We start from the raw sequence: 144,179 nt of genomic DNA, 5'->3' as shown, positions 1-144,179 counted from the left end.
TTCTGGGTGGTTGGCAGGGAAGCAAAGTCCTTAGCAGGCAGTCTGGTCATAAATCTGCCAGGTCTAGGAGGAGGGGAGCTGATAAGGGCCAGGCTTGTCCAAAGCGTACTTGCCGAGTCAGGAGTCCAGAAGTGAGGTCAGTAGAGGTCCGGGATCAAGTGCCAAGGGGTCAGTCCGAAAGAGGGTGCCAGGAAACGAGGAACACACAAGCCACACCTGACGTTGCAGTCAGCAACAAGCTGCAGCCAAGGTGTGCCTTATAAAGAGCAAGATTGTCAGCAGGTGTGAGTCCTCAGCGTTTGGGCCTTAAGGAGACAGGCCTGCCTCTCTTCTGCCTGACCTTCTGCTGTCTACGTTCTGCAGGTGAGGGGGGAGTATCCTGTTCACTGTCTGTGTCTGGCTGCAGGGACTCTGCTGTATCTGGGGTGCTCTGCAGCTGAGGGGGAGAAGGAGCTGGATTCTCAGGAGGCTCCTCCAGGTCTCCTTCTGAGTCTGCTGCTCCTGGGTCTGGTGCTGTTACTCCCGAGTCGTCCTCATCTGAGGAGTCCTCTGACAGGGCCATGACACCATCCCCCGCCCCACGACCAACCCTCCGCCTCCCACCGGGGCCCGGCTTATTGGGGAGCGCTGGTGGAAGTGCCGGACCAGACGAGGGGCATGCACCTGCGTCGCCTCTTCCCACGAACGTTCCTCAGGGCCGTACCCCTGCCAGTCTATGAGGTACTGGAGGCGGCCACGATGCCTCCGGGAGTCCAGGATCTGTGCCACTTCGAATTCCTCTTCCCCGTTGACTTGTATTGGAGGCGGGGGCCGTGGTTGACTACCCAAGGGGTGAGGCGGGAGAGCGGGAGTCAGCAGTGATCTATGGAAGACAGGGTGAATGCAGAAGGAGGCAGAGAGTTGGAGCCAGAACGCCACCGGGTTAATTTGCTGGGTGATCCGGAAGGGACCTACGTTCCGAGCCTCCAGCTTGTGAGACGGCCGTTGCGAACGCAGGAATTTGGTTGAGAGCCATACCCGGTCCCCTACCTTCAGCGGCGGGCCTGGTTGGCGGTGGCGATCAGCAAAGCGCTTATACGCGTCCTTGGCCTGCTCCAGCTGCTCCTTCAGGACTGCCTGCAGGGCCTGCAACTCCTGCAGCATGAGATCCGCAGCGGGGACCGGCGACGGGGGTCGCACTGAGGGGAAGAATCGGGGGTGGTAGCCGTAGGAGGCAAAGAACGGGGTCTGGCGTGTGGAGGCATGCACGGAGTTATTATATGTGAACTCCGCCAGCGGTAACAGATCCACCCAATTGTCCTGTTGGAAGCAGGTGTAACACCGCAGGTATTGTTCGACGGTGGCGTTGGTACGTTCTGTTTGTCCATCTGATTGAGGGTGGTGGGCGGAGGACAAGTGGATCTGGATGTGCAGGGCCCGAAACGGCCTGCCAGAACTGGGCGGTGAACTGGGCTCCTCGGTCAGAGATCAGGTGGTGGGGGAGGCCTTGCAACCGGAAAACCTGGGTCAAAAACAGTTGCGCAGTTTCTGGGGCAGAGGGTAGTCCAGCACAGGGGAGGAAATGGCCCATCTTGGTGAACAGGTCTACGACTACGAGGATGGTGGTCATTCCCCGGGAGGCTGGTAAGTCCATGATAAAATCCAGGGAGACCGAGCGCCAGGGCCCTGGGGGGGTAGGCAGTGGGAGCAGGAGCCCCGGGGGCTTGCCGGGGTGGCTCTTGGCTCGCTGGCAGGTATCACAGGCCGCTACATAGTCCTTGACGTTCACTTGGACCCGGGGCCACCAGAAATCCCGTAGGACCAGGTGGAGGGTTTTATACGTTCCAAAATGCCCTGCCGGCTGGCTGTCATGGCAGAGGTGGAGCACCTCTCCCCGCAGAGCTCCCGGGGGAATGTACAACCGGTTCTGGTGGTACAAGAGGCCCTGATGCAAGGAAAAGGGGCTGTCCCGGGCGGCCGTCCCGGACTGGAGCTCTCGCTGCTGGGCCAGGGCATAGGTGTCCTTTTATATATTTATTTATTTATTAAATTTATATCCCGCCTTATGGCCAAAATGCCCTCAAGGCGGCTTACAAAAACATGAATATAACACATCATAAAGCATAAATACAATAATGCAATTCTCAAAATTAAATAATAAATAACATTATTGAAAGAAAAGAAAAAACATTTAAATGTGTCACAATAAGAGAACCAAACACTTTTTAAAAAGGCCTAGATAAAAATCTTCAATTTCCCAGCAAATAAGTAGCATTTTTATTTTTAACATATAAATATACACAGTATATCAGTAGCCAAACAATAATAATAAACAACAAACTAATGAGAACATCTCAATAAATATACAATTAAACAATCCCCACACACTTCACAACAGTGTTTAACAAAAATATGCTATAGTCCAAATAACAGCAAAAATGAATCTCTGCTCCTGCACCTGGTCCAGGAGGGGTTGTGGTTGGTGTGTAGCGGCGAAGTTCTCTGGGCGGAGGATTGGGCGAAGGGGGCGATCGACCTGCTCGGCTCGGTATTCCGGCTTGCGAGAGAGCGCATCTGCTAGGGTGTTTCGGCGGCCAGGGAGGTAGGTGACCGTGAACTGGAACCGGGAGAAAAACAGGGACCACCGGATCTGGCGTTGGTTCAGCCGTCGGGCGCTTTGCAGGTGCTCCAGGTTTTGGTGGTCCGTTCGTACCTGGACCGGATGGCGTGCCCCTTCCAGGAGATGACGCCAGGTCTCGAAAGCTACTTTGATGGCCAGTAACTCCTGCTCCCAAATGGTGTATTTCTGTTCCGAAGCGTTGAGTTTCCGGGAGTGGAACGCACAGGGGAGCAGGGACTGCTTGCTCCCCACCGGCTGAAGTAGGACCGCTGCCACTGCCTTATCCGATGCATCGGCTTCCACTATGTAAGGTCAGGTAGGGTCGGGTTGCTGGAGGATGGGTTAATAGTTGGCGAAGCCCAAGAAGCGCTGCACATCTTTGGGGCTTCGCGGAGCTGCCCAGTGGAGGATGGTCTCAATTTTGGCGGGGTCCATCTGGATACCCAAGGGCGAGATCCGATGGCCTAGGAAATCCACGGTCGTAAGGTCAAAGGCGCCTTTTTCGAGCTTGGCGAAGAGGCGGTGCTCCCGCAGGCGCTGCAGCACTGCTCGAACGTGCTCCTTATGTTCCGAGGGGTTCCACGAGTAGATCAGGATGTCATCCAAGTAGATCACCAGGAAGTGGTCTAGGAGGTCCCGGAAGATGTCGTTCATGAAGTGCTGGAAGATGGCAGGGGCGTTGCACAAGCCAAACGGCATCACGGTGTACTCAAAGTGCCCATAACGGGTGCGGAAGGCCGTCTTCCACTCATCGCCCTCCCGCATACGCACCAGGTTGTAGGCCCCTCTCAGGTCTAGTTTGGTGAAAATGCGAGCGCCCCACAGCCGCTCTAACAGTTCTGGGATCAGGGGCAAAGGGTAGCGATTCCGAACTATAATCTGGTTGAGGGCGCGGTAGTCATTGCACAGCCGGAGTTCCCCACATTTCTTTTTGACAAAGAGGACAGGGGCAGCTGCAGGGGACCTGGAAGGGCAAATGAACCCTCGGTGCAGGTTCTTGTCTAGGAACTCTCTGAGGGCTGCCAGTTCAGGTTCTGACAGGGAGTAAAGCCGGCCCATGGGAATCTTGGCTCCGGGTAGCAGATCAATGGGACAGTCGTAAGGACGATGGGGTGGCAACTGGTCTGCCTCTTGCTTGCCAAACACATCCGAGAACTCCCGGTACTGCTCCGGTAAGGCCTCGAGCGTGGAGCTTGCCTCCCGGGTCATCAGGATGCGCTCCTTTGGCCTCCAGCAGGTGGCTTGGCAATAGGGGGATCCGAGGGTCAGCCGGCCCGTGGACCACTGGATGATGGGGTCGTGCCACTGGAGCCACGCCAGGCCCAGCACGACCGGGAAGTGGGGTGCAGCAGCCAGGTAGAACTGGAGGCTTCCCTGGTGCTCCCCCAGGGCCACGTCGAGTGGCACTGTCTCCTGTACTACAGGGCCCAAGGCGAGAAGCCGGCCATCAATAGTCTCCACCAGGAGGGGGCGGCGAATGGGTTGACTAGGAACCCGGTGGAGCTTGGCAAAGGACACGTCCATAAAATTGCTGGTGGATCCCGAGTCCAGCATGGCGGGTACTTGTAGGGTCCCCCTTCCGGGGACTGTCAGTGTGATCAACACGGTCAGATGCTTGGGCGGTGAGGAACTGAGGTGGCAGGCCCCTTGAACCACGAGGTTGCCCCGGCTCAGGGGTCTGTGAAGGCCAGGGCATGGACGTTTCCCGAGGCAGGGGCTGTGGGTCGTTTCGCGGAACACTGGGCTGCAAAGTGTCCCGGGGCCCCGCAATACAGGCAGAGGCCCTGTTGTCGGAGTCAGCACCTTTTCGGCTGCAGAGAGATGTGGCCGAGCCCCTCCCAGCTGCATCGGTTCTGCCGGGGGTGTAGGGTCCTTGCCGACGGGCTCCGAGGGCCCAGCCACTGGGGCTGATGCTCTGTAGACTGGCCGGGGTCGGTTGGCAGCACGCCTGCTTTCCAGCCTCCCGTCAATCTGGAGACACAGGCATATGAGGGCGTGCAGGGTTCCAGGGCGCTCCACCCTAGCTAGCTCATCCAGAAGCTCATCCGACAACTCCTCCTGAAATTGGTCCATGAGAGCTGCTTCGTTCCAACCCAGGTTTTGTTGTAATAAATGAAAGGGGCGTCGGCCTTGCCGCAGCTGGCGTATGCGGCGGTTGGCTGTAGCTGATTGGACTGGAACCTCGAACATAGCCTTCAGTTCTCTGGTGAAGGTGGCTAAGTCATTGAGCACGGGGCTCCGCTCGAGGAGTAGGGGCATGGCTCATCTAGCTGTGGCCCCGGTGCACAGGTTAATCAAGAATCCCACCTGGGTCTTATCATCTGGGAAGGCCTCTGGTTGTAACTCCATGAAGAGCTGGGCCTGGGCCAAGAAGGCTGGGAGCTGGTCGGAAGCCCCAGTAAATTTCTCTGGGAGAGTCACAGGGCACTTGGCTCTCCCTGTAGGGAGAGGGGGTGGGGCTGCTGCTAGCTGGGTTTGCAAGCCTTGGACGGCCAACAACAGCTGGTCTACTTGTGAGCGCAGGAGCAAGTTTTCCTGCTGGAGTTGCTCAATGGTCAGCACTTCCCCCACTCCCTCGTTTGCCTGCTTTGTTTTGGCTGACTGCAAACTGTCAGCTCTACAGTGCATCAGCAGTGCCGGTGGGGGGCTGGAAATTCCTGGGTGGTTGGCAGGGAAGCAAAGTCCTTAGCCGGCAGTCTGGTCATAAATCTGCCAGTTCTAGGAGGAGGGGAGCTGATAAGGGTCAGGCTTGTCCAAAGCATACTTGCCGAGTCAAGAGTCCAGAAGTGAGGTCAGTAGAGGTCCGGGATCAAGTGCCAAGGGGTCAGTCCGAAAGAGGGTGCCAGGAAACTAGGAACACACAAGCCACGCCTGACGTTGCAGTCAGCAACAAGCTGCAGCCAAGGTGTGCCTTATAAAGCGCAAGGTTGACAGCAGGTGTTAGTCCTCAGCGTTTGGGCCTTAAGGAGACAGTCCTGCCTCTCTTCTGCCTGACCTTCTGCTGTCTACGTTCTGCAGGTGAGGGGGGAGTATCCTGTTCACTGTCTGTGTCTGGCTGCAGGGACTCTGCTGTATCTGGGGTGCTCTGCAGCTGAGGGGGAGAAGGAGCTGGATTCTCAGGAGGCTCCTCCATGTCTCCTTCTGAGTCTGCTGCTCCTGGGTCTGGTGCTGTTACTCCCAAGTCGTCCTCATCTGAGGAGTCCTCTGACGGGGCCATGACACAACTGTCAGTGCTCTAAAAGCCAGACTCACAGCTGCTGGGCTTGCCTAATCAGGGGGCCACACCCACACCAGACTTTGATTTCACATGATACAGTCATGGCTTCCCTCAGAGAATCCTGGGAAGTGTAGTTTGTGAAGGGTGCAGACAGGAGACTCCTATTCCCCTAAGAGAGCTCCAGTGGCCAGAGTGGTTTAACAGTCTGCTGCTCTGATTGAAGCTTTGTGAGGGGAACAGGGTGTCTCCTAGCAACTCTCAGCACCTTTCACTAACTACACTTCCCAGGATTCTTTGAGAGAAGCCATGAATGTCCAAAGTGAAATAAAGGCCTGATGTGGATGTGACCAGGGACAGCTTCGGTTTAAATTTGGGTGGGAGGCTACATGTGCCTGCTGTAGAATAAAAAGATGGGGGAAACCCTGAAAAGCAATGATACTGTTCACAATGTTTTCCTTTTGGAAAGGAAAGGGGCTTCCCCTCTGCCCAGTGCCCACCCACCCAATCTCCTCCCCTCCCCTCCTCCTACCCTTCCCCCTTCCCCAGGTCAGTGTTGGACTATGACCTGGGAGACCAGGGTTTGAATCCCCACACAGCCATGAAGCTCACTGGGTGACCTTGTGCCAGTCACTGCCTCTGAGAGGAAGGCAATGGTAAAACCACCTCTGAATACTGTTTACCATGAAAACTCTATTCATAGAGTCACCATAAGTTGGGATCGACTTGAAGGCAGTCCATTTCCATTTTCAAATATGATTGCACAGAAATAAATCCCATTGAACTCAAAACCATGCAACTGATCAAACCCACCCTCCCTTCTTTCTCCTATCTCCTCCCTCTTGCCCCTTCCTCCCCCTCCCAATCCCCTCCTTCCCCCTCCCCTCCCTCTCCCCATGGTTAGTTTTACCTATCTTAAGCATGGTTGCACGGGAGTAAATACCATTGAACTCAATAAGCATGCAAATGATCAAACCTGCCCTCCCCTGCCCCTTACTTGCCCCTCCCTCTCCAATCCCCTCATTCCCCTCCCCCACCTTCTGCTCCCCTCTCCCCTCCCTTTCTCCTTCTCTCTCCTCTCCCTTCCCCCTGCTCCTCCCCATGATCAGTTTTACCTATCCTAACCATGATTGCATAGGAGTAAATCCCATTGAACTCAATATGCATGCAAATGATCAGACCTGGCTTTCCCCTCCTTCCCTTCTCCTCTCCCTTCCTCCTCCCCTCCCCTCTTCCTTATTCCTCCTCCCCTGCCCACTCCAGCTGTCCCCTCCTCCTGCCTGGTGAGTTTTACCTATCCTAAGCGCGATTGCACGGGAATAAATCCCACTGAACTCAATAAACATGCAAATGATCAAACTTGTCCTTCTCCTCCCATCCCCCTCCTGCCTGCTCCCCTGATCCCCTCCACCCTTCCTCCCCTCCTCCTCCTCCTCCCCTCCCCACCCCTTGTGGTATGTTTCACCTATCCTGAGCATGATTGCAGGGGAGTAAATCCCACTGAACTCAATAAGCATGCAAATGATCAATCCATTCTCAGCAAGCTTGTACAGGATCCCATTTCTTACCTCCCGGATTAAAAAGCAGAGAAATTCACTAATAGGCAAAAAACCTTGCTGGTTATGAACATACCTATAGCCCACAGATATTTCTATCAAACTTTAAAATGCATTTGTGTTTGCATTTTGACTAATTTGTAGGGCAGTACAATATCTCAGAGAGGAGCTCAGGTCTCCTGCTCCCCTGGTGCATTCACTATAGCTGCCCAATTTCCCTGCTTTTTAAAGTTTGATAGAAATATCTATGGGCTATAGGTACATTCTTAAACTGCAAGGTTTTTTGCCTATTAGTGAATATAGGCAGACAATTATATTCATGACGCTGATCCTCTTGCTTCTTCAGTGGATCCAAGACTCCATTCCAGATCCACCCGCAAGATCTCCCCAAAGGATGTCTCCAGCATTTTCCCCCTCCTCCTTTTTTGGGGGGGGGATTGAGGAAACAGAGTGTCATGAGGTATTTGGGTTAGGGGTTGCCACTCTGACTGGGTGGGAGGATGTGTTCTTAATATTGCGCTTCAACCCAGGCAAGTAAAAAAATACCTCGAGGCACCTTGATTTGCCCTATGCCTCAAATTTCATACAGAGCCACTGCTCACCTCTATTTTCCAGTCCTTCCACTTCAGATCATTTTAACTGGACATGCCATGAGGTTCATTAGTGCCTGTTCTGGCTTGCAGTGGCTGTCCAATTACTCTTTTGATCACCTGCTACATGATTGGTTTAAGTGGAGATTCTGGGGGTTGAGTCTAGGACCTTCAGCATATGATGCAGATGCTTTTCCACTGAGCTATGGTCTGTCATCCATTCCAAATATAACAACAACAGCAACAACAACAACAACAATAATATTGCCATGCACCAGGTTTGGCTGAATCTCAAACCAAATCAGGCAGATTCTGGGGGATCTGAGCATCACTTGCATCAGATTGAGACTGTCGATTAGGTGGCACAGAGCAATCTGGGAGTGTCAGGGGGGCAGGGCATCAGGCAGGAAGGAGAGGCAGGCATTGGGCAGGAAGATGGAGAAAATGCAAAAAGGATAAGAGGAACCTACCTGACCAGCTTACACCTTTCCAGGAGAAGGTGGGTGGTGGATGCTTTCAGATGTAGGCTGTGGGCTTTCACCTGGGGCTGGAATATGGGGTGGGGTGAGTGGTCCCCAGGTTGGTATGGGGCAGGGCAGCCTGATCTGGAGGCAATGGATAACCATTGGGTGGATCCCAGGTTATGCACAGTTGTCATTGCCATCTTCATCACCACCCTCGTTACTCATTCTCCTGAAGACAGAGTAAGCAAAAGCATCCTAGGTAAATAAACAAAATACCTCCTGAAGCTCAGAGTTGGATGTGAACACAGTCTTTCTAGTTTGGCTTCATGCTGAGTGATTTGCATATACAAGTTATTGTATTAATCCTGACTTTTCCTCTCCTAATAAAGCTGCAGGGGGGAAAATGGATGTCTATATCCAGAAGGCAGGCTGGAAGCCAAAATCTATTTTGGTTAGGTTCTGAAATTATTGTCAAGGTTGAATACACTTGTTCTCAAAGTGAGCTGGCAATGCAGAAAAGCAATATTGAATGGGCCCATAGAATTTGTTACACCCCCCCCAATAAATTGTTGATAACATTTGAATACATTAAGCGAAAGTTTTAAATTGAATGGCAAAGATAACACTTTTAGGAGATATTCTGGGTCTTTGCAGTTCATTGATATTCTAGAAGTGGGACCTAAAACAACATGTTGTGGTACAGAAGTTCCCAAACTGAGGTCTGTAGGCTACCAGTGGCCTGTGAGTTTCATTCAGGTGGTCCATGGTGAGTCCATAAAAATACAATGAAAAATCATGCAGCATCTAGCACATCATATTACAATTGCTACAACAGGTAGGGAAACAAACCATTGGGTGGTCTGCCAAGACTCTCAGCAATTTTCACATGGTCGGTGGGGAGAAAAGTTTGCGAACCACTACTTATCTATTTATTGAAATATTTATAATCTATGCTTTCATAAACTAATATCAAAGCAGTAATATTCTGTTGCAGTATATTCTATCAGGGGCATTCCTGGACAGAGTTCCTGACAGGTGGCCAAGAAAGCCTTCCTCTAGGATGCGGCAAGGTCATTTGAATCTCCCCACCCGTTTTCCTTTCCCAACTAAACATCCTGTGGCTGCTGAGTATGCTCGCCTCCCCCCCATGGGCTATTTGGCAAGGGAGCCACCTATTCCTTTTTTAAAAGAGTATTTGGATATCTGCAAACCTTGGAGTGCTCTGCACCCCTGCAATATGTCCTTCTTGTATCTCACTGGGATTGTTTTGGTTCCATTTCTGTCGGCTTTCACCACTTGAGTTTACTAGCTTGGGATCAGGATACCTGAAAGACCATCTTACCCCTTTTATACCCAGTTGATCACCACACTCTGCAGGTGAGGGCATCTTGCAGATACCATTTATCAGTAGGTCCATTCTGCACAACATAGGAAGTGGACCTTTAGTGTAGTGGCACCTAGCCTTTGGAATTCCCTCCTGTTATCTTTTTGGTGGCTACTGAAGACCTTCCTCTTTCAACAAGCCTTTTATGTAGAGACCTTATCCTAGTCTGTTTGTGCTGGAATTGCTTTTAAGATGTTTTTAAAGCTTTTTTTTAAAGATGTTTTTAAAGCTTTTTTTTAAAGATGTTTTTAAAGCTTTTTAAAAGTGTTTTTAAAGATATTTTGTTTTAATATATTTTAAAGTCTGTTTTTATGATGTTTTAAAGTGATTTTAGTGCTTTTGTTTGCCGTCCTGGGCTCCTACTGGGAGGAAGGAGAAGATGATGATGATGATGATTAGTAGTAGTAGTAGTAGTAGTAGAGGGAGCTATGATATGGCTTCTACTACTACTACTACTACTAATCATCATCATCATCATCATCTTCTCCTTCCTCCCAGTAGGAGCCCAGGACGGCAAACAAAAGCACTAAAATCACTTTAAAACATCATAAAAACAGACTTTAAAATATATTAAAACAAAATATCTTTAAAAACACTTTTAAAAAGCTTTAAAAACATCTTTAAAAAAAAGCTTTAAAAACATCTTAAAAGCAATTCCAGCACAAACAGACTAGGATAAGGTCTCTACATAAAAGGCTTGTTGAAAGAGGAAGGTCTTCAGTAGCCACCAAAAAGATAACAGGAGGGAATTCCAAAGGCTAGGTGCCACTACACTAAAGGTCCACTTCCTATGTTGTGCAGAATGGACCTACTGATAAATGGTATCTGCAAGATGTCCTCACCTGCCACAGTGGTTGGCCACAGTGAGAACAGGATGCTGGACTAGATGAGTGTTTGGCCTGATCCAGCAGGGCTGCTCTTATGTCCATATGGATTTTAATGGACTCAAGCACATCCAGCTCTACAGAAGATCAGTGTTTAAATTCCAGGCTAACCATCAATCAAACAAACAAAAAAGTGAAAACTAATGTATTGAAGGTAGTCTTCTACTTCTGTCTTAACAGGAGGAAAGAGTTCAGTCTGTCCTAAAGGCTAATTTTTAATCATTTCAGCAGATTACAATCTACTGAGTAGTAGAACTCATTTCAATAGGAGTCCTTCCCTCCCCAAATGCAGTGGTCCCTGGTCCATTAGGGCAAGTGGGGCACTGCCCCAGCAACCTTAGTCTGCCCTCAGCCAGCCCTCAACCGCCTGCCTTCTTACTTGCAATTAGCCCAGCTGGTGGCACTGACTGCCAGTTTCGTCCTCCTCCTTAGTCTCAGTGTTGTTGTCGCAAACTCAGCAGGGAGAAGGATGGAGACAAAACTAGAACTAGCTTGCTCCACCTCTCATTGGCTCTGGTTCCACTTATGGTTAGGCTCCCTGCATTCCACCCCACCAGTTCCAATGGTCACTAGCTGCTACTGCCACTGCCTAAGTGGCACCACCTGAGTTCACTAGCTTTGGACCAGGATACCTGAAAGACCATCTCATCCCTTATATACCCATTCGATCACTGCGCTCTGCAGGTGAGGGCCTCCTGCAGATACCATCTTATCAGGAGGTCCATTCCACACAACACAGGAAACGGACCTTTAGTGTAGCGGCACCTACCCCTCCCCTTAAATATTAGCCAGGCGCCATCTCTGTTATCTTTTCGGCACCTATTGAAGACCTTCCTCTTTCAACAAGCCTTTTAAGTTGAGACCTTATCCCAGTCTGCGTCTGTGTTGGAATTGCTTTTAAGTATGTTTTTAAACTTTTTTTTAAAGATGTATTTAAAGCTTTAAAAAAATGTTTTTAAAGACGTTTTGTTTTAATATATTTTAAAGCCTGTTTAATATAGTTTAAAGCCTGTTTTTGTGATGTTTTGAAGTGTTTTTAGTGCTTTTGTTTGCCGCCCTGGGCTCCTACTGGGAGGAAGGGAGGGATATAGATCTAGATAATAATAATAATAATAATAATAAAGTTCCAATGGTCACTAGCAGCCACTGCCTAAGTCCATGTTGGAAGTGGGGGCAAGAGCAACTCATGTTTGGGTTCTTTTGTGTGTATTCCAGAAGGAAGATAGAATTAGGGTCCTCCAGCTTGCCTACCTTTTCCTGTGCCCTTCTCTGCTTAACTTCCTTCCATTGTAAACTGATATGCTCAGGGAAGCTGACCTGCCCCTGTCTCCTCCGTCTTCTTCTTTGACCGAGGAGAGAGGAGACATCTTTGTCCTTTTTCTCTCTCCTGAGCCATGAGGGTAATACCCAAGTCTGTGCATTGTTGGTTAGTTAGAACTAGGTGTGCCTTTCTATCTACTATGTATTTCTATAAATAAAGTAGCTTTTTTATTTTACTAAGTCTTAAGTCTCAGTGATCTAAATGCAGGATAAAAGCCTGCTTCTTAGGTAAACACACACACTGGCCAACATGCTGCTCAGACTGCACATATTTCAATAACAGTGCACACACACATATTTCCATAACAGTGCACTGCACAACACCATGAATAGGGTTACCAGGAGCCCAGGTTGAACCTGAAGCTGTAGGGTTCTAACCTTTTTCTCACCTATTCCAAGGAAAGAAGTCAAATATCAGGGAGAGGCGACGGAAGCAAAGTCAGGATAGAGAAAATGCCTTGAGCTCTTTGGAGGAAAATAGGGTTATAAGTGCAGGGTTATAAATACCAATAAATACAGGTTGGACCTACAACAAAATGTAGTGTGAAGTGTTGTTCGTGAGAGAGATTATGCTGGCTGGCTGAGTGGGGGGGTTGCACTTGGTTTGGCATGCAAAGATCTGAGTAGTGGCCTCAGCCTCCCTCCCCACCACCCTTACCAGCGGAGAGACCACCATTGCTATCTTATGAATAAAAATAATTATTCTACTACCTCTGTATGTGTTTGTTTATTTTTAATGTTGTTTTAGGCTACTTAGATGTGCAGCAGGCAAGGCCAGCATTTATTTGGAGAAATTTGCACTAAAATGGTGCAGAATTTTCATGAGATTTTTTTAAAAAAAATGATGATCACTGCAGAAATGTAGAAAACTGGATTTAACATTGGAAAAGGGAGAAACTGAGAGAACCGAAACAGACAGCTCTTCCCATCACTACTACAGGAGTACATTGGAAGAGCGTTTTTCCTATGGAGTTTGAACCCTGGCAGAGCGTAAGCCTCAGCAGCTGTAAAAATATGTGGCAGCTGTTTGGAAGGAACCTGGGGAAGGACTGCAACTTAGTGGCAGATCACCTGCATTGCGTGCAGAAGGTCCCAGGTTCAATCCCCAATGATATCTCCAGGTAAGGCTAGGAAAGATTCCTTGCCTGTAACCCTGGTGAGCCACTGCCGGTCAGTGCAGCCAATACTGAGCTAAATGGACAAGTAGCCTGACTCAGTATAAGGCAGTTTCCTATGTTCCTATCATGTCCAGTCAAGGAAATTACCCTATGTACCTTGATAGGAGAATCCTTACTTTGTCTCATGGCTCTTTCTATATGTCAGAATCTGCAAATACTTTTTTTTTTGCTCTATATGTGACTGACAAACATGACCTGAATCCCTGTGCCATGAAACATATTTCATGAAATCCCTGCAGAGGACACAAAATTCATTCATCATTTGGCAAGTGGTGATCATATCCTTCAGAACATCATCTCTGGTGCCTGCATGAGAAAGATGGGTGGGTGGGTGTTCCTTTATGGTTTCTGCTTTGATTTTTGAAAGAGAAACTGCCATGACTTCTGTTGTTTTTTTTCTGGCACCAACATAACAGCCACACGTTATCATACAGGATCAATAAAATGCAATGGCCAGTGGCTGTCAAGTGAGGTCATCTAAGTTGTGCATCGTCAATTTGCTTTCTCAGGTACTAAATGCAGGATTCTAAATCAAAACTATCTATCTAGATCTACATCTGTTCTCCAAAGCACAGGTAGGGTAGACAAAACTCTTGTGTTCCTTCTCATGCGTCAAACTTGAGATTGTAAGCTTCTTGGGGCAAAGTCATCTTCAGGTTTTTGGGGGGCCTCGGCAAAGTTGTGGTTTAGATGCCCCCCCTTCAGGCTTACTGCACTGGGGTGTGTGTGGCTGTGAGCTTCCATTCTAATTTCCCACCATGCCTTTTTAGAGAGTGTCTTGTTCTATGAGCTCAAGGCTCACAGGAGAAGCCCAACAATGTCCCATGAAGAGCTGAAGGTACCCTGAGTGCCTGCAGGCCCCAGGGGAGCTTTGTGAGCTGTTGTCTGTGTGGGTGCCTTACAGGCATTCGCTGGACTATAGTGCAGTTAGCCCAGTCTCCCCAGAGGAGCCAGCCTGCTGTTAAAGAGCCCTTGTCTTATTCTGTGGTGTTTTGCTCTTATGGGGACAAGGGGAGCGTGGGAGAGACTCCTCTTTTGAATCAGAGGAGGATGGGTGGCAAGACTGTCAGATAGAGCTGGAGCCTTATTGACTTCACACAGTGCATGGTGTCTGGGTCATGTGTACACGAAAGAGTGCATGACATGTATCACTTCAGGGCATTTTGGGGAAATTATACTGGAGGCTCACAGACCCAGGTGCCCAATGTGGAGGGTCCATGGCAGGTGGGCCTCCTGCGGCCCTGTCAGCTGCCCCAGGATTCCAGGTGCTAACTTGTATTTTTGTACTCTATAAGGCACATACTATTCTTCCCAGAATTGAGTCATGGAAAACCAGTTCTGCAGGTCTGAAGCAGAATCCACCTTTCTTTTGAAGCTCTGAAGTCATAAAGTCAACCTTGCAAGAACATTTTTGACCTCCCAATTGGTCATGCTGGCCTAAGGCTGATGGGAGTTGAAGTCCAGTAATGCCTGGACGGCTGCAGACTCCCCACCCTTGGCATTATAGAAAGGGAAGGGGTTTGAAGGATGTGGGACTATCTCGGTGGAGGCCAATTTGTAGGGAGCAGTAATAATAATAATAATAATAATAATAATAATAATAATAATAATAATAATAAATTTAATTTCTGTGTCGCCTATCTGGCCAATGGCCACTCTAGGCGACGTACAAAATCATTAAAATACAATTAATAAAATACAGTGATACAATATAAAACAGTGTAAAATCAATAAATCTGCAACAACAGTATTAAAAGAGGGCAGGAGGCATTACAGTTATAGCAGTTAACCCTCCCCAGAAACCCCGAAGGCCTGTTGAAAGAGCAAGGTCTTTAAGGCTTTCTGAAATACATTTAGGGAAGAGGCGTGCCAGAGATCTTGTGGGAGGGAGTTCCAAAGAGTGGGGGCCGCCACTGAGAATGCCCTCTCTCTAGTACCCGCCAATCTGGCTGTTTTTGTTGGCGGGATTGAGAGAAGGCCCTGTGTGGCTGATCTTGTCGGGTGGCATAATTGGTGGCGTTGAAGGCGCTCCGTGAGATAAACTGGGCCGAAACCGTGTAGGGATTTAAAGGTCAATACCAACACCTTGAATTGGGCCCGGAAAACAACTGGAAGCCAGTGTAGATCGAACAACACTGGTGTGATGTGATCCCGGCGGCGACTATTCGTAAGTAATCGAGCCGCCGCATTTTGTATAAGTTGTAATTTCTGAACCGTTTTCAAGGGTAACTCCACGTAGAGCGCATTACAGTAGTCTAAACGAGAGGTGACCAGGGCGTGTACCACTAGTGGGAGCTGGTGATCAGGAAGGTAGGGTTGCAGCCTTCATATGAGGTGTAGTTGATACCAGGCTGCCCGGCTCACTGCCGAAATCTGAGCCTCCATGGACAGCCTGGAATCAAGCACAACCCCAAGGCTGCAGACCTGGTCCTTCAGGGGTAGACTCACCCCATTGAACTTCAGGTCAATATCGCCCAAACTTCCTTTGTCCCCCACAAGTAGTACCTCGGTCTTATCAGGATTCAGCTTCAGCTTGTTCCTTCCCATCCATCCACTCACGGATTCCAGGCACTTGGACAAGGTCTCCACAGCCGACTCTGGTGAAGATTTAAACGAGAGATAGAGCTGAGTGTCATCCGCATATTGATGACACTGCAGCCCAAATCTCCTGAAGATTGTCCCCAGCGGCTTCATATAGATGTTAAATAGCATGGGAGAGAGGATAGAGCCCTGTGGCACACCACAATTGAGAGGCCAAGGGTCTGAAACCTCTTCCCCCAATGCTACCTGTTGGTACCTGCCGGAGAGAAAGGAATGGAACCACTGTAATACAGTGCCTCCAATTCCCAATCCCTCCAGGCGAAGTAAAAGGATACTGTGGTCGACAGTATCAAAAGCCGCTGAGAGATCGAGGAGGACAAGAAAGGTGATTTCTCCCCTGTCTAATGCCCTCCTCAAATCATCTACCAGAGCGACCAAGGCTGTTTCAGTTCCGTGACCAGTCCTGAAACCCGATTGGTATGGATCCAAGTAATCCGTTTCATCCAAGTGTGCTGACAATTGGTTGGCCACCACTCGCTCAATGACCTTGCCCAGAAATGGCAGGTTCGAAATTGGGTGGAAGTTATTGAACACTTGGGGATCCAAGGAGGGCTTCTTTAAGATGGGCTTTACAATTGCCTCCTTGAAGACTGATGGCATCACACCCTCTTTCAAGGATGCGTTTACCACCGCTTTGATTCCCTCGCCCAATTTCTCTCTGCAGCTCACAAGGAGCCACGAAGGGCAAGGATCAGTAAGACAAGTGGTTGGCTTCACAGATGAAAGCACCTTGTCCACTTCCTCAGAAGGGAGAAGCCGAAACTGATCCCAATTTACCGGCATGCAACCGGCCAACTCTGGTTCATCCACTGTGTCCACGGCGCATGGGATTGAGCTCTGTAAGTGTTCGATTTTATCAGCAAAGTGCTTTGCTAATAAGTCACAGGAGGCCTTTGACTGTTCCATGGGTTCCTGAGCAACTGGACCGACCAGGCTTCGGACCACCTGGAACAGCCTCCTGGGACAGCATTCCGCAGACGCAATAGAGGCAGCAAAGAAAGCCTTCTTTCCTGCCTTTATTGCCACTTGGTAGGCAGCTACTGCTGCTCTAACCTGTGTCCGGACATCTTCGGAGTGAGATTTCCGCCACCGGCGCTCTAGTCGTCTCACCTCCTGTCTCAGACTACGCAACCGTGGTGTATACCATGGTGCTAGCTGAGTTCTATTCAGGGGGAGAGGACGTTTCGGAGCCACCCGGTCTAATGCCCTGGTGATCCCCACGTTCCACTCCTTCACCAGGGTTTCGACTGGGCGACCTTCGGCAGGTTCCAATTCCCCAAGCGCAGTCAGGAATCCATCCGGATCCATCAGGCACCTGGGGCGGACCATTTTAATAGGTCCTTCGCCCCTGCGGAGGGGGCATGGCAACGAGAAGTACATGTTTACCAGGTAGTGGTCTGACCATGACACAGGAGTGGCGTGAATCACTCCCAACTTCAGACCACTTCTCTCCTCTCCCAGGACAAACACAAGGTCGAGAGCATGACCGGCTACATGGGTGGGCCCAGTATTACTTAGGTGCAGTTCCCAGGAAGCCATGGTTTCCAGGAAATCCCGAGGGGCTCCTATGAGAGCAGCCTCAGCATGCACGTTAAAGTCACCCAGCACTAACAGCTCTGGGGACAATGCCCGTACAGCCGAGACCACCTCCAGCACCTCGGCCAGGGAATCTGCTGTGCAGCGGGGTGGGCGGTACACCAGCAAGATCCCTAAACTGCCCTTCGGGCCCAGCCTCCAGTACATACAATCAACAAATTGAGTCCTATGGAGACGAGGTCTGGCGAAAACCAAGGACTCTCGATAGATGACTGCCACACCCCCCCCCGCCTTCCCACCCTCGGCTGCTGTGCGTAACGGAAACCTGGCGGACACATGGCCTCAAGAATTGGAGCAGAGGCTTCGTCCAGCCAAGTCTCCGTAATACATGCCAGGTCTGCACGCCCATCCAAGATCATATCATGGATGAGCGAGGTTTTCTGAGCCACAGACCTGGCATTACATAACAGCAGTCAAAGGTCGGTAGGAACCTTGCGTCCCCCAGTTTTTGTCTGGTTCTGAGCAGACCCAGAACATGGGATAGATATAATGCATCTGTCCCGTGCTCCCCTATTCCGGCATGGTCTGCCAACAGCACCCTTCCAGCGCCTGCCGCCCAAGTTTCCTATAACTTGGCCCCCCGCCTCCCTCCCTCTTGGGGAGGACATGAAGCTAGGTATACAATGGTGGCTCTTGTCATGTTCTGGACTGATGGTGGATCCCATGGAGAATACAGCAAGGCAAGCTGAAGGCTGCTGGGATCAGAAAATGCCTCTGGTTCCAGACAATCTCCTCCAGCCTCTACCCCTGTGAGAACCTCCAGAGCCTTAAAGTGCTAGCCCTTTGGCCTGGAGATGGGCACCCCTTCTCCATGTCATAACCTCCCTCCTGGAGTGCTCCCTGCATTGCCAGGCTGGTGATGTGTGTTCTTCAGGCTCAGGTGAAGATAACCATGATGGTCTAGGCTTTGGCCCTGTAGGCCATGGTGGTCTGGAAGGTTCCTCTGGGTGCTCCTGTCCCACAGCCTCAGGTGCAATGGTCAGTTCTGAGACTTGACTCTGACCCGGCTTCTCATCGGGTGCTCCTGCAGCCTCTGACTCTTGTGTCCAGATCGCTGTGTGATACAGGATTCATGACAGCTCTGCAAGTGAGACAGCTATCTGCTGTACCCTATGAACCATACTCTGCTGCTTTCATACCCTGTTTCTTGGCTTCTACTTTGTCAGAACTCCCTGACAATGCAAGTGGTTGCATCTGCTCTGACCATGTAGAAAATACAGAGCTGGAGCTGTCCAGCGGCTGTCCAGCCTCTGCTTGAAGACCCCAGTAAGGCTGAGCCTCTCATCAGGTAATTGTTCCACTGTTGAATGCTCTGACTCATTCGTATCAAGTACCTTCAGTTGCAAGGGAGCACCATGGATAGCTACAAGTAAGCACTTTGCTCCGACAAAGGCTGAAGGTGAGCCTTACCAGTCTCTTCCTTCAGTCCACCATTCCCAAGCTCTACCCCATTGGCCTGGGTTCTGAAATGGACAGCCTTTGGGCCTGAAGACAAGCACTTCCTCACCTGTGGCTTCCTGCCCAGAGGTGGGCTCATGTGGTAATGAGGGAAACAGTGCTCTGGTGAATCAGGCTCAGAGGATAACATCTCTGAGAGTCCCAACTCAAACCCTACAAATTCCAGGTCAAAAGCCTCGGGTTCTGTTCGCTCCAAAACACCAGCCTTGGGCTCTGTGGGTTCCAAACAATCAATATCAGTAGTCTGGTGCATGGATATGGAAGTTGGCCAGTGAAAAAAGTGGGTCAGAGAAAAATTAACTAATTGGAAATGTGGTATTGGAGGGGAGCTTTGCAGATACCATGCACTGCAAAAAAGACAAATAATTGGGTGTTAGAACAAATGAAAAAAGAACTATCACTAGAAGCTAAAATGATGAAACTGAGGTTATCATACTTTGGACATATAATGAGAAGGCATGATTCACTAGAAAAGACAATAATGCTGGGAAAAACGGAAGGGAGTGGAAAAAGAGGAAGGCCAAACAAGAGATGGATTGATTCCATAAAGGAAGCCACAGACATGAACTTACAAGAACTTACAAGGTGGTTCACAACAGATGCTATTGGAGGTTGCTCCAATAGGGTCGCCATTAGTTGTAATCGACTTGAAGGCTTATAACAACAAGCCTGGTTCAATGTCCCACTTGGGTAGTAACAGCAGCCCTACACTCAGCCAGCTCTTCCTCCTCTGAGCTCAAGGATGAGGCCATGACATTGACATCCTCTTACTGTAAAGAAGATGGCGTTTTGATCTGATCCAGCAAGGCTCTTTGGTTCTTATCTTTCCGACTGTATACTTTACAGGAAAGGGTCATAGCTCAGCAGCAGTACATCTGTTTTGCATGCAGAAAGTCCCAGGTTCAGTCTGCAACATCTCCAGGCAGGGCTGGGAATGTCCCCTGCATGAAACCCTGGAGAGCTGCTGCCAGTCAGTGTAGACAATACTGAACTAGATTTATTTATTTATTTATGAGATTTGTTAGACACCCATCTGGCAGAGGTTAATCTGCCACTCTGGGCGACTTACAACCAAACACAAGTACAATCCATATAGACAATCAGAATACTAAAATCCTAAAAATTAGAAATGAAATTAAAACTCAGACATTCAACCCCCCAAATCTGCTACCTGCCAGAATTTAAACCCCCCAAGAACTACATTCTGCCAGCCTGACCCCTTCCCACACCTGAGTGAAGAGCCAGGTCTTTAAGGTCTGCTGAAAACATAGCAGAGAGGGGGCCTGATGGAGATCAGTTGGCAACAAATTCCAGAGCGTAGGAGCCACGATAGAAAAGGCCCTGGACCTTGTCCTCACCAGCCTCGCTTCTTTTGCTGAAGGTATAAGAAGTGACCCATTCAAGGACAATCTAGTAAGCCAACGCCCCTGGTGCAAGAGAAGGCAACTTTTTAAATAGAGCGGGGCAGCCTCATGAAGAGCCTTGTAAGTTAGAGCCAGGATCTTAAATTTGGCCTGCGCAGCCACCGGTAGCCAGTGCAATTCCTTAAGGACTGGGGTGATATGGTCACGGCGGTGACTGCCCTTAATCAGGCGGGCCGCCACGTTCTGCACTAGCTGCAGCTTATGAACCATAGTCCAGGGAAGACCAACATATAAGGCATTACAATAGTCCAGCCAGGACAAGACCAGAGCATATACTACTTTGGGAAGCAAGTGGCTGGGGAGGGAAGGGCGTATCCTTCGGACAAGATGTAATTGATAAAGCACCGCCCGACTGATGGCCGCTACCTGCGCCTCCATAGATAGCTGGGAGTCATGAATGACCCCCAAACTCTGGACTTGATCTCTTAGGGGCAATTGTACCACATTGAGCATCAAATCAGTAATCCCCAATTTCTCTTTATCACCCACCAACAGAACCTCAGTTTTATCCAGGTTCAGTCTGATGATGGACCCAATGGTCTGTCTCAGTATAAGGAAGCTCCTTGTTTCCCAGTGTATGTATACAAGACATTTCAGTTCTTTATATGTCTCTCCACTATGGACTTCATGAAGGGAGCAGGTGTCATTTTTAACCATTAGCAGCACTTTCTGTTAATGGCAGCGATCAGTTTCCATTATGAAAAAATAGTCTTTTTTTTTTAACGAGCGGCACATTTACGATCTGAGTGGTTTTTTCTTTCTCTTGCAATTGGACTACAATGGACTTTAATGACAATTGTTTTGAAACTGTACATATCCGAGATAATTCACATCGGTCCCTGGAATGGCACTAAAATGCTTTAATTGAAGGTGACATTTTCCCAAGAACAATACCAAATTCATTCCATTCAGTCTCGGGACAGAGGAGGCAGGGGAGGGGAGGGGGAATAAACTCAAAATGGACACAATGAGACACTCTCATTGCACAGCTATTAAATATTCTTCAGCAAGGTGGAACTGAATGTTTGTTCTGTGCTGATGGGGGGAAGGGAAATTGGCTCATCAACGCAGGCCCTTTCCAAAGTGACAATCTGATTGTTTTCCTCTGATTAAAAAAGCAAGTGGATGGTTTCCTACATACCTCAGTGTATGGCTGAATACGTTCTCCCTGTGAATGCTACTAATTTTACTGTAATTCAGGGCTGGTTGGAGGTTTACTGGCATCCACACTGAAAACTGGAGCTGGGATGAACTTTGTGGCAATTTGTGCCCGAGGGGTGATGGGGGAGAGCTTGCAAGATCAGCTAAAAACAACAAAACCTTAGGGGGAAAAAAATAAGAAGTTGCATAACTGCCACTGTTAATGAAGAGCCCCATTTCTGAGAAACTATTGGAGAATTTCTTCTCTCCACTGGAAAACTCTTCATCACTATCATTTATTGCCTGCCCTTCACCCAAAGGTCCCAGGGTGGGTTATAACAGTCATTAAAAACAATTTAAAAACAACCTAAAATCCAAAATAGGGTGGGTCATAAAAATACATGTTTCAGGTTTCAAAGGCCAGGGAAAAGCAGTGGGTTTTCAGCATTTGCCTAAAACTGTACAGCGAAGTTGCCAGGCACACCTTGGTGGGGAGTTCCACAGCTTAGGGGCTGCCACAGAGAAGGCCCTCTCTGAGCTTCCCTGACTGTAAATCACCACCTCCCTGAGCTTCTGAGGATGGTGAAAGTACCAAAAGGGCCCTCTCTGCTGACCCAAGATGTTCTGTAGGGAAGGAGGCAGTCTTTCAGATATTTGGGATCTAAGTTGTTTAGGGCTTAAAACACTAAACTGGGTCTTGAACTGCGCCTGGGAACAAACTGGCAACCAATGCAGCTGCTTTAAAACAGGTATCTAATGGGAACTCCAGCCAGTAATCTGGCTGCTGTATTTTGGACCAGTTGAAGTTTCTGAGTAGTCTGCAAGGGCAGACCCACTCAGAGTGCATTGCAATAATCCAGTCTGGACGTTACCAGTGCATGGAGTACAGTGGCCAAGTCATCTCTGTCCAAAAGGGGCCAAAGCTGGCAAACTATCCAGAGCTGGAAAAAGGCACTTATAGCCACCAAGGCCACCTGAACCTCCAGTGGCAAGGTTGAATCCAGGAGTACCCACGTTATGGACCTGATCCTTCCAGGGGAGTACAACCCTGTCCAGGACAGACTGTTTCTCCACCTATTGGACTTCAGAGCTCTGGACACATCACATATCTGTCTTTTCAGGATTCAGCCTCAGTTTACTGGCTCACATCCAGCCCATTATTGCCTCCAAGCACTGGTCAAACACCTCAAACACCTCTCCTGATTCAGATGGAACACAGAGCTAGAGCTAGGTGTCATTGGCCTATTGGTGACAGCTCCCAGCAACTTCATATAGAGGTTAAATAGCATGGGGGACAAGAAGGAACCCTGAGATAATTCCCATGGTGCAAAATAGTAGCCTCCCATAACTAATTTTTGGAAGTGGCTCTGGAGGTATGAGCGAAACCACTGAAGCACAGTGCCCTGACCCCCACCACCCTGAGATGCTCCAGAAGGATACCATGGTCAATAGTATCAAAAGCCACTAAAAGACCAAGGAGAACGAGCAGGGTTGCACTCTATCTCTCCCCCGACAGATGTCATCAGTCAGGGTGACCAAGGCTGTTTCAGTGCCATAGCCAGGCCTGAAGCCAGACTGGAATGGATCCAAATAATCAGTTTCCTCCAGGCATGCTTGAAGCTGGTCAGCCACCACCTTCTTGAGCACCTTGCTCCAAACATGCTACTGGACAATAGTTGTTTAACATTTCTGCATCCAGGTCTTCTTAAGAAAGGGATGCACTACCACCTCCTTCAAGGCTTCAAATTCAGTGAAACAGCCCTCCCAGTTTATCTACCTGCAGATAGAGTGGAGAATTTCAGGTGCATAGCTCTAAGTGGTCCTTAAGGGATATAAAAACTAGGCATAATTTCCCCCAAGCATAGCTGTTTCCATTCTGCAGCAGTTCATCTTCCATCAAAAATCATGAATAGTGATCATATTAGATTGATTTCTGTCCCAGACATGGAACAAATAAGTGCACACCAGCAATTTCTGCTCCCGCTCCTGTTTTCATCAGAATTCTTCAACATTCCTGTTAAGCACCACATGATACCTTATGTCTCTTCCCAAGCAGTGATGTCTTCAGTGGTGTCACAGCTGTGGTCCCCCATAGCTCATATCAATGGCTTACATCCACCAGGAACCGTGTATTCAGCAATGTGGGCCCAATTCTATGGAACTCACTCCCAGATGATATAAGACAGGCCTCCTCCCTGTTGAACTTCAGGCGCTTGGTGAAGACTTTTGAAATTTCATTTCAGCAGGCATTGTAAATAAGCATGCCTGATTTGATGGTAAATGTTATGGTTAATTTGAAACAGATTGTGTCTCTTGTGTTGCATTTGTAAATTCAATGTATGCTGCATAGGATCCACAGTGTTAAGCAGGATATAAGTTATTGAAATAAATAAAATTCCATCATGAATCAGAGCCTGAAAGAGCCAGATTTTCTTCTTTCAACTGTTTTCTTCGCTGTCATGCAAGCTAAACAGTAATTGTTCTCTTTTTTTTTTCATTCCGCTCTGCTTTTGCAGAAAAGACACTCCTTGGAAACACCAGAGCAGACACTTGGCCTGAAGCCGGCTTTCATTTGTTATAAGAGTTTAAAGGTTACCAGGAGCACAAAAAGTGCTTTTCTCTTTCAAGGACAATTCTGCCACTGTGTAGCTCACCATGACAAAGAACCCAGTGAGGCCCTAGAGCTGACTGGAGATGTCTGAACCTTGTGAGTTTTGGCGCTGTTTCTAATTACAGTGCATGGATGCCTGAAAATCCCTACCTATTCAAATATATTCACATGGCTGTTTGCTCAAATGCAGGGCATGATCCTCAAACTCCACTGAGCTGTCACAAATCGTGCTGTGAACAGTAGTGGTATCTTCCTCCTCCTCCTCTACAGAGGATGGTGTCTCACTGGGATAGAAAGAGATGTCAATTTCGGTTCTCTCAGTTTCTCACTTTTCTAACGTAAATTCAGTTCTCTACACTTCTGCAGCAATCTGTGATTTTTAAAAATAATAATGTAAATTCACCATTTTAGTGCAAATTCCTCCAAACACACACATTTTTGTAGGCAGTTTTGACAAAGGCACACATTTTTGCAAACCATTTCTCACCACATCATGCCTTTATTTTCACTCAAATATTCATTTTTATGTACAATTTCCCCTAATATATGCATTTTTGCCAATGTTGTCTAGTTGGTGCACTGCATTCCAAAATTCTCATAAATGCGAATTTCGAAGGATGGCCACGTTTCAGTTCTCATATTGTCTTGGAAAGTGCGAATTTGATAAATTCTGCTTGAAATACGAACTGAATCGAAATTCTCACCCATCCCTAGTGTCTCATTGGATTCAGGATTCAGGCATCAGTGCATCCTGACTGGCAGGTAACAGAAAGTGGGGGCTGCCTGGAGCATAGACTTTCCAATTTCTGTATGTGTATGTGTGTGCAGGGCTGGGCCAAGCCTAAGAAAAGGTGGGTATGGGCTAGTGGTTACAGCAGTATCTCAGCGGCCTTCCACTGTGTCCTGTTTTGAAATGTGCTTTTAGGATGGTCATTTTAAGTTCTGCAAAAGTATATGCATGTACATAGGACAAACTGGAAGGCCTCTATGCAAGAGAATAAATGGACACAAATTTAACATTAAGCCAGTAACACAGAAAAGCCTGTAGCACAAGGCTTCTGAGGGTGATTAATGGCGTATCCACATTAAATAATTGATTTTGATCCGAGTCTGCATCTGTACTGGAATGGTTTTAAAGTTTTTTTAGAAATGTGTTTTTAAACATGTTTTTACTGTTTTATCACTTTTGTTTGTCACCCTGGGCTTCATTAATAACAATAACAATAACAATAGTACTGTTATTACTTCTTTTATTTCTTATATTCTGTTGTTGCATGCCACCCCAGTCTCCAAGCGGTAAGATTTCCAGGGGTCCCTGAGCTCGGCCAGGGTTTGGTTTCCTTGGAAAGAAGGTCAGCAGAGACTGTGGTGTCTTTATGAAATATGGTTTATTTATTTGCACACATTCCAACCTGAGCTTAGGACGGAGGAGTTCAAGGCATCAGCAGTCCAATATCCAGCTTTTCCATCAGTGTTACAGGAGGCACCCCAAACCCATGGTGCAGACAGCCAGTCTCTCTGCCTGCCTCCAGCTCCCAGACCAGACACAACTACATAAGTCTCTCCTAGGCCCCAGGAAGGGGGGGAGGCTCTCCTGAAGAGTTTCAATGACAATAGGATCTCCCTGGCCCATTCACCAGTTGATGGGCACCTGATAGACCCATTAACCCACCTGGCCACTGTATTAGATTAACAAAAAAATCTCATCTGACCAGCAGAGTGGGTTTCTCACCCCCAGGTGCAGTATTCCAAATCAGAGGCTGGAAGGGGACACATAGAAATCATCCGTCTTAACCCCAAACTCATAACACTACCCTCTTCCCTAACAAAGGTCTGTCCCAGACCTGCAAACAATAAGATCTTTTCCTACAAAGAAATAACAGATACAGGTTAGTGAGACATTGAAATATACATCATTAAAAGCATAGTCATATTACAGTCACATTTCCACACAAGTACAAAAACAGTCCATCCCTTCCAGCACGTTTTCAATTAATTACTCTCTCGTTAGGCTTCCTCTTCTTTCTTGTAGCTCCGAGTCACATTCTGCATCCAAACCGCTTACCCAGTCCTCATACTTGGCAGTGCCCAAGATAGTGAGTTCCCAACATGTTTAAGACATATTACAGCCTCAGTTCCGGAGCTCCTTTGTCCTGCCTTGTGCCACTGCAGCACAGCAGCCCTCAACCACACACACATTTCTCCCTTGCTCCTCCAAACAGTTGTACACCCACCCACAATTCAACAGACACAGTATAGTAAACATTAGAACCTTATTGCAAAAGCTTATCAGCATAATTCCTAAAAAATCGTTAAACAGCTCATATCCCCACAAGCATGCAATAAGCACAAATCAACAGCATTTCAAAAGGCAATACTAAAACCATCAGAAGAATTCCTACAGCAAATCAGTACACAGTCCCATATGCATAACCCCCACCGTCAAACCATGCGGTTGCCCACATGGCCCTTTGTCTTGGGGCTTCATGGAGTTCCCAGTTCAAGCTGATCCCTGCTGCTGCCTGCAGGGTCTTGGGACGCATCTCCAGGGAACAGGTTGGCCAGGTCAGAAGCATCCCAAACCCTGAGATTTTGGGGGCATGCCGGAGTAATCTCATGGGGTGGGTCTCAATGATGTCATGGGGCAGGTCCAAGTGACATCATGGGGTGGGTCCAAGTGATGTCATTAAAAATGATACATTAAGCATCAACCACAGTTGCTTGGCACATATAGTTCATACAAAAATATTTAGCTGATTGTAAATTAAGATAGAAATCTTAGCTAAAAGAGAGAGCCTGGGTAGGGAACATTTATTCTAGCCAATTTGCTTCTTGCAAAAAGGGTTCAAGTGCACTTAGGCCATGCCAGTCCAGTCACCAGAAGGCCATTGTAGGAAGAAAGGAGCCTAGTGTTGTGGAGATGTTAGATGGGAGCACTCAGGAATAAAGATGGAGGCCCCCGAAGAGCTGCAATTCTAAACACACTTACTAAGAGACTAAGCTCCATAGAACTCAATAGGACTTACTTCTTAGTAGATATGGTTTAGATTCTACTGTTGGTAAGGCTTAAATAGGGATCCTCATATCCATATCTTTAGGGTTGGCAACCCCCTGCCTGAAATGCCCTGCCCTTACCTTTTAACATCCAAATTTCTTTACAGATTTGACCCTTCACTTCAGAAAGAGGTCTGAGTAATGAGTAAGAAGATTCTCTGCCCTTTTCTGTCGCACATGTGGGCTGCTATAAACTCACTTGATAACCCAACCCAATTCCAGTGAATATAATTGACCGAGAGAAAGCACACATGATTTGGTCTACCTTCATAGGCAGCAGCTTGGGAACAACAACAATTGCAGCCACGCTGCGCAGTATGTGAATTCTCTTTTACCACTATTGGACAAGAAACAAACAACAAGGTGCATCATCAGTGAGTTTAAGAAGGTTGAACAGAGCGCATGGAACCACTGTTGTTGCTCCTATGGATGAAAGGGAGTGAGGATAAAGGTAAATGAAATGCAAATAGAAAAAGAAAAACATAAGACAGTGATGATTTCTTAAATGCAATACCATACCAACCACAAAAAGATTCCTACGCATAAGGCAGAAAACTAAGCATCCCACAACCAGTCAGGATTCCTAACCAAAAAATATGAAAAATGAAGAAATTTTTGTATAAGCATGACTATCAAATATGTTTATTATTTACACAACCTGTAAAGATATTTATAGTGCAATCCTAGATTTATTTATTCAGAAGCAAGTCCCAATGTACTCAGTGGGGCTTACTCAAACAGGGACAGAACTGCAATCTCAAGTGATAAGCAACTTCATCCACCCAACACAAAATTCAGAATCATGCCACTTTAAGGTGTTTTGCAACTGGTTATACTTGTTTTTATGGTTACTGGATTTTAAAGGGATTTATTTCTTATTGTGAGCTGCCTTGGTTTCCAACCCCACATCACAGTTTTGTTGGAAAGTTTCCCATACACACACACACTGGAGATGTAAAAATACATACAGCCCATATAATAGTTTATTGTCAAAACCAGTTGATCATTGCAGAACATTAAAAAAATAAAATCAGTATTAGTTTCCTACATAATAAAAACAGTGATACCTAAGTAAGCCCTGCCTAATGGCTTTAAAAATAGGATTGGAGTGGGAGAGAAAGATATACAACACAATTCTTTCCTATGTTCACTCAAAAGTCCCATTGATTTACAGCACAACCCTAACCATGTCTACTCAAAAGGAAGTTCTATTGAATTCAATGGGGTTTACTCTGGGTTAGGGTTGCCAGGTCGGAAGCATCCCAAAACCTGAGATGTCATGAGGCGGGCCCTAGTGATGTCACAGAGTGGGCCCTAGTGATGTCATGGGGTGGGCCCTAGTGACATCATGGGTTGGGCCCTAGTGACATCATAAAGCATGATACATTAAGTATCAACCACAGTTGCTTGGAGCATACCATTCAAACAAAAGAAAATGACTTTCCTGTCCAAAACACCTTCTCTCGACTTCTGTGCAAGAACCCAGTAAATTCTTTGCAACCTTCAAGAGATGGACACCTAGGGATATTGGGAGGGGTGTGTGGAGAGAGAGAGGTTCTCTCAAGGACAGATCTGTCCTGTTTACTTGCCGCCCTGGGCTCCTGCTGGAAGGAAGGGCAGGATATAATAATAACAACAACAACAACAACAATAATTAAACATTAACACCAAATAATATAAATTAATGAATTATTTAAATCACTTATTGCATCTCAGAGGAATACAGGAGCATGAAATATGGTCTATCCAGATAATAAATCCAATCTCTTGCACCAATACCTAGAAGTTCAGATTTGATGAAGATCAAAGTACTGCAGGAATTATTTTAGGTAACTGTGATAATCCTTAGGAGAAATAGTTCTTCCACTATACACACCACGTTGCACATTCCCATTACCCTCTGCTTAAGTCAATAACATTTTTCTAAATCCTGTGATGTTAAAATCTAAAGCTCTCCTCCTTCTAGTCTAGCACCGGAAAGCACACCAGGGCAGTTGCTCCACAGAGTCTACAAACCTATAATAATTATAGATATGCCATGCATTAATTAGCGCATGATGCATCACCAGCGGCATCTTAAGGCAAAAGAAGGGGCCATGTACCTGAGCCTTGGTGTATCAGGTGCAGTCAATGAAGGGGGGGCATAGGGAGCTGCCTGCCACCAAGTCAAACCATTGGGTACATCTATCTCTGTACTGCCTACACTGACTGGCAACAGCTCTCCTGCATTTCAGGCAGGGAGTCTTCCCAAGCCCCAACTGGATATGAACCTGGGACCTTCTACATGCGAAGCAGGTGCTCTGCCCACTCAGCCACAGTCCTTCCCCAGGGAGTGTGGGGAGTTCCGGAGTGGGGAGAGGATGCCAGGGGTGGCTCAAGGCATGTTTGAGGGAGAAGGGAAACTGGGGGAAGGGGGGCTCTTTTGGCAGGAGCCCAAACTGAAGTCAACCTGCAAGAAGGTGTGGCATGAGGGGGTGCCCACCTGCATTGAACCAAGTGTGTGAGGAGGGTTTGGTTCAGTTTTGTTTTTTTGGGACGGGGAGGCGGGAGACTATTAGAAGGTGGTTAATCCAGGCAGCGCCCTATCAGTCCTGGGGAGGGAGCAGCACCAGGGATCAAGGGTGGCTTTCTAGTCCTCATGGAGGATGGTGGGTTAAGAACCTAAGAAGAACCCTGCAGTGCTGGATCAGGCCAATGTGGGCTCACCCAGTCCAGCACATCCTCTTCTCACAGTGGCTGACCAGCTGTGGGGTCCCTGCACTCCCCTTCCGCAATCTGCAGCAGGATAGCAGTGCAGAAGCTTCAGAGCAGCCCGCCATTCCCCCACTTCACCTACCTTTCTCTCTGCTGTTTTTTGCAGCACGCGCAGGTTTGCCATCAATTAAGATGGCGGCCGAGCTTTCCCTAAGGGGCTGAAGCCTCTGCCGCCATCTTGGTTGATGGCAGCAATACGAGCATCTAGCACACATGCATGCCATCAACCAAGATGGCGGCAGAGGCTTCAGCCCCTTAGGGAAACCTTGGCCGCCAACTTGATTGATGGCAAACCTGTGTGTGCTGCAAAAAACAGCAAAGAGAAAGGTGAGTAGAGCAGGGGAATGGCGGGGCACTTGGGATCTCCTGCCCTGCGGCCAGCCCTGCTGAGTGGCCATGCCACACCACGCCAAAAACTGGAGATTCAAGGATAGGGTGTGTGGTCTGGCTGGGAGCCAGAAAACACCCCTGAAGCCGGAGACTCCGCCCAAAAACCGGAGACCTAGTAACTCTACTCTGAGTACTTTTACTCTGGAAAAGCAAGTACTGGATTAAAGTTTCATATTGGGAAGTTTGCAAAACACTGCCCTCTTCAAAATTTAAACCTGTCTGACTCCTACACACAAGAGAGAAAAAGACTGAAACTTATTCAATCTGTGAGATGTTCAGAAAAGCAGGAAAAAACATGTTTTCAGAGCCTTGGGCCAGTCACTGCCTCTCAGCCTCAGAGGGAGACAATGGTAAACCCCCTCTGAATACTGCTTACCATGAAAACTCTGTTTATAGGGTCACCATAAGTTAGAATCGACTTGAAGGCAAACAATTCAATTTGACTCTATACTTTTTTGGGTCTATAATTCCTTGTAAATCACAACCCTGACTTCTTATTGGCTAAAAATCTGAAAGGGCAGGGATTAGAGTAGAAGTTAGAGCAACTAAGAAGTTGTGTAGGGGGGTGGCTGATGTTTTGGTGTATATCTCTGGAACTAGACCACCTAGAAACTTATTTTTTTTAAAATGAAAGCTGAAAGTCCAGAGATTAAGGTGAGTCACCCGGAGACCCAGAGGGGACCCCCAAAAACTTGAGTTTGAGTTTCCAGCTGAAAAGTTAGGGGCAGATTTGTTTCTTCATCAGCACACAGCAGACTGTAGCCATGTTTCTCCCACCATCTGCTCTGGGAAAAGTCTTTAAGCCAGTCCACTCCATCCCCTGCCCCAAACTGCAAATCATAGTCCTGCCACAAGTCTTTATTTTTGGGCATCTTCTTCAGGACTAGCTGGCCTAGCCCACGCATGTTGGCAGAAAGAAATCATTTCTCCCTTGCCATCTACAGTGTGAATCATGGGCCCAAACTGAGGCAGGTAACTCTCCCATTCTCTCTCCCCCCCCCCAAATCACAGGGCACTGGGTGACTCTCACTGCTGGAATTTGCTCAGGGACTGCACCCATCATAGGAGCTGCTTCTCACCCTATGAGACCATTATGGAGCACCCAAGGGGCAAAGTCACTTGGGGATTTTATCTCATCCATCTCTCCAGGCGTTAGGATCTCCTCTTGGACTTGCACTCCCACCTCAGGCCTCTCCTCCTGCACTTTTTCTTGCACAGCCATTTCTCCCATTAACTCACCTCGCCACTGTATTAGAAACAAAAGAAACTCATCTGCCCAGCAGAGTGGGCATTTCACCTCCAGGTGCAGGATTCCAAATCAGAGGCTGAAAGGGGACTCATAGAAATAATCCGTCTTAACCCCAAACCCATAACACTATGTTACTGTATTATAAAATTAAATTCTATGGAATGCACATTTTAATATTATAAACCAGTGATTCCCAACCTTTATGAATACAGAACCCCCTTTGTAAGCTTAAAAAGTTTGTGACCCTCCCCATGCTAATTGTAATTTTAGTCTCTGTTAATTAAAAAAATGGTGTGTGGAAAAATCACATCTCAAATATCCGTTTCCATAAAAAACTCCCTGCAGACAGGAGGCGTTGCTTTCTTTTCTTAATGCAATCAAATTGGTATCTCCCTCCCCCACAACAGTCTGAAGATGTACAGTCCTGTCTCCCAACACCAGTGGATTACAGTGCTGGACTAAGATCCAGGTTCAAACCCCACCCAGCCATGAAGTCCACTGGGTAACCTTGGACCAGACAGTCTCTCAGCCTGACCTATCTCACAGGGTTGGTGTAAGGATAAAATGGAAAGGGGGGGAACCATGTGCACCATTTTGAGAAATTTGGAGGAAAGGTGGGATAGAAATCTGACAGATAAAGAAATAAATGTGGTAGTCTTAGCCTATATGGTAATAATACATTGGTTCTGAGCATGCACGAGTTGTTTTCTTGAAAGGCCATGTCTCAAGCACTTTCTTTGTGTCTAGCAGGGCCGTGCGGCAGCTGTGGGCCATACCGGGTGACACCCCGAGATGGGGGTGACACCATGAGTCACCCCCCCAGCACCGCTGAAAAGCGGGGCAGGCAGGCGGAGAGCTGCCCTGCCCGTGCTAACATGTGGAAGGCAGCGGTGGCTTGCATGGGGGAGGAGAGGAAACCCGTGCAGCCATGGAAGGCTCAGGGAAGAGCAGGAAGCTAACAGGCGGAGAGCTGCCCTGTTCCCGCCCTGCGCTAACACGCCCTTTGTCCTACAGTGACCGGGAGGGAAAAGGTACATTGACTGAAATCCTCTCATTTTGCATGGCTATGAAAGATCATGCAGAGAAGGCGGCCTGCACCGATTCTCCTACACAAATGGGAGAAGCAGCTCTCATGGCATGTGAAATATTTTTAGAGCCCCGTGCCCCTCAGTCTCCAGGAACGGGGACTGGGATGCTTTTTTTAGCTCCCACATGTGTCTCGCCACTCTCTGCCTCCGGCTCCCGCTGTATCCGCTTGATACAGGCTGGTCACGTTTTTGGCTGCTGATGCTGGCGCTGCCTTCTCCTCTTCACACATCCATACGCCAGGGCTGCTTGTAGCTCCCAGTCCCCATCAATTCACACACACAAACACGCAACCATAAAAGGGAGTGTTGTGTGATTTGACGAGGGGGGGGAGGAACCAGGGCCCATTGCTACAGAGAACCATCTCCTCTTACACCCCCCCTCCTCATTGCTATGCCTGATTTGATTCCTACACATTCCGCCCAGCTTATCCAGGCTGTTCCTGGGGGTGGGGTGAGCAGAGCAGAGCCCAAAAGGGAATGAATGAAAAACGTGATGCAGAGAGAGAGGATGAAGGAATGAATGAATGAAGAGGGAAAGGGGAAAACATGAATGAGAAACATGAAGAGGGATGAGGTGGGGAAGGAGGCAGAAGGAAAGCCAGCATTGTCTGAATGGGTGGATGGATGTGTTTAGAAAAGCAAGAAACTCCTCTCTCTCTCTCTCTCTCTCTCTCTCTCTCTCTCTCTCTCTCTCTCTCTCCCTCTGTGTGTGTGTGTGTGTGTGTGTGTACAATCAGAGGGGATTTATTTTCCCTTTCCTTTTTAAATTTATTTTTAAAATTTATTTTAGAAAAGCAGGAACAAATTCCATAAGGACATTTCCGTTACTCAAAGAGCTTACAAATACTTGAACGGATGATGAGAGGAGAGAATCAGCAAATATTACAAGAAATGCTTTTTTTAAAAAAAAATCCACATCTTGTCAATTACAAAATGGATTAAATCTCCAGCTGTAAATTCTCTCTCAGGAACTTGTGGTTTTGTTTTGCTTTCAGGATCAACTTCACCACATGTTTTCTTAAAGAGAAAGACTGCTTTATAGTGATCATCTCAAACTAGTTAATCAGTTTTGACATCATATTCACAGCACGCCACATTTTCCTGCAAGTTCCATCAAACGCCGTACATTTGGGTTCCCCAATATTTGGCTACTACTAGCCAAACCAGATGGTATTTTTCTATCCTTTCCCCCTAGAATTATTCCACTTCCTCCCCCTCCATGCACAGTAGTAACATCTGTGGTAACAGCTGGTTCTGATTGCTGCCCAGTCAGTATAACCACTGTACAAGATCTACTCAGCCACTGTAATTACCTTTTTGTTTTGAGTGCCCTTTTGTCTGGGTCTTGGTTCAGGTGTGTATCCAACTTTGATGTGCTTATGGAAGGGGTGTGCATGTAGTGCCCCTCCCCAAGTGTGGAGGCTTGGACAAACATTGTGTTATGGAAAACCAAAGTCTGTGTGAAAGTACATATTTGGGAATGCCATCAGTGTAATCCTAAACATATTTAATAAATAATATTGAACTTGCATGTCACAGAATATTTTACGGTCATGTCCATAAGCACCAGGAGGGTAGTCGCCCAGGGGTCTTAGTCCCTCTGCTTTTTTGGGAGCAGGGTCCCTATGTCTCCAAGCATCCTACAATCAGCATGAAAAGGGAGTGTGTTAGTCACTGAGAAGAGTCTTCTAATATGCTTCCTTGCCTTTCCTGCTGATTGGAGCCAATCAGAGTGAAAGGAGGTGAGTCAGCCACTGAGAAGTCTCTTCTCAGTTGCTAACGCTCTCCACTTACATGCTGATTGGCTCCTAGAGATGTTTGTTGTTGTGAGAGAATGCATTAACAAAGATCTCATTCTTAATCTAAGAACAAAAAAGGGTGTATGTGGCTGCAACTATCATGAAGGGACTCTGCACTTCTGAATTTTCTACTAAACAAGTGATAAATACCTATGTAACTTTGTGTCTGGAGACTTATTATTAAGAATCACTTTCCATAATTGTAAGGAGGTATGTCCACACACATACATCCCAGGAACCTAAATGAGCGGTAAGAGCAGCACAGGGACATAAGCAGATGTCTTATACCAGGGGTTCCCAAACTTTTATTTATTTATTTATTTATTTATTTATTTATTTAATTACGCTTTTAAACCGCCCTATAGCAACAAGCTCTCAGGGCGGTGTACAGCAAGATAAAACCACATTTAAAACGAACAAGTGTGGATTACAGCATACAATAAAACATATTTAAAAACAAAATTAGAATACAAATTAAAATAGAAATACAATTACAGTTAAATTTAAAATAAAATTAAATTTAAACTTAAAATGCCTGGGCGAAGAGGTAGGTTTTTACCTGGCGCCGAAAAGATAACAAAGAAGGCGCCAGGCGTATCTCATCTGGGAGGGCATTCCATAATTCAGGGGCCGCCACTGAAAAGGCCCTAGATCTAATTGTTGTTCTCCGGGCCTCCCTATGAGTTGGGACCCAGAGAAGGGCCTTAGATGTCGAGCGCAGTGAACGGGTAGGTACATAGCGAGAGAGGCGTTCCATCAGATATTGCGGTCCGATGCCGTTAAGGGCTTTATAGGTAAGAACCAACACTTTGAATCTGGCCCGGAAACATATAGGTAGCCAGTGCAGTTGGGCCAGAATAGGTGTTATATGGTCGAATTTCTTCATCCCAGTAAGAACTCTGGCTGCAGCATTCTGCACTAGCTGAAGTTTCCGAATCGTCTTCAAAGGTAACCCTACGTAGAGTGCATTACAGTAATCCAATCTAGAGGTTACCAGAGCGTGAATAACTGAGGCGAGGTTCTCCCTGTCCAGATAGGGTCGTAGTTGGGCTACCAGCCGAAGCTTCTACATAGACCACTTGAAAATTGCTGAGGGTCTGAAAGTATCTGAAAATTTACTATGGGCATATGCAAGATAATTAACTCCCATTAGTGATAAGAGCAAGAATTTGAGCTGTGCATATGATATTGTAATTTAAAGGTGTAATTTTAATTTTGCTAGTTGTTTATGTCACTACTATTGCCATTACATTCAGTGATATATGGGAATTATGATTTACGAGTAACATTAGTACAAAAAACATTACTAAGGATTCTGTATGGTCTGGTACGGGAGGAGGTCCATGGGGGTGACACCATGAGTTACCGCACCAGGTGACACCAACCCTAGTGATGCCACTGGTGTCTAGGCAGGGAAAGGGTGCAGTTGCTAGTTTGAGCAGCATTTTTTTAAAAAAAAATGGTTAAAAGGAGCAATGGTGGATAGAATGTGTGAGTATCTTTATGCAATATCTATTTTTTACTTAATTATTTTCATTTATTTATGTGAATGGAGGAGGGGAATTCGGAAGAGAACTGGTGGGTGGTTTCTCTGGGTGTTTCAACTTTCAACACTTGCGTGTTGTTGGAACTGTGGGGTTTGTGCGGGTTGCTAGAAGTATGGAGGTTTTGCATTCTTGTTTTACTTTAGGTTTTAAAAAAAATGTTCTCTGGGCCTGTGTGCTGTATTTAAGCTTGGAACTGCACATACAAATGTGTGTGTGCCTTTTAGGTTTGAGAGAAATTTGGAGGTTTTGCATTTCTTTTTCTTTAGATTTAAAAATGCTATGTGTGTTTGGTTGGCTACTGTGAGAACAGGAGGCTGGACTAGATGTGTCTTTGGCCTGATCCAGCAGGGTCTTATAAGTAGTTCTTTATTGGTGAGTCAAGTGTATTCTGTGTATGCTTATGGCATTTATTTCTGAGGCTCAAACTGGAACCAATGACCTAAGGAGGTGGTGGGCTCTTCAACACTGGAGGCAGCTGGACAGCCATGTGTTGGGGATGCTTTAATTTGGATTCCTGCGTTGAGCAGGGGGTTGGACTCGATGGCCTTATAGGCCCCTTCCAACTCTACGATTTTATGATTCTATTATTATAGTTCCTAATAACGTCTCCTCTGCTCAAGTCTGTGAGAGGAGGCTGTGGTTTGCAAGGAGGAATTTGTACTTATAGGTACACCCGTTAGGCTGCATCATGCTTTGACTGGGTAGAATATTGCCTGCACATTTTCTTTCTCAGTAAGCCAATTGGAAAGAATCTACCTTTAAAAAACAAGCACATCAGAGGAGCTTGAGACTTAACTTAAAAATCCTCCTCTCTTTTACTGGTTCATTTTTTTCTAATTTTTATTGATTTCATAGTAATTTAACATGAATAATATAATGATACAAAAAGACATCAATTTAACTTTAATACCCTCCCCCCTCCCCCCACTTTAGAGCCAATTCCTGTTTTGATTCGGTTTATGTGCTATGTTATGGAAAGTATATTGGTAAGTATTGGTATACAGGTGATTATTGTAGTGAATGAAAATTAAATACAATATTAACATGAGATGGTTTAAAATGGTAGGAGTATTATTATTCGTTTAGGAAAACCAAATCTGTTTTTGCAGATGAAGAAAGCTGGGTATGTAGGTCTCGTTGTGAGGTGTATTCCATGTAGTTCCACCATACTGACGTGAACAATTCCGGTTTTGCAGCACCTCTTAGAAATCGAAGATGCAGCGTGATTTTGTCCAATATAGCTATCGTCCATATTTTGTTGAACCAAATCTGCAAGTTAAGTCCATCTTGATTTTTCCAGTATTGCAATATTGTTAGTCTCGCTGCTATGAGTAGTTTACATAGCAGATGTTTTGATTTTAATGTTTTGTTTTCACCTCTGAATAAAGATAATAAAAACAGTTCCGGTGTTAAGTGTATTTTTTCTTTCGTAATGTTGTGAAGTTCGGTATGTACTGAAGTCCAAAATTTTTTGATCTGTGGGCAGCTCCACCATAGGTGGAAGTATGTTCCTTTCTGATTGCATCCTCTCCAACATAAGGGGGATGTTGATGAAGATATATGAGAGAGTTGTCCTGGTGTATAATACCATCTGTGAATTGTTTTCAGCATAGTTTCTTTATGTGTTGCAGAAATTGTTTTGCTGTGTTTAGAATGAAAGATTGAAGACCATTCAGATGTTTCTAGCTGATATCCCAGATCTTTTTCCCATTGGTTTTTCAGACCTGTCAGTTTTCCCATATCAATTTCTAGTCATATTTTATATAGGTTAGAGACTATGCCTTTACCAGAGCGACCACTATCTAGTAATATTTTTTCAAATTGTGTGATATTTTTAGTAGCGTATGTTTTGATTTGAGGGTCCTTTAGGGTAGTTTGTAATTGGTATGTATGTAACCAATCTAAGTTCCAAGATGGAATATCAATTTTTAGTTGTTGAATAGTGATTGGGTTACCTTGTGGGAAAAAATCTCTCAATCTAAAATAATTTTTCTCCTCTCCTATTTCTATATATTTTTTCAAGAAGTCATCTCCTGCTTTCGGGTAAGCAGGTAAGGGAGTTAAAGGGGAGTATATTGAAGATAATTTTAATTGCCATTGTTTCCAGATGGAGAATGTGGATTTTGTATATGGATTATTAATAGTTTTAATCCATGTGTGGGTGATTGGTAAGAAGGGTAGATTCTAAATCTTGCCTTTCGATAACATATTTTCTTCTAATCTAATCCAAGATTTTTTTGATTTCATTATGATGAAGCTAAGTTGGCGAAGTTGAAATGCTATGTAATATAAATGTAAATTCGGAAGACCCCAACCTCCAGAACTTGTGTGTGTGTAAAAGGATGTCATTGCTAGTCTTGGTCTTTTATTTTGAAAGATTAAGTTATTTATCATGGTTTGCCATTTGCGAATAGTGGTATGTGTTATAAGAAGAGGGAGTACTTGAAATAAATAAAGAAATCTGGGGATTATTTTCATGCGAACGGTCGCTATTCGGCCTAATATGGTTATATTGAGTTTTTTCCATTTATTGAGATCTAGTTTCATTTTTCGTATTAAAGGTTAATAATTAATATAAAACAGTTTTGATGTATTTTTGGGAATTAAAACTCCCAGGTATCTAAAAGCAGAGTTACATATATTAATTCCCAGTATTTTGCGGGTGGTCAATTGGTCTTGAGGGCCAACATGAAAAAACATTATAGAGGATTTGTTGAAATTTATTTTAAGACCAGATATTTCTGTAAATGTTTCAAGCATCAGTTTAAGTGCTGAGGCTGATTGTGATGGGTTTCCTAACATTAATGTCATGTCATCTGCATATAAATTTAATAGATGTTCTTCGTCAGTCGTATTAATTTTATATCCCTGTATTTGAGCATGTGAGCGTAATTTCATGGCTAGAGGTTCCAGAGCCAGAGCAAATAGTAATAGAGAGAGAGGACATCCTTGTTTCGTGCCTCTTTGTATTATTATGGGGTCAGAATCCAGATTATTAGTGCGAATTACTGCAGTGGTGATGTCATATAATCGATTAATCATGTTTAGTATCCTATTTCCTAATTTATATTTATCTAGTACTTTAATTAGGTAGTTCCAGTTTAAACAATCAAAGGCCTTGTATATATCTAAGGATAAGATACCTAATGGATTTTTGTTTGTTTTGGCGTGATATATGATGTTAAGCAGTCTTCTGATGGGATCAGATATATGTCTTCCTTTAATGAATCCTGTTTGATCTACATGAACAAGATCAGTTATCATTGAATTGATTCTATTTGCTAATATAGAAGAAAATAATTTTTGATCTTGGTTAAGAAGATTTATTGGGCGGTAGGATTCCACTTTTGATTTATCTTTATTTGGTTTGGATATAACTATTATACGGGATGTTTTCCAGGTGTCTGGGATAATTCCACCTGACCAAATATAATTAAATAATTGTGTGAGGTGTGGAGTTAATATATCTTTGAAGATTTTATAAAATGTGCTATTAAAGCCATCTGGTCCAGGTGCCTTATTGTGTTTGAGGTTTATGATTGCTGTAGAAACCTCTTCTGTTGTTATATCTTGGTTTAGAAGTGTTTTTTGAGCATCTGAAGGAGTGGGTGGGGAAAAGTCAAGGAGAAAATTTTGGAGTTCCTCTGTTTTAATAGGTGTGGTATTATATAGTTTCTTATAAAAATCCATGAAGCATTTATTAATTTATTTAATATCAGAGGTTATGTTCTCTTGATGTGAAATTGTTGTAATTGTAGTAGCTGTATATTGTGATTTTAGAGCATGAGCTAGTAATCTGGAATGTTTATTTCCCCATTCATAGTATTTTTGTTTAGTATACCAGAGAGATTTGGCTATTTTCATAGAATCTATAGCTTCTAATTCTTTTTTTTTCTGTTGTAGTTCTCCTAATGTGGTGTCTGAATTATTTTGTTTATGCTGAGATTCTAATTTGTCCACTTCTTTTAATAATTGGGTCTTAATTGGGTCGGTGTGACGTTTCTTTTTGGCCATTTCATTTATACAGTGACCTCTCATTGTTGCTTTCATTGCATCCCATAAAATGTTCATTGTAATGTCAGGAGTAGTGTTGAATTCAAAATATTCTTTTAATTTTTCTTGTAGTATGTTAGTGACTGATCGATCAGTCATTTCCAGTTGTCACAGTCAAGTAAGGGAAGAATCAAATCTCCATATTGAGTTGTATGGAGTGTATTTTAGGGTGTTTAAATTTACTCCTACTGCAGCATGATCTGATACCAATCTGGGGTATATTTCTGCTTTGGTGATATTAGTGAGGAGTGTTGAAGATACTAGGATGTAATCTAGTCTCGAGAAAGTTTTAAATCTGGGTGATTGATATGTGTAATCTTTGATATTAGTATTCATGTGGCGCCATGCATCTATTAACCCGTGTTTTTGTAGTAGAGACTGTATGGGAGATGATGTTTTTGCAAGCGATTTTGGTAGTCATATGCTTTTGTCTAGTATAGGGTCACTGCATATGTTTAAATCCCCGCCTATAAGAACTTCATCTGAGGCGAATTTCTGAAGTTTTTTGAGTGTTTTAGATAGAAAATTTAGCTGATTAGTATTAGGAGAGTAAATTGAAGCTAGGGTGTAATTACGATTTTGTAGTGATCCTGAAAGGAATATATATCTGCCCTCTGGGTCTATTTGTTGTTTTTGAACCTGAAAATCTAATATTTTAGCAAAAATAATTCCTACTCCTCTTGAGTGATTTCCTCTCGTAGCTAAGAATTGCTTACCAAAATATTTATGTGGAAGAAGATGATAGTTAGGTTTTGGCTTATATATTTCTTGAAGAAATATAATTGAGGGTTGTTGACTTTTGATGTAGTCTGAAACTCCGTCTTTTGATTACGTCTCCCATGCCCCTTACATTTAGAGTTAGTATTTTAAGTCCAGCCATTAGAGATAAAAACATTGATTGTTTTGATCACCTGAATATACCAATATCCTTTATCTTTGTACCATTTCCATCTTAACATTTCTGTATTTAACCATATATTATAACATATATTGAATGTGTAGCTCTGAAAACCCCAAATAAAACATAACTTCCCCCCCAACATGTAACCCCCGTACCTGACTAATAAAAGACAGAGTAAGCTTACTCTGCTTACAGGTGTTGTCATTGACAGCCCTGTATTAGTCGGTCGAATTTCTGAGGTTTATTACCTCAGAGAAGAATAAGATAGTATAAATTTGAATAGTAGCAAATAGATAAAACTTTTAACTAAATAGCTCATTATGTTTCTGCCAACCCTGGCCTGTGATAAATTGCACCAACTTAGCCTTTGTGCATGTTAGAAATTTGTGATTCAGTCCTTGAGAAATCTGTTTGTATGTTGATTCTTATAGTGATCCATCCGTGAATGTTCATTTCTTTCTTGTAGATGTGGATCTTAGTGCTCTGTGAGTAGTCATTGAGTTGCTGACTGTCCACTCTTGGACGTCTTCTGCGTCTCATGGTATGAGGGAAGGATTTCCAGTTGTCACAGTCAAGTAACATGTTGAACAGCTCATCTGATTCTGTTTCTTCTTCGTCCCACGGAGAGTTGATGTTGAATAGTGCCAGTAAATTTAGCATGTCTTTTTTAGTTGATGCTTTATGTTGAATGCCATCCATTTCTGTTATTAGCGCAAATGGGAAGCCCCACCGATATTTGATGCCTTCTTTTCTTAGTAGTTCTGTAGCAGGGCGAAATGCTTTACGTTTTTGCAGTGTTGCAGTGCTCAGGTCCTGTAGAAATAAGACGGGGCTGCCTTCGAATTCGATTTGATTTTTTGTACGTGCAATTTTAAGCAGTTCTTCTTTTTTTGCAAAATTATAAAATGCAATTATAATGTCTCTAGGAGGGGCATTATTTTTTGGGCGAGGACCCAGACTTCTGTGTGCGCATTCTATGTCTGATGCAATAATGCCTGCTTCCGGCATGGTTGCTGACCACCAAGATATTAAAACCTGAATAATATTTTTATTACCAGTCCATTCCTTAATCCCACGCACTCTTAAATTTCGGCGATGACTTCGATTTAATATTTATTTTTGATTGCGAATAATGTGTTTGATCACCTCTGTGTGTTGAGTGCCTAAATCTAAGGCCTCATCTGCAGTTTTAGCAACGTCGGCCATTTTGGTTGCCAGGGATGAGATTTTTTCATCTAAGATCTTAAAGCTATCGTCCCATTTTTGAAACAGTGAACTTTGTAAGGAGGCAATTTGTGTAGAGAGGAGGCTTGTAGCTGGGTCTTGCTCTGAATCAGGGATTAAGGGCTGCATTAACTCACTTTTTGATGATGTTGATGTTTTCGCTGCCATTTTAATGTTTTCGGGTTACTTTGATTCATGATGTGTCCAGTGAGAGGTTGTTTTGTCAAGATGAGAAGTACTGCTGTTGATCTAACTCTGCAGGAGGTATTTCTGGTTCTGTCAGATATTTTTAAGAGGATTTTTGTAATTTGTGTCAAGGCTTTTTTCGAAGAAAAGGCTGCAGGGTTAGCAGAGCTCACAGCTTACCCTGTTGCTCCGATGGTCGCCACCTGGTGGATCCTACTGGTTCATTTTGTGTTGTTGGATACATTAGTCTGGTATCCTTTCAATCAAAGGGGCAGCTAACTAGCCATGGCTTATAGAAGAAATTAAACAATACTGAGGAGCACCTTATAAGATAGCAAATATAATTCCATAAGCTTTCATAGATTTCCAAAAATTATGCATCTGCTGAAGTGGACTTTAGTTCCCCAAAGCTTATAACCACAATACATTTGATGGGTCCCATGTGCTAGTACTGTTCTTTTGCTAAAATTGCACTATGATCTACTTTACAGGGTTGTTGTGAGGGTAAAAAGTTTGTAAAACACTTTGGCAAACTCAACATGTTATCACAATACATAGGATGGTGCAGAGGATGAGAACTCAGTATGCAGAGCCTATATGTAGTATGGGAATGGGATCATGGATTGCACCAGCCTGCACATCCCACCCAAGTAAGCTTGTCCTAGCAGACAACCACACATTTAATTTGCCAAGGAGCTACATGTAAAGTCCAATGTTTGTAGGTCTGAATATCCTGGTTGTGTTCCAGATTCTGTTTTCTTTATTTTTAGGTTTAACTTTTTTTTAAGATTCCAAATCTGGGTACCCTCCTCCAATTCAAAATTTATTTTGTTTATTCTTTATTTATCAGCATTATGTTTACATTTACATTTATTCCACCTTTCCTCCAAGGTGGCATTCATGGGTCCCCTTTTCTCCAGGTTCTCCTCACAACAACTCTGGGAGGTAGGTTAGGGGAAGAGACAGTGAGTGGTCCAAGTCTGCTTAATTTCCCTGCATTTTATTCTTCATTCCGGCAAAAAGTGTGGAATTGAATAAGCTGGGAGAGAGAAAGAAGAATATTTCCCACAAGTCTGGAAATGTATAGGGTTCCCTGTTAACAGTCCTATGGGGCATCTTTAAGAGAAATCAATTCAGGGTGCAATCCCATACATACGTACCAGGGGGCAATCTCCATGGAATTCAGTGGGGGCTTACCTCTGAGTAGGGATGGGTGAGAATTTCGATTGAGTTGGCATTTCAAGCAGGATTTATCAAATTTGCAGTTTCCAAAACAATATGAGAACTGAAACACAGCCATCCTCCAAAATTCACATTTATTAAAATTTTGGGATGCAGTTCGCCAACTAAACAATATTTAGAAAAATACATATATTAGGGGAAAGCGTGCATAAAAATGATATGAGTGAGAATAACACACAAAAAGGCATTATGTGATGAGAAATGGCTTGCAAAAATGTGTCCCTTTGTCAAAACTGCCTACAAAAATGTGTTTATTTGGAGAAATTTGCACTAAAATGGTAGAGAACTTTCATGAGAATTTTTTTAAAAATCACAGATTGCTGCAGAAATGTAGAGAACTGAATTTAACATTAGAAAAGTGAGAAACTGAGAGAACCGAAATTGACATCTCTTTCCATCCCTACCTCTGAGTGATGCGTGGTTATTCTGTCATAAATCCACACTAGAAATTGTGACAGCAGGGACCCCTTCTGAACCAACATTTTGGTGATAAATGCTAATAAAACTGCAGTGTTTATGTCCGCTGTTCCTTTGCAAAGGCAGAGGATAGAGGGAGGACCAAGTGGAGGCCACACAATGTTTTTGCCAGCAGAGAAGCAATTATGGCAGCAAGGACCCCTTCAGAACCAAAGTAAGACCTTTTTCCGTTTAGGGAGGTGCCAACTATTTGGAAAACAGCAATGCTTAAGTGTATACAATATATTTTCAAGGGAGGATGGATGGGGAGAAAACCAGAACAACTTGGCCACACCCCATGACCTCTTAGCAGCCCCACCAAGCCTAGTAGGAGGCAGCCACCACTGGACTGAACTATGCCAGCTCCTGAGCTGGCATGTGTCTTTTGGATTATTTGGAGGCAAGTCGGGGGACTGGAATGTGTTGGATCCTTCAGTTCCAAGTCTTCCCTTGGTCCTCCCCTAAATCACTGCCAGCACACACCTTTTTTTGCCTTACTGATGTGGGATCTTTGACTTTTGGGTTGAAATTGCGGGCAAGCAGATTTTGGCTGAACATTAGGGGAAATGTCCTAATGGTAAGACCTGTTTGACAGTGGAACAGGCGGCCACAAGAGGTGGTGGGTTCTCCTTTGCTAAAGTATTTAAGCAGAAGCTGGACAGCCGTCTTTCAGAGATTCTGTAGTTGCATCCTGCATTGGGCAGAGGATTTGACTAGATGACCCCCAAGGTCCCTCTCAGCAGTATGATTCTATGGCAACTGAGGATTCAGAGAAATGTCGTGTTGTACCACCACACCTGCACAGTGGCTTCCAGGGACCAGCAGGAAGTGCTTTCCACATGTTGAGAATGCCCTTTCTATGTGTAGGGAAGGGATACCCAATATGGTGCCCTCCCATTGTGTCTAAGGCTGATGGGAATTGAAGTCCAACAATGCCTGGAGGGTATCAGATTGGTGACCTCTGCTTTAGGATCTCAGGTTCATTCCCGAAAACTGCAGTTAAAGGTTCCCAGGTACGATCCTTTTGTAAAGAATAACCTTTTTATTAAGCATTTTAGATATATGAAAATAAGTATAAAATATAAAAATTATAGAAAATACTGGGGACACCCCCCGAGGGCAGCAGACACTCTTGAAACAAATTGATCAAATGAGCAGAAGACATATATATGGAGAAGCTTGTTAGTATGACAGAGTTGCATTATCAGACTATACATTGTCTTAATATTGTCTTATTTCCTGGCTAGAGTGACTGCAGAAATATTTTTATGAATACAAGAAATTTCAATCATCGGATCCATAGGTGGGTGAACACCTAGGACAGTGAAAGGCTGTGATCCACATTGTTTACAAAAACAAATGAAATGAAACCAGGCGGATTCAGAAATGTTATCTTTCTTTTGTCCTCAGGCTACTTTAAATTTTGGGGTTAACTTTTCTAAAAACGCGATTTGCATACTTTATGATACCATCACTCTAAAACTACACTGTAAAGTATTTCAGTTATGGGCAATAATGATTCTAGCCACAGACAGTTCGTGGCTTATCAGTTCTTTCTGTTTCAGATCAAGATCAGGGTTGACAAACAGGTTTAATATGGCCAGCTGCGAAGAAGGATACACCCATTTCCTGGGAGTAAGACCCTTTTTAATTACTTTCTCTGACATTTGCAGGATTGTATGTTCCATAAAATATTCCAATCTTCTGGTCTACAGGTATCATTCTAAGAGTGAAAATTCATATTCCAAAACTTGCCAAATGATAATCTTCCTTTTGAGTTAAGGCAAAATAGAAAGTACTGAAGACCATTGATTTGCTTCTTTCCGCCCCCAGTCAACCATTCTTGCAGGATTATTGTCTTAAAAGTGTAGTGATAAACAACAGATGGACGAGTGCTTAGCTAAAAGGAAAGGAGCATGCCACGAGAACAAATCATTGTGTGTTGGAGCTCAACAGATTTTGCTTTCATATTGCAGATTTGGGGACTTTGGCATCTGAAATGTGACAGGCTGCAATAAGGAAGATGCTTGTGATGGTAAGCAACAGTAGAGCAGGTGTCCTTAAAGCCCCAGAGCATTCTGGATACAGAGGACTATGGATATGTTTCCAACTGTGATAGTGAAAGAAGACATTTTTGAGAGAGGAAAGGTTCCAAGATAATGAGTTGGACCTATGGGATGAATGAGCGAGAAGCCTAGTGGTGGTTTGAGGCTGTGCTAAAGGTGTGAAGACCTCAGGTTCACAGTAAGGGTATGGCCAAACCTTTTTTTAGACCACAGAAGTTTCTTCGGAGGACCCAGTTCCTGCTTTTTTTCCTCACTGCAGCTTATCTGATGGCTGGTAGCCTTCTGCTACTACAGCGGTCCCGCTTGGTCCTCCAGCAAGGTTTCCGTGGGGCCTCTGCCAACCAGGCCCTGCCAGTTGGGGATACTTTGGTAGGCATGGGGAATGCAGATCCCAGACCAGTGCAAAACACTCATTTGACTCCTAAACGTCTAATGAAAACGGATATGTTCCATGGACCAACACAAGACCAGAAGTATGTGCCACGGTGGCTGATGTCCAGAAACTCTGAACTGAGGCAGTTACGAAGGAGATGGTTTCTCCAGTTTGTAAATGAGCAAGAGCCGATGCAAGCTGTAGGGGCAAAGTGGCTGAAACGCAGATCTGACAGCAAAGGTAAGTGTTTTTTGTAAAAAAACCCCCCTCATAATAGCAGGGTGGCTGGTGCTCACTGGGACTGGTGGGGCAGAAAACAGGAAGTCCAGAGAGGGAGGTGCCAGAGCCAATGAGAGGCAGAATCAACTAACTCTTGTCATGTCCCCATCCTCCTCTCTGCTGTTTGTAGGCATGCATAAAGGTGATACTGAAATGAAGGATGAGGAAGCTTGACAGGCAGTACCAAGCCCCAGTCTGGTAGGCAGTGCCCCGTGGCAGTGCCCCATTTGCCCTAATGGACTAACCACTATTGAATAACAGAGAGGGGAGACCTGGGAAATGAATGATATACATCAGAGATGGGGAACCTGTGGCCCTCCAGATGCTTCTGGGACTATTATCTGCCATCAACCCAGCCAGCATGGTTAATCTTCATGGACAATGGAAGGGCATAGGTTTATTTATTTATTTACCTATCTATAGGCTGCACTATTGATAGAGTACATCAAGGTGGCTTGAAATACAAATATATAAACAATTCAAAAACATCACTAAAAAACCCAATAAAAGCATCAATAATAACTGGATTGGCTGGGGCGGTGGTGGAGGAATCATGTTAAAAGGCCTGTGTAAAAAGTTCAGTTTTAAAAGGCACCTGAGAGAAAGGAGGGATGGTTCTTTCCAGACCTCTATTGGTATGGAGTTTTGCAGGGCAGGGCCTGCCACACTAAAGGCTTGGTCCCTTGTGGAGGTCAACTGAAATCCAGGGGCGTGGGGAACCACCAAAATTGCCCTATCAGAAGATCTCAGTGATTGAGATGGAGCATAGGGAGTCGCACAGTCCTTAAGGTACTTTGGGCCAAAGTTGTTTCGAGCTTTCAACACAAGTACCTTGAACCTGGCCTGGTAGCAAACTGGCAACCAGTGCAGCCCTTCAGCAGCAGGGTAACATGTTGGGAGTAATCTGCTCCTGTAAGCAGTCTAGCCCAACTTTTATGAGTATGGAACCCCCTTCTGTAGGCTTAAAAATCTTTGTGACCCCCCCATGCTAATTGTAATTTTAGTCTCTGTTAACTGAAAAAATGGTGCCTGGCAAAAATCACATCTTAAATATTCCTTTCCATAAAAAATTCCCTGCAGACATGAGGTGTTGCTTTCTTTTCTTAATGCAAAGGCCCAATCAAATTGCTATCTCCCACCCTTCCACACACAGTTTGAAGATGTACAGTCCTGTCTCCCAACACCAGTGGGTTACAGTGTTGGATTAAGATCCAGGTTCAAATCCCCATCTAGCCATGAAGCCCACTGGGTGACCTTGGGCCAGACACTGTCTCTCAGCTTGAGCTATGTCACATGGTTGGTGTAAGGATAGAATGGAAAGTGGGTGGGAAAACATGTACACCACCTTGAGCAACTTGGAGGAAAGGTGGGATATAAATGCCATAATAATTAATTAAATAAATACATTTCAGCTGTAGTATGTGGACCCCAGCCTCAGCCAATCTGTTGAGCTTTTTTTTTTTTTTTAAATAGTAATCAAGAAGCAGCAGTATGGTGGTGATGGGGATGCTAGATTGTGCATTGCAGACAACAGGGTGGATAGATTAAGGAGGGGGGTTAGTGCTGTTAGGCCTTGGGATGAACTGATGGCTTGGTTAGTGTGCACTTGGGGAATGAGAGTGGAGCAGAAGAGAAATCAGTGTGCACACAAACACAAACACACCTGCTCCTCCTCCAAGCATCTGCAGGATGCATGCATTTGGGCACACGGGAGGGGGAAGCCCTCAATTGCCGCAGCATTTTGGAGAGATGGGGGGGAGTGTAGGTGGGAGAAAGGGGAGATGCTGGCACACACATAGCCTCAAACAAGTCCTGAGTTTCCTCACTGCTCTTTGGTTCCATCTGGGCTGAAGGCAAAGTCCGGGTGACCTCGCAAATAAGAACAATTTTTAAAAGGAGGTGGCAGCAAAGCAGGAGCCTAAAAAGGCAGGCAGGCTAGCTGCCAGGAACGGAGGGGAAAAGCAGCCTTTCCTTGCAGCCTTGCTTCTTTTTGCTTCACAGGAGTCAGCGATTGTCATCCCCTCTTCTTCCTGGTAGCTCCACCCTCAGCCTCCTTTGGCATCTGCCACGTACTTCATCTGCTCTGGCACTTCAGCAAAAGGCCTCCCCTCTCGTTTGGAGCAAGGGGTGGTGTCATTTGCAGTGGGAGTGGGGAGCAGACAGCGTCCAGGGAGTGAAGACATTTTATAAAAAAGTTAATAAATAATTCATTTCTTTACTGCTTGCGGTCCCCTCTGGATTACTTTGTGGCGCCCCTGGGGGTCATGGCCCCCAGGTTGGGCACCATTGGTCTAGCTACTGCATTCTGCACTACTTGCACCTTCCAGACCAGAAACAAGGGCAGTCCCACTTAGAGGACATTACAGTAATTGAGGCTTAGGTTACCAATGCATGGACCATTGTGGTCAGGCTGTCACAGTCTAAGAATGGTTGCAGATGGCCTACCAGCTGACGCTGAAAGAAAGTGCTCCTAGCTGCAGAGCTCAGTTGAGCCTCTAGTGACAGGTATGGACTAAGAGTATAGGGATGGGATCCATTAGCTGGTGCTGCTTCGAACCTAACAGGCAGAATCGATTTGAGTTTGTTTTTCTTCCGCTTTCTACTACTTTTACTGGTTGGATTTTCCCCTCTCCAAAAATATTGATATTAATATTGATATTTGCTTACCAAAATATCGATATTAATATTGGTGTTTTCTTTCAAAATACTGATATTTTCTTTAAAACATTGATGCTTTGAAAGGAAATATCAATAAATGAAAGAATATACCAGTATTTTGAAAGAAAGAAAGTACTGATAAATGAAAGGAAAGCAGTTTTGCCGCCACCTCCTTCTCTAATGAGTGAGGCTGGTCAGTTTTTACATTAGCAAGCAAGCAGAGGCTGGCTGAGGAGGAACACAGCTTTCAGTGCCCCCCCCACCTCCTCCTAGAGTCAACTTGGTTGAGACTTGACTTTCCCCCCCTCCTGTTTGGAGTTTGGATGATTGGAATGGTGGGGGGGTGGCAGAGAGTGAGTGAGAGAGAGAGAGAGAGAGAGAGAGAGAGAGAGAGAGAGAGCTGTACTGCTGTGCTGTGCTGCGAGTAAAAACAATGCAAGAACAATATATTGAGGGAATATTTGAGAGGGGAAAATAGTGTTGGGGAAAACCACTGAAGTTCAGAGCAAACAGGATCACTCCACAAAGATGAAGAATATGCAGACCACTGGAAAATCCCATGCTAAATCCAAATTCAGTGAAATTCTCACCTATCCCTAAACGAGTACCTCCAAACTGCATACCTGATCCTTCAGAGGGAGTGCAACATCATTGAGGACAGGCAATTGAATTGTCTCCCAGACATGGGAACCACCCACCCATAAGGCCTCTATCTTTCCAGGATTCAAACTCAGTTCATTGACCCTCATCCAGTCTACCACTGCATCCAGGCACTAGTCCAAGACTTGCAGAAATTCAGATGTAATGGAAGAGTAGAGGTGTGTGTCATCAGATCCTGATGGCACCTTGCTCCAAAACTCCAGATGACCAGTCCCAACAGGTTCTTATAGATGTTAAATAGTACTGGGGACAAGATAGTGCCCTGTGGCACTCCACTGTGTAAACACTGGGTGGTGGTGGTGAGGAACACTCTGCCAGTACTGCTCTCTAGACATGACCCTGCAGGTATGAATGAGCTACTGCAACACAAGTGCCATCCTGCAGAGCTGGTCCAGAAGGATACAATAGTCAATGGTATTGAAAGCTGCTGAGAGATCGAGCAGGAGGAGCAGGATTGCACTCCCCCTGTCCTCTCTGTAGAGGTCATCCATCAGGGTAACCAAGGCTGATTTGGCCCTAAACCCAGACCTTAACCCCAGACTGGAATGGATCCAGGTAACTGGCCTCATCCAGGTTATCCATCCTTGATTAAAATGTTTCCAAAGCATATATATTCTTGGCAGGCTACATGCACCTGATGCATTAGGTGGTTGCCTAATTCTGTCTTGCTCTTTTGTCATTCCCTGTCCTGTGATCCTTGCCATAAAATTAAAGGAGGTTAAAAAAAGAATCCTGACTTGTAGAAAGATGTCTAGGGATATTTACGCTCCATGGTGTAAATATCTGAAGATGTATTGCTGGAAATAGATAGTACACTCCTTTTGGTATGTACCTGTCCACTCATGTAGACAGACATAAAAAAGACACTGTCCAAATAGTTTTGGTTTATCATATACTTCTACCTAACAGGAAAACTCTTCTAGATTTATTCATTTCTCCATTTGTTTGTTGGCTTTTACGATGCATGAGTTCCTTTCCAAAAGATTGGGTGCTTTATTTAGGAAATAAAGGTGCACATTTATTTAGGAAGAGTGCACCCCACTTTTCCAGTGGTGGCTGGTGCCCATTGGGAGTGGTGGGACAGAAGGCAGAGGGGCTGACAGGAGATGGAGCCAGAGCCAATTGAGTCTAGTTTTGTCCCTGTCCTCCTTGCTGGGTTAGCTCACCAGTAGGACTGTGCACACCCACCTCTTCCTGATCTAGACCAACCCGAGGATCCCCTGCCGATTGGGACTGAATGATAGAGAGAAGGCAAGGAGGTATAGCCAGAGCCAATGACAGGCAGAGCCAACTAATTCTAGCTTTATCACCATCTTCCTCCCTGCTGAGTTCTACAAGGGCAACACTGAGGTTAAGGAAGAGGAAGGTTGAAAGCCAGGTCAACTCTAACTGGTTGTAAGATGGCAGGCAAGTGGGGGTTGACTGAGGGCCTCCTGAGATTGGAGGGGCCATGTGCCATTCTCTCTAACGGGCCAGCCTCCACTGGTATCATATGAGGCTGAGCTGTCTCTGTTGCTTTATCTGCAAAGGGCAAAAATAAGTTCTGTGAAACACAGGCCACAAACACAGAAAAGTGGCCTATGATATACACTCAACTCCCACAGTGTGTGAACTTCCTCACTACATGTTTGCAATTCACCAATGCTCACCTCTTTGGAAGAAACAGTGTTCTCCTTGTCTCAACATCTTATTTCCAGAATTTTCCTCCATTACAGAATATCTCTATATCTCTATCTATATCTGATACTGTTAATTATTTTAAACTGAAAACCTGAAGCCATAAATTTAGCTGTTTGTTTTGAATCAACCTGTGAAAAACTGTCATTCAGAATAATAGGGTTGACTGAAGATGTGATTGGGAACCCTGCCACAATCTTAGTTCCTAATCTAAGAGACTTTATCCTTGTGCACATTATTAGTGTGTAGATCCTGTTCAGAATTTAAATGAACACATCAGGTCAAGAGGAAAAAGAGATAATGATTACCAACTACCACAAAAAAAAATCACATTCAGTGATTCAGCACTGTTTGACCTGGCTCCTGCCTTTCGTGCTGATTGGATTGTGGAGACAGAGGGACCCAGCTGGGATATGGCTTCCGAAAAAGAAAGGGATCTAAGACCTCCCGAGATCCCGGACAACTATACCTCTGCATATGTTGTCTGAACAGGGCAAAATTCAGTACTTCTCCTCAATTCACCTCTTAATTAATCCTATGCTCCTTGGTTTCACAAGAGTTGCCCCCCCCAAGTTTAAGAGGAGGCATGATAGAGGCATATAAAACTGTGCATGGCATGGAGAAAGTGGATAGGGAGAAGTTTTTCACTCTCATAATAATAGAACTTGGTAACGTCCAATGAAGCTGAATGTTGGAAGATTCAGGAGAGACAAAAGAGAATTTCACGCAGTGCAAAGTTAAACTATGGAATTTGCTGCCACTGGAGGCAGTGATGGTGACCAATTTTATAAAATCATAGAATCATAGAGTTGGAAGGGGCCTTGTAGGCCATCGAGTCCAACCCCCTGCTCACAGCAGGAAATCTACAGCTAGAGCATCTCCTGCAGATAGCTGTCCAGCCTCTACTTGAAGACATCTAGTGAAGGGGATCCCACCACCTCCCTAGGCAGTTGGTTCCATTGCCGAACTGCCCTTACTGTCAAGAAGTTCCTTCTAATGTCCAATCTGAATCTACGCTCCTGCAACTTAAAACCATTAGACCTAGTCCTACCCTTTGGGGCAGCAGTGAACAAATCTGTACCCTCCTCTATGTGACAGCCCTTCACGTACTTAAAGAGTGTAATCATGTCGCCCCTCAGCCTTCTCTTCACCAGACTGAACATGCCAAGTTCCTTCAACGTTTCCTCATAAGACTTGTTCTCCATACCGGCTATCATCCTCGTCGCCCTCTTCTGAACCCGCTCTAACTTGTCTATATCTTTCTTAAAATGAGGCGCCCAGAACTGAACGCAGTATTCCAGATGAGGCCTGACTAATGCAGAATATAGTGGGACTATTACTTCCCTCGACCTGGAAACTATAGCTCTGTTTATGCAGCCCAAAACCGCATTTGCCTTTTTTGCCGCAGCATCACACTGCTGGGTCATGTTCAACTTGCGATCCACTACAATTCCAAGGTCCTTCTCATATGCACTACTGCTAAGCCGGGTATTTTCCATCCTGTACCTGTGCATTTTGTTTTTGTGGCCTAAATGCAGAATCCTGCATTTGTCTTTATTGAATGTCATTTTATTAATTTCAGCCCAATTTTCTAGTCTATCCAGGTTCCTTTGGATTTTATTCCTATCTTCCATTGTGTTAGCTATCCCTCCCAGTTTCGTATCATCCGCAAACTTCATAAGGCTTCCCTCCAGCCCATCATCTAAGTCATTGATAAAGATGTTGAAAAGTATCGGCCCCAGGACAGAACCCTGTGGCACTCCACTCGAAACCTCCTTCCAGTCCGAAGCAGAGCCACCAACGACCACTCTTTGAGTATGGTTTTCCAACCAGTTGTGAATCCACCTGACAGTATTTCCATGTAGTCCGCATTTGACGAGTTTGCTAATCAAAAGGTCGTGGGGGACTTTGTCAAATGCTTTGCTGAAATCTAGATAGATGACATCTACAGCATTTCCACCATCTACTAGGCTAGTGACCTGATCAAAAAAAGAGATGAGTGTCAGCTCTACACTGCATCAGCAGTGTCAGGGGGGGCTGGAAATTCCTGGGTCTTTGGCAGGGAAGGAAAGTCCTTAGCCAGCAGTCGGGTTGTAAATCTGCCAGGCCTATCCGAAGCGTACTTGCCGAGTCAGAAGTCCAGAAGCGAGGTCAGTGGAGGTCCGGGATCAATTGCCAAGGACGTCAGTCAAAGAGATGCTGCAGGGAAACTAGGTATACACGAAGCCACACCTGACGTTGCAGTCAGCAACAAGCTGCAGCCAAGGTGTGCCTTATAAGGAGCAGGATGGACAGCAGGTGTGAGCCCTCAGCGTTTGGGCCTTAAGGAGACAGGCCTGCGTCTCTTCTGCCTGACCTTCTGCTGTCTACATTCTGCAGGTGAGGGGGGAGTATCCTGTTCACTGTCTGTGTCTGGCTGCAGGGCCTCTGCTGTCCCTGGGGTGCTCTGCAGCTGAGGGGCAGAAGGAGCTGGATTCTCAGGAGGCTCCTCCGTGTCTCCTGCTGCTCCTGGGTCTGCTGCTGTTACTCCCGAGTCGTCCTCATCTGAGGAGTCCTCTGACGGGGCCATGACAATGAGATTAGTTTGACAGGATTTTTTCTTGACAAACCCATGCTGGCTCCTACTAATCACAGCATTGTCATCTCGATAGTTGCTGATGGACTCTTTTATTATCCGTTCTAATATCTTTCCTGGTATTGAAGTCAGACTGACCGGCCTGTAATTCCCCAGATCTTCTTTTTTACCCTTTTTAAAGAGCGGGATGATGTTTGCCCGTCTCCAATCCTCCGGCACCTCTCCCGTTCTCCAGGATTTCTCAAAGATGATGGCAAGAGGTTCTGAGAGTACATCCGCAAGTTCCTTCAATACTCTGGGATGCAGTTCATCCGGCCCTGGAGATTTGAACTCATTTAGGTTAACTAGGTATTTCCTGACTATCTGCTTATCAATCTTGAACTGCAATCCTGACCCCTTACTGAGATTGCTACAGATGCAAGGTTGCACACTGTTCCCTTTTTGGGAGAAAACGGAGGCAAAATAGGCGTTGAGCAGTTCTGCCTTTTCCTTGTTATCTGTCAACATTTTGCCATCCTCATTGAGCAGCAGTCCCACCATTTCCTTGGTCTTTCTCTTGCTTCGAACATATCTGAAAACCCCCTTTTTGTTGTTGCTCGCTTCCCTCGCCAGCCTCAGCTCATTCTCGGGTTTTAGCTTTCCTTACGCTATTCCTGCAAGCCCGAGCCGCTCGTCGGTACTCTTCCTTGGTGATGCGTCCTTCCTTCCATTCTTTATACATGCTCTTTTTTACTTTTACCTCCTCCACCAGTCTTCCGTGTAGCCACATTGCCTTTTTCCGATGTCTTCCATTTTTCTTTCTCTTTGGAATTGTTTGCGATTGAGCTTTTTGTAATACGTTCTTCATGAAGCCACGCTTCTTGGGCTCCTTTTTTCTTTAGTCTATCTAGCCACGGGATCCTACCCATCATTTCCCTGAGCTTGCTAAAATCGGCTTTTCTGAAATCCAAGGTCCATGTTTGACTATATTCTTCTTTGGCTTTCCCCAGAATCACAAATTCCAGCATTACGTGGTCACTTTCCCCCAAGGTACCGACCGCTTTAATTCCCGTGACCAATTCTTCCCTGTTAGTTAAGATCAGGTCCAGGATTGCCGATCCCCTTGTTCCTTCTTCTACTTTTTGAAAGAGGAAATTATCAGCAAGGCCCATCAGGAATTTGTTGGAGGCTTTGTGCTTCGCAGAGTTTGTCTCCCAGCAGATATCCGGGTAGTTGAAGTCCCCCATCACTACTACTTCTTGCCTCCTTGAGATTTCAGAGATTTGTTTGAGAAAGGCCTCGTCTACCACCTCTTCTTGGCCAGGGGGTCTGTAGTAGACACCTACTACCATGTCGGTTTTATTTGTTTCTCCATTTATTTTTACCCAAATGGTCTCTACCAGACCCCTTTGTTCGCTCTCTTGGATTTCCATAGAGGTGTATTTGTCTTTGACATATAACGCTACTCCCCCTCCTTTTGTTGCTTCTATTCTTTCTGTAGAGTTTATATCCTTGAATGGCTATATTCCAATCATGGGAGTCATCCCACCAAGTCTCTGTTATCCCTATGAAGTCATATTTGCCTTGATGCACTAAGACTTCAAGCTCCCCTTGCTTGTTTCCCAAGCTCCGCACGTTGGTATATAGACACCAGAAGACTCTTTTGTCCTGATTTGATTCCTCCGTTAATATACCGTGAGCTTTGCTGTGCATCCCTTTCTCTCTCCCAGTGTCTCCCGTACCCTTCAAATCGTTGCGTTTACAACCCGCTGTCTTTGGATCGGTATTTAAGCTATCATCTCCATCCACCAGAGGCTTTAGTTTAAAGCCCTGTTGATGAGTTTTGCCATACTTCTGCCAAAGAGATTCTTCCCAGCCCTCGTGAGGTGCAGCCCATCTCTTGCCAACAGTCCCCCCTCCAAGAAGCTTAGACCATGGTCCCAGAATCCAAACCTCTCCCGTCAACACCATCTGTATAACCAGTCGTTGACCTGCAGTATCTTCCTTTCCCTTTGTAGTCCTCTATCCTTCACGGGAAGAATTGACGAGAAGACCACCTGCACCCCCAAATCCTTGACCTTCCTACCCAGAGCCTCATAGTCTGAGGTGATCTGTTCCAAGGTGTTTCTGGCTGTGTCGTTCGTGCCCACATGGATGAGGAGAAAGGAGTACCTATCTTGTTTCCCAATGAGCCTTGGCAGGTTGTCAGCGACATCCTGGATGCGTGTCCCAGGGAGACAACAGACTTCCTGATTGATTTTGTCCAGCTGGCATACAGGTGCTTCTACCCCCCTGAGCAAAGAGCCTCCAACCACCAGCACCCTCCTCTTTTTGCCGCGAGTGGTGGTTGCATGAGCTTCCTTCTGGGGTGTGGAGTCTTCCTTTGGAGTCAGTGTCTCTTGATGCAGGTGAGTTTGTTGAGGCTCTTCAGGGGTGCTGTCTGCCGAGAGACGCTAAAAGCGATTTGTTAGTTGCAGCAGTTCTGACTCCCTCCTGTTTTTCCTTGCCCTTACAGTGACAGTCCTCCACGGGGATTTGTTGCTGTTGCAGTCCTCTTCTTCCTTGTCACTTTCTTCCTGTACTTTGTGTTGCTCCCTTAATTCCTCTTGTGTTTTATCGAGTAAGTCCTCATCTTCTCTGATAAGTCGCAGGGTGTTTATGGGTTGCTGCAGCCCCCTGACCTTTTCTTCTAGGAGCACCACCAATCTGCACTTGCTGCAAGTGTAATCACGTCTGGTTTCTGTTAAGAAGATGAACATAGTGCACACATTGCAGGTGACAACAACTGCTTGATCCCCCTCCATTTTCTGTTTGTTGTTTGCTATTTCTGTTGTCAGTGGCAGTCTTGATGTTCCTGTTGTTAGTGCCAGGAATTAGTTGAACGGATTGTAGGTTTGTTTTCTATCTTGTTTTTTTTGTGTGTGTGTGTGTTTGGGTTTTTTTTTAATTTGTATGCAGATGAGTATGCAGAAAGTATGCAGGTGAGCTGCTTACCTCACCAGAGCTCCTCCTCCTCTCTTGGTCAGCTGCCTCCCAAGTCTGTCAGGTCTTTCAGGGTCAGGAATCCCGAGTCCCTTCTCCCTCGCAGAGAGTGAGGGTTTATTTATTAAATTTATATCCTGCTCTTCAACGGCTACTAGCATGCTGGTTATGTTCTACCACCATTGGTGGATGCCAGTTGTTGGGGATTGCCAGTAAGGAGAGTGCTGTTGCACTCAGATTCTGCTGCAGACTTCCCAGAGGGATCTGGTTGGCCACTGTGAGAACAGGATGCTGGACTAGATGGGCCTTTGGCCTGATCTAACAGTGCTCTTATGACGTTCTGATAAACCCATGTGCCAACCTGATGGTTTGACAAGGTTGCTTTGCCCACAAATCCATCCTGATGACAAATAAGGACAAGAGTAGCTAGAAGCAGGTCCTTTATTGTAATGCCCTCCAAACTTTGAACCTTCTGTCTGTGGAGGTATGAAAATCTATATCTGTGTTCCGATTCAGGAGAGGGTGTACAATGTCATCTTCAGTTAGCTTTTGTTCTCTTTTGTGTGTTTCATAGGTTTATTTTTTAATATTTAGTACTACTAGTATTAGTAGACGGTTTGTTTTGTTTTGAAAAATTTAGTGTAGGTTTAGTTAATAATAATAATAACAACAACAATAATTATAATTTGTTTGTAGTAACTTTTGTTTGGGTTAAGCCTAATATAAGAAAATTCATTGCAAGATTAGGAATGGTTTTGCATAAGGTTTACCAGTATTCAGAAGTGCATGTGAAGATCAGTAAAAAACTGCACAAAATACCAAATATTGACACAGCCATATCAAAGTGTCCCCACCCCACAGTATTTCATAGGAACCTAGAAGGCTGCTTTATATTGAGTCAGACCCCCTGGTCCATCCAGCTCAGTATTGTCTACACTGACTGGCAGTGGCTCTCCAGGGTTTCAGGCAGGAGTTTCTCCCAGCCCTACCTGGAGATGTCAGGGATTGAACCTGGGACCTTCTGCATGCAAAGCAGATACTCCACCACTGAGGTACAGCCCTTCATAGTGATGTGCAGAACCCCCCCCCCAGCACTCTTAAACCTCTCATTATCCTGGCAGAAAATGTCACTCCTAAACATGTTTAGAAGCTGAGGTACCAAGCAAACCTATGTTAGAACCTCCCTACTACTTTCACCAGGGTTGTTTTGGGCTTTTTTTTTACTTTTAAATAGGAGGTGGGCTGGCAGGAAAAGCCAGTGGCAAGAGTAGGAAACAAACTCAGTTTTCAGCCAGATTAAGACTCAGTTGGTTCTGGAAGTGACTTGAAATATGGAGAGGTGAGGAAGCCTGCTCAGAGGAAGTCCCTAGCTGACAAAACATCAAGGCAAGCTAAACAGCAGAGTGAGAAGAGCAGGGCCAGCTCCAAAGGGCAGCCAGGTGGGGCCCTGGCCAAGGGCCCCATGGCCCACGGGGCCCCCTGAAGGGCCCCTTGTTATGGTGGGGGAGTAGCACTCCCTTTCCATGGCAGGCTCCCTGCTGTGGATTGCAGGGATGGAGCTGCCCACCTGCTCTCTTGCTCTCCCCCCACCTGCTCTCTTGCTCTCCCCCTGCCCACCTGCCCGCTTGCTCTCCCTCCCCCTCTGCCCCCTCACCCTCCTGCTCACTCGCCCTCCCCCTCTTGCTCACTCACTTGCTCACCTGCCAACCCGCCCCCTGTCCGCTTGCTCGCCCGACTGACCGCACGCTCCTCTGCCCGTCTGGTAGGTAGGTAGATATGTAGGTAGGTGGGGCATGTGTGCGTGCGTGCAGGTGCCAGGGCCCAGGGCAGGCTGGTGCCCAAGGACCCCGGCATGCCCGGGGCCAGCCCTGGAGAAGGGGGTAAGTAACACCCATATTATACAGCCACAAGAGTGGCTGTATACTATAGTCATAGTCAGCATGGATTTTTCGCATTCCACAATGTTAAATTGGAAATACCCCCCATGCCATTCTGATGCTTCCCATAAGCTCATTTCAAAACAAAACCTTGCAAAACTTATAGTCCTGAATTCAGAAACACTTGCTTAACAACCGTCTAAATTTTCATGGTGATACACAGTCAGAGAGAATCGAGAGTTCAAAGTGTAAAAAGAGAGAGAGAAAAAACAGACCCCTTTCAGACTTTTTTCTGTCAGAGTTGTCATAATCTGTTGAAATTAATTAAAAATCAGCCATGTTCACAGAGTACCTGTAATCCTATTACTGACCTTGCCCCATACTCTGACCTTCATCTTCCGCAGTTTAAAAGTTAAAAAAATGCCTAGCTGATTTTTAATTAAGAAATGTTGGCTTAAACTCAATGATAATGTTGGACATGCTCAGTAAGAACCAACTGTCAGTGTGTTCTCAAAGCCAGACTCCCAGCTGCTGGGCTCGCCTAATCAGGGGGCCCACACCCATGCCAGACTTTTATTGCACTTGAGACAGTCATGGTGTCCCCCAAAGAATCCTGGGAAATGTAGTTTGTGAAGGGTGCTGAGAGGAGACTACTATTCCCCTGAGAGAGCTCCAGTGGCCAGATTGGTTTAACAGTCAGCCGCTCTGATTGAAGCTCTGTGAGTGGATCAGGGCATCTCCTAGCAACTCTCAGCACCCTTCAATAACTACACTTCCCAGGATTCTTTGGGAGAAGCCATGGCTGTCTAAAGTGAAATAAAAGTCTGGTGTGGATGTGGCCAGGGACAGCTTTGTTTTATAGTTGGGTGGAAGGCTACATGTGCCTGCTGTAGAATAAAAAGGTGGGGGAAACTCTGAAAAAAAAGATAGTTCACAGTGTTTTCCTTTTGGAAAGTAAAGGGGCTTCCTTTACCCCTCCCTTCCCCATCCATTTCCATCCCCTCCCCCCTCCCTCCCCCTTCTCCTTTCCCATGGTCACTTTTACCTATCCTAGGACTATGACCTGGGAGACCAGGGTTCAAATCCCCACACAGCCATGAAGCTCACTGGGTGACCTTGGGACAGTCACTGCCTCTCAGCCTCAGAGGAAGGCAATGGTAAACCACCTCAGAATACCACTTCCCTTGAAAACCCTATTCATAGGGCCGCCATAAGTTGGAATCGACTTGAAGGCAGTCCATTTTATTTTCAAGCATGATTGCACAGGAGTAAATCCCACTGAACTCAATAAGTATGCAAATGATCAAAAGTGCCCTCCCCTCCTCCTCCCTCCCATCACTTCCCTTTTGTCCATTCCCTCCCCCTTCCTTCACCCCTCCCCCTCCCTTTCCAATCCCCTCCTTCCCCCTCCCCCTCCTTCTGCTCCCCTCTCCCCTCCTTTCTCTTTTCCTCTACTCTCCCCTCCTCCTCCCCCATGGTCAGTTTTACCTATCTTAGTCATGATAGCACAGGAGTAAATCCCCATTGAACTCAACAAGCATGCAAATGATCAGACCTGCCTTTCCCCTACTTCCCCTCTCCTCCTCCTTCCTCCTCCTTTCTTCTTCTTCTCCCCTCTTCTCCTCACCTCTTCCTTCTCCCTTATTGAACTCAATAAGCATGCAAATGATCAATCCATTCTCAGCAAACTTGTACAGGATCCCATTTCTTACCTCCTGGACTAAAAAGCAGGGAAAGGGAAAAAAACTTGTGGTTTAAGAATGTACCTATAGCCAACAGATATTTCTATTAAACTTTAAAAAGCAGGGAAATTGGGCAGCTATAGTGAATGCCCAGGGGAGCAGGAGACCTGGCCTCCTCTCTGAGATATTGTACTGCCCTACAAATTTGTAAAAATGGAAACACAATTTGGATTGGTCTTTCTCAGTCCAATCCACTTCCTATGTAGCTTGGAAGAATGTGCCTCTGAGCATATGGTGAGTGGTGGTAACACCTGCAGTCAGCCCAACTAACAGAAACAAGACATGTGCTGTGCTGATCTTGTTTTAGCAGGGAGGAAGCAACAATATTAAAACAGTTGATATCGTTCAGATAGTCACTTTAAATATGTTTGATTTACTTTGCAATTTTAGTGAAGTTTCCTATAGTAAATCATTCTTTTTTGCTTCTGTTTCTGTGAATATGTGAAGTACAGCAACACTTTGCAACACTAGAAAAAAGCTCCAAAAACAATTGTGGAATAATGGCACTGACTGTTCTGCAGAATAGTTTCCAATGGACATGAGGAGTGTCTCAGTTTGCACAAGATAAAACAGTGGGAGGTGAAATATAATCTAGCAAAATTCTAGATGTGCTCTATGTTTTTAATTGACCATGTCCACCTTTCTTTAAGTGGAGTAGTTTAAGCATAGCAAGTCGAAAACATGCATGTTGGGCAGGCCAAGTTTGTTTTTCCAACAACTAGAGTAATTGCTTAAGTAGCAACATATTGTAATCCATCTGATTTTACATCAAACTGCAGTTTGATATAACTGTTAATATGTCCAAAATAGAAATACATAACCTCCAGTTTGAAACAAAAAAAGGTTATCATTACCATCATATGGCATCGACCAATAAAAAGGCTTTGAAATTAATAAAAATAATTTTGACACAGATTTCTACAATGAATAATGAGAGAAATATAATTTTCTAGGTTAGATTATCTGTAGAAAGAGTAGTAACACAGAAAAGAAGCAAAGTAAGAACACCAACAAACATACAAAAATTTAATTCTCCATCTTTAGAGATGGCAGGTGTCGCCAAATGTGTAGGACAGTACAATATCTCAGAGAGGAGGTCAGGTCTCCTGCTCCCCTGGTGCATTCACTATAATTGCCCAATTTCCCTGCTTTTTAAAGTTTAATAGAAATAGCTGTGGGCTATAGGTACATTCTTAAACTGCTAGGTTTTTCGCCTATTAGTGAATCATTCTTTAATTAAAACAGCTCAGACTAATCAGGGCACAGGAAGGCTATTGTGTACTAGGGGCCAAATCCTGGAAGAACATATAATTTAGGAGCTGAAATCTAGGGGTATAAAGCCTATAGAAACCAGTCCAACACTACGCTAGCAGAGAAGCTTGGGGGACACACAGTAAACCAGACTCAACTCCAATTTCGGAGAATTCCACCAATAGTTCATTCACAATTTAGTATCATCAACAAATATGGCCACTAGGGTTGCCATGTCAGAAGCATCCCAAACCCTGAGATTTCAGGGCTGGGCCCTAGTGATGTCATTAAGCTTGATACATTAAGCATTAGCCAGAGCTGCTTGGAGAATACCACTCAAACAAAAACAATTCTCTGATTGGAAATTAAGATAAAAATCTTAGCTTAATGAGGGCGTTCCCAGGTCCAGCTGAAGTGACGGGATCATTCCTTCTCACTTGATATGGGAGTCTGCTTTAATCTAGCCTACTTGCTTCTGGCAAGAAGGATTTAAGAGTCTAGTGTTGTGGAGATGTTAGATGGGAGCACTCATGAATAAAGATGGATGCACCTGAAGGTTGCAATTCTAAGCACACTTACTAAGGAACTAAGCCCATAGCACTCAGTAGGACTTACTGCTGAGTAGATATGGTTTGGATTGTACTGTTGGTAAGGCTTAACTAGGGATCCTCTGCAAATATATCCATATCCAAGCAGGGTTGACACCCCCTGCCTGGAATGTCCGACCTGCTTTTTAACATGGGTGTTCCAAACCTTTGCAGTCTTGACCCTTCACTGCAGAGAGAGGTTTGGGAAATAAGTGAGAGTTAAGAAGATTCTCTACTCTTTCCTGCCTACTCTGTGGGCTGCTACAAATTCACTTTGACAGCCAACCCAATTCCAGTGAGTAATAACTGACAGAGAGAAAACACACATGATTTGGTCTACCTTCACAGGCAGCAGCTTGGGAACAACAATTTATTTCTTGTTGTGAGCTGTCGTGGTTTCCAGTAATCAACCCTACCTCACAGGGATGTTGGAAAGACTCCACACACACACACACTGGAGATGTAAAATACATGCACCCCATATAATAGTTTATTTTCAGAACCAGTTGGTCACTGCAGAACATTTAAAAAATAAAATAAAATCAGTATTAGTTTCCTACCAAATAAAAGCAGGGACACCTAGGTAAGCCCTCCCTAATTGCTTTAAAAATAGGATTGGTGGGGGATAGAAACATTTACAACACAAACACAAGCCTTTGGTATGTTCACTGAAAAGTCCCACTGATTTACAGCACAATCCTAACCATGTCTACTCAAAAGGAAGTCCTATTAAATTCAATGGGGTTTACTCTGGGTATGTGGGATTAGCATTGCAGCTTTATTCCTAGAAAAGTGGGTACAGCATTAAAGCTTCGTATTGGGAAGGTTTTCAAAACAGGCTATGAGTTAGACAAATAAAGTGCCCTTTACAATACCCCAGAGCCACGACTGACAAAGCGGGAAAACAACACACACACCCCATGAGGAGCCAAGGACAGTTCCTGGCACTTCACCGGGTACTCGGTGCCTGAGGCAACCTATCCAATTGACTCACTTCTACCACTGCTATGAGGTTACCAGGGGGGCCTCCCACCATCAAAGACCAAGAGCTTCCAAGATAAAGGGGATGGCTTATTTATTTATTTATTTTTATTTATTATTTAATTTGTATCCCACCCTTCCTCCCAGCAGGAGCCCAGGGTGGCAAACAAAGTGCTAAAACACTTTAAAACATCATAAAACAGATCTTAAAATACATTAAAACAAAACAGCGTTAAAAACATTAAAAAAAACTTTTAAAAAGGGTTAAAATATTATTTAAAAACATATTAAACAATTCTAACACAGACGCAGACTGGGATAGGTCTCAACCTAAAAGGCTTGTTGAAAGAGGAAAGTCTTCAAAAGGCACCGAAAAGATAGCAGAGATGGTGCCTGCCTAATATTCAAAGGGAGGGAATTCCACAGGTAGGTGCTGCCACACTAAAGGTCCGTTTCCTATATTGTGCAGAACGAACCTCCTGATAAGGCCCTCACCTGCAGAGCGCAGTGATCGACTGGGTATATAAGGGGTAAGATGGTCTTTCAGCTGTATAGGGCTTTGTACACCAAAACTAGAACCTTGAACTTGGCCCGGTAGCAAATGGGTAGCCAGTGCAATTCTTTCAGCATTGGGGTGACATGTTGGTGATACCCTGCCCCAGTGAGCAGTCTCGCAGCCGCATTTTGCACCAGCTGCAGCTTCCAGACCAATCTCAAGGGCAGCCCCACATAGAGTGCATTACAGTAATCCAGCCTAGAGGTTACCAGTGCATGGACAACAGTGGTCAGGCTATCCCGGTCCAGAAATGGCCACAGCTGTCTCACCAGCCGAAGCTGGTAAAAGGCACTCCTAGCCACTGAGGTCACCTGGGCCTCTAGTGACAAAGATGGATCCAGGAGTACCCCCAGGCTATGGACCTGCTCTTTCAGAGGGAGTACAACCCCGTCCAAAGCAGGCAACTGACCAATTATCCAAACTCGGGAACCACCAACCCACAGCATCTACGTCTTGCTAGGATTCAGACTCAGTTTATTGGCCCTCATCCAGCCCACCACAGAGTCCATGTAGCGGTCCAGGGCTTGCACGGCCTCTCCCGATTCAGATGTTATGGAGAAATAGAGCTGGGTATGATCAGCATACTGCTGACACCTCACCCCACAGCTCCTGATGATTGCTCCCAAGGGCTTCCTATAGATGTTAAACAGCTGTAAAACAGTGCCTCCAATACCCATCTCACCAAGTCGGCCCAGAAGGATACCGTGGTCAATGGTATCAAAAGCCGCTGAGAGATCAAGTAAGAATAACCGGGTCGCACTCCCCCTGTCCTCCTGATAAAGGTCATCCATCAGGGCAACCAAGGCCGATTCATTCCCATAACCAGGCCTGAACCCAGACTGGGATGGGTCAAGATAATGTGTTTCATCCAAGAGTACTTGCAGTTGCTGCACCACAACCCTCTCAATTACCTTCCCTAAGAAGGGGTTATTTGCAACTGGTCAGTAGTTGTCACAAACCAATGGGTCCACGGTGGGCTCTTTCAGGAATGGTCAGATCACCGCCTCTTTCAAGGTGGCTGGAACCACTCCCTCCCGCAATGATGTGTTGACCACACCCTGGATCCACTCGGTCAGACTCCCTCAGCAAGCTTTAATAAGCCAAGAAGGGCAAGGGTCGAGAGGACACGTTGCTGGCTGCATCATCGCAAACACCTTGTCTACATCATCAGGCCGCATCAACTGAAACCTTTCCCAAGAAGTTGCAGCAGACGTTGCACTGGACACCTCATTGGGGACTACAGTAGATGTGGATGGGGCATCAAGACTGCTACGGAGGAGAGCAACTTTACTCTCAAAGTGCCTTGCAAACAATTCACAGTGGGCCTCCAAAGGGTCTAAGACTCCATTTCCTGGAGTTGATGTCAACAGACCCCTGACAATACGGAAAAGCTCCACTGGACTGCTACTTGAGGATGCAATGGAGGCAGAGAAGTGGGCCTTCTTCGTCGCCCTCACCGCCACACAGTAGGCATGGTTATGATGTTTTACTTGTGCCCAATCAGCCTCACAGCACATCTTTCGCCACTTGTGCTCTAGCCGTCATCCAGCCTGTTTCATTGCCCTTAGCTCACTGGTGTACCAAGGTGCAAGCCGGGCTCCACAGTGCTGGAGAGGGCGCTCAGGGGCAACCGTGTTGAGAGCCAGAAGCGCCTCGCTGTTCCACAGCATGACAAGGGCTTCAGCAGGGTCACCTGCTCTATCTACTGGGAACTCCCCCAGGGCATTCAGGAATCCAGTGGATTTTAGTGAGGTTTCTGGTAGGAAATCATTTCCTTTTGCTTCTATTTCTGTGAATATGCGAAGTACAGCAACACTTTGAAAAATTTACACTAAAAAAACCTCCAAAAATAATTGTGGAATAATTGCACTGACTATTCTGCAGAATAGTCTCCAGTGGACATGAGGAGTGTCTCAGTTTGCACAAGATAAACAGTGGGAGGTGAAATATATTATAGCAAAATTCTAGGTGTGCTCTATATTTTTAATTGACCGTGCCCACCTTGCCTTAAACGAAGTGGTTTAAACATAGCAGGCTGAAAACATGCATCTTGGGCAGGCTAAGTTTGTTTTTTCCAACAGCTAGTCATTCCTGAAGTATTTTTATTTATTTAGTTATTTAAAATATTTCTATCCCGCCTTTCTACCCTATAATAGGGCACTCAGGGCGGCTTACAAAAATAAAATCAAACACATACATAATAAAATTGTAAATAAAATCACAAAAACATTAAAATAAATTAAAATACATAAAATACTATTAAATAAATTATATGGAGTGGTACTAAAGGGGACTACAAGGTAAAAGTAGCAACATATTGTAATCTGTCTGATTTTACATCACTGTAGTTTCAGATTCAACTGTTAATGCACCCAAAATAGAAATAGAACATAACCTCCAATTTGAAACACAAAAGGCTGTCTTCACCATCATATGACACTGACCAATAAAAAGGCTTTGAAATTAATAAAAATAAATTTGACACAGGTTTCTAGGATGAATAATGAGAGAAATAAAAGTTTCTAGATTAGATTCTCTGTAGAAACAATAGTAACACAGGAATGAAGCAAAGTAAGAACTTCAACAAACATACAAAAATGTAATTCTCCATCTTTGGAGATGGCAGGTATCACCACCACTCACCATATGCTCAGAGGCACATGCTACCAAATTCTTCCAAGCTACACAGGAAGTGGATTGGACTGTGAAAAACCAGCCCAAATTGTGTTTGCATTTTGACTGATTTGTAGGGCAGTACAGTATCTCCGAGAGGAGATCAGGTCTCCTGCTCCCCTGGTGCATTCACTATAGCTGCCCAATTTCCCTGCTTTTTAAAGTTTGATAGAAATATCTGTGGGCTAAAGGTACATTCTTAAACTGCAAGGTTTTTTGCCTATTAGTGAATTGGTCTTTGCTTGCAAAACATGATACTGCTATTACTTGAGAAAAAGAGGATGCCTTGGTTTTGCACTCAAATGTCCCTGCCCAAAGGATTATTTCTAACTTGTGCTGTTTTTATGTACTTAAGGCATTTACATTGGATGCTTTGGTGATGATTCCAGAGAGAGAACTCTGAAAGGTGCTGTGTTTTATGACTTGAGGAAAATGACAATTTCTCACTGCCAGGAGGCTTGTGCTGAAAGGTAAGATATATACATATGTATATATATTTGCTTCCTTTATACTTTTACATATCTTCTCCAGCATTCAGTGGAACTTCAGCTTCAATTCACTTAAAGAAACTTACATATGTGTAGCGATATAAGAAGGCATTGCTTTCCATTTCAATCTGTATTCATCACATGCAACACTGTTTCCGTTCCACTGCAGTTTGTCTTACTGCCCCAAACTGTTAATCATTTCACTGTCTGCTGTGGTGAAATTACATACCTTACATAATTTATGTATTTAATTACGTAAATTATATAAATTAACATTGTCATGTTATTCCACCTCATTCATTTCAGTGCAGTGGAAATGCAATGCAAATGTGGTGGGGGAAAGAACATAATTATGTATTGTTTGAAGACTGAAAGCAACAATGGAGAATAGCAATAATATTCACTGGACTAATTTCCATTCTGGAAGTAGGGCAAATAAGCATATACCAGCAGTTTCCGCTCCTGTTTCCATTTTCGTCAGAATTCAATATCCTGACATGTCCATCTTTCTGTTTTATGTTGTTATTTCATTTATTTGTATGTTTGTTTATTTTTCCCCATTTTTTTTCTTCCACCCTTCATTAGCAAGTGATCCAAGGATGGGTTACGTAACACAACAAAATAAAACATCAAAACACAATAAACAATTAGCAAACAGCATAAAAATACCATATCTCCTCATTTTCAGTATGGATGCCACTGCCCTACAAAATCAATCCCTCTCTCCTTCAAAAGCCTGGAGGAAGCGGTGAGTTTTTAGCTGGTACCAAAAGCTAAGCAGTGTAAGTGACAGTCTTATCCCAAAGAGGAGGGCATGTTACACCCAGAGTGCCACCACTGACAAGGCTCTTTCTTAAGCCATTCAACCATGAGAGTTACTCAGAGATGGCTGTAAGCCACAATGGCTGTTTTCTACCTCCACCGTCAGAGGTCATGTGCCTTTGAATACCACTTGCTGGGAATTGCAGGTGGAGAGAACATTGTTGCTCTCAGGACCTGCATGTGGACTTCTTATCAGCATCTGGTTGGCCACTGTGAGAACAGGATGTTGGACTAGGTCTTAGAGCCAGAGCAGGGCAATCTTGATAGATCAGATAATTGGACTCTAAGTCATTCAGGGCATTATAAGTCACTGCTAAAACACTGAATTGGGTTCAGTAGCATACAGTCACCCAGTGCAGACTCTCCAGAACTGGGTTTATGTGGTTCTAGCTGGCTGAACCAGTCATAACATTTGCTGCCACATTCTGTGCCAGTTGCAGCTCCCAAACTATTTTCAATGGTAGCACTACATAACACTGTATATCACATATATGGGTCACATCCACACCATACATTTGAAGCACTATGATACCACTTTAACAGTCATGGAATCCTGGGACCTGTCGTTTGTTAAGGATCTCAAAATTGCTGAGATCCCTATTCTTCTCACAGAGGAACAATTCCCAGAGTTCCCTGGGAAGAGGGATTGATTGTAGCTCTGAGAACTGTAGCTGTTTGAGGGGAATAGGAGTCTCCTAACAGCTCTCAGCACCCTTAACAAACTCCAGTTCCCAGGATTCTTTGGGCGAAGACATGGCTGTTAAAGTGGTACCATAGCGCTTTAAATGTATGAGGTTGTATTCAACTGATTTCTACTCAGAGAAGACCCATTGAAATTGTTGGACCTAAGTTGGTAATGATTTAACAGGTCTGCTCTGAGTAGGCCTTGTATATAACCCATCATAAAACAAATGCCATGACATACTGTTGTAATCTACAAATCTGCCAAGTTTTACAATGTGATTTTGGGAAAAATGTTTGTTTTCATTCAGGGCTTATACCTATGCTGGCTTAGAATATGGATCAGAATGCTATTGTGGAAATTCATTACCCACGACTGTGGCAAAGCAGGAGGAGTGTAACAATGAATGCAAAGGAGAGAAAGGAACCATTTGCGGAGGTATCAACAGGCTTTCTGTTTATCATCTGGAGGAGGAGCCATGGGCCGGACCAAAACGACGTAAGTGATGTAAGGTTCTTAAGTGAATATTTGCAACCAGCAGGAAACTGGAATGCATGCTCCCTTGCATATTTCTTTCCGAAGACAGCATGGATCCCTGAAGCATTCCTGAAGACAGCAGGGATGACCAGGGGTTTCTCCATCCTTCAATGGCCTTAGAGGACCCTTCCAACTCTACTGATCCATGATGAATGTTAGGAGATAATATCTTTGTGTTTGTAAATGAGATACCCATTTGAACATGGAGACGATGACAGAGCCAGGACTAAAAGGGATCCAGTAGCTGTAGTGTATGGGTGGGGATGTGCCTTCCTGATGTTGTTGGGCTACAACTCCCATCATCCTTGGCCTTGTTAGTTGGGCGCCTTGGGGCTGGTGTCCAACAACATCTGGAGAGCTACAGGTTCTCCACACCTAGTGCAGGGCAATTAAACGATTGGTACATACTGTTTAAATATATGTGTGCTCTGGCCCATTACGAGCGAATTCCACTCTGGGAGATCGAGTTGGGCAACACAGCTGTTTTGCAGAGAATCCCCTCTGCTTTTAATACGATAGGAAATAACAACTACAAGGTTATCAATGTTTCGTATAAGTAATTCTCAATGTTTCATGTAAGTAGCACAAACAATTATAGAACATTAATAATTGCCAAGAAAAGTAAAACCCTGCTTCAGTTGTCTTTACTGAAGCAGAGAGAAAACATATCTGGCCTTAAAGAGAATCAGACTGCAGTTCTTAAGTCCTGGTTGTGTCTGAGGTGGTGGTGATAGGACAGAGCTGTAGACCACTAAGATCACTCAGCTCAAAGTATGTGGAACATTTTTCCTATGAAGAAAGATTACAACATTTGGGCCTTTTAAGTTTAGAGGAAAGGGGAGGAAGAGGAGACATGGTGGAAGTTTATAAAATTATGCATGGTATGGAGAAAATGGGTAAAGAAAAACTTTTCTTCCTCTCTCATAACACTAGAACTTGTGGCTATCCAGTGATGCTGATTGTTGGAAGATTCAGGACAGACAAAAGAAAGGACTTCACATGGAGCGTAGTTAAAACTATGGATTTGCTCCCACAAGGAGCAGTGACGGCCGCCAACTTGGATAGCTTTATAAGAGGATTAGACAAATTCATGGAAGAAGCTTTCGGTGGCTACTAACCCTGATGGCTATGCTCTACCTCCACTGTCAGAGGCAGTATGTTCCTGGAAACCGCAGAAGGCGAGAGGCTGTTGTGCTCAAGTCTTGCTTGCAGGCTTCCCATAGTGGGCATCTGGTTAGCCACTGGAATGGGACTAGATGGGCCACTGGCCTGATCCAGAAAGGCTATAGCAAGTAGCTACCTGAAGAGTATGAGCGTTCTGCCCAGAGGGCACACACCACCTGCTTCGCTCAGCAGGCTCCCCACCTGCCCTTTCTTGCTCTGCAACTGCGCCTCCTGTCACCTGGCAACCAACAGGTCTTCTGTATCTTTAAAAGTTGTGCAGGGGGAAGGGAGAATTCCACTTTGTGGTTTTTCCCATTACAGTGTTCCAAGAACACCTGCACTTGGCTGACTTTCTCTTCTCCTAAAGATACAAGATCAGTCTCAAGCCCTGAACCTGGCAACCCTACTTGGGTAGCATTTCAAAATTGCTTGGCTCTTCCCCCCCTCCCCCATCAATTCCCAAAATTCAGATAAGTGTGAATTTCAAAGGATTGGTGGTATTTCGGTTCTCATATTGTTTTGGAAAGTACAAATTGGATAGATCCAGCTTTAAATACAAACAGAATTGAATTTCTCCTCCCCCCTACTCCTGAGTAAGGAACACAATTGGGATCATGAATCAGAAAAACAATTTACCTGGGACAGGTGAGAAAGCAATTGGAATGCTCTGGTGAAAACAGATAGATGGTGTCTACACAGTGGTATCCAGTGCATGCTCTGTGGCTGTACTGTGTCCATGCAAAATAAAATAAGATGATACTATATGCGGAAATGAGCATCCTCAAAATTGCAGCTGGATGCTAAGATAGAGGCAGGCATTCCCTGTTGCTGGCTCTAGTGCTTTGGTAATGAAAGCTTTATTCTTTCCAAGTATAGAAGTCCTAGCTCATATGAATTGGAAACGAATTCAAGGAGTTGGTGAACTGCAATCTAAAGGACCACTTCTCTTCATAGTGTCATAGACCTTGCATAAAGAGCCACCAATTTGATCATGGCATTTCTTAGAGGCACCTCTTCCAGTGGTGAATGAATTGGTTCTTGGCTTGAGATCAAAGCAGGAGCTGATCGTTTTGCTGGCTTGCCGCCTCTTGAGCTTTCGTTCTGGTATTCCTGCCTTAGCCTCAAATGCAAGATGTGGACTTTGTTTGTAGATCGAATCTTGCTGAAGTGTCAGTAATCCAATACTTCACTTGTCTGGTTCCCATGGTTACAGAGACTCTTTATAAGCAGCTACAGTGAAGCAAAGCAAGTCAGTGGAGCTGAATTAAAAGGCCATAACAGATTTAGGGGGAATGATGTGGGATGCTGATTCACATTGTGGTGTTAAAAGTCGTCTCTGGTTCTCATGGTATTCACCAATCATATGGAGGCCAGCAGCCACAGAGGACAAAGGCACTCATTAGGACTGGGGGAGATAATTCAATCTGTCTTGCATTTTAATGAGAAACTACCTGATTTGTACTTTTCAAACTGATAACACAAACCAAAACACAATAATTCTTCAGAATTCATGCTTTTCCAGAATTTGCTGACACAACCACATCTAGGGATGGAAGGATATGCAATTTCTGTTCTCTCCGTTTCTAAATTTCTTCAGTCTTAAATTCAGTTCTCCACATTTCTGCAGCAATTTGTGATTTTTTTAAAAAAAATCCTCATAAAAATTCTTCAGCACTTTAGTGCCATTTTCTCTTGGTATGGTGTTTTCAATAATAATCATTTTTATGCACATTTCCTCCTAATATATGCATTTTGGTAAACATGGGTTGGAGGCCTGCATCATGGAATTCAAGTAAGTGTAAATTTGGAAGAATGGCTGTTTTCAGGTCTCATATTTTGGAAAGTGCAAATTTCATACTTTTGGCTTTAAATGCAAACTGAACTGAATTTCTCCTCCATCCTTAATTTAATCCTTTTATTTATTTATTAGTTTTGTGTTCCAAAGGAGCCTAGGGCAGCACACCTTCCCCAACCTAGCAGAGCCTGTGTGGCTGCCTAGTTTTACAGAGCTAGACAGTGCTACCAGGACAAGTAGTGCATGTCTCATTGCGGGGATAACCAAGCACATGATTTTGCCTACAGTGTGGCAGTGAGGTCAGCAAAGAAAGCTCACCTTTCTGCCTCCGTGGCATCCTCAGCTGGCCATCTGAGCTGAGTTGTTCTAAGCAGTGAAAGGGTGATTGTAGTTAAACCCAGGAAGTGTAGTTTTAGAGCCTTTGGACACCTACCATAGGTTTGCAAGGTTTTTTGAGGGTGAAGCTTCTAGCATTCACACTGACCTTGATGCCACTGTTGCAACAATTCTGGGGGAAGGCACCCTGTGTGCTGATATGGTGGATCAGCTTCAAATTTTACAGTCTGATGATGTGGACTCCACACTTCAGTCTGTGCCACCTGGCATCTGTTCTTTCAACTAGGGTTGAAGAAGATTCTCAGTTGCATTTAACAAGAAACTACCTAATTCACACTTCTCAGGTTAATATGCAAACCAAACCACAGCTGTCAATCAAAAGTCACATACCTCCAAATATTGCAGTGCAGTTCTCCAGCTGTGTGTATAAAATGAATTTATTAGTGGGAAGTGTGCATAAAAATGGTGACTAGTGAAAACCCACACTCGGGAGGGATGGAGGGTGCAGAAAAAGGGAAGAAGGAAATGGAAGGGGCAGAGCAGGGTTAAATAGCAGCCTTCCTATTGGGCACTCCAGCCCATGAGATCCCCAAGGCCCTCTCCCTCTGGGAGAGACCAATTAAAGCTTTCTCCCAAAAGGGGTGTGGCAGATATGTCCCAACTAAAGAGTGGGAACAGCATTCTGAAAACCAGCCTGGTGCCTTCCAGATGTTCCTGGGCTCATACTCCCATCAGCCCCTGGCGGCATGTTTAGTGATTCTGGGATTGTAGTCCAGTAACATCTGGAGGGTACCATGCTGGGTACTGCTGCTCTAGAGCAAAACTCAATGTGAATATGGTGTTTAGGTAGTGAAGATGTTGCACACCACAAAGGAAATGAATGTTGGCTCTTTTCTTATATTCCTTTAGATTTCACAATAGATATAATGGGGAATTACAATGCCTTCAGTTTGTATACTACATCTGAACCACTGAGTCAATACAAGGCTGGTGCCAGGCATGACTGGGCCCTTGGGTACTAGCCTGCGCCAGGTCCACAATGCCCTAGCCCAGCCCCCCCTTACAGGCTGCGCTGGGCTAATAAGCCTGCCCTCTCCTGTCCCTGTGAATGACGTGCACATTGTGTGCACATGCCTGCCATCAACCAAGATGGTGGCAAGGGTGTTAACCCTTTAGGGAAGCCCCCATTGCCATCTTAGTTGATGGCAGGCATGCACTCACAGTGCGCATGTCATTTACAGGGATGGGAGAGGTAGGTGGGGCATACGTGTGGGCTTATTGAAGCTTGCACTGACTGTACTGGGGAGGTGGGGGTGCCTGGGAGCTCCCTCTCCATGGCAGTATCAGGAGCTGCTGCTGCCGTGGATCATGGAATGGGAGTGCTACCCTTCTACCCTAAGGAGGGGCCCTTTGTCAATTCTGCACTGTGTGGGTGGTGTTCCGCAAGTGGCGTTTCTAAAGGAAAATTGCTCTGCACAGGATTGACCCCTCCGTTCAACAGTTGTTTAGTTATAATAGTTTCCAGGAATAGTTCATCTAGATATAATAGCCCTCCAGCAACAACTCTGCTGAATGGCCTCCTAAGGATGGCAGTTTCCTGCCATGTAGGCAGGAAATGAACCTTTCATTGCTGCTTTCACTGGCATGCTCTAGGCACAATCATGTTCTCAGTCACATTCTTCCCCTCACAGAGCTATAATTCCCAAACTTCCTTGGGAAGAGGGATTGACTGTTAAACCACTCTGGAATAGTAGCTCTGTGAAGGGATTAGGGGCTTCCTAACAACTCTCTGCATAGGATTCTTTGGGGAAAGCCATGGTCGTTAAAGTGGCCATAGTGCTTTAAATGCATGGTGTGGATGTGGCCTTTGGAAAGAACAAAGATTTTCTTTTTAAGGGCAACATGCCTCTGAATGCACGCCAAGTATCTTACAGTTTTCGTAAGTGAAACAAAGATTTTTTTTACAGAGGGTAAAATGTTTCTGATCTGAACACTTCCACTTGTGAAAGGAAGCAGCGGGGGGGGGAGGAAGTGACAGAAAAAAGTGTCCTTTCAAAACATGCAGAGTATCTCCTATCATTAATAATTCTTCTTCTTTATATATATCATTACTAGGGACTCTGCCCCTGCTGGCCTTGCTTGCCAACCCAGCCTACTGTCGCCTCCCATGGGTTGCCGCTGCTCTCCCTCCCTCCGCCACTCATGGGTCACCAGTGTGCCACTCTCCCTTCCCCCACAGGGTGCCAGCACTCCCCTTTCCCCCATGGGTAACCAATGAACCCCCTCCCCCCCTCAGATCACCAGTGCTCCCCTCCTCCATGGGTTGCCCTCCCTGTCACAGGCCACCCACCCACCGAGGGCCAGGCCCAAGCTAGCACAGCCACTTTTGCCCCTCTTGCTTGCTCGCTCACCCGCACACAGACACCACCACTACCGCCTTGCCCAGCTTCACAGCATCATGCTACTTGTGAATGCTTCTGTGTGACGCTTAGATTAATATGATATAGTAAGATCACAGAGTTTTATTGATCACAGTAGAAAGTAGAAGTAGAAAGTTTTATTGATTACAGTTTGCCATTTCTAGTTGGCAACTGGGCTTACATTTTAGCTAGGTCTGTAAAATCATGAATGGTTGTGACCAGAGGTTTGTTTGTTTTATTAGATTTATATCCCACCCTTCATCCCAGTAGGAGCCCAGGGCGGCAAACAAAAGCACTAAAAACACTCTAAAACATCATAAAAACAGACTTTAAGAAATATAACAAAACTTCCTTAAAAACATATTAAATCAAAACATCTTTAAAAACATATATTTTTAAAAAGCTTTAAAGACTTCTTTTTTTAAAAAAAAGCTTTAAAAACATCTTAAAAAGCAATTCCAATACAGACACAGTCTGGGATAAGGTCTCAACTTAAAAGGCTTGTTGAAAGAGAAAGGTAGGCACTGAAAGTAGGCACTGAAAGGATTACAGAGATGGTACCTGTCTGATATTTAAGTGGAGGGAATTTCAAAGGGTAGGTGCCACAACACTAAAAGACTGCTTTCTATGTTGTGCGGAATGGACCTCCTGATAAGATGGTATCTGCAGGAGGCCCACACCTGCAGACTGCAGTGATTGACTTGGGTATAAGGGGTAAGACAGTCTTTCAGGTATCTTAGTGCCAACCTGTATAGTGCTTTGTACATCAAAACCAGCACACTGAACTTACCTAGTAGCTAATAGACAGCCAGTGGAATTCATTCAGCAGTGGGGTGATACCCTGTGACCCCATCCAAAGCAGGCAATTGACCAATTATCCAAACTCGGGAACCACCAATCCACAGCATCTCCATCTTGTTAGGATTCAGAGTCAGTTTAATGGCCCTCATCCAGCCCACCACTGAGTCCAGGCAATGGTCAAGGGCTTGCACAGCCTCTTCGTATTCAGATGTTACAGAGAAATAGAGCTGGGTATCATCAGTGTACTGCTGACACCTTGCCCCAAATCTCTGAATGACCTCTCCTTACAAGATCTGAACAGGGTGGTTTATAACAGATGCTATTGGAGGTTGCTGATTCATAGGGTTGCCTTAAGTAGAAATCAACTTGAAGGCACATAACAGCAATGACCAGTCTCACAGCACAACTTTCACCACTTGCGCTCTAGCCGTTGTCCATCCTGTTTCATTGTCCTTAGCTCATTGGTGTACCAAGGTGCAAACTGGGCTCCACAGTGCTGGAGACAGCACTCAGGGGCAACCTTGTCAAGAGCCTCTATCTCCTGGGAACTCCCCCCAGGGCATACAGGAATCCAATGGATTCCATTATTCTCCAAGAGTGGACCATCTTAATCTGTTCACCACCCCTGCAGGAGAGAATCAGAGCTGTAAGTCTAAACTTCACCAGGAAGTGGTCTGACCATGACAATGGGGTGACATCCACATCCCCCCCATCTCCAGAACACCCCTTCCTCCATCTGAAGCAGAGTCGAGGATGTGCCCTGCCCTATGTGTTGGGCCAGTGACAACTTGAGACAGCTCCATGATCGTCCTGGAGGCCATGAAGGCCTGAGTCGGAACACTAGGGGCAGCCTCAGCATGGATATTGAAATCACCCAGAACTATTGTTCTGGGCTCCAGCAGTGCCACAGCTGAGACAGCCTCCACCAGCTCGGTCAGAGAAGCTGCTGGGCAGCAAGGTGGATGGTACACCAGCAGCGACCCTAGCTTAGTGTCTCCTTGGCCCGACACCAGGTGCAGGCCCTCACAGCCAACAGCAACACAGAGTGGTTTCCTGGTGACAAAGATGGAAGTTCTGCCAACCACAGCAACTCCTCCCTCCCCTGTCCCTGCATCCTATGCTGATCAAATCATGGATGAGTGTGGTCTTATTGTGTACTGATCTGGCATTACACACAGGCCAGTGGGCACAGCAAATGAACAATGAGGAACTCTTCCATGAGTGAGGAACAAGGTGTAGATAGCCTTGCCCTTGTCTTCTATGGTAGTTCACCACCTCCTGATAGCCATACCTCCCTCTAGCCATGTTCACTGAAATTGGGGTGGCATCACCCATGTTCCTCCTTGCTAAGGTTCTGCTTTTATTTGGCCAGTCACCTCACAGAGCTACAGAGTTCCCTGGGAAGAGGGATTAACTGTTAGGGGAACAGGGGTCTTAAGCACCCTTCACAAACTAGTTTCCAGGATTCTTCGGGGGGGGGGAGCCATGACTGTCAGTGGCATCATTGAAATTAATGAATGTAAGGTAACAGTATCCATTAACTCCAGTGGGTTTACTCAAAGTAGGACTATAACTGAATACCAGCCAACGTATGGTGCTGATGGGCACATACATTTTTGTCTTTCTCTGACTGCTACCCTAGAAATTTATTTTAGCTCTTGAAAGCTGCAAATAATTTCTCTAGCTTGGAAAAAGAATGCTGTGGATAGAATAGTAACCAAACACACAGAGCAGGACGGGGTTCCCTGAAGGTGTTTCTTTCAACAACTCATTGAAATTCCATTTTGTTCCTGGTGGAACTCATGAAAAGCTTTGTAGATTCTCATCAGAGCTTTCAAAAGGCTTGCAGGGGGAAATCAGGACTGGTGACAATGGGGTGGGTAGGGGGGAATCTTCAAAAGAAAATCAATGCATGAAAACAAAAGCATGGAGGGATTTCAAATTTTCTATGCAAACCTGCTCTTTAACAGGCAGGATCCTGTTAGAAGCCACACATTTGTTTCAGATTGGCAAATTTTCTCACTTTCAAATCTCAGTGCCGATTATTACTACCAAATGGTGAATATATATTTGTATGCATTAATCTGCAACTAATAGTATTCCCTGTGATAGTAAGAGGCTGTATAGTACCTTTGACCACGGTTGTTGTTTCTCAAGAGATACCTATTTCCTGTTCCTGCAGGGCAAAGTATTGTCTATCGAGGATGTTTTAGAGCACCAGAAAATGTAACAAACACCCTGCTGGCCTCTTTGATGCACGCCAATTTGACAGTGGAGATGTGCTCTGAATTTTGCTCCAAGAAAGTAAGGACAGCTTTCTTTCTTTTTCTTTCATTCTCTTTTTCTTTCCTTCATTCTGTTTTGAATGATGTCCTAGTGCCTCTGGAGCCTCATATTGAAAAAATATATAGAGAGAAATAGAGAGAAAATACAGAAAGAGAGCTTTGAGGTTCTGGGATGGGAAATATGTCCTTAATTGCATTCAACGTCTACAACTGATGATGCACATTTCAAACCAAATTGGTCTCTGTTTTGCTTTTCTGCATCTACACCTAACAACTGTGGATTCAGGGGTCTTTCACTAAGATTCAGTATCCTTGGATATTTCAGTTTTTGTTTCCAGTGCAAATTTCTGCACCTCATGAGTAGAGATGGAAGGATCTGTCAAATTTGGTTCAGTTTCTCATTTTTCCAATCTTAAATTTGGTTCTCCACATTTCTGCAAGCAGTTTGTGAATTTTTCTTTTAAAAAATCTTCCATTTTTGTATGGTTTTGATTAATGTACACATTTTGCAAGCAATTCCCCCTAATGCATTTTTGTATGTTATTTTCAGTAACATATTACTTTTTATGTGCATTTTCTCCTTATATATTCATTTTTTGTAAACACTGTTTTGTAAACGCTGTTGGTTGGAGAAGTGCATTGCCAATTCTGGATATATGCAAATTTCAAAGGATGGCTGCATTTCATTCCTTGTATTGTTTTAGGAAGTGTGAATTTGATAGATTCGGCTTTTAATGCAAACTGAGTTGAATTTCTCCCATTTCATGGGTGCAGGGAAAGGGTTGAAGAGACATTAACTGGAAACCTGAATAGCTGCATATAAGAAGAAGCAGAGGGCCAAACTAGGTGCGATTGTGGCAGAAGTTGTCTGTAGAATTGGGTCTGATAGCTGAATCCTTATAAAGTAGAAAGGTGGTGGGAGATGAAGCCTCCCTTAACTTGGGGAAGTGTCCTGTCGGAAGTTGAGAGACTCAGACTCAACAGTGTTTTCTCTCTCTTTTTATTAAAGTAATAGACAGCTGCAGTGCAGAGCACCTCATATAACTATCTACTCTTTCTAGGAACTTAGCATCTCTCTAGCACTAGCTAGGCATGACATCATGACACCCAGACGTTGACTCAGCAACCGTCTCCCCCTCCCAAATCCACTTAAGTAGGCTGGGAACGTGCACACAGGCAAAGACTCTGCCTTAGCTGGATCAGTTGAATCTCCCATCTCATGCGTCTTCGAGTGTGGGACGAAGGTGGAGCTTTGGTCAGTGTTTCAGCTTCCTCCTCTGATGGAGGGGGGCTGCTAAGTGTCAGTTCAGTTGTGGGAGGTGACGGTGCAACCAGCTGGGGAGCATCTGATTGGTCAGGTTGATTCCCCACAAAGGAGTCCAGAGTTGCGGGGACTGAGTTGTCAAGAGCTGGTGCTGGGGCACTGTCTAAGTCTAATCCATTGCTTGGACCCTCCCCAAGTGGTTCTTCCCAGTCCAGGTCTTCATCCTCTGTCTTGCCTTCATCCATCCACCCCCTCCCAACAGAACTCACAACAGGAAGGGCTGTAGCTCAGTGGTAGAGCATCTGTTTTGCACGCAGAGGCCCTAGGTTCAATCCCCAATGGTATCTCCAGGTAGGACTGGGAAAACAATCCTGTCTGAGAACCTGGAGAGTTGCTGCCAGTGTATACAATACTGAACAGGATGGACCAATAATCTGACTCAGTATATGGCAGCTTCCTAAGTTAAAAAAAATGCTGCTTCATAACCTCTTGTTCTCCCATTGATGCTCCATGACTAGAAATTTACACTTTATTACTTGGGGTCCCCCCTCAATTTATCCTCACAAGAACCCTGTGGGGTAGGCTTAGGTAAGAGGGAGTGACTGGCATAAGATCACCCAGCTAAGCTTCACAGCTGAACAGATTTTTGAAGTTGGATCTAACTGGGTCTGAACTTGGCTCTAACCACTACAGCAGGGAGGGGGGAAAATCTGTTAAGCAAATATTAGCTGCTAGCCTACTCCCTCTGCTCCTCAAGACATGCATTAAATGCTCCTGACATCAGCCTAGTCATGCATTATCAAAACAGAAAATGCATCACAAATGAGAGAGCACCGATTTGCATTAAATGTGCATATGCTATTTCATATCTGCAGACGCAAATTTAGAACTAATTGCTAAAATGTATAATGGGAAGACTTTGATCACTTGACTTATCCATCCCCCTGCCCCCCTGCCAGCACACACCTCCTCCATTCTTAGGGTTCTTTCTTGTTAAGTCAGGTTTAGCTCCTTCACATAAAGGAGTCCTTCAAACAGAGGGTTGTTTTCTGAAAGGCCTTAAAATAAAGCAAGGGTAGCCAATATAGTACCTGTCATGGCCCCGTCAGAGGACTCCTCAGATGAGGATGACTCGGGAGTAACAGCAGCAGACCCAGGAGCAGCAGGAGACACGGAGGAGCCTCCTGAGAATCCAGCTCCTTCTCCCCCTCAGCTGCAGAGCACCCCAGGGACAGCAGAGGCCCTGCAGCCAGACACAGACAGTGAACAGGATCCTCCCCCCTCACCTGCAGAACGTAGACAGCAGAAGGTCAGGCAGAAGAGAGGCAGGCCTGTCTCCTTAAGGCCCAAACGCTGAGGGCTCACACCTGCTGTCCATCCTGCTCTTTATAAGGCACACCTTGGCTGCAGCTTGTTGCTGACTGCAACGTCAGGCGTGGCTTTGTGTAGACCTAGTTTCCCTGCAGCATCTCTTTGACTGACCTCCTTGGCAATTGATCCCGGACCTCCACTGACCTCACTTCTGGACTTCTGACTCGGCAAGTACACTTCGGATAGGCCTGGCAGATTTACGACCCGACTGCTGGCTAAGGACTTTCCTTCCCTTCCAAAGACCCAGGAATTTACAGCCCCCCTGACACTGCTGATGCAGTGTAGAGCTCACAGTTTGCAGTCAGCCCAAACAAAGCAGGCAACAAAGGAGTGGGGGAAGTGCTGACCATGGAGCAACTCCAGCAGGAAAACTTGCTCCTGCCCTCACAAGTAGACCAGCTGCTGTTGGCCATCCAAGGCTTGCAAACCCAGCTAGCAGCAGCCCCACCCCTCTCCCTACAGGGAGAGCCAAGTGCCCTGTGACTCTCCCAGATAAATTTACTGGGGCTTCCGACCAGCTCTCAGCCTTCTTGGCCCAGGCCCAGCTCTTCATGGAGTTACGCCCAGAGGCCTTCCCAGATGATAAGACCCGGGTGGGATTCTTGATTAACCTCTGCACCAGGGCGGCAGCTAGATGGGCCACGCCCCTGCTCCTCGAGCGGAGCCCCTGCTCAACGACCTAGCCACCTTCACCAGAGAACTGAAGGCTATGTTTGAGGACCCAGTCCAATCTGCCACAGCCAACCGCCGGATACGCAGGCTGCGGCAAGGCCAACGCCCCTTGGGGGAATATGTAACAGACTTTCATCTATTGCAACAAACCCTGGGCTGGAACGAAGCCGCTCTCATGGACCAGTTTCAGGAGGGGCTGTCGGATGAGCTCCAGGATGAGCTAGCTAGGGTGGAGCGCCCTGGAACCCTGCAAGCCCTCATACGCCTGTGTCTCCAGATTGACGGGAGGCTGGAAAGCAGGCGTGCTGCCAACCGACCCCGGCCAGTCTACAGAGCATCAGCCCCAGTGGCTGGGCCCTTGGATTCTGTCGGCAAGGACCCTACACCCCCGGCAGAACCGATGCAGCTGGGAGGGGCTCGGCCACGTCTCTCTGCGGCTGAAAAGCTGCAACGCCGGCAACAGGGCTTCTGCCTGTATTGCAGGGCCCCGGGACATTTTGCAGCCCAGTGTTCTGCGAAAAGACCCACAGCCCCTGCCTCGGGAAACGCCCATGCCCCGGCCTTCACAGGCCCCTGAGCCGGGGCAACCTCATGGTTCAAGGGGCCTGCCACCTCAGTTCCTCACCACCCAAGCATCTGACTGTGTTGATCGCACTGACAGTCCCCGGAAGGGGGACCCTACAAGTACCCGCCATGCTGGACTCAGGATCCACCAGCAATTTTATGGACGTGTCCTTTGCCAAGCTCCACCGGGTTCCTAGTCAACCCATTCACCGCCCCCTCCTGGTGGAGACTATTGATGGCCGGCTTCTTGCCTCGGGCCCTGTAGTACAGGAGACAGTGCCGCTCGACATGGCCCTGGGGGAGCACGAGGAAAGCCTCCAGTTCTACCTGGCTGCCGCACCCCACTTCCCGGTCGTGCTGGGCCTGGCATGGCTCCAGCGGCATGACCCCATCATCGAGTGGTCCACGGGCTGACTGACCCTCGGATCCCCCCATTGCCAAGCCAACTGCTGGAGGCCGAAGGAGCGCATCCTGATGACCCAGGAGGCAAGCTCCGTGCCTGAGGCCATACCGGAACAGTACCGGGAGTTCGCGGATGTGTTTGGGAAGCAAGAGGCAGACCAGTTGCCGCCCCATCGTCCTTACGACTGTCCCATTGATCTGCTCCCCGGAGCCAAGATTCCCGTGGGCCGGCTTTATTCCCTGTCAGAACCCGAACTGGCAGCCCTCAGAGAGTTCCTCGACAAGAACCTGCGCCGAGGGTTCATTCGCCCTTCCACGTCCCCTGCAGCCGCCCCTGTCTTCTTTGTCAAAAAGAAATGTGGGGAACTCCGGCTGTGCAATGACTACCGTGCCCTCAACCAGATTACAGTTCGGAATCGCTACCCTCTGCCCCTGATCCCAGAACTGTTAGAGCGGCTGCGGGGCGCTCGCATTTTCACCAAACTAGACCTGAGAGGGGCCTACAACCTGGTGCGTATGCGGGAGGGCGATGAGTGGAAGACGGCCTTCCACACCCGTTATGGGCACTTTGAGTACACCGTGATGCCGTTTGGCTTGTGCAACGCCCCTGCCGTCTTCCAGCACTTCATGAACGACATCTTCCGGGACCTCCTAGACCACTTCCTGGTGATCTACTTGGATGACATCCTGATCTACTCGCAGAACCCCTCAGAACATAAGGAGCACGTTCGAGCGGTGCTGTAGTGCCTGCGGGAGCACCGCCTCTTCGCCAAGCTCGAAAAACGCACCTTTGACCTCACGACCGTGGATTTCCTAGGCCATCGGATCTCGCCCTCGGGTATCCAGATGGACCCCGCCAAAATTGAGACCATCCTCCACTGGGCCGCTCCGCGAAGCCCCAAAGATGTGCAGCGCTTCTTGGGCTTCGCCAACTATTACCGCCGGTTCATCTCCCACTTCTCCGAACTCACCATGCCCATATCAGACCTGCTTCGAGGCAAAGAGAAGTTTGTTTGGACCGAGGCTGCTCAACAGGCCTTCCGGCGCCTCCAACACGCCTTTACATCTGAACCCATCCTCCAGCAACCCGACCCTACCCGACCTTACATAGTGGAGGCCGATGCATCGGATAAGGCAGTGGCAGCGGTCCTACTTCAGCCGGTGGGGAGCAAGCAGTCCCTGCTCCCCTGTGCGTTCCACTCCCGGAAACTCAATGCTTCGGAACAGAACTACACCATTTGGGAGAAGGAGTTACTGGCCATCAAAGTAGCCTTCGAGACCTGGGGTCATCTCCTGGAAGGGGCACGCCATCCGGTCCAGGTACGAACAGACCACCGAAACCTGGAGCACCTGCAAAGTGCCCGACGGCTAAACCAACGCCAGATATGGTGGTCCCTGTTTTTGTCCCGGTTCCAGTTCACGGTCACCTACCTCCCTGGCCGCTGAAACACCCTAGCAGACGCGCTCTCTCGCAAGCCAGAATACCGAGCTGAGCAGGTCGATCGCCCCCTTTGCCCAATTCTTCACCCAGAGAACTTCGCCGCTACCCACCAGCCGCAACCTCTCCTGGACCGGGTGCAGGAACAGCAGCAAAAGGACCCCTACGCCCTGGCCCAGCAGCGAGAGCTCCAGTCAGGGATGCCCACCCAGGACAGCCCCTTTTCCTTGCAGCAGGGCCTCTTGTATCACCGGAACTGGTTGTACGTTCCCCCGGGAGCTCTGCAGGGAGAGGTGCTCCACCTCTGCCATGACAGCCAGCCGGCAGGGCATTTTGGAACGTATAAAACCCTCCACCTGGTCCTACAGGATTTCTGGTGGCCCTGGGTCCAAGCGGACGTCAAGGACTATGTAGCGACCTGTGATACCTGCCAGCGAGCCAAGAGCCACCCCGGCAAGCCCCCGGGGCTCCTGCTCCCACTGCCTACCCTCCCCGGGCCCTGGTGCTCGGTCTCCCTAGATTTTATCACGGACTTACCGGCCTCCCGGGGAATGACCACCATCCTCGTAGTCGTAGACCTGTTCACCAAGATGGGCCATTTCCTCCCCTGTGCCGGACTACCCTCTGCCCCAGAAACTGCGCAACTGTTCTTGACCCAGGTTTTCCAGTTACACGGCCTCCCCGACCACCTGATCTCTGACCGAGGAGCCCAGTTCACCGCCCGGTTCTGGCAGGCCCTGTTTCGGGCCCTGAACGTCCAGATCCACTTGTCCTCCGCCCACCACCCTCAATCAGATGGACAAACAGAACGTACCAATGCCACCGTCGAACAATACCTGCGGTGTTACACCTGCTTGAACAGGACAATTGGGTGGATCTGTTACCGCTGGCGGAGTTCGCGTATAATAACTCCGTGCATGCCTCCACGCGCCATACCCCGTTCTTTGCCTCTTACGGCTACCACCCCCGATTCTTCCCCTCAGTGCGACCCCTGTCGCCGGTCCCCGCTGCGGATGTCATGCTGCAGGAGTTGCAGGCCCTGCAGGCAGTCCTGAAGGAGCAGCTGGAGCAGGCCAAGGACACGTATAAGCGCTTTGCTGACCGCCACCGCCAACCAGGTCCGCCGCTGAAGGTAGGCGGCCGGGTATGGCTCTCAACCAAATTCCTGCGTTCGCAACGGCCGTCTCACAAGCTGGAGGCTCGGAATGCAGGTCCCTTCCGGATCACCCAGCAAATTAACCCGGTGGCGTTCCAGCTCCAACTCCCTGCCTCCTTCTGCATTCACCCTGTCTTCCATAGATCACTGCTGACTCCCGCTCTCCCGCCTCACCCCTTGGGTAGTAAACCGCCGCCCCCGCCGCCGATACAAGTCAACGGGGAAGAGGAATTCGAAGTGGCACAGATCCTGGACTCCTGGAGGCATCGGGGCCTCCTCCAGTACCTCATAGACTGGCAGGGGTACGGCTCTGAGGAACGCTCATGGGAAGAAGTGGCTCAGGTGCATGCCCCTCGTCTGGTCCTGCGCTTCCACCAGCGCTACCCGGATAAGTCGGGCCCCGGCGGGAGGCGGGGGGTTGGTCGTGGGGCAGGGGATAGTGTCATGGCCCCATCAGAGGACTCCTCAGATGAGGACAACTCGGGAGTAACAGCAGCAGACCCAGGAGCAGCAGGAGACACGGAGGAGCCTCCTGAGAATCCAGCTCCTTCTGCCCCTCAGCTGCAGAGCACCCCAGGGACAGCAGAGGCCCTGCAGCCAGACACAGACAGTGAACAGGATACTCCCCCCTCACCTGCAGAACGTAGACAGTAGAAGGTCAGGCAGAAGAGAGGCAGGCCTGTCTCCTTAAGGCCCAAATGCTGAGGGCTCACACCTGCTGTCCATCCTGCTCTTTATAAGGCACACCTTGGCTGCAGCTTGTTGCTGACTGCAATGTCAGGCGTGGCTTTGTGTAGACCTAGTTTCCCTGCAGCATCTCTTTGACTGACCTCCTTGGCAATTGATCCCAGACCTCTACTGACCTCGCTTCTGGACTTCTGACTTGGCAAGTACGCTTCGGATAGGCCTGGCAGATTTACAACCCGACTGCTGGCTAAGGACTTTCCTTTCCTGCCAAAGACCCAGGAATTTCCAGCCCCCCCTGACACTGCTGATGCGGTGTAGAGCTGACAGTACCCTACAGTTGTTGTTGGATTACAACCCCCATAAACCCTGAACTAGACATTTGGTATGACACAGCAGAACTTTTAATCTTATTTGTGTTTATTTTAGGTGCCAGCCCCTTGTTTTTTGCATGCAAGCATAAGAAATATAGAAACAATTAATTTGTCTTGCAGTTATACAAATTAGCTAAAGCTATTAAGACCCGGGAAACAAACCCACCTAATTATTAGGTTGTACTGTTTTCGTAGTTTTTTTAAAATGTCTTCTTTGTGTAAAAAATAAAATAAAAATAGACAGCTTATTGTTGACGTCTCTAGCTCAGAGTAGAATGTGTTTTGAGAACGATGGTGTTTGCACGCTTCAGTTACTACAGTACTAGCTACTTTTTTCCAGCTGCATGTGTAGACTGTTCGGTATTATAAAAATACACACAGAAATAGGAACTAATTTGATTGGTCCTATTTCTTAGCAGAGTTGTAAAAATACAAGCAGCAGAATAAACCAGCCCCACTTTTCTCTATATAAATAACAACAGACACAAACCTTTAGGTAAAAGAAAAGAATGTTTACTCACGAATTCTTCATATATTAGGAACATAGGCTCTATAGCTTAGATGAAAGAAAAATAGTCTCAGTCCATCTTGGATGCACTCAGTAATGGATGCACTCTGCAGAGAGCATCGTGCCATGCAGCCTCTCTCAAAGGTAGGAAGATCAGCAAAGGAGATTATCCAAAAATCCCCCAGGACAAAGGAGGAGGAAGTCAGGTAACTGAACCCCACTCAATAGGAAGTTACATCATGGTAAACAGGTACATGGGATATTCCCCAAATATCCCTTAAAGTGACCATGCAATATTTGTTTACTCCAACACTCCTCCTCGAATTTGCATGCATTAATTTAACAAGCCCATTTTGACACGAAGTCTCTGGAAACAGTCTCTTGGTAATGGCTTTGTCAAGATGTCAGCTGTCATCTCTGCAGTTGGACAGTAGTTCATCTTGATGAATCCTTTCTCTGTCAACTCATGTACAATATGGTATTTTATAGCTATAAGTTTAGTACGTGGAGTGATTCTCTCAGTCTGAGAAAGTCTAATACAACTTTGGTTGTCTTCCTTCCTCTGGATAGGTCTGTGCACCCTTATTCCAAGGTCCTTTAGTAGTCTGTTGAGCCAAATGGCTTCTTTGCAAGCTTCTGCAGCAGCTGTATACTCAGATTCTGTGGAAGAAAATGCTATTATGTCTTGCTTGTGACTAGCCCAGGAGATAGGTCCATCTCCATACATAAACAGAAAGCCACTAGTTGACTTGGAGTCTGAGCTATCTCCAGCCCAGTCAGCATCAGTGTAACACACAAGCTTTGGATCACTATTAGCTGGCAATCTCAGTTTAAAGTCCAAAGTCCCTTTCAAGTATCTAGCCACCCTTTTGACAGCAATCCAGTCCTTTTGTGTGGGTGTCCCTACTGCAGTTGCTATGTCAGGTCTGGTGTTTGTAGTCAAGTACAAAAGCTTCCCTATTGCTGTTCTGTACTTGTTATTATTTGGTATTATTATTTTTATTTATTATTATTTATTGCACTTTTAGACCGCCCTTTAGCGACAAGCTCTCAGGGTGGTGTACAACAAGATAAAAACAGATTAAAATACAGGTGTGGGTACAATACAATATGAAAACATATTTAAAAACAAAATTAAGACAAAAAATTAAAATTAAAATAGATTAAATTTAAAATTTAAAATTTAACATTTAAAATGCCTGGGCAAAGAGGTAGGTCTTTACCTGGCGCCGAAAAGATAATAAGGAAGGCGCCAGGCGTATCTCATCAGGGAGGGCGTTCCATAATTCGGGGGCCACCACTGAGAAGGCCCTAGCTCTAGTTATTGCTCTCCGGGCCTCCCTATGCATTGGAACCTGGAGAAGGGCCTTCGACGTTGAGCGCAGCAACCGGGTAGGTACATAGCGGGAGAGGCGTTCCATCAGGTATTGTGGTCCGATGCCATTAAGGGCTTTATAGGTAAGAACCAACACTTTGAATCTGGCCCGGAAACATATTGGTAGCCAGTACAGCTGGGCCAGGACAGGTGTTATATGGTCAGATTTTTTAGACCAAGTAAGAACTCTGGCCGCAGCATTCTGCACCAGCTGAAGTTTCTGAACCGTCTTCAAAGGTAGCCCTACGTAGAGTGCATTACAGTAGTCCAATCTAGAGGTTACCAGAGCATGGATAACTGTGGCGAGGTTCTCCCTGTCCAGATAGGGTCGTAGTTGGGCTACCAGCCGAAGCTGGTAGAACGCATTCCATGCCACCGAGGCTACTTGCGCCTCCAGTGACAGGAGCGGATCTAATAAGACCCCCAAACTATGGACCTGCTCCTTTAGGGGGAGTGTAACCCCATCTAGGGCAGGTCGGACATCAACCATCCGGGCAGATAGCCCCTCCACCAACAGCATCTCAGTCTTGTCAGGATTGAGTCTCAGTTTATTAGCTCTCATCCAGTCCATTATCGCGGCCAGGCAGCGGTTTAGTACATTAACAGCCTCACCTGAAGAAGATGAAAAGAAGTAGAGCTGCGTATCATCAGCATATTGCTGGAAACGCACTCCAAATCTCCTAATGACCCCACCCAGTGGCTTTATATAGATATTAAAGAGCATGGGGGACAGAACTGAACCCTGCGGGACCCCATATTGGAGTACCCAGGGACTCGAGTAATGTTCCCCAAGCATCAACTTCTGGAGACGATTCTCGAGGTAGGAGCACAGCCACTGACAAGCAGTGCCTCCAACTCCTAAATCCGCAAGTCGCCCCAGAAGGATACCATGGTTGATGGTATCAAAAGCCGCTGAGAGATCAAGGAGAACCAACAGAGTTACACTCCCTCTGTTTTTCTCCCGACAGAGGTCATCATACAGGGTGACCAAGGCTGTTTCTGTACCAAACCCCGGCCGAAAGCCCGATTGAGATGGGTCCAGATAATCAGTTTCATCCAAGAGCGCCTGGAGCTGGCTAGCGACCACACGCTCTAGAACCTTGCCCAGGAATGGAACATTTGCTACCGGTCTATAGTTGTCAAGGTTTTCAGGGTCCAAGGAGGATTTTTTAGGAGCGGTCTCACCACCGCCTGTTTCAGGCAGGGTGGTACCACTCCCTCTCGTAAAGAGGCATTGATCACCTCCTTGGTCCATCCGGCTGTTCCATTCCTGCTAGCTTTTATTAGCCACGAGCGGCAAGGATCCAGAGCAGAAGTGGTCGCCCGCACCTGTCCAAGCACCTTGTCCACATCCTTGAGCTGTACCAACTGAAATTCATCCAATAAAACAGGACAGGACTGTGCTCCGGACACCTCATTAGGTTCAACTGCTACAATGTTGGAGTCAAGGTCCCGGCAGATGTTCGTGATCTTATCTTGGAAGTGTCTCGCAAACTCATTACAGCGGGCTGTTGATGGTGTTATTGCATTCTGAGGACCAGAGTGTAAAAGTCCCTGAACAACTTTATAAAGCTCTGCCGGGTGGTTAGAAGATGACTGAATAGAGGCAGCAAAGTACTGCTTCTTCGCTGCCCTCACCGCCTTCACATAGAGCTTAGTAGAGACCTTCACAAGTGCAAGATTACAGCCGTCGGGAGTTCGCCTCCATTTGCACTCAAGCCGTCTCCTTTCTTGCTTCATCACTCTTAGCTCTGGGGTAAACCACGGAGCCACTTGAGCTCTGCACAGGAGAGGGCACACCGGGGCGATCGTGTCAACTGCCCGGGTCATTTCCGTATTCCACAGATTGACCAGGGTTTCGACAGGAGCGTCAGTTTTATCAGCCGGAAAACTCCCCAGAGCCTTCTGAAAACCCTCAGGATTCATTAGTCTCTGGGGATGGACCATCTTAATTGGTCCTCCACCCCTGCAGAGGGGAGAAAACATTGTGAGTCTAAACCTCAATAGGCGATGATCTGTCCATGACAAAGGAATAGATGTAAAATCCCTCACTCCCAGATCACCATCCCCTAATCCAGTGGCAAAAATCTAGTCTAGAGTGTGCCCCGAAATATGCGTAGAGCCAGTAACAAATTGAGACAGCCCCATGGCTGTCATGGAGGCCATGAAGTCCTGAGCTGCCCCAGACAAAGCGGTCTCGGCATGAAAGTTGAGATCCCCCAATACCAAAAATTTGGGGGATCGCAACACCAACCCCGCGACCACCTCCGTCAGCTCAGTTAGGGAGGCTGTTGGGCAGCAGGGTGGACGGTACACCAACAGTATTCCCAGTCTGTCTCGCTGACCCAACGTAATATGGAGACACTCCAGACCATTAGTCACCTGGATAGGGTGCCTAACAAGAGGGATAGAATTTCTATAGACCACAGCAATTCCCCCTCCCCGACCCTCGGATCTACCCAGATGCTGAACTGAGTACCCAGGTGGGCACAGCTGGGAGAGATTAATGCCTCCCAGATCACTCACCCAGGTCTCGGTAATAAACGCCAGATCGGCCGCCTACTTCATTGTCTTTAAGAAAGTCTGTTGCCATAGGCGTTGCTACAAGATAGGCATCCTTGAGTTCTAGAGTCTCTAAAAGATCAACAATCTTTTGTTTTTGGTTGAGTAGGTAGGAGTCATCTGCTTCCCTTTCAATCTGGATGCCTAGGTAGTATGTTGCAGTGCCTAGCTCTTTGATTTCAACTTCTTTGTTCAAATGATGTACAACTTCTCTGTAGTCTAGATCTCTTTGAGTCGCCACGATCAAGTCATCGACATAAATCAGAATATATGTCAAATGTCCACCTTTGCTTCTGGTGTACAGGCACTGGTCTCCCTCACCTTGCTTGAAGCCTAGCTCCTTGAGCATTTTATCCAGTTTCTCGTTTGAGGCGCTTGCAGCTTGCTTGAGTCCATACAGGCCCTTTTTAAGCTTGCATACAAGATGTGCTTGCTTCTGGTTCACGAAGCCTGGAGGTTGTTGCATGTACAACTCCTCTGTTATTTCTCCATGCAGAAAGGCAGTCTTGACATTGAGGTGTCTGACATGCATCTGTTTGGAGGCTGCCACAATTAGTAACCTTCTTATTGTGCTGTGTCGGACAACAGGAGCAAAAGTAGCATCATAGTCCTCTCCATATTTCTGCAGGAAACCTTTGGCAACTAGTCTTGCCTTGTAGTGTTCAATTTCTCCTCCTGCATCTTGCTTCACCTTGAACACCCATCTGCATCCTATGGCTTTCTTGCCTGGTGGAAGTTCTGTCAGGATCCAAGTCTTATTCTTGTGCAGTGCATCCATCTCCTCCTGAGTGGCTTTTCTCCACTGAGTACTCTCAGATGCTGGCATCTGCTTGATCTCCTCCCAAGTCAATGGTTCTCTGGGTAGCGCCGACCTTGCGAGGTAGGACAGGCATAGAGGTGGTACACCTTTGCTGGTTCGTGATGAGGATCTGGGAGCTTGTTCTGGGATCTGGTCTGGCTCTGCAGCATCTTCCAGTCCAGTCATCTCATCATTCTCATCTGCGTCTGTACCTCTCTCAGCTTCATCATCACTTTCTGCAGTCTCTGCCTCTTCCTCTTGTTCAAGGCTTGGGTCAGATTGTGCAGATATCTGTGATGTTACTGGTATTTCGTATGTGAGTACTGGCATATCTATAAGAGATTGGACGTGGTGTCCTTGCTCTTCTGAGAAATCTAGCACAGTCCCTCTTTTGTCAGCTCTGCTTCGTTCATCGAAGTAGACAACGTGTCTTGTGCTGACTTCACCTGTCTTTAGGTTCATAACTCTGTAGCCTTTGCTACCAGGAGCATATCCTATCAAAATAGTCTGTTCTGTTCTAGCATCTAGCTTCTGCCTTTTTTGTTTTGCTGTGTAGGCAAAAGCAATGCTTCCAAACACTCTGGTATGTGCTAGGTTTGGAATTCTGCCATGCCACAACTGGAATGGTGTGTGTGTGGTGCCCTTGGTTGGCAATCTGTTCTGGATATACGTTGCAGCCATGATTGCGTCACCCCACAGACTTTTGGGTAGATCAGCGTCAGCAAGCATGCATTTAGTCATTTCCAGAAGAGATCTAAGTCTCCTTTCAGAAATCCCATTCTGCTCTGGAGTATGACTGACAGTCCTCCTGTGCAAAATGCCTTGTTCCTCCAGGAAACTTTGTGTTTGGTGTGATATAAACTCACCACCGTTGTCCGCCTGTAGAGATTTTGGCTTCCTTTCAAATTTTGTGGACACCATGGAGATGTATTTCTTCAGCATATCATGTGTTTGATTCTTGTCCTTCAATAAGTAAGTCAACAAAGTGCCTTGAAAAATCATCCACAAAAATTAGAACATATCTATTCTGCCCAAGTGAAGGTACATTAAATGGTCCACAGAGGTCACTGTGTATGAGATCTAGCACCTTGGTGCTTCTCTTTTCAGTCCTTGGTGGAAATGATGGCCTAACACCATTTTCCTCAATGCAATTTACACACCTGCTTGCTTTATCATGGTACTCTTGGTTTACCTTGATACCTGTGGCAAGATTCTGCTTTTGTAGCTGTAGGATCGCCTTTGGATCATGGTGTCCCAGTCGCCTGTGCCAAAGTTCTAGGCTGGTCTCTTCCTTGTCCACCATGGCTGTGCTTGTTCAGCTGTAAGACTCAGTTCATAAACACCATCATTTTCATAAGCTAGTGCAAGCAATTCATCATCTTTGGTCACTGTACACTTTCCATCCTGGAAATGTATTGCAAATCCTTTCTTGTCTACAGCTGAGATGCTCAGCATATTGCAATTTAAGTCTGGGACATATAAAACATGATCTGCCACATTTACTATGGTTTGATCGGATACCTTGCACCTAAGAGCAATGGATCCAGATCCATTAATGTTCATATATTGACCATTGGCAGTCTGGATTCTTCCTTCAGTATCACTGTTTATTTCATCAAATAAATCTTCATTATAACAACTGTGATTTGTACATCCACTGTCTAAAATCCAATTGTTTGATTTTTGTTTGTAATTATTAGCCACAAGACTTTTGTGCGTTAAAAGGAATTTTCTTCGTTTGGATCCCTCTCTCTGAGGTTCCTGCTTATCCTTAGATGAAGCATGCTGCCTTTGTTCTCTTTGTTTAAAATTGGGAGAGCTGCCATTGGCTGTTGAACTTTTGGGTGAGTCACGGTCCCTGGCCAGGTGACCACGCCTCCCACATGAAAAACAGCATTGTGATAGGCTTTTGGGAGGGGCTTTTCCCTTCCCTTTATCTCTGCTAGCCATGTAATTTGATCCATTACCATATAAGTCTCTTTGGATCACACATTCTTCTCTCAGTTTCGCAAGAGCTTGTTCAAACAGGATTTATTTATTTATTTATTGGACTTATTAGTCGCTTATCTGGCTGAATTGTCAGCCACTCTAAGTGACGTACAAAGCAGAACATGTAAACATCAAAACATTAAGAGACTAACAATAAAAACTAACAATAATGTAAAAGCTAGATCATGGTTTAAAAGGGAAATAAAAGGATCAAATCTCTTTCCAAGAGATCCCAAAAGGAAACCCAATTTCTGTTGATCATTAAAATCAAGCCCAGCCAATCGCAATTTGTTAAAAATAAGCAACAAGGAAGTGATATGTTTTTCACAATTTTTCTTTGTGTGCAATTTTAAATTCGTTGTCTCTTTAATCAACATGGTTTGGCATCTAAAGCTTTGTAATCTGAAAGCTGTTTCAAGTTTCTGTAGCATCTCTTTGGCACTTTTACAGTCACTCAGATAAACAAGCTGTTCATCCCTCAGAGAATCAAATAGTATAGCTTTTGCAAGAGAATCTGTCCTGCCAAATGTTTATTTGTTCAGGATCTTCCTCTCCTGGTTTAGGATTCTCAATACAGCAAGTAGCTTTCTCTGCTGCTAAAATAATCATGATTCTACTCTTCCACTGGTCAAAATGATTAGCAGATAGTTCAGGCATTCTCCTTGAAAAGTCTCTATTGCCTTGCTGATACATGCTTCCTGGTCTGAGAAGAGCTTTGTTATGCAAAAATAACTCAAGGAAGTAACAGCAGCAAAAACTAGTCTCTTTTAAAGTTGGTGCCTGATACAGAGGAAAGGTGGAAACAAAACACGCAAAGATACTTAAAATAAAACCCAAAAAATCTGTTTTAATTCTCAACTATTTCTGGGCAACATAACCTGTTCGGTATTATAAAAATACACACAGAGATAGGAACTAATTTGGTTGGTCCTATTTCTTAGCAGAGTTGTAAAAATGTGGCCGCATTTGGAATACTGTGTACAGTTCTGGTCGCCTCATCTCAAAAAGGATATTATAGAGGTGGAAAAGGTTCAGAAGAGGGCAACCAGAATGATCAAGGGGATGGAGCGACTCCCTTACGAGGAAAGGTTGCAGCATTTGGGGCCTTTTAGTTTAGAGAAAAGGCGGGTCAGAGGAGACATGATAGAAGTGTATAAAATTATGCAGGGCATTGAGAAAGTGGATAGAGAAAAGTTCTTCTCCCTCTCTCATAATACAAGAACTCGTGGACATTCAAAGAAGCTGAATGTTGGAAGATTCAGGACAGACAAAAGGAAGTACTTCTTTACTCAGCGCATAGTTAAACTATGGAATTTGCTCCCACAAGATGCAGTAATGGCCACCAGCTTGGATGGCTTTAAAAGAAGATTAGACAAATTCATGGAGGACAGGGCTATCAATGGCTACTAGCCGTGATGGCTGTGCTCTGCCACTCTAGTCAGAGGCAGCATGCTTCTGAAAACCAGTTGCCGGAAGCCTCAGGAGAGGAGAGTGTTCTTGCACTCGGGTCCTGCTTGCGGGCTTCCCCCAGGCACCTGGTTGGCCACTGTGAGAACAGGATGCTGGACTAGATGGGCCACTGACCTGATCCAGCAGGCTCTTCTTATGTTCTTAAAAATACAAGCAGCAGAATGAGAATATAAACCAGCCCCACCTTTCTCTATATAAATAACAACAGACACAATCCTTTAGGTAAAAGAAAAGAATGTTTACTCACGAATTCTTCATATGTTAGAAACATAGGCTCTATAGCTTAGATGAAAGAAAAATAGTCTCAGTCCATCTTGGTCATTAGTAATGGATGCACTCAGCAGAGAGCATCTTGCCATGCGGCCTCTCAAAGGTAGGAAGATCAGCAAAGGAGATTATTCAAAAATCCCGCAGGACAAAGGAGGAGGAAGTCAGGTAACTAAACCCCACCCATTAGGAAGTTACATCATGGTAAACAGGTACATGGGACATTCCCCAAATATCCCTTAATGTGACCATGCAATATTTGTTTACTCCAACATAGACCAGGTCTTAGATTCAAAGAATCTTGTGGTTAGTTCCATATTGGAGTTTGATATATATTGCGGCGGAGTTCAGAAATAAGACTGCTGCTTTAAAGAATAAAGAAAAACCTTAAGTTCTGATAACCATATTACTATTGAGAAATAAAGTCATTCTTACTACAGACATTGTAGTAAGTATTGTAGTGGCCATTGTAGTGCCATGAGGCTCGCCCTCACAGGCACTATCTTTGACTGACTAGAAAGGAAGAGGAAGAAATTAAAGCATGAGGAAAAACAAACAAACAAACTAAAGATGGAATCAGCAATGGAAAAATAGATAGCCTTTCTATCTCCTCCCCCCCTTTCAGGATTGCTTGTTACAAGTACTGGTCTTTACTCCCAGCACCAAGTATCCAGCAGAGGTAAGTCTTTCCCCAAATGCTAAAAGCAGCCCTCTCCCTCAAGCTGCTTTCCTCCTCACAGAGGAAAAGATATGTGGACCTCATCAAGCCACCACCAAAACTTCAGTTAGTTGATATGGGGTGCTATAAATCCTCCAGATTAATCAACCTCCTGCAGTTTAAGAACATACCTATAGCCAACAGATATTTATATCAGACTTTACAAAGCAGGGAAATTGGGCAGCTATAGTGAATGCACCAGCGGAGCAGGAGACCTGACCTCCTCTCTGAGATATTGTACTGTCCTACAAATTAGTCAAAATGCAAACACAATTTGGGTTGGTTTTCTCGGTCCAATCCTCTTCCTGTGAAGCTTGGAAGAATGTGCCTCTGAGCATATGGTTAGTGGTGGCAACAACACCTGCAAGTTGGAGCCTGAAGCTCATCAGTATCTGTATTGGTTATGATGGATTCTGGCTGATCCACTTTGCACTGCCATATTTGTGCATTTAATTTCAGACACCTCATTATTTTAATGTGTGTTCATTTCAGTTGCAATCACACTGTGTTATAAGTATTATCAGCACAAGGATCTAACTGCGTATGGGTATGCTTGTACTGTTTACTTGACTAAACAGTATGGTTCTAATCGTAGGTACTGTTTAGGTCACTTTTGTAGACCACAAGATAAACTTATCACTAGCTATTGTTCATGCTGATTATATTGTTGTGCACCACCCCAATCTCCAAGCGGTGAGAGATCTCCAGGGGTCCCTGTGCTTACTCAGGGGTTTGGTTTCCTTGGAAAGAAGGTCAGCGGAGTCTGTGGTGTCTTTATGAAATATGGTTTATCTATTTACAAACATTCCAACCTGAGCTTAAGATGGAGGGGTTCAAAGCATCAGTGGTCCAGTAGATCTTGCTTTCCCATCAGGCTTACAGAAGGAATCCTAAAGCCATGGTGCCAGGAGCCAGCCTTTCTGCCTGCCTCCAGTTCCCAGCTTTTCCTCCGACTCAACTAAAAACACAATTCTCTCTTTTCCCCAGGAAGGGGGGACCTTTCCTGAACAGTTTCAATAACAATAGGATCTCCCTGGCTCATTTGCCAGTTAATGGGCACTTGATAGACCCTTTAACTCACCTGGTCACTCTATTAGACTAACAAAGGGGACTCATCTGGCCAGTACAGTGGGTTTCTCACCTCCAGGTGCAGGGTTCCAAATCAGAGGCTGGAAGGGGACTCATAGAAATCATCCATCTCAACCCCCAAACCCATAACAATATAATTTCTCCAGTGCCAGATGCAATGCACCTCTGAATATCATTTGTACAGGACTGTGAGTGAGTGAGTAAGTGAGTGCTGTTGAGCTCATGTCCTGCTTGTGGGCTACCCAGAGACATTTGGTTGACCAGAATGCTTGACTAGATGATCCTTTGGCCTAATTCAGCAGGGCTGTTCTTATGTTCATAACACTCAATGTATAATGTTGCTGTGAGCTTAGCAAGTATACCCTAACTGTCATGAGCTCCTTAGTGAGCTCATGGTAAACTATTTCTGATGAGGAGGAGGCAGGAGACTGAGGAGAGGGATCTAGGGATCAGCAAGAGGGGAAGGCGGCCTGAATGGGGAGAGCCATAAGTTGTCAGATGATGGCTTCAGTTTGAGGCAGAAGACTCCTGCATAAGGGGTCCTTCTGGGAGGGAGGGATATAAATTTAATAAAGAAAAAAGAGACAAGCTCTTGCCCCCTCCTCCCCATACCTGCCAAGTCAGTCACTGCTCACTCCCTGCTCCAAAGGATATGGGAATCAGCTGCAGACAGAGAGTCTGGAAGTGGCGTCCCCCCCTCTTTGCAAAGCTGTCCACTGCCTGCCCCTCCTTCTGAAGGAGATAGAATAGCAGAGTTGGAAGGGACTTATAAAGCCTCTGAGGCCAACCTCCTGCTCAATGCAGGAATCAAAATTAAAGCAACCCTGACAAGTGGCTGTCCAGCTGCCTCTTGAAGGCCTCCAGTGTCAGAGAGCCCACCACCTCCCTCGGTAATTGATTCCATTGTCATATCACTCTAACTGTTAGGACTTTAGGGGGTTGGACTTGATGGCCTTGTAGGCCTCTTCCAACTGTACTATTCTATGATTCTATGATGTTTTTCCTGATGTTCAGCTGAAATCTGGCTTCCTGTAACTTGAGCCCATTATTCTGTGTCCTGCATTCTGGGACGATTGAGAAGAGATCCTGGCCCACCTCTGTGAAAACTTTTCAAGAACTTGAAGAGTGCTATCATATCTTCCCTCAAGGCTAAACATGCCCAGTTCTTTCAGTCTTTCCTCGCAGGGCTTTGTTTCCAGTTCCCTGATCATTCTCGATGCCCCTCCTTTGAACCTATTGCAATTTGTCTGCATCCTTCTACAGTGTGGTGTCCAGAAGTGGACACAGTACTCAAGATGAGGCCTAATCAGTGCCAAATACAGGGGAACCAATACACGCAATTTGGAAACTATACTTCTGTTAATGCAGCCTAAAATAGCATTTGCCTTTTTTGCAGCCACATCACTCTGTTGGCTCATATTCAGCTTGTGATCACCAACAATCCCAAGATCCTTCTCCCATGTAGTATTGCTGAGCCAAGTATCCCTCACCTTATAAATATGCAGTTTGGTTTATTTTTCCTAGGTGTAGAACTTTGCACTTTTGCCTATTAAATTTCATTCTGTTGTTTTCAGCCCAGTGCTCCAGCCTATCAAGATTCCATTGAATTTTGTTTCTGTCTTCCAAGGTATTAGCCATCCCTCCCAATTTTGTATCATCTGCACATTTGATAAGCATTCCCTTTACCTCCTCATCCAAGTCATTAATAAGCATGTTGAAGAGCACTGGGCCCAGGACCAAGCCCTGGGGTACCCCTCTCGTTACCTCTCCCCAGTTTGAGAAGGAAACATTGATAAGCACTCTTTGATATGATTCTGGAGCCAACTGTGGATCTACCTGATAGTTGTTCCATCCAGCCCACATTTACCTAGCTTGCTAATCAGAGTATCATGGGGCACTTTGTCAAAAGCTTTGCTGAAGTCAAGATATATTATGTCCACAGCATTCTCACAGTATACCAGGGAGGTTACCCAATCAAAAAATGAAGTAAGATTAGTCTGGCAGGATTTGTTCTTGATAAATCCATGTTGGCTTCTAGTCATCACTGCACTGTTTTCAAGGTGCTTACAGACTGACCACTTTATAATCTGCTCCAGAATTTTCCCAGGGATCAATGTCAGGCTGACTGGTCTGTAGTTCCCAGGTTTCTTCCTTTTGCCTTTTTTGAAGATAGGGACATTAGCCCTCCTTCAGTCATCCAGCACTTCACCCATCCTCCACGATTTCACAAAGCAGCAGTTCCAAGAGTTCTTCAGCCCATTCCTTCAATACTCTAGGGTGCAGTTCATTGGGCCCTGGAGATTTGAACTCATTCAAAGTGATTAGGTATTCCTTGACCATTTGTGTATCAATCTCAAGCTGCAATCCTGCCCCTTCAACTTCATGTTTTCCAGCAGGGTCATAGACCCTTTTTTGGGAGAAGACTGAGCCAAAGTAGGAATTCTGCATTTTCATTGTCATCTGTTATCATTTTGCCATTCTCACTGAGTAGCTGTTCAACCATTTCTTTTCTCTGCCTGTACCTGAAGAAAACTTTTTTGTTGCTTTTGGCAACTCTTGCTAACCTCAGCTCATTCTCATCTTTAGCCTTCCTGACTCCATCCTTGCAATTCTGTGCTACTTGTCTGTGCTCTTCCTTCATGGTCTGGCCTTCCTTCCAGTTCCTGTATGTTTTATATTTTTGTTTTCAGGTCATCTCTAAGCTTTCTGTGAAGCCACCTTGGCTTCTTCTGCTGTCTTCCCCCTTTTTTCCTTGATGGAATTGTTGGCCATTGTGCCTTTAGAATTTCCTCTTTTAGAAACTCCCACCCATCTTGGACTCCTTTTTTCATTAGGGTCGCTTGCCATGGAACCTTACTTACCATTGTCCTGAATTTATTAAAATTGGCTTTCCAAAGTCCAGGGTACACGTATGGCTACTCTCAGCTTTTGCTTCCTTTAAAATCGAGAACTCTAGTATAGCGTGGTCACTTTCCCCCAGAGTTACCATAACTGCCACTTCATCCACCAAGTCATTTTGATTAGAATCAAGTCAAGGATACCCGATCCTTCCTCCAGTTTCTGTAGGAGAAAATTATCTCCAACACAAGTCAGGAATGTCTTGAATTTCTTGATGGGGCAGTGTTTGGCAGAATTTGTCTCCCAACAGATATTGGGATAATTGAAGTCCCCCATTACTACTATATCATGCCTCCTTCAAACTTTGGCAATTTGCTTTGCAAAATTTCATCCTTGTCTTCTCCTTGATTAGGTGGTTGGTAGCAGACTCCAGCCACCATGTTCCTTTTATTCCTTGCCCCATTAATTTTAATCCAGATAACTTTCGGTAGAGCTACCAAGCTCATCCTCCTGTAATTCTGTGCAGGGATATATATTTTTAACATATAGGGTGACTCTGTCTCCCTTTCTATTCCTTCTGTTCTTTTTGAAAAAGTTATATGTGTCAATTGCTGTGTTCAGTCACTGTGTTCCAGTCATGGGAGTCATTCCACCAAGTTTCAGTTATACATATCAAATCAAGGGCCAGCTGCAGCCAAAGCACTCAGAAGAAGAGGGTGAGCTGGCAGACGCCTTGCCACCTCCATCACCAAGGATGTGTCACAAGCTATGCAGGTGTGAACAGATGGAACCCCCAATTTGCCCCCCCTGTAGAAGTGCCTGTTGGCTTGCCCAGTCAGTTCCTATGCAACTAGGCTTGCCCTCCCAGATCCTATTTAAGAGGGTCTTGGAGGTGTAACTGAACTGTTGTGACGTCTTGAGCATGTGTAGGCATGCTTGCTCAGGTCTTTGTGAGCTGCTGTGACCTGTGTAACTTGTAGCTTGATCTAAGCCTCAAAGTCCTTTTAAATGGTGCAGAAAAGTTTTAAAGAAAAAAGACTTACAGAGCCTCCAAGTCTGAATTCTGATGGGCAGGACAGTAACACACCTAGGGATTGTACAAAATTAAATAAATAAAGCAAAGAGAGTGGCACAAATAGGACCAGCTGTAGTTTGACAGGCCAGACAGAGTTTGCAGACATTTATGGTTATGAAAAACAGATGAAAGGGATTTCTTGATAGAATTTTAACTACTAGCTTCACACAACATCACTTCCCATCTTGTTTAGTGTGAAAGCTATGGATTTCCTTCCCCCAAACTTCAGGCCTATTGTAGTTCCTATTTGATCAAAATTTCCCAACTTCTCCTTGGTTCCTTATGTTATAAATCAAGATGGAGATGCTTAGTTTTATTTATTTTATGGAAATGAGCTGTTAGACATCCTCTCCAGAGCTAAAAATTGCTCTGCATTTTCCAGAGCAAAGTCAGACTCCTGGAATCATAATATTGAAAATAAAGCATCATAAAAAAAAATCTCAGATCATTGGGTAAAATGTACAGAGATGTGACAGTTTAATATACTTAAAGAAAGAAAACATTACAGTAAGTTGACTGAGCAAGTTTTTTTGATTATTGCAACTGCCAACAAATTAAAGTCAATGACATTCCAGGCACAGAGAGTGCACTTAAGCTTTATTCTCTGTGGTGGTGACTGAGAAGTTTTATTCTCTGATTTACTAACTGAAGCGTCAGTCTGTATACTCATTTGCTTTACTTTTATCACAGTGCTGCAGCCTAACTGCCAAATTCAGAAGGACATAAGTCTTATCCAGTCAACTAAAGTCAGGGAGGTTGAAGCAAGTACAGGTATGACAAGTCTTGTCAAGTTCACGACTGGTTTACTTCGTGGAAGGCCTTGTGGGCAGCAATCAGGACCATGGACAGCCCTGGCTGAACTCTGATGCTGTCTCAGCAAAGGATTTGAGTCATTTGAAGCCTTAAAAAGGCTAGCAGTGCCCCTGCTTTTCTCTTTGCAATCCTTCAAAGCCCTGTAGCTGATTCCATAGTCACATGTTATTATATGGCTGTGGAACAGGATAAAGCTACAAAGGAGTTATCTTCTAGAGTCTGATCTACATCCTTAGGCTGGGAAAGTGTAGAAAGGAGTGCAATGGGCTTCCACCTGAGTGAGGAGTCCTGTGATTCATCCTAATCTGAATCCTCCTCAAGGGGATCCTAGGACCTGGATGTAAGGGATGTGACAAATGGTTTCCGCTATTTAAAATGCCACTGTTGATCAGTACAGCTCTTGATGCTTGTGTCCTTAAGAGCCTGGGTATCTCATGAATGTGAAACTGTCTAGTCTTTTCACCTCTTCAGAGGCTTATCTCTGGGTGTTATGGCCTTCAGAGATTAGGGCCTTTTCTGTAGCAGTGCTCCATTGTGGTCCACCTTCCACAGAGACCAGCCCCAGCTGGGAGTGCTTGAGGGTCAGGTGTGGTCAGTGCCTGGATGGGAGACCACCTGGGAACCATATGTAAGCTGCCTTGGGTTTCAGTCATGGAAAGAAAGGTGGGGTATAAATGTAATAAATATATTTAGGTGGGGTATAAATGTAATAAATAAACAATAAGTAATCCACATAAATAATAATAAGTAATCCACATCTCGTGGATCTATGTGCAGATTGAAATATAGTCATCTTTAGACCTGCTTAGCTTCAGCAAGGTGGTGGCATCATGTGTCTTCAGACCATAGCCTGGGACCAAAATACTCACCCACAACAAATTATTTATTTATTTATTTATTTAATTTAATTTATATACCGCCCTAAGCCCAAGGGCTCTCTGGGCGGTGTACATAAAATAAAGCAATCAGGAATATATAAATACAATAATACAATAGAATCAAACCAACAAAGGTAAACAAAAATAATCAAACAGTAACAAAATACAACAATACATATAATAATACGCATTAAAATGCCTTGGAATATAAAAAGGTTTTCACCTGGCGCCGAAAACATAGCAGCGTCGGTGCCAGGCACACCTCATCAGGGACACCATTCCATAATTCGGGAGCCACAACCGAAAAGGCCCTATTTCTAGTCACCACCCTCCGAGCTTCTCGATGGGATGGTACTCGGAGGAGGGCCTTAGATGTTGAGCGCAGTGTACGGGTAGTTTCATATTGGGAGAGGCGCTCCACCAGGTATTGCGGTCCCATGCCGTGTAAGGCTTTATAGGTCAAAACCAGCACTTTGAATTTAGCCCGGAAACAAATAGGAAGCCAGTGCAGACGAGCCAGAACGGGTGTAATATGAACGGACCTTCTTGTCCGCGTCAACAATCTGGCTGAATCTACAAGGTGTTTCATCTTCCTCCCCAGCTCTCATTGGGCCATCTTAGCTATGTGCTGATTAAGAAGAAAAAGGAAGGGCCACAACAATCTACTCTTGCTTGACATGGCCTCATATCCACAGTAAGGCTGCAAATCCAAACTGGCTACTCTTCCTGGATGGTAAGAACTGCCTTGCTATTGCTGCTTCTCTTGCTGTTGAGACCACCATGGCCACCACCACTACAGTCTGAAAGCCCTCCAATGCCACTCAAGCCCTGATAGTTCTAAGGCCAGTCAGGCTCCTATTTGCTAGGTTGCTAGGGCAACACTGTTGCAGCTGCTGCTTCCCATGCAATTTGCTCCATTGCTACGAGGAGAGTTAAGAGGTGTTGGGATGGACTTACAAAGCCTTTTAAGTGCTGCCCTATGCATGGCTGGTATGCCAACACAACATGTCTCCTGATACCATCTACCTCATAAGAAGAGCTTGCTGGATCAGGAGAAAGGTCTATCTAGTCCAGAATTTTGTTCTCACAGTGGCCAGCTAGATGCCTATGGGAAGCCCACAACCAGGATCTGAGTGCAACAGCATTCTCCCCTCTTGTGATTTCCAGCAACTGGTATAGAGAAAGGATACTGTCTCTAACAGTGGAGGAACAACATAGCCTTCATGGCTGGTAGTTGTTGATAACCTTATCCTTCATGAATTTGTCAAATCCTCCTTTAAAACCATCCAGATTGGTGGCCATTAATACATCTTGTGGAAGTGAATTCCATAGTTCAATTATGCGCGGTGTGAAGAAGGAATTTCTTGTCTGTCCTGACTCTTCCAATATGCAGCTTCACTGGATGCACCCAAGTTCTAGTATTATGAGAGAGGGAGAAAAACCGCTCCCTGTCCCCTTTCTCCACACTATGCATACATTTATCCTGTCCCCTCATAGTTGCCTTTTCTCTTAACTACAAAGCCCCAAATGTTGCAACCTTTCCTCACAGGGAAGCTACTCCGATTCCTTGAAAATTATGGGCCCTTTTCTAGAGCCCCCTGGTTCCTGCTGGGAGGAAGGGTGGGATATAAATCAAATAATAAACAAACAAAAATAAATGTCTCCCAAAATATTTTTTGAAAAGAGTTGACCAGGCCTGTACATTATGCTGGCTGTTTTATTTTTAATCCCTTTCCTAATGATCCCTGGCATGGGATCACAGCTGTTGCCCGCTGGGTCAACACCTTCATCAACCTATCTATTAAGATCCCAAGTTCTCTTTCCTGGTCACTTCCAGCCAGTTCAGAACCCATTTGGACCCAAGATACAATGCTTCCCTCCACTCCACACACCTGTCACATGCTTTATTTTGTGACCCACAGTGTAATCCTTTATGAATTTACTCAGAAGGAAGCCCAACTGTGTGCAATGGCTCTTACTCTCAGGGACTCTTGTAAATGAGTTTAGAATTTTGTGGTCATATCCAACTAAGTTTTCCTCATATCCAGCTAAGTTTTCACTCATTGAAATTAATGGGCCCAAGTAAGTTGTGTCCATTATTTTCAGTGGGTCTACTTTGAGTAGAACCAGCATTGGATATAACCTCTGGTCTCAGTCTGTTCATTGCTCATTCTTTGAAAAAGGACTTTTAAATCTAATCAAGCTGAATCCCCTTCTAGATTTCATAAAAATGTTTTTAAAGAGCCACTGTTTCTCTCCCTGACATGGGTTAACCTAACGAGGAAGCCAGAATGGGATGGTTTGAACCCAATTATGTTGACAGCTACTTAATGCCTCATCATGCTGCCAGAACACTGGAAGAGAGCCTTAGGGACTCTTCATAAATTACCTCATTAGGAGTGGATCATTACATTTGTTCAACAGAGACTGTGTTGCCTCCAGGTGAACAACACTGGGAACATTTTTCACAGGACACGTCTAAGAGGCCTGCTGCTTTGATCAGACACTTTGTGTGCATTATGGGAGAAAACATCCCACGGTTATCCTTTCGCCACCCTTTCCATAATGGAGATGTGTGTGCATGTTTAGTTTAAGAATTATGTAATGTTATTTAATTGGCATCATTCTTCCTGGAATATAATTTGGATCTCCTGAGCTGAGAGACTGAAGAGGGTTCCTCTACCTGGGCACATGGTAGGCACATGGCCCTGGGCCGTGTTGTGACCTTTGAGTGTGACCAGAATTTGAGAGAAGGCATTTTGTCATCTTTGTGGAATCATACAGGGTTGTTATTTATATATTTTGTTGACTACATTCCCCACTCTGCCATCTGGCTAGGACGGGGTGCTTTTGTGGCCATATGCTGGGAAGGAAGGCAGAGTGTCTACAGCATGAGCCTGTGGGCTATGGCCACATTTTGATGATACTATGGGGAGAGGTGGGATCTGAGGCTATTTAAGCAATTCCACCTGTTTTTCAGCATCTTTAGATTTTGGTGTCCGCTGTTAGTACAGTGTAAGAATAGTGAGAGAGAAGATGCATGCAGTCTCCTCCTCCCCCTCCTGACTGCATGTTTCAATTAGGGTTTTAAACCCTAATTAAACTGTGCACACTCTGCCCAATTTGGTTCGGGGCCTAGATCTGGGTCAGGTCAGCCCCATACTGGCCTGGGTTAGATCGGACCACTCTGAAGTGCCAAATCAGTCAACAAATCAGATGGGAGGACGTGCACAGCCCTACTTAAGGAGTTAATGCTCCAGTGGTATTTCACAAAGAAATGGCTTTCAATTCAGTAGTAGCCAAGACACACAAAAAAGGGCAAGAAGAGAAGAGGAAAATAAGCATGAAGCTGCTACAAGAAACAAATTCAAGGAATCAAATGGCAGCTGACCACAGCCAGGCTGATGGAGGGGGCCTCGCTATCTCACCTCACCCTCTCTACTGCAACCAGGTGGAATGGGTGGAAATGGAATGAGAAGGAAGTGACCAAATGGCACTAGTTTCAGCTGAGACAATCTGCTTCATATGACTTCTTATTTTAGAAAAATTGGGTTGTATCCAGTGCTAGTCCTACTTGGAGCACAGCCATTGAAGGTAATAGAGGCTCGTTACTTTCAGGGGGTCTACTCTGAGTAGAACATAGATGGATACAATTCTTTTTATTGGTGTGCACATTTATGCACATTTGATCAAAGTGCACATTGATCAACCAAGTCTTACTCACACAATTAATATAATGCAAAGTCTTCTAATTATGCAACAGTCTGATTATCCCTCTAAATTCTGACAGCATCCACAATGGGAAATGTCAAATAAAAAGGGAGAATATTTATCTAAACATTTGCAAGTCAACTCAGAGTAGGAAGACTGAACTTGAGGATGTTCCTTCGCATTCATTTCTGTTCCTTTTCTCAGTCCTTTTTTCTTTTCTTTTCTAGGAATTCCCTTTGGCAGTTATCAGAGGACCTCAGTGCCACTGTGGCTTCCCCACAACTCATTTCCCATTAACCAACAGCTCAGACAGGTCATTCTGTAGCAGGCTGCAAAATGTCAGCAGCATGGTTGAAGTGCCAAGCAAGGAGGACTATCGCTTTGTCTATCAAACGCCTGTCCAAGGTAAGAGAGAAATGTGTGTGTGTGTGTATGCATGCATGCACTAGGAGGTGTTGTACATCTTGCATGCTCAGAAGATACTATTGTATCATAATGCATTTCAAAACAGTTTAGCATTGTCTCATCGTTGCTTTGTTTTTAGATTTACCTATATATTCTATGTAATAAAAATGTAAGCCCCACGCCATCATGACATCATGCTGTGTGATGTTGGGGGCAGGGCGAGATGGCAAAGACCATTAGGCAGGTTACCCAGCAGCAGCACTGGAGGAGACCGTGCAGACTGCAGTGGTGCCAGAAGAGGAAACCACAGTGCTGCCACCGGAGGAGGCTTGGCAGGCTGCGGCAGCAACTTTGGAAGAGGCTGCATAGGGGATGGCAGTGCCACTGTAGGAGGCTGCACTGCTGCCAGAGGAAGCTCCACAGGCCACAATGGCAGCAGAGGAGATGGCAGAGATGGAGGAGGCTGTGTAGGCCATGGCAGCCACACCAGAGGAGACTGCACATGTCACAGTGGGAGGGAGAGATGCAACCTGGGCGGATAGGAAGCAGCAGCAGTGGCCCAACATTTGAGGCAGATGGGTTGGGTTGGGGAGTGTTGGTGCCTGGGGGTGGGGGTGGGGGTGAGGTGGAGTGTGTGAGACAGAGAGAGAGTTCCTCTCTCTATGTGTGTGCTTGTGTTCATTGTGCTCAGAGGTGCCAGGTGTGTGTGTGTGTTTGTGGGTGCATGGGATGTGTGTCCATATGTTTGGGGTGGGGAGTTGGTGAGCAAAGCAAGCAGGGGGTCTCTGACCCCTAGTCATTAATTCAAAAGTAATGGAATAAAGAAGAAAGGAAAGTTGTTAAACAGGACAAATTAAGCTAATATCCAATCTATCCATTCATATAATAATTTCAAAAGAAAAACAAAGAAAGGAGAGAAAAAAGGGAGAGAAAGAGAGAAAATAAGTGTGTGTGTGTGAAAAAGAGGGTAACAGAAGAAAGAAAATCAGCAAATATTAATTTAATAAAATAAATGGATATAGTTACTATAAGCATAAACTTCCAGATATTCTTAATGTTATGTAAATATAAACGAGCAGACAGGATGAAACAAATAAAGTAAAAATTTAAAAAGGAAGGAAAGAAAAAAGCAACTTTATTAATGCATTATACATTTTTTTTAATATTCTCTGTTTAAGTTTTTATATGGAATGTATTTGTGTTTTGTTGTACGTTGCCCAGAGTGGCAGATTAATCTCTGCCAGATGGGCATCTAACAAATCTAATAAATAACAACAACAACTACAATAATAATAATGTTGAAGGAACTGGGTATGTCTAGCTTGCAGCAAAGGTCTTTGTCACACAGCACATTATTAATGTTATTGGATTGGTTGTCACAAAATGTGGCCATGGCTGGTTCTCAAAAGGGAAAAAAAATTCATGGAGACGGATAGGGTTATTAATGGCTGTCTGTCCCAACACTGAACTGTACACTCCAGATTCAGAAGCAGTATGCCATCAATTAATTGCCCTGGGACCAACATCTGGAAAGGGTCATTGCCTTCCTGTTGTACTTCTAAATTTTCTGGAAGAGTTTGGTTGGCCTCTGAGCAGAAGAAAATGCTGGACTAGATGGACTTTTTGTCTGGATCCAGATCAAAATATAAGAAGAACCCTACAGCTGGATCAGGCCCAAGGCCCATTGGTGTGTTCTCACAGTGGCCAACCAGATGCCCTAATGGGAAACCTGCAAGCAGGACATGAGCGCAACACACTTTCCCCGCCTGTGATTCCCAGCAACTAGTATTCAGAGGCATATTGGCCAGGACCTTAGAGATAAAAGCATTTAGGGCAGGTGGTGGCCAAGCAATGTCTGGAGGGCGAAAGGTTCCCCTCATCTGCCTTAGAAGTTTGCCCTGAGGAGAAGTAGAGGAGGAATTTCAAGGAAGGCCAAAAGAGTCCATTGTTGTTATGTGCCTTCAGGTCGACTTATGGCGACCCTATGAATCAGCAACCTCCAACAGCATAAACCACCCTGTTCAGATCTTATAAGTTCAGGTCTGTGGCTTCCTTTATGGAATCAATCCATCTCTTGTTTGGTCGTCTTCTTTTTCTACTCCCATTTGTTTTCCCCAGCATTGTCTTTTCGAGTGAATCATGTCTTCTCATTGTGTGTCCAAAGTATGATAACCTTACTTTCATCATTTTAGCTTCTAGCGATAGGTTTCGCAGTCCATGGTATCCACAAAGCTCTCCTCCAGCACATCTCAAATGAGTTGATTTTTCTCATCCACTTTTTTCACTGTCCAACTTTCACATCAATACATAGAGATCGGGAATACCATGGTCTGAATGATCCTGATTTTGGTGTTCAGTGATACATCTTTGCATTTGAGGACCTTAAGACTATTGAAAAGTATTGAAGCTATTCTGCACCTCCCTTAACTATTCAAGATGAACAGGCATTGATTTTGACTGTGGAATGATATGGCAGAAGGAATTCCATCTCTCTTTCTTACCTTGTGGGAATGCAATTTATATCCACTGTGCTTGCAATATAGATCTCCCCTATAGGGAGATTTCTTTATTTGTTTGCAATACAAATGGGTGAGACAAGCATTGAGAAATAAGAGTCAGTGAGTATATATTAAAACACATCTGATTTGGATCTTTTCTTGGTGATACTGGTAGCACAGACAAGTCTTAAGTAGTTACTTAAGAGACAAACATTAAGCGTGTCCAAATCTGTCTTGCTGGTAGGCAGAAAATATTTTGTTTATCGTGGCAGAAAAGCTTGGCTGGAATCCTAGGGCTGGAGGGGATGACATTATTCTGCCATCCACCCCCACCCCCCAAAAGCACGATCACCTGCCTCAATACATCAATCTCTGCAGTCTTAACTGCAGTGCACCTCAAGCAGAGAGTCGGTGCTTTGTAAAAAAAGAAAACCTTGGAAAAGAAATACTTCATGTGAAAGAGTCTAGCTACATACATTGCAAAAAGATGCTCACAGTGAAAAGAGCTGATGCAAATGAGGATGTAAAAAAGAGGATTATAAAAAAAATGCTTGAAGGGCAAATAAGTTAATGCAGAAGTGCTACAGTGGAAGGCAAAATTAACCAAAGTGACAAGCCAATCTGACTAGGGCTGCCAGGCTGCCAAGAGGCAGGCACAAAGGGCACTGAGGCTCAGACTCTGAGCTTTCAGCTTTTAAAAAGTAAGTCTCTAGCCCTCCTACAAGGAAAGTTATGAAGCAAAATGTGGAGGCAGCCTACTAAGCCATTTCGGTGTTTATAGTCAATTAATGAAATTAGACCTGTGACTGACAAGTGAGTTATTTGGACAACAGGAGATAGGAATTGCTGGGGTCCTAAAAAGCTGCTGTTCTCCCCTCCCCTTTAGTACACCCCCCACTTCTGCTTCATTTTCTAATCCTTGGTATATTCTAGCTCTACCAGATTTCCCCTTATCTCCATTTACCCTTCCTTTCCTCCTGGCAATTAGGATTTTATTAGTTTATTTATTATTAGATTTATATCCCACCCTTCCTCCCAGGAGGAGCCCAGGGCAGCAAACAAGAGCACTAAAAATGCTCCAAAGCATTATAAAAACAGACCTTAAAATATATTACAACAAAACATCCTTAAAAACACCTTTAAAAAACATCTTTTTTTAAAAAAATAAACTTTAAAAAGAACTTTTTAAAAAAAGCTTAAAAAACATCTTAAAAAGCAATTCCAACACAGATGCAGACTGGGATAAGGTCTCTATTTAAAAGGCTTGTTAAAGAGGAAGGTCTTCCATAGGCGCCAAAAACAGAGATGGTGCCTGTCTAATATTTAAGGGGAGAGAATTCCTATCCTGATGAGATGGTATCTACAGGAGGCCCTCACTGGCAGAGCGCAGTGATTAACTGGGTATATAAGGGGTAAGACAGTCTTTCAGGTAGCCTGGTCCCAAGCTGTATAGGGCTATGTACACCAAAACCAGAACTTTGAACTTAGCCTGGTAGCTAATAGGCAGCCAGGACAATTATTTTAGCAGTGGGGTGACATGTTGGGAATACCCTGCCCCAATGAGCAGTCTCGCCACTGCATTTTGCATCAGCTGCAGCTTCTACACCAACCTCAAGGGCAGCCCCACATAGTAATCCAGCCTGGAGGTTACCAGTGCAACACTGGTCAGGCTATCCCAGGCCAGAAACAGCCATAGCTGTCTTACCAGCCAAAGCTGGTAAAGGCACTCTTAGCCACTGAAGTCACCTAGATATCTATTTATTTATTTATTTATTGGATTTCTTAGTCGCCCATCTGGCTGGCTAACCAGTCACTCTGGGCAACATACAAAATAAGCAAAATAGCACAAAATGACACATCAATACAATAACATTAAAATCTAAAAGCAATTATGTTAAAATCTAGCGACAAAGATGGATTCAGGAGCACCCCCAGACTACAGACCTGCTCTTTCAGAGGGAATATGACCCCATCCAAAGCAGGCAACTGACCAATTTTCTGAACATAGGAACCATCAACCCACAGCATCTACGTCATGCTACGATTCAGACTTAGTTTATTGGCCCTCATCCAGCCCGCCACCGAGTCCAGGCAGTGGTCTAGGGCTTGCACAGCCTCTCCCGAGTCAGATGTTACAGAGAAATAGAGTTGGGTATCATCAGCATACTGCTGACACTTTGCCCCAAATCTCCTGATGACCACTCCCATATAGATGTTCAGCAGCATAGGGGACAAGATGTTACTCTGTGGCACCCCACAGCATAACTACCAGGGCCCCGAAAGACAATCACCCATTTCTCTGAAAATTACCGTGGAGATAGGATTGAAACCACTGTAAAACAGTGCCTCTGAGATTCATCTCACCAAGTCGGTTCAGAAGGATACCGTGGTCAATGGTATCAAAAGCTGTCGAGAGATCAAGTAAGAATAACAGGGTTGCACTCCCCCTGTCCTCCCAATAAAGGTCATCCATCAGGGCGACCAAGACTGATTCAGTCCCTTAACCAGGCCTGAACCCAGACTGGAATGGGTCAAGATAATCTGTTTCATCCAAGAGCACTGGCAACTGCTGCACCAAAACCCTCTCAATCCCCTTCCCTAAAAAAGGGGTATTTGCGACAGGGTGGTAATTGTCACAGACCAATGGGTCCAGGGTGGGCTTTTTCAGGAGTGGTTGGATCACAGCCTGTTTCAGGGTGGCTGGAACCACTCCCTCCCACAATAATGCATTGATCACACCCTGGATCCACTTGGTCAACCCCCCACAGCAAGCTTTAATCAGCCAAGAAGAGCAAGCGTCGAGAGGACACATTGCTGGGTGCATTGTCGCAAGCACTTTATCCATGTCATCAGGCCGCATCAACTGAAACTGATCCCAAGAAGTTGCAGCAGATGTTGCACTGGACACCTCACTGGGGACTACAGTAAATGTGGATGGGGCATCAAGATTGCTACGGAGGTGAGCAACTTTACCCTCAAAGTGTCCTGCAAACAATTCATAGTGGGCCTCTGAAGGATCTAAAACTCCATTTCCTGGAGTTGATCTCAACAGACCCCTGACAATATGGAAAAACTCCACTGGACAGCTACTTGAAGATGCAATGGTGGCAGAGAAATGGGCCTTCTTTGCTGCCCTCACTGCTACACAGTAGGCATGGTTATGATGTTTTACTCATTCCCGATCAGCCTCACAGCATGTCTTTCGCCACTTGTGCTGTAGCCATCATCCAGCCCATTTCATTGCCCTTAGTTCACTGGTGTACCAAGGTGCAAGCCGGGCTCCACAGTGCCGGAGAGGGCGCTCAGGGGCAACCGTGTTGAGAGCCAGAAGCGCCTCGCTGTTCCACAGCATGACAAGGGCTTCAGCAGGGTCACCTGCTCTATCTACTGGGAACTGCCCCAGGGCATTCAGGAATCCAGTGGATTTTAGTGAGGTTTCTGGTAGGAAATCATTTCCTTTTGCTTCTATTTCTGTGAATATGCGAAGTACAGCAACACTTTGAAAAATTTACACTAAAAAAACTCCAAGGGCATGACAAGGGCTTCAACAGATTCACCTGCTCTATCTACTGGAAACTCTCCAAGGGCATTCAGGAATCTTTGGTGGTGACCCTACTGGCGGCAAACCCGCTGCCAAAGGGCAGCTGGGCTTTTATGCCCCCTGACCCAGTCATTAGCTGATTCACGAGGTTGCAAGATTGACTGCAGCCTCTCTCTGGAGTCAGGTTCAGGCAGGGAGCACCAGTCCTTGCAGTACTTACCTGGGACCTCAGCTGCCTCAAGAGACAGCAACCCAGAGGAGCAAGTGAGCAAGCACCCAGATACTCAGGTACTCACTCCCAGGGCAGGTCTTCTCCAGTCCCCCAGTGCTGCAGTTGTTCCTGTGCTGGGCTCAACTGAGATCAGGTACTCCCTAGAAGTTATTTTCTGCAACTACGACACGTCAGTGAACATTAAAGAATCACACAAGCCCCAAGTGACAAATGCAAAATGTGAAAATTTTGCAAAGAGTCTGAGGCATGCCTCCTGCTATGCAGGAGCTGAAGCCCAGATACTTATTAAGAATTCACTTGCAGTAGACATAAATATAGATGCCCTTGTGTTAAATGAGACTTAGGTCCCAGGCAAATGAATACAAAATTGCAGCCTTGGCTTTCTTGTGAGGAGAGGGCAGAAGGGTTCATGGTGAGAGCGTTAGTACCAAAGCAAAATAGAACTTAAAATATAGGCAGCCCACTATGTTTAAAGATAATTTATAAAAGAGGGGTATAAATGTAAAAGAAGAGTATAAGTGCATAAGAAGAACCCTGCTGGATCAGACCAATGGCCCATCTAGTCCAGCATCCTGTTCTCACAGTGGCCTATTATGGGAAGCCTGCAAGCGGGACCGGAGTGCAAAGAGGCTTCCAGCAACTGGTATTAGGAAGCATACTACCTCTAGGGGGCCAGAGCATAGCCATCATAGCAGGTAGCCACTGATAGCCTTTTCCTCCATGAAAAGTCAAGCTCCAACTCTCATTAGCCCCAGCCAGTATGGCATGGATTATGGGAGTTGTTATCCAATAACATCTGGAGGACTGGAGTTTCCCATCCTTCAAGTATCTCACTTGCGGTGTCTTTGGTGTACGTGATAATCGTGTGTGAGTTTGTTTAAAAAGATGTCTGCTGTAACAATAGCATGTTGTCCGTATCTGGTTATAGATACCCGTTGCACTGACCGGAAGTTCCTCCCCACCAAATCCAAAGCCTTTGTTGCATTGTCAAGTTTCCCTGGAGCTGGAAACACCTGGGCTCGCCATTTAATCGAACATGCTACAGGGTTTTACACTGGGAGCTACTACTTTGATGGCACCCTCTATAATAAAGGTACATCATTCATCTGTGCCTGTCAGTTTTGAAGACTGTCCTTCCAAATTAACTTAGCCTGAACAGCAAATTACTGTCTGGACCTGGTGTGGAGAATCTTTGGCCCTACAGATACTGAGGAACTACAACCCCCATCTTCCTTGGCCATTTTCCATGCTTGCTAGGGCTGATGGGAGTTTTAGTTTAGCAACATTCAGAGGGCTAAAGATTCTAGGCTCTAGACCAGGAGAGGGCAACCTCAGGCACAAGGGTCAAGTATGCCTCTCTAATCCTTTCTGTCTGCCTCACAGGACTCTTTCCATGCCATACCTCTCACTATCTTTGCTTTGCACCTTACTTGAATGCTTTTGTCTGGATGGAGAATAGGAATGGGGAAGAAATTCAATTTAGTTCTTATTTAAAGCCGAATCTATCAAATTCATAATTTCCAAAACAATATGAGAATAGAAACACAGTCATTCTCCAAAATTTGCACTTTTCTGAATTTTGCAATGCAGTTCTCCAACCAAACAATAGCAATAAAAATGCATATATTAGCAGAAAGTGTGCATAAAAATACTATACCAGTGAAAGTAAAATACAAAAATGCATTATATTTCAAAAAAGTGCTTGTAAAAATGTGTACATTAGTCTAAATTCCGTACAAAACTGTGATTAGGAGAAATTCATACTAAAACGCTGAAGAATTTGGATGATTTTATTTTTTAAAATTTGCAAATAGCTGCAGAAATGTGGAGATCTGAATTTAAGATTGAAAAATGAGAACCTTAGAGATCTGAAACTGACATATCTTTCCATCCCAAATCGAGAGAGCTGTGTGGGTGTGTAGAAATCTCTGGCTTCTGCGCAGCTGGAATAGAGCCTAATGTATAATGGTAAGAGTTGTTTGCTCTGCCCACTTTTGCCTCTAGTTCTTCTTGCCATTGGCATGGGATTCCCCAGAACGCTGCCTATAAGAAAATGCAGCCTTTGGGCTGAGAAAGATTTCCTGCCCTGGTCCATTTCTTTGTATATTGTTTTTGAGTCCAGCTCTTTGGCCCTGCCTAGACAGCATGTGTTTTTGCAGCTTTTTACTACATTGTTATGGAAAGGCTAGTGTTTGGGGTCTTCAGTTCAGAAGAAAAGACCACTGACAGTGTAATCTGTTGCATATCTACTCAGAAGTAAGTCCCATTGAATTTAATGGGGTTTACTCCCAAGAAAATGGGATTGCAGCCTTTGGTAGTAATTCAATGCTAGTCCTATTCAATGAAGACCCATGGAAGCTCATAGACATAACTAACTTATGTTCATTAATTAAACTTAGGTTTACTCTGAGTGGGACTTAGTTGAACATAATCCTTAGTTTTCTTTGCAAGGGGACTCTTCAGAGACTTACAGAGCAGTCCATACCGTGTCTACTCTGAAATGTCCTATTGAACTCAATGGGGCTCATTCCCTGGTAATTGGGTTTAGAATTGCAGCCTTCATCTGTCTTTCTAATGTTGTCTTTACTTACAAATATATACAAGCAAATCCTTTGTAGGAAATTGAATAAATGAACACAGGAATGAATGATATATTTTTGATGTTTTGATTCAAAATCGGAATCCAATAAACATATAAATAAAAAAGTTATACTGACTGTCAGTCTGTTTGGCCCAGACTGTCAGATTTATTTATTTATTTTTACATCTGTATTCCACCTTTCCTCGGGTTCTTCTCCTTCCTGATTTTATCCTCACAACAACCCTGTGAGGTAAGTTAGGCTGAGCGACAGTGACTGACCCAGGGTCACCCAGTCAGCTTCATGTCTGAGTGGTGGATTTGAACCCTGGTCTTCCAGGTCCCAGGCCAATAACCACTATACTGAGCTGTTGATTTCAAACTGTGCAGGCAAATATGGCTCTTCCAGCGCCAAGATTCAGTCCCCTGTGCCTGATTCGATGCCGCCAAGGATTGGCTGTGAAGTATTTCTTGTTTTGGGGCAGGGGTGGGGTCAGAGTGCTTGCATTCCTCTAGCAGGGCATTGTGAAGCTTGTCTAAATGTCCTGCTCTCAGGCAGAGGGAATCTCTGCCCTTTGCACCTGCTGTGAAATAAACAGGCAGGTTGGAAGCTGCTGCGGAGAAGTGGCAGGAGGTCACTTTGTTTTTTCCAGTTAGAGGGGAGGGGCTGAAATGGCTGGCACAGTTCAGCCAGAGAGGAGGCGTGGCTGCCCGCCTTCCTCCAGGTGTCTGCCCCAGAGCCCCATGGGAATGTATGCATGTGGGGATTTGAATGTGGGGATCTAGTCCTCCCTGATCAGAGTCTGACACTCTAACCACTACACCACACTAGCTCTCCATGACAAAATCATAGTCGTAGGGCCATTTACAGCATATGAGATGGCCCAAACTCTCAACAATATGTTGTGTTTATATACATACACACACAGGTTTTAAGGGAGAAAAGGATCACTGGAGAAGCCGGAGAACTATTTGTGTCAAAACTCATGAGAGTGGTAAGAAAGAAATTGATTTGTTTGACTCTGCCATCTTATTGATACGGAATCCATACAAGTCACTGGTGGCAGAATTCAACCGGAAGTGCGCTGGCCATCTCGGCTATGCTACAGATCAGAACTGGAAAAGCAAAGGTAAGTGGAGTAAGCCGTTGCTTTCTGACTTCATGACGAAGGAGAATTAAGGCAATCTGCTTCCCCCTAATATTTTATTTACATTTTATTTTATTATTTATTTATTTAACAAAATGGCTGTCCTGGGCTCCAATTGGGAGAAAGGGCAGGATGTAAATTTAATAAATAAATAAACCCAAAGCTGCTGGGTAAATTCTATTAAATCTGTTGTGTCTGCTTATGGTATTAGCACAGAGGTTTTACCCACTTTCACTTCTGATGGAGTAAAACAGCTGTTCAAAGACAGAATTTATCTTTATACTAAACGGTGGGACCTCTTTTCACCTACCCAAATGTCATATTCTATTTGGTATGGAGCACTACTTTACATTTCTAACAGTGACACCCTTGAGAAATTCATTCACACCTTTAAGACTTCAGACTATGCCCTCTGCTTTCCTGGATGGGAGGTTTTCTAATACTCCGACCCAACAAAGACTTTGTATCTGCCACTCTGGTGAAGTTGAGGACATTACACATTATCCACTAAGATGCCCCTTATACAAATCCCTAAGATTAAAATTTCTCCTGTGCATCCTGAGCTCCTTGTCTAATAGGACTCCCCTGGAGCAGATCTGTGTCTTGTTAGCAGACAATGAAATATTTATTACTACTCAGGTGGCAAAATTTGCTTTAGCTGCAGGAAAAGTAAGAGCTGCCTATCTAAAACACCATGTAGGATGTGTGGACTGTGCCCCAGCGCCATTATGATGGTAGCATCTATGTATTTAGATATAAGGTGGGTTAAGGTATTTTCCAGGGGAGGAAATTTTACTTGAATTGTACTGCTGCTCTTCCATTTTATGCTGAAGAATTCTGTTTTATTGTAATATGATCTGTTTTTAAATATGTATTTTGTATTTTCTTATATTTGTTTAATTGTGGTGGCCTATGGCTTTGAACAATAAAGATTTCTTCACTCACTCTTCAATAAATAAATAAAAAAAATAAAATTTGTAGACCACTTTATAGTATAAACTGCAAGATAAAACCAGAATAAAACACAGTTCTGAAAACAAATTAACACCATTTCAACAAACTCTAAAAACAAAGCCATCTATACAAATTCAGCAGGATGCTGGACTAGACAAGCAATTGGCCTAATGCAGCTGGCTCTTCATATGTTCTTAAATGCAATAAAACAGTTTCTGTGGATCTATTGCTGGATGAAAGCTTTCTGGACCAAAAAATGCCCTTCCCAGGTGCGTCAACATCAAGCTGCTGAGCATCTCATTTTGGCTGGTCATTGATTCCAGATTGCTGGAGCTGTAACACTGAAAGGCTGGTTTCTAGTACAAGCTACACACACCTTTGCAGCATATGATACTCTCAGCAGTGCCCATCTGAGGAGCACAGTTGCAGAGCAGGAATACTGTATATGGGGCTAGGTAGTTCCTTTGATATCCTGGGTTGTATTCAACTAAATTCTGCTCAGAGTAGACCCACTGAAATTAATGAGCCTAAGTTAGTCATGTCTATTAACTCCAATGGGTCTACTCTAAGTATGATTAGCATTGAATACCACCCTCTGGTCCCAAATGAACACTTCTTCGTCTTGGAGGAGGCATCAGTTTAGGGATGGGTGAGAATTTTGATTCAGTTCACATTTCAAGCAGAATTTATCATATTCACACTTTCCTTTTGTTTTTACAATAATTTTTATTCAAATTTTCATAAAACAAACAAAACAAAATCATAAAACATTCAAAGACAAAAAACAAAACAAAACAAAAATGATTAAACAAAAAAAATGTTGACTTCCCATTTGTCGCAGATCAGTTATAGGTCTACAATATATAACAATCCTGTCTCTTAAATTATATTATAAAATCACTTTCCTCCAGTAGTTATCTTAATTAATCATCAAATCTCATAAACATTACTTTATTCTTTCCACAAAAAGTCAAAGAGAGGTTTCAATTCTTTAAGAAATATATCTATCAATTTTTCTCCAAATAAACATGTCGATTAATCCATCTCGTTAATAATAATAATAATAATCTTATTGTCATAACCATAGTCCAAATAAACATATCGATTAATCCATCTCATCAAAATCTGTTAGGTCCAATAATTTCAATAGCCATTATTCCATTATCCATATTAATTCCATCTTCCATCTTCAATAGTCCTGTTAAGTCCAGTAATTTCAGTGTCCAATCTTCCATTATCAGCATTCCATAATAATCTTGCTGTCATAGCCATAGTCATATAATAAGAGTCTGATGGGAATTTCCTCTATCCCAAATATTTTCTTGCCATCGATTCTGAATAAGTTGCTGAAATATTGTTGTAAAGTCATATCTCTGTTCTTTTTTACAAAATGCACTGGCTCATCTCTTGAGAGTTTTTCCATTGTCACATGGCTGCAATTAATTCCATAGATTTTCTCTATATCAAACTCCATCACGTCATTCCAGTCCAGAAAATTATCCAAGCCATTGATAACTTTATCTCTAATATCTTCATTAATTTCTTCAGAGATAACGTTAAATTCCAAACAGTAGATTTTATTTCTAATATCCATAAACTCCAGATCTTTTTCCAATTCCACATTTGTTCCAATCTCCAGGGCTTGTATCTTCCCTTTATTTTTTCTTTTCTCATCTCTGATCTCATTCTCCTCTCTCACAGGATCCCCTATTTCTTTAAGCTCCTGCATCATTTTGCTCAGTTCAATTTTCAGCTCCTTACTGCCCTGTCGCAGGGTTTGCTTCGTTATCTCAATCTCATCCATTATTTTCTGAAACATAATTACTTCCAGATTCTCAGCCACTTTCTTGATTGCCATTTTTAAAACCACAAAAACAAAACAAAACAAAAATAAAGAAGAACCACTTCTTATTTCAGCAACAATTGGGTTAATATTCCAGGCTTGATGACATCACAGTATAAACAGAGCAGCCTGCCTTATCTCTCTATGTTCAAGAATACAAAACAAATTTAGTTCCCAGCATCAAAACAGTTAGTGGCGTCGTGAAGAAGCAGATTCGTCAAAATAAAATAGACCAAAAAGAGAATAGTCCCAGACAATATAATGTTCCAAACTTCATATTTTTTATTTTTTTCTCCTCGGAATAGAAATCCCTCTTCTGTTTATATCTTTAGAATGCACTTCCAGGACAGCTTTTTGCAATAGAAACAGAGATAAGCTGTTAATTTCGTGAATAACAGAGAAGAGTTATAGCTCACCCAGAAGTTCTTTAAAGTTGATTAATTTGACAAATCTCTTTTTGCTGCAACAATTTAAACCAAGTAAAAAAAAGAATAGAAAGAAGGGTGCTTGCCTGTTAGTCCGTTTTCTCTTTGAAGAAAAGATAAACGTGTCGCATTAATCAGATAGAGCTTGTTCGGAAATCCGTCCGGCATTGCTGGCTGGACCTTTTCTCATAAATTAATGAAATCCAGTCCTCCCAACAAAAACAGGCTTTTGAGGCTGATCTCTACGTTTCTCCCTGCCCGGGAGAAATTTCATCAGTCAAAAAAAAAATGTTCTGACTGATTTATATCTGAATAAGCTTCTTCTGAGGCGGGAGCCCGTCTCAAAAGCAGGCACAAGCGAAGTCACCCTTCCCGGAAGTCCCATATTCACACTTTCCAAAACAATATGAGAAATGAAACACAGCCATCCTTCAAAATTCTCATTATTTGAATTTTAGGATGCAGTTCACCAATTAAAAAACATTTACAAAAATGCATATATGAGGGGAAAGTGTGCATAAAAATGAATATATGAGTGAAAATAACATGCAAAATGGCATGACGTGATGAGAAATGGCTTGCAAAAATGTGTACCTTTGTCAAAACTACTTACAAAAATGTGTTTATCTGGAGAAATCCGCACTAAAATTGTGAACTTTCATGAGATTTTTTTTTAAAAAATTGCTGATCGCTGCAGAAATGTAGAGAACTGAATTTAACATTGGCAAAATGAGAAACAGAGAGAATTGAAACAGACAGATCTTTCCATCCCTAGGCACCAGCATCAGTCTTTTAAAGCAAAAAGGATCCTAGTTCAGTCTCTGCCATCACTGTTTGTATGGATCAGGGCCACATTTGCTTCATACATTAAAAGTCCTATGAAACTGTTTTAATAGTCATGGCTATGCCCAAAGAATCCTGGCAACAGTAGTTTCTTAAGAGTGCTGAGTTTTGTTAGGAGGTATCTATTCCCCTCACAAAGCTGTAATTCCCTGAGTGGTTTAACAATCAGTCATTTTTTCCAGGGATCTGTTATATGAACTAATAATGGTGTTTCATTCAAAATTAAGTGAGCTAATATTTTTCAGAAGAGAGTTTTCTGAGAAAAAAAACTGTTGGAAGTTCTTCCAAGAACTTTCAGCAAAATCCACACACACAAACAACATTTTGCCACCCACAAATAGCATGCAGAATTTTGGGAGGGCCTTTTAGCTCAGACCACTAACAGAAAGGGGTTATTCGCTAGGAATGATATGATTTAGGACTCGATCTGATGCTTTGTATTTGCTCCTGATTTGACCCAGGGTGATCCAAAGTAGTTCCAACTCAGTTCAGCTGAATCCCAGGCCAACCTGAATCTCCATGGTTCGGGATCAAGGATCTGGCCAGATCTGGTGCACAGCTGTAGTAATTGCTTCTGATATTGTTTTAAAACAGCTTTCCTCTTGTCATCCATTTTATATTTGGTAGCAACTGGATTCAACAATGGTTAAGTAAATATCCTTTATTTTCTCTCTCTCACTATATAGAGTGGCCAGATTTTGTAAACAGCTATGCTTCCTGGTGGGCTTCCCATGTGCTGGACTGGCTCAAATATGGGAAACGACTCCTTGTCATTCACTACGAAGACTTAAAACAGAGCCTGCTCCCCACGCTGAAAAAAATGGTCAGATTTCTGAACATCACAGTGACGGAGGACCGCTTACTCTGTGTCGAAAACAACCGAGATGGGAATTTCAAGCGGTCAGGAGGCAAGCAGAAGGGATTTGACCCATTCACAGAGGAAATGAAAAACTTGATCAACAAACACATTGTTATGGTGGACAAAGCCCTAAGAGAGAGAAACTTTACCAGGCTTCCAAAAGAGTATTTGCCCAGATGATATCCTTGGACCAGCTAGCTACATGTTTTTAACTAAAAAAAAAATCAAATAATGATTTTTTGTAAAGGCCAGAATTTTATAGCAGTAAAAATAAAAAAAAGAGAGAAGATTTGGACAGCCTGCTGATGAATGCAAATTCCCGAGACTGGGACACTCTTAGTGTTATGAACGGCAGGCAAAGAAGGGTGGAAATTGGGTTATAAATCAAGACAAAAGGCGCTAGCCTCTCTGCCTGTGTGTCTTTTTCTCTATAAATGGCTCCGAATTTTAACACTTTTGTGCACTGCTAATTATGGGAAATGGGGTGGGGGGGAGGGAAGGCAGATGGTGCCTTTGTATCACCCTAACTGCCTACTAGCAATATTTCTCAAAGAGTATCTAAACATTTTATAGCTATTTTGGCAATTCAAATGTGTATTTTCCTGCCCTTGTTTTGCTTGTTTAAACTCAGTCTGATAATTTAGCCAAGCAGTTGATGGGGGGGAGTATTGTTTTCTTTGTCTTGTTCCTTTTACGTATGTATTTTTTTTAAAAAAAGGTTTATATCTATCCTCCATACTTAAGACACATCTAGAGGATTCCCAACCCCCCCCACGCCCTGACCACTTGAGAATTGCTGAGGTCTTAGCGGACCACTTCAAGATCTTTCTGCCTGTTGTAGCCATTGTGATGCACAGTACTAGATGATGTATGATTTTCAATTGCATTTTCATTGCTTCTTTGGTTTCGTATATATTGTTCTTTATTCTATTCCATAGATATGATACATAACAACAGTGTAAGAAAAAAGCAATTAAAATACAATTTGAGTATTTCACAGGATGGAAATCGAACTACGAATCCACAGCCGCATCGCAGACCATCTAAAAGAAGCTCTTGGTCCACCGGTGGCCCACAGACCACAGTCTGAGAACCCCTGATCTAGGCGTGTAGAGGCATCCCCTCCTCAGGATTTCTAACTTGGGGTTGGAATGAAATTGGGGGGCAATTATTTTTCTGGCTTTCCCCCTTTAAAAAATTAAATATATAGTGTTGTGTCCAACAAACGTTGACTGAGAGGAGACTCACTAACATGAAGGAAACAAAGTTAATCATGTCCTTTAATTTCAACGGGTCTGCATTGGATACAAGCTATATTCTTTAAATCTGAATTTCAAATGATGTATGTTGTTGGTTTCAGGGGTTTAAGGGGGAAAGGTGTAGAAGTACAGCATTTGGCAATGGTAATATGTAATGTTGTTCCATCGATATTTTGAGGAGGGTGTCTCTCATAGATTAATTAATGATTTCTAAATAATCCAAAACTGAATTCAGTTTAATCAGATATCAAATTTGTGGACTTTTTTGTTATGGCTACAGCCCAATGAAGCCCTGTTAAGAGTCATCTTGCTACAGTTTCTTACCAAGATGTTGTTGATGTGATCTGATACAGAATGAGATATAACTATGCAATCTAAACAAGGTTAGACTCTCCTTCATTCAATCCAGAAAGCTGTGGCTGTGGATTTCCTGCATCGGCAGGGGGCGTGAGACTACATGAACTTTGAGGTTCTTTACCACACTATGATTCTAACAGCAACAGTGTTATCTCACTGTACATCAAGTAGTTCTGTACAAGATCTGAGGCATGAGGCAAATCAGGGATATGTCAACAGTATGAAGTGGGGCTCCCACAAGACACAACAGGACAGATCAGGGACCACCCAGATTACTTTGTTGTGCTTTGTGACCTGCGACACTGCATAAAGTTCATATAATATTGGGTCTTAAAAATGATCTCTTATTCGCTAACCATCAGTGAGATGCCAGCATGGGGCTTTGTGTGGGAACAGAGGAGCTGGCATGTCTTGCTTTCAGTCAGAGGGGAAGATATATCATGGTTCTCCAATCACAGTGGCTTGGGAGAGGGATAAATAATTACAAACAAAAACCAGGAAAGTGAATGCCTTTTACTTTCCCCATCAACTTTAACAGTGTGTAACACAACATAGGAAGCTGCCAATGTCCTAACTAGCTCAGTATTGTCTGCACTGACTGGCAGCAGCTCTCTAGGGTTTCAGCCAAGGGTGTCACTCTCTGCCCTATCTGGGGATGCTGGGGATTGGACCTAGGACCTTCGCCATGCAAAGCAGATGCTCTGCCACTGAGCTACAGACTCTCCCCTACAAAAGCTTTTAGCATCCCTTGCTAATCTCAGCTTATTCTCAGCTGTAGCCTTCCTGACACCATCCCTGCAATTCCATGATACCTGCCTGTACTCCTTCCATTTCCTGTATGTGTTCTTTTTTGTTTTCAGGTCACCTCCAACCTTTTTGTGAAGCCACCTTGGCTTCTTCTGCTGTCTTTCACCTTTTTTCCTTGTTGAAACTGTTTGCAGTTGTGCCTGTAGAATTTCCTTTTTTAGAAATGCCCACCCATCTTGAGCTCCTTTTCTCATTATGTTAATAGAAAAAAAAAGATACAGACTTATGTATTTCCCATAATAGCGAATGTGGGAAGCAAAGCTTTGGCTTTTTAACAAAGTTGCTTTGGACCCAAAACATGTGCTGAATTGGACTTACCAAAGAGCAAATCAGAACAGATACAGAGCTGAACCAAATATTGTGGCCTCTTAGTAAAAAAAAAAATGAAAAAAAAATGGAAAGAGCTCGACTGGATCAGACCAAAATATCATTTATCTAGCACATCAGTCTCTTTCCAAAGTTGCCAACCAGATGCCTATGTGACACTGTACATGAGTGCAGCAGAGATGCTGTGAAATGGATTCTGGCATTTGGAGGTCCAAAGGTTCCACATCCCTGGAACAGTTGGACCTTTAGTCTCATTCATTAGGATTCCTCTTAACATTTTTATTAGCATGTCCCCAAAATCACTCAGTGAGCTTCATGGCTGAGGACTTGAACTTGGGAACTTCCTGTCCTTAATCTCTAACACTCAAACCATGACATTATGCTGGCTCAGGGACCTGATGAAGCACTATATTAATCCATTCAATGCTGTGTCCCTCATGCACCCATCTTTTTACAAACCAATGACTGAAGCAAGAGTTGCCTAATTTGGCTTTGAGCTGCCACCTTTTTCCCACCCAGGAAAGACTCAAATAGTACCCCCCCACACACACATTGTGACTAAGTGATTATCATTAGGACAAAGTATAAGCCTTCTATCAACTTTGGGCCCTCCAGATATTTTGAGCCACAACTCCCATTAGCCCCAGCCACCATGGCCAGTTGTCAGAAATTAATGGTCAGAGCTGTAGTCCAAAAACCTCTGGAGGAGACCAGGCTGGAGGCTGGCCAGCCTAAATACATAAAAGCCCTGTTGTTATGTCCATCATCCAGCACCCTGCTGCCCAAAATGGCCAACCAGATGTCTCAGGGAAGCCCACCAATAGGGCTTAAAGCTTGCCCTTTATCTTTCCTTACCCTTACTCCAAATAAGCATACCTCTCTCTCTCTCTCTCTCTCTCTCTCTCTCTCTTTTGGGTGGGTATGACTAATTCTGGATGACCAGTCATCCAAATAGGCTGAACTGATTTCCTGCAGTGTAATTGCCCACTAATAATTATTGCTAGCAGCCATGGCATGGCAAAGATGTTGCATAATAGAATGCTTTAGGTGGGATCTGCAATAAAACATTGCATTGTGGGATGCTCCCTGCCACAGTTTCAACCAGCCACTTATGCTAGGATATTCCATTCCATTCCCCTCTCCACTTATTTATTTATTTATTGTATTTGTATACTGCACCATAGCCGAAGCTCTCTGGGCGGTTTACAGCAACTAAAAGCATTAAAAACAATTATACAAATTTAAAACACATCTTTTAAAAACAATTTAAAACACAATTTAAATTTTTAAAAACAATTTAAAAAACACATGCAAAAATGCCTGAGAGAAGAGGAAAGTCTTGACCTGGCGCCGAAAAGATAACAGTGATGGCGCCAGGCACACCTCGTTGCAAAGATCATTCCATAATTTGGGGACCACCACTGAGAAGGCCCTCTCCCTTGTTGCCACCCTCTGAGCTTCCCTTGGAGTAGGCATCCGGAGGAAGGCCTTAGATGTTGAGCGTAGTGTACGGGTGGGTTCATATCGGGAGAGGAGTTCCATCAGGTATTGTGATCCTAAGCCATGTAACGCTTTATAGGTTAAAACCAGCACCTTAATCGAGCTCGGAAACATACAGACAGCCAATGCAAGCGGGCCAGAATTGGTTTTATATGTTCGGACCGTCTGGTCCCTGTTACCAATCTGGCTGCTGCATTTTCCACAAGCTGCAGTTTCCAAACCATCTTCAAAGGCAGCCCCACATAGAGTGCACTGCAGTAATCTAACTTGAAGGTTACCAGAGCATAGACAACTGAAGCCAGGTTATTCCTGTCCAGATAGGGGCACAGCTGGGCCACCAACCACAGTTGGTAGAAGGTACTCCTTGCCACCGAGGCTACCTGAGCCTCAAGTGACAGAGATAGTTCTAGGAGAACCCCCAAGCTACAAACCTGCTCCTTCAGGGGGAGTGCAACCCCATCCAGCACAGGTTGGACATCCACCAACCGGTCAGAAGAACCACCCACTAGCAGCATCTCAGTCTTGTCTAGATTGAGCCTCAGTTTATTAGCCCTCATCCAGTCCATTGTCGCAGCCAGGCACCGGTTCACCACATTGACAGCCTCACCTGAAGAAGATGAAAAGGAGAAATAGAGCTGTGTGTCATCAGCGTACTGGTGGCAATGCACTCCAAAGCTCCGGATGACTGAACCCAACAGTTCCATGTAGATGTTGAACAGCATGGGGGACAGAACTGACCCCTGTACCCCATACTGGAAAATCCAGGGTGCTGAGCAATTTTCCCCAAGCACCACCTTCTGGAGCCGACCTGCCAAGTAGGAGCGGAACCACCGCCATGCAGTCCCTCCCACTCCCAACTCAGCCAGTCTTCCCAGAAGGGTACCGTGGTCGATGGTATCGAAAACCGCTGAGAGATCAAAAGAATCAACAGAGTCACACTCCCCCGACAAAGGTCAGCATACAGGGTGACCAAGGCTGTTTCTGTGCCAAAACCAGGCCTGAATCCCGACTGAAATAGATCCAGATTCCTATCATCTCCCCCCAAAATCAGTCATAAGAGCATTAGAAGAGCCTGTTGGATCAGGCCAGTGGTCCAAGTCCAGCATCCTGTTCTCACAGTGGGCAACCAGAGGCCGAAAGGAAGCCTGCAAGGACCTGAGCAGAACAGCACTCTCCCCTCCTGGACCTTCCAGCAACTGGTATTCAGAAGCAACACTGAAGGCAGAACATAGACATCAGGGTTAAAAGCCATTGATCAGTCCCAGCCAGTCAGCAGCCAGCATTCCATGGCACTGAGACACTTGGTCAAAGTTGGGCTGTCTTCAGTGCTCTTCCACTCTTAATCCCTTCACCATTTTTTTTGTACTTCTGCCGATATCTTCCTCCTTTGAGGTGCAATGTTGGCTGTATAACAACCTAACCTCAGAGAATGAGTTTGCTGTCATAATAGGATAGCATGGCTCATAACCTTTTGTTCAAATATGTAATAATAATAATAATAAATTTTATTTAGTTAGTCGCCCATCTGTCCGAGTTAACGGACACTCTAGGCGACTTACAACAACCAGGATAAAATACAATATACAATCAAAAAGTACAAAAATAATCCAAACATCAATTAATACATTATAAAAGCTCATCCACCCCAACGATTCTGTAGGCCTGCCTGAATAGCCAGGTTTTTAACGCTCGGCGAAAACCCATTAGGGAGGAGGCATGTCGGAGACCGAAAGGGAGAAAGTTCCAGAGAGTGGGGGCCACAACCAAGAATGCCCTCTCTCTGGTCCGCACCAGCCTAGCTGTTCTGACTGGTGGGACCGAGAGAAGGTCCTGTGTGGCTGATCTTGTTAGGCAGCATAGTTGATGATGCTGGAGGCGTTCCTTCAGATAAACTGGGCTGGAACCGTATAGGGTTTTAAAGGTCAAAACCAACACCTTGAATTGGGCCCGGTAAACAACTGGTAACAAGTGCAGATCTCTTAGCACCAGGGTAATATGCTCCCGGCGGCGACAATGTGTAATCAAATGTGCCGCCGCATTCTGTACCAGCTGCAATTTCTGGACCGTTTTCAAGGGTAACCCCACGTAGAGCGCATTGCAGTAGTCTAAGTGAGAGGAAACCAGGGCATGTATCACTTGTGGGAGCTGATGTACAGGAAGGTAGGGTCGCAGCCTTCGTATCAGATGTAATTGATACCAAGCTGCCCGGCTCACTGCCGAAATCTGAGCCTCCATGGACAGCTGGGAGTCAAGAATGACTCCAAGGCTGCGGACCTTGTACTTCAGGGGTAATCTTACCCCATTGAGCACCAAGTCGATATCTCCCAGCCTTCTTTTGTCACCCACGAGCAATACCTCGGTCTTGTCAGAGTTCAGCTTCAGTCTGTTCTCGCCCATCCATCCACTTACTGACTCCAGGCACTTGGACATAGTCTTCACAGCCAACTCTGGTGAAGATTTAAATGAGAGATAGAGCTGAGTGTCATCTACATACTGGTGACACTGCAGCCCAAAACTCCTGATGATGGCACCCAGCGGCTTCACATAAATGTTAAATAGCATGGGGGAGAGGATAGAACCCTGTGGCACACCATAATCTAGAGGCCAAGGGTCTGAAACCTCATTCCCCAACGCCACCCGTTGGTACCTGCCTGAGAGATAGGAACGGAACCACCGTAAAACAGTGCCCCCTATTCCCAAACTCTTCAAGTGATTTAACAGGATACCGTGGTCAACGGTATCAAAAGCCGCTGAGAGATCCAGGAGGACGAGGAAGGTATGTTCTCCCCTATCTAACGCCCTCCTCATATCATCCACCAGAGCAACCAAGGCTGTTTCAGTGCCATGCCCAGTCCTGAAGCCCGATTGGAATGGATCTAAACAATCCGCTTCATCCAAGTGTGTCTGTAACTGTTTGGCCACCACTCGCTCTATCACCTTGCCCAAGAATGGTAAATTAGAGACTGGGCGAAAGTTATTCAATTCTTGGGGATCCAAGGAGGACTTTTTCAAGATGGGCTTTATCACTGCCTCCTTGAGGACTGATGGCATTGCACCTTCTTCCAAGGATGCATTTACCACTGCCTTGATCCCCTCGCCCAGATTCTCTTTACAGCTCATAATGAGCCATGAAGGGCAAGGATCAAGCAAACAGGTGGTCGGCTTCACGGTAGAGAGCACACTGTCCACTTCATCAGTGAGGAGATGTATGCGTGTATTAAAATAGCATTGTATTTCAATTGTTTTATGTTGCTTTATGCAACAAATTGTTTTCTCCCACATTAGTTAGGATTTATTTTTCAGTATTACACTACAGCGCCTAGCTCTCTAAAGGGCAATGCAATCCATCATTAGCCTGTCTTCTGAGACTTTCACTAGGATTTGACCATTTGATGAAAATGAAGAAAAGAAAATTGGGGTGTAGGACTTCATTCTCTCTCTTGGGCTATGATACCACTTGAACAGCCACGGCTTCTCCCAAAGTATCCTGGGAACTGTTGTTTGCTAAGAATGCTGAAAGTTGTTAAGAGACCCCTATTCCCCTCACAGAGCTACAATTCCCAGAGTAGTTTAACAGTCAATCCCTCTTCCAATAATGCTTTGCGGGAAGCCATGACAGTTAAAGTGGTACAATATTGCTTTAAATGTATGGTGTGGATATGGCCTTAGAAAGAAGCTGCACCTAGCTGTCTATGTCCACTGAGATAATGGTCTTTGGGACATGTAGTAGCAAGGTCTTCATAATCCTGCTGAAACTGGCCCTTAGGGCATGCCCATCATATTCTAACATCCTAACCAATTAAGAAACAGGTTAGGAAACCTTACTTTGTTATATAATTGGTTTACTGCTGTGTGAGTGTGTGGGGGGATTGGTTCACAGTAGTGAACATTTCTCCCCTCAAAATGGTACAAGCTGTATGGGGGCAACAGAACTTCGTCTTTGCATCTTCCTTTAAAGATGCCTAGAGAGTCAACAAATATTCCAGGAGTCCTGCTGCCTGGATAATGAAGGAGACTTCTGGATTTCAGCTACATTATGATTTCAAAGATAGGATCCTTGTGAACTCTCACTATAAATCCTGCTTCTTCAGTGAAATGATGAAGCACAGGTCTATTTCACAACTCCACTAAAACCAGCGAGTTCATATACGGTATGGTCAAACTAGTGAATGTTTTGATACGATTACAAACTGGTGAGTCCTTTTGTAAAGCAGGCAAACATCCTGCTATAGCTGGCATACTTTGTAAGGTTTGTTCATGGGATAATTCTTTCTTCTCTAAATATCAGAATAGAAGACAACATCGCTTACGCTTTAGAGACAGTTAAGCTGTGAAATGTGGCATTTTTTACTCTTCTCCTCACCTTAATGCTCTGTTATGGAGAGCATTTGTTTTCTTAGAAATTTTCTTTCCTTTGCAGTCATTCATTTAAATGGGTTCCACTGCGCCTGCTTTATGGTTCCTTTTCATTCAAACAGATACTAAATTACGTCTTGAATTTTGGAAATAGCAATAGCACAGAACTTCCAGAACCATTCCCCGAGTCCTAAAGAGAAATACAAGAGAGAAACAGCTTCATATACACGTGCATAATAAATAAATAAATAAATAAAATTTTATTTTTAGGCCTCCTATCTGGCTGAGTGAACAGCCACTCTAGGCGGCGTACATAATTAATTTTAAAATACAGTTATAAAATACACATATAAATACAATTATAACATATTCAGTTTACCCCCATCTGTACACTATAAAACTAAAATTAACTAGGGGTTCTATATGCCCGCTGAAATAGCCATGTTTTTAGTCCTTTACAGAAACCTGCCAAGGAAGGGACATGGCGTAGATCATATGGCAGAGAGTTCCAGAGGGTGGGGGCCACAACCAAGAATGCCCTCTCTCTGCTCCGCACCAGTCTAGCTGTTTTAACTGGTGGGACCGAGAGAAGGTCTTGGGAGGCTGATCTCGTCAGGTGGCATACTTGGTGATGCTGGAGGCACTCCTTTAGATACACTGACTGCTAGATTTCAGATCTCTTCAAGGTCATCCTTTTTCCAGAACCATACTGCCATGGGGGAGGGAAAGTTTGTAGATTCATAAATAATAATATTCTATTTGTGTAAAATTGGTGCAGGGAATATTTCATCAGAACAGGCTGCTGGATCAGGTCAGTGGCCTATCTGGCCTAGCAGCCTTCTCACAGTGGCCACAGTTTGTTTGTTTGTTATAATAATAATAATAATAATAATAATAATAATAATAATAATAATAATAATAATAATAATAATAATAATAATAATATCCTGCTCATTCTCCCAGCAGGAGCCCAGGGCGGCAAACAAATGCACTAAAAACACTTTAATACATCACATCATGAAAACACACTTTAAAACATATTAAAATGAAACAACCATTAAAAACATATTAAAACAAATAATCTTTAAAAACATTTAAAAAATCTTTAAAAACATTTTTAAAGACTTAGAAACATATTAAAAAGCAATTCCAACACAGATGCAGACTGGGATAAGGTCTCTACTTAAAAGGCTTGTTGAAAGAGGAAGGTCTGTAATTAACAGAGCTTGGAAAAGTTACTTTTTTGAACTACAACTCCCATCAACCCAATCCAGTGGCCATGCTGGCTGGGGCTGATGGGAGTTGTAGTTCAAAAAAGTAACTTTTCCAAGCTCTGGTAATTATGCACTGTGTGAAGAGGAGCTGTCATTTGTCTGTCCTGAATCTTCCAACATTCAGTTTCATTCGATGTTCCTGAGATCTAGTGTTTTGAGCAGACCATTAGGGTGAGTGGGGAACTGCCCACCCTCATTCTACCCTCAACCAGCTCCCACCTATCTGCCTTCTTTCTTACAGCCAGTCCAGGAGGTAGCGCTGCCTGTCAGCTTCCTCCACCTTAGTCTCAGTGTTGCCCTTGAAGAACTGAGCAGGGAAGAAGATGAGGACAAAGCTATAATTAGTGAGCTCTGCCTGTCAATGGCTGTTGGTCTGCCTATTATTAGCTCTAGCTCCATCTACTGGCAGACTCCCTACCTTCTGCTCTACTAATCCCAATGGGCACCAGCCACCACTGGTTATGAGGAGGAATGGAATAGAGTATTCTGGAAAAGGTTGCAGCTGGCTGGGATTCTGAACAGATAACCTAAGAAGAGCTCTGCTGTATCAGGCCAATGGAACTGTGCCCATTTTGGCTTTTCTCTGTCCAACCCTATATAAAATCATCTTTTGCTTATGACTCAGCTTTCCTGAAACTGGGTACTAGGGCTATGCATGGACTAGGGATGGGACCTTTTGGCTTGTGCAGGTTCAAAAGCATTACATTGACCTAGTAGGCTGGTATCAATTCAAATTTTTTCTTTGGCTGCAAGCTGCTGCTTTTATTGATCTGGTTTTTTCTCTTGGAAAAATGTTGATATTAATATTGATATTTTGAATTGAAATATCCATAAATTAAAGGAAATATTGATAAATCAAAGGAAATATCAATAAAAGTATTGATATTAATATCTGTTTCTAAAATAGCGATGGAAAATCACTACATAAAAATATGATCCGAACGATAGGGAATTTCTGGAAAATTTGGTACCAAATCCAAATTGGGTGGAATTCTAGCACATTCCTAGCATGGATCCCCGGATCCAGTTTGTAAATACAGATCAGGCCCAATCTGGTCTGGACAGATTCGGTCCTGATCCAACCTGATTTGAATCCAAATCTGGATCACAATCTAGATGTTACAAAGCTCCAGAAATTCTGCTGACTTACATTAAAAACCCAAACAGCCATAACTTTCTTCTGTTTTGAACTAGAGACATGAAATTTGGTGACATGGTAGCTGCTATGTAGGGGATTAGTCCTGCCATGGTGCAGGTAGCTAGCTCCAGGGGTTTTCATGCTAGCCACCTTTAAAATTTAAAATAGTTCAAAATTAAACAGGCATAACGGTTTTGTTTTTTCACACAGGGACATGACATTTGGTGACATGGTAGCTGTTTATTAACATGCAATCATGCCAAATCAGGTTGGTAGTTCAAGGGGTTTTTATGCTAGCCATCTTTAAAGTTTGATTTTCCATTTAAAAAAAAGATTGTGAGAGCTCAATTATGCCAATTATCATGTGATAAGCACATAGGGACATGACATTTGGGGACCTGGTAGCTCCTAGAGGAAATTAACCCTGCCAAATGTCAAGTTGTTAGCTCCAGGGAATTCAGGCTAAACACCTTAGAGACTGTTTTAAGCAACACATCTGTACAAATCTCTACAAATCTATTTGGGACTAGCTGAGCCACACTGCAGAGATTTGCAGCTACTTCAGCCCAATCTGGACAGAATACAAATAGGCCTGATTTGGCCCAAGTTGTACAAATACAGTGCATAACCCTACTAGGCATCCATCAGACTCAATAAGTGTTCAGCTTTTTGGATACCCCAGGGGACTGCTTCAATCCTTCTCTCCTCTTCTAGCCTTCTTTGCCCTTACAGGAGCTGACCTCTGTTTAACCTTAACTAGATCCTGTGCCCTTGCCACCTCACCCTGCCTCTCAGCCATGTTTGTGATTTTAGTTTGGGTCAGTCAGGAAGCCACAAGTGTTTTTCTGAAAGGAAGCTTTTTTTTAAAAAAAAAAATGGAACCATATCAGGTGTGTGGGAGAAAGCTTGCTGAAAGCTGCTCTGCCTTGTAACAGGGCAATCATCAACAAACTCATGTGTAGTCTCTGCTAAGCCCTAGCACACAGCTGCAAACTCCCCCCCCCGTCATAGTGAAGCTTAGGGAACCACTTCCTTCATTCTCATTTCCTCAGGACAGGTAACTATTGGTATTTCCACTCTCTCTCTGATATCCGCCGTTTGTATTTCCCAAACTACACTGTCTTTCTACCCTCACAATGCTATTTGCATTCAAGCATTCTTCCTGCTGTGTCTAGGTTTCCACTGAAGCTGTTCTGGGTCCTTAGCACCCACCCACTCCACATACATCAAACTCTCTGCCTTCAATCTCTTCCTGTCACTATCATAGGAAGAGTTGAAGCTATTTGACCAGGCCATGTAAGGGTGGATAGCCTGTGCATTAACTTGCCATAGCTAACCATCTCACTGTTTGGTAACCTCACAATTGGTGCTTCAAGTCACAAAGCCATTTTTTACTCACTATCCACAATTTTGTGTAAATACATAAAATTATCTGCATTTATTGGTTCTTGCTAATTCCCCCAAGTAAGCAAGAGTCGCTTGGCATTGGAAAATTGGCAGTAATACAGTGCACAAGGGTCCAAATAAAAGATCTCCTAAATCACATTCATTTATTTAACAAATATTATATACAGCTTGATTGTAATGAAACCTCTCAGCAGTTTACAAGAAATGTTAAAATTATCAATACAGTTAAAAACAAGTAGTTAAAGCATTGAAAAGATACCTAAAAATAACAGTAAGCAATAAAAGATTAAAACACATCAACATCTATATGCCTGGATAGGCTTTCCAAAACAATTGTTTTAAGCAGGCATCAAAAAGAGAACAGTGAATGTGACTGACTGATGTCAATAGGTAGGGAGTTCCAAAGTGTAGGTACTGCCACACTAAAAGACCGATTTCTTACAAGTGCAGAACAAGTAAGATGTGGCATCTGTAATAGTGCCAGTTCAACAGGTTGAAGTTGTCACATGGGCATTCCCCTGAATACATGTGTAATATCTGTATTCATGTGCACATGTGAATATGAACAAGGGCAATGCAGTTAATACTATGCAGTCCAGCATTCTGTTCCTACACCAGCTAACCAGACAGGAAGCACACAAGCAGGACATGACTGCAACAGTACTCTCCAGCTTATGTTCCCCAGTATAATGCCTCTGATACTGGAAATGTGTTTTTTAAAAGCACCAAACACCTTGGATCTATAACAGAGCCTTTATCTCTTGCATAAAATATTTGTTATATCTGTTGCTTGACACCATTTATGTGAAGAAGTTTAGCTATTCCTCTCGCTCATTAGGATAGATGTAATAGCCTTGGCCAAAACTAAGACTCCATTAAGCATGACTGGAAATAAAATAATTTCTAATGCAATTATTTTACTTTCCAATAGATGTATAGCGAACATTGCTTGATTAGCAAAATGGGATCAGATTTAAATTAGCACTGAACATCATCTTCATTACAGAAGGCTAGGGATGTGGGTGAATATCCGCTAAATCGGACCTGGCACTGGATTCTGGTTGAATTCGATAGTTTGCCATTCTTTGGGACTGGCACCTATTTTTTGCTACTTGCAACAGCTGTAATCGGCAAGGATTTTGCAGCCGGCCCTGCAAATTGGCAAGAATTTATTCTTTCAAACTTCCCCCCTATTTTACGTTGAGTTATTTTCCCACCACCAAAAAAAATCACACTGTGATGATTGACATAAGCTACCTAAAAATTACACATTTTTCCCCACTGCCAAAAAACCATGTGGAACACTGTGATCATTCATGCAAGCTACCTAAAAATTATGCATTGTTTAAGGGAAACACTGTGATCATTCACATTAGCCACCTAAAAATTATGCAATGTTTTTCTTGCCGCCAAAAAACCATGTGGAACACTGTGATCATTCACGTAAGCTACTGAAAAATTATGCAATGTTTTTTCCGCTGCAAAACAACCAAGGGGAACACTGTCATTATTTACGTAAGTATCTACGTTGATAACTATGAAATTTTGGCTGCCAATAATAAAAATAAAACCGCGGATCAAATCACCCAAAAATGTGCACAGCAGATCAAATCGGCAAGAGCAAGTGGGAACAAAAATCGAATCCCTAATTGATGTGCTTGGAAAGAACCCTTAGAACAGGGGTGGGTGTAATATCTATGATCCATTCTTAGATCCAAACTAGGATTCCAGAGTGCTCTGAGTTTGACATAGACTGGTTCACCTCAGGATTTACAGAGGATTATGGAAGGAAGGAAGGAAGGAAGGAAGGGAAAACAGCAGTCTTTATGCAACTGAAGCACTCTAAGACAGTGTTCCTAACCTTTTTTCTCCTCACATACCGTTTGAGAATTGCTGATGGTCTTGGCAGACCAGGTAATAACTTTCCACCCCTGTCTGTTGTAATAATTGTAATATGCCATGCTAGATGCTGTATGACTTTTAATTGTATTTTACTGCTTCTTCTGTTTCTCATTTTGTATGTTATTGTATTACAATTTGCATTCCGTAGAATAATATACAGAATGAGAAATAAAAGAAGCAATTAAATACAATTAAAATCTACATGAATATTTAATATGGATATCCTGTAGACCATATGAATGAAGCTTGCAGAACACTTGTGGTCCATTGACCACAGTTGAGGAACCCCAGTCCTAAGATAAACCTCTTCATTTAACAACTGTAGCTTCTGTACAGGTTCTTCTATATGAGACCTCAGCCTCTGAACCAGTGGTGTAGTTGTCCAGGGACTTGGGGGCCTTAAACCCCTTATTTTTTTGAGCATGGTCCCAGTAGGGTCCCTACGTCTCCTACATCCTGTGAGCCAATCATCATGAAAAGGGAGTGTGCGTGCCATTCAAAGTGTCTTCCTTGTCCTTTCCTGCTGACTGGAGCCAATCAGAGTGAAAGGAAGTGAGTCAGCTACTGAGAAGACTCTTCTCAGTAGCTAATACTCTTCCTTTTCATGATGATTGACTCCTAGGGGCCTCTGTTGTTGTAGGAGAAGAATGAGCAAGGATCTAATTCTCAATCCAGCAGCAAAAATGAAAAGAAAAGATGGAAGGGGGAGTGGCTGTAACTATTAAGAGACTGTGTACTTCTGATTTTGCTTCTGAATTTACTTCTGAATTTGCACTCCACTCCTGCTCTGAAAACATCAGTGACAAGGATAATGAACACCACTGGTAAGGATGAAAACAAAACAAAGAAGGCGCAGATAATAATACGAACTAAGAGAGAGTTCTTTTTCACTCACCCACTTATTTTTTTGGGGGGGGGATTATCACCTCCCACCAGATATTCACAAATTCCATTTAATAGCTGAAGACAGATTGGCCCAGGCCATCTTGTTGCTTAAGCTGAAGGGCAATAGGGTTCATCTCCCCATTCTATGTAGAAAATTCAACTGGACTGGACGGTGAATCCTTCTTCAATGATGACTGGACAGCTTCACTGCATGTGGCAAGATCAGGCTAGTTTAGACGGCCCAGGACAGGTCATGTGGTACATAGTTCTGTCCTCCAACATAAGGAAACTGCTGGGGAGGGGAGTTGCTACCACTACCATCCCACTTCCTCCAACATCTGCTGCCTGAGACTGCCACTTTGCCCAACAGTAGGGCCAGCTTTGCTTGGAGAATGTTTGCTGACAAATTTACACAAGAGTCCCCCCCCTTTGAAGCACATTAATTTGAACTGTATTTCAAACATTTTTCTTGCTTTGTAACGTCTTAGCTAGGGAAGGGCAAAAAAAGGGTGATTACAAACTTAACATCTAATTTGCACATCTGAAAATGTACGGCAGCCATCAAAGGCTAATAAAATAAAGGAGATTAAAAGGATGGCTTCCTTAAAGATTGATCTTGGCTACCCAAGGTCAAAAGTAAATTATAAGTAATGCAGTCAAGAATTTGGAAGGCACTGGGTGGATAAATGTCATAAATGAAACAAGCAGTAATTTAATTTTCTATATTTGAACATCTCATTATATTCCATGCCATTGAAAGATGTATTAGGTTACTGAGAGGTGACACAGAAGGTCTCCAGCTGAAATCCAGCCCTTAATTATTTTGTAGAGGTTAATGTGCCTATAGGAGTGCAGTCTACTGTTAAGTAGACTTAACAGTGACTAATAGATTCCAATAGAAATTAATTCAATGGAAAATTATTAAAGCGGTACAGAATAGTCGGGATTAAATATGAAGGCTTGTAACAACTGCAAGGAAAAAGTAGGCATCGAGTTCAAATGTCACCTTTTGAAAGGTCCTGTTGCTCAAATGGTTGGCATCAATGTGACTGTCCAGCATCGTGAATACTCTTTCAGACATTTGCAATGGTGCTCATAATGTGTATAAACAACACACTGTTGAAAAGGCTATGTATGGTGCATTCCCAGAAGTGGCAGAGGACATGCTTTGCATGCAGAAGATCCCAGGTTCAATCCCAGCCATCTCTAGGGTGGATTGGGAAAGACCCAATCTGAAACCTTGGAGAGCCACTGACGGTCAACATGTAGAGTCTACATTGATTGCTCAAATTGCTTTCATAGAATAATAGAATAGTAGAGTTGGAAGGGGCCTATAAGGCTATCGAGTCCAACCCCCTGCTCAATGCAGGAATCCAATTTAAAGCATACCTAACAGGTATCCAACTTCCTTTTGAATGCCTCCAGTGTTGGAGAGCCCAGTCATTGGTTTTATTGTCGTACCTTTCTAACAATTAGGAGGTTTTTCCTAATGTTCAGCCAACATCTGGCTTCCTGTAACTTGAGCCCATTATTCTGTATCCTGCACTCTGGGATCCAAAAGAGATCCTGGCCTTCCTCTTTGTGACAACCTTAGAAGTACTTGAAGAGTGCTATCACTCTTCTCTTCTCAAGGCTAAACATGCCCATTTCTTTCAGGGCTTTATTTCCAGGCCCCTGATTAACTTTGTTGTGATCTCTGAACTTGTTCTAATTTGCATCCTTCTTAAAGGGTCGTTTCCAGAACTGTACACAGTACTCAAGCTGAAGCCTAACCAGTGCCAAATAGAGGGGAACTAGTACTTCACACAATTTCTGTGTATTTCTGTTAATGTGGCCCAAAATAGTATTTGCCTGTTTTGCAGCCACATCACACTGTTGGCTATATTTAGCTTGTGACCAACAACAATCCCAAGATCCTTTTTGCATGTAGTATTGGTGAGCCAAGTATTTCCCAACTTGTAACTGTGCATTTACTGTGCATCTTTTCCCTAGGTTTAGAACTTTGCACTTACCTGTTAAATTTCATTTTGTTGTTTGCAGCCCAATGTTCCAGACTATTAAGATTACTTTGAATTTTGTTTTTGTCTTCCAGGGCATTAGCCATCCCTCCCAATTTTGTATCATCTACACATGTGATAAGCATTCTCTGAACCTCCTCATCCACGTCATTAATAAAAATGTTGAAGAGCACTGGTCCCAGGACTGAGCCCTGGGGTACCCTGATTGTTACCTCTCTCACTGTGAGAAGGAACCATTGATAAGCACTCTTTGAATATGATTTTGGAACCAACCACTTGATAGTTGTTCCATCCAGCCCACATTAAGCTAGCTTGCTAATCAGAGTATCATGGGGCAGTTTGTCAAAAGCTTTGCTGAAGTCAAGATATATTATGTCCACAGCATTCTCATAGTCTATCAGGGAGGTTACCCAATCAAAAAATGAGATAAGATTAGTCTGGCAGGATTTGTTCTTGATAAATCCATGTTGGCTTCTAGTCATCACTGCATTGTTTTCAAGGTGCTTACAGACTGACTGCTTTATAATCTGCTCCAGAATTTTCCCAGGGATCGATGTCAGGCTGTTTGGTCTGTAGTTCCCAAGTTCCTCCTTTTTGCCCTTTTTGAAGATAGGGACAACATTAGCCCTCCTCCAGTCATCTGGCAGTTCACCCATCCTCCATGATTTTGGAAAGATCATAGATAGCAGTTGCAATAGTTCTTCAGCCATTTGCCTCTGGGCCCGTCCATCACTGGCCCTAGGTAGGCTCCTCATAAGGAAATGTGGGCCTCAGGCTGAAAAAGGTTCCCTAATCTTGCTGTGGATAATATTGAACTACATTGACCAATGATCTCACACAGTTTAAGAAAGCTTCCTGTGTTACTTCTCATCTCAGAATATCCTCCTCTCAAGGATATGAATTCCTCTCCCTGGAAATCTCAAAGATACTAGTCCTATAACAGACTGTCATGTGACACCTTAAAGTCTAACACATTTCTTGTGACAGAAACAATTTGGATGAGAGCATTCACATCATTCCATTCTTTTTTTGTTTTGTGGATTCACCCTGCCACGAGCCCCACTCCTCCTAATTTCTGACCTCAGGAGAATTTCTATTATTATTATTATTACTATTATTATTATAGCAATTACTAATAGTAATAGTAATAATATTGATAATATTATCATATGATAATGTTAATGATAATGATAGAAGATTTATATCCCACCCTTCCTATTTAATAATAATAATAATAATAATAATAATAATAATAATAATAATAATAATAATAATATGATTTATATCCCACCCTTCCTCCCAGTTGGATCCCAGGGAGGCTAGAATTTATCATGCCAGAGCTACAGCATGTTTGCTGCAGCTTTTGGTTCAATGGAGGCTGATCTATTACGGCAAATGGGGCACTGCCCCACCAACCTCAGTTTGCTCTCAAGCAGCCCCCACCTGCCTGTCTTACTTATACCTAGCCAAGGGGGTGGCCCTCACTGTCAGCTTTTTCCTTCTTATTCTCAGTGCCGCCCTTGTAAAACTCAGCAAGGGACAAAGCTAGAACTAGTTGGTTCTCTCTGTCATTGGCTCTGTTCTGCCTGACTCCACCTACTGTTGGGCTCCTTGATTTCTGTTCTCCCTGTCCCAATAAGCACCAGCCACCACAGTTTTGGTTTCTTTGGTTCATTTGAATCTCTGCCCCATCTCTACATTAATGATGTGAATCGTGTGTGCACATTGATTAAAAACCCTGCAGAAGAAAGCAATATTGTTGTGATCATGTGCACGGCTGCATCCAGACAGCTTTTTCTGCAGCATTTTATCAATGAACACAAAAGCAGATGTGCAATGGTTAAAGTACCACATAAAAATAACAATTGCAGAGGCTGCATGCACAGTGTGTGAAGGCCAGATCTACAGGTGTTAAGAAGGTATTGTTTCCCATTCTGTCCTGTTCCACAGCAGTTCATCTTCCACCAAAAACTACATTTTTTGTCTTGGAGCTAGAGCTAATGATAGGCAGACTAATAGCCATTGCTGTTATCTGAGACTGATGGGAGTTGTAGTCCAACAACATCTGGAGGGCACTATGTTGAAGACTCAATTAGATTAACACAACTCCCTTCCCACCTACCCATCTATTTCAAACACATCCAGAAAAGTATGTCTCTTAAATTCTGTCTGACAGTGAGTTCCTTTCAGAGGTAAAAATTAATCTGTAATCCTATATACTTATCCATTTAACTCAATGAGGCTTAATTTGGAGTAGACATATATAGTGCTGGACTCCACCAGAATACATTTCAGCATTTCAGGGGCTATATTAATGCTGTACCAGCTACAACTACCAACTGCGGCTTATGTACATATATTGTCTCAGCCTAAGCTACCTCACAGGGTTGTTCCAAAGATAAATGTGGGAGGGAATGGTAATGGTCATGGCATTCACAAATAAAAAATAAATCTAGGGAGGAGGGCACACACAAGTAATAAGTTATCTGACAGATAGAATGTTAACAGGTGAAGCTTTCCCCGTAATTGTATTTTCATACAAAAAAGGCTTACTCCATTTAATTTCTACCTGCCCCACAGCTGTCCATAAGAGCCTGATCTCCTGCAATGCCACCCCTAAACCATGCAAAGAACTCAAGTAAAAAAAAACAACCACCACAGAATTTGGGCAATTTTTTTAAAAAAACGAACATCTGTAATAGTATGAAATACGACATTCTCAGGCAAAAAGAAGTTGAGAGAGTAGACATAAAAACCCACACACAAAGCCTTGACAAAGAGCAACAAAAATACTCTTGAGCATGAGCATTTTCACATTTTAAATTTTTACTAATTGTTTTTGCTTATTTATTGCCTTGGGCCCGTCCCTAACTCTCAGCCTAATCTACCTCTCAGGGCTTCTCAGTGGTGGCCCCCAAATTATGGAATGATCTTTCTGATGAGGTGCGCCTGGCGCCAACACTGTTATCTTTTCCGCGCCAGGTCAAGACTTTCCTCTTCTCCCAGGCATTTTAGTATGTGTTTTAAATTGTTTTAAATTTTAAAATTGTTTTTAAAATATGTGTTTTAAATTGTATATTTGTTTTAATGTTTTTGGTTGCTGTACACCGCCCAGAGAGCTTCGGCTATGGGGCGGTATACAAGTGCAATAAATAAATAAATAAATGGGAAAGAAGGAAACTAAGGCTGCAATGCAAGTAACAATACACACTTGCCTGGGAGTAAGTCCCCTTAAACCCAATGGGACTTACTTCTGAGTAGACAAGTACTGGATTGCAGGTTAGTCCTTGTATTACTTGCATCAAATTTTACTTGCCTTAACCAGATTGATGCATAAAGGGTCATATTTTCTCTCTCTCCCACCTCTTTAGGACCCTGGCTGCTTGCTGCTGCAACTTCTGCCTGCTCCTTGCTCACCCTTAAGCTCCATTAAACATAAAGAGACTTACTGCTTAGTAGTCTTGTATATATTGTACTGTAAGTCAGCTATACAATCATTTTTAACAAGTGCCTGGACAAGTGCCTGTTTGAAACTCTTTGCATTTGCCATGGGGAGGAGGATTTGCACAAAAGAGCTTCCAGGGAATATCTTCCTCACAAGAAGGGAAGGGCAGGAAAGAAAATTGGAAGCAGCAGCTCTTTAGGACCCTGGAAGCCCCTTGCCCACCCTGAAGCAGAGGAGAGGAGAGGTGGGGAGGGAGGCAGAAGCCACCTCAAGCTTTGCATGACACACGCACGCACGCACGCACACACACACGTCGTCGTCGCCCTCTGGCTCTTTTCTCCCTCCACTCCTGTCCATTTAAAAAAAATGTTTTCTCTACCCCATCTCACTCTCAACCTCCTCCCTCTTCGTCTCCTAAGCACCAATAGAGCATGAGGGAAGAGCGATGCTGCACAGAAGCCCAATTTGAAGCACATAATTTTTATCCACAAATCAGAGGAGCAGAAGACTTCCCCTGCTCCCCCTCCAAGTAACATCCAAAAGTAACTCTGGCAACATTACAGTTACAGCTCAAAAGTAATGAAGTTACTACTCATTCTATTACCAGCAAAATGAAGTTACCCACTCATTATTCAAAAAAGTAATAAATTACAAGTAACTCGTTATTTGTAACTACAGGCATACCCCGCTTAAAGTCGCTTCACTTAACATTGCCTCACTATAACGTACATGCCCCATATGCCTGTATTTCTCCAGAAATGCAGCACAACAGCAGAGGCTTTAGCGAGTGGTGGTGGAAATAGATGCGATTGCGCCACCGCAAATCAGCTAGGAGGCACAATCTCGATCAGCTGGGAGGCGTGGCAGCACAGCAGCAGAGGCTTTAGCGCGCGGGGGTGGAAATAGACGAGATCGCGCCACCACAAATCAGCTGGGAGGCACGATCCCAATCAGCTGAGAGGCGCGGCAGCGCAGCAGCAATGGCTTTAGCGCGGGGCTTTGAGGTTCTGCATGAAGGAGAGGTAAAAAAAGTTTTAAAAGGTAGAGCTTCACTTTAAGGACATTTTTGGTTTACGTACTCGCTCTGGTCCCATTGAGTACGTTAATGCGAGGTATTGCTGTAGTTACTTCCAAGGTCTACTGGGGAGTCCCTGTTAGTAGTCCCCCATGGCGGGGATGTAGTTGTCCAGGGTCTCAGGGGGTCTTAGTCCTCTTGTTTTTTGGGAGCAGGGTCTCAGCAGGGTCCTTATGTCTCCAGCATGCTACATACCAATCAGCATGAAAAGGGAGTGTGTTAGTCACTGGGAAGAGTCTTCTAACATATGCTTCCTTGTCCTTTCCTGTTGATTGGAGCTGATCAGAGTGAAAGGAGGTGAGTCGGCCACTGAGAAGACTCTTCTCAGCAGCTAACACTCCCCCCTTTCATGCTTATTGGCTCTTAGGAGCATCTGTTGTTGTGGGAGAAGGCATTATCAAGGATCTCATTCTCAAACCAGGAGCAAAAAAGAGTATGTGTGGCTGTGACTATCATGCCCTTCTGAATTTGCCACTACACTACTGCTGCATACCAGTAGGTACCATCACAAAAAGCACTGATTGTGGGCCCAGTTTTATGACACTCCCTTCCAGCTGACGTCAGACAGGACCCCTACCCCTTGAACTCCCAGTGCCTACTGAAGAACTTTTTTCAATGTTCAATTTCAATTGAATTCTGATTTTTCCATTTAAAGTGATTTTATAAATTTTTATTGTATTGAATTTGTACTGAGATGATTTTAACTAAGCAATATATAAATTGCTGAAAGAAATAAAATAAAATAATTAATTCTGGAACTGGAGGCACAGGCAATTTTGAGGGAGATTTCAGCTCCTATTCATCTGCGTAATTTTTCTTATCCATATTACCAATGTGATTGATTGATGTGAGTTTGGGCTTTAGCAATATCCCAATCT

At 44.5% G+C, this 144,179-nt stretch overlaps 1 protein-coding gene across 2 annotated transcripts; it reads left to right on the top strand.

The window, feature by feature from the left end:
* Positions 1-45,525: 45,525 nt before the first annotated feature.
* Positions 45,526-121,956, top strand: WSCD1 (WSC domain containing 1). Of its 2 annotated transcripts, XM_061604836.1 has the most exons (9): positions 45,526-45,597; positions 45,939-46,641; positions 67,234-67,348; positions 69,181-69,368; positions 78,106-78,227; positions 106,453-106,630; positions 113,830-113,994; positions 116,409-116,609; positions 121,379-121,956. In XM_061604836.1, exons 2-9 carry the CDS (start codon positions 46,215-46,217, stop codon positions 121,729-121,731), a joined length of 1,749 nt encoding a protein of 582 aa, XP_061460820.1. In that variant the 5' UTR covers positions 45,526-45,597; positions 45,939-46,214; the 3' UTR covers positions 121,732-121,956. The 2 variants fall into 2 exon arrangements, with proteins under 2 accessions (XP_061460820.1, XP_061460821.1); XM_061604837.1 differs by lacking the exon at positions 113,830-113,994.
* The last annotated feature ends 22,223 nt before the right edge of the window (positions 121,957-144,179 follow it).

The sequence above is a fragment of the Rhineura floridana genome, chromosome 21, assembly GCF_030035675.1.
Source record: "Rhineura floridana isolate rRhiFlo1 chromosome 21, rRhiFlo1.hap2, whole genome shotgun sequence".
In the NCBI taxonomy this organism is placed as follows: domain Eukaryota; kingdom Metazoa; phylum Chordata; class Lepidosauria; order Squamata; family Rhineuridae; genus Rhineura; species Rhineura floridana.
Note: the sequence above shows the minus strand (reverse complement) of the source record. Positions and strands in the feature narration are given on the sequence as shown.

Coding starts and splice junctions, on each gene's coding strand:
- WSCD1 (XM_061604836.1), top strand. CDS start 46,215: ATGGCCAAACCTTTTTTTAGACCACAGAAGTTTCTTCGGAGGACCCAG. Junction 78,228..106,452: donor CTGAATTTTGCTCCAAGAAA/GTAAGGACAGCT, acceptor TTTCTTTTCTAG/GAATTCCCTTTGGCAGTTAT. Junction 106,631..113,829: donor CTATCAAACGCCTGTCCAAG/GTAAGAGAGAAA, acceptor ATCTGGTTATAG/ATACCCGTTGCACTGACCGG.